At 49.0% G+C, this 144,179-nt stretch overlaps 1 protein-coding gene across 2 annotated transcripts; it reads left to right on the plus strand.

Annotated features, from left to right (window-relative positions):
* Positions 1–8,720: 8,720 nt before the first annotated feature.
* LOC149370655 (short-chain dehydrogenase/reductase family 16C member 6) lies at positions 8,721–89,075 on the plus strand. Of its 2 annotated transcripts, none has more exons than XM_089562638.1 (3): positions 8,721–9,374; positions 62,981–63,342; positions 75,112–85,038. In XM_089562638.1, the coding sequence occupies exons 1-3, from the start codon at positions 8,904–8,906 to the stop codon at positions 75,194–75,196; spliced, it is 918 nt and encodes a 305-aa protein (XP_089418764.1). In that variant the 5' UTR covers positions 8,721–8,903; the 3' UTR covers positions 75,197–85,038. The 2 variants fall into 2 exon arrangements, with proteins under 2 accessions (XP_089418764.1, XP_089418760.1); XM_089562634.1 differs by lacking the exon at positions 75,112–85,038 and adding an exon at positions 86,689–89,075 and having other exon boundaries at positions 8,723–9,374.
* Positions 89,076–144,179: the final 55,104 nt, after the last annotated feature.

Below are 144,179 nucleotides of genomic sequence, written 5' to 3' on the forward strand. Positions count from 1 at the left end.
CTAACTGATTATAATCCCAGTTTTCCATGGGGCGTTTCTCGATTACTTCTTCTATATTGGTTTATTGGGGTTTAACGTCCCAAAGCGACTAAGGCTATGAGAGACGCCGTAGTGGAGGGCTCCGGCAATTTCGACCACCTGGGGTTCTTTAACGTGCACTGACATCGCACAGCACACGGGCCTCTAGAATTTCGCCTTCATCGAAATTCAGCCGCCGCGGCCGGGAACTTCTTCTATATCGGCTGCTATTAGCGCTAGACGTTTCCATCTAGTGCCATCTGTCGGCCATCAGTAGCGAACACTGCGCAACTCAATGGGAATAGTTTTACTTGTAAGTGAGATAAAAATAAAATCTGCGTCGCGCTGGTGCGCGCGGGTGTTGATACTTATGCCTATGCTCTTCCCAGGGGCTATGGAATCTGACCTAGAAAATGCTTCCTGCCCCAGCACCGACTATTTCTGATGGCGTTAGGAAATCAGTCGTGTGTACGAAACGTTAGGAATTGCCGTAGTAATTTTTGTGGCATGAGCTACATTGGCCACAGTCTCGCCGTTTCGCGTGCTCCCTCCGTCGACCATACTGCGCATGCGCGAGTGACGTCACTGCGCACAGGTGGCGCGTCCCGACGCGCGCGCTCGCCGCTGCTGCTGCCGGCGCAGAGCCACGTGACGTCTCTGCTCACGCTACGTATATGTAGGATTATTCGTTATCGGGTTTTATGTTTTTTCAAATTCGGGGGGTAAAAATCGGGCGTTATTTTTCGGCTTGATGATAGGGGAGAAATCGGGTTTTTTGTGGAAAATATCCGAAATTCGGGTTTTATCGGGTTAAATTTGCAAACTAATAATTTATTCCATTTGCTCTAACCGGTGGGTAACAATTAGGGCTATATTTTGGACTGCTTTCAAGAAATTATTGCAAAATTTGGCTTTTCTTTGGTTATTAATTACTACTCGCAGTGAGAGGCAACGGTCAATTTTGAGAAAAGAAACATTTTATTCACGAGGGCTGGTCATCAACCCTCTACACGTCCTTATTAATGTACTGTCAGCGTCAATTGAAACGCGAACAAGCCAATTGAAACGCGAACAGCAAAACTCGCAGATATTATACTAGGGAGGCAAAATACATGAGCAGTTAATTTTCCCATTGAAGCCGAAAAGACCGCTCTTCTGAAAAGTTAATAGCCCACGCCTGTATTTCACCTCCAGCCTCTAATATGCTTGATTTTTTGTGCTCGCGTTTCAGGTGTTTTGTTCGCGTTTCATTTGACGCTGATAGTACATAATCATCTGCATGCGGAACATCTCGGTTTCCATCCGAGACCTGTCTGGTCTCTGCAGGTACCTTAGCTGAGAGAACGTTCGCTCAACGTCACAGCTGCCATTAGCTAGGCACAACAACGACAACGCTGCATTTGCTAGCCTTGGGTAACGCACAGTTGCGTCGTTCCAATAGTCCATCACTTCAACACCTTCATTTGTGGGGCTTGCTTCCAGCAAGTACTGCTTAAACTCCTCGCGAAGCGAGCCTACACCGTCCATCACGGAAATAAAGAGAGGTCGGTAGTCATCAAACGACTGACTCAGCAGCCGCTTCTGGAACAGATCGAGTACGGTTCCCAGTTTCCACAATGTCAACTGGTTTTCTTCTTTGTGTGAAACTGGAGGCACAACAATTCCGTGGGCACAGTTGTTTCAGAAATCGGGAAAAATCGGGTTTTACCCGATATTTTAGGAACACGTTCGGGGTGCAAAAATAGGGTAAAATCGGGTTTTACCCGAAGACGAACAACCCTACGTATATCCTGGCATAGCACAGCTAAGCCACTGCCAACTTTTTTAAATGCGTAAGCATCACTTGGCTCGTGGTGTGGCGTCCACTTAAACTGCGTGCAGAAATTGTTTACAGAGAGTGAGTACACTTACCCGACTTACCCGGGTTACTCGGTAGTAGCTCGGGTAAGTTCGGAGGAGCGCCGCGAAAGCTCGGTAAGTTCGTACTGCGACCGCAGTGTCGAGTGGGGGCGTCGACTGGACTCGACCCCTCAACTCCGCCGCAAGGGGTGGGTGGACTCGCAGCCCCATGCGCAAATTACACCTAATCCTCTTTCACGCTTGGGGAAAACATTTTCTGCAGGGCGGAGCAAAAGTGGGAGCCGATTTTCCATTCATGTGGTAGCGCCCCGCAGGGCGCCCCACGAGTTGGCTCGCTCGTGTCGGGGCCATGTGAACAGAGAGACCTTGCTCAGCTCGATCCCGGCTCGACCCCCCGCTTTTGCGTTCATGTAAAGGATGCTTCTGCCGAAGCCATGTGAACCACGCTATAGTGCCGAAACCCAGGTCTCGATTCTCATGAATGCCCTCGACTTCCCGATCTTTCAGAACCGCTTCTTTTCTCTCCCATTGCCCTGAACGCCTCTTCAAGACGCTTCTCTTGGCCTATAATTTTCTCTCCCCTACCTTGAGTAGAAGAAAGAAAACCTTGCGCCATGGTGGCTTGGCCGCTGTGGCCCATGCGCAATAAAAATTCATAATCGTCATAATTTTGTTTTTGTTTTTTTTCTCTCTTAGAGTCTGGCGGAGCTTCCCCGCGCTGCAGCAGCTAACCCCCGCCTATCCCCCTCCCCTTCCTAAGCCTTCCTGATTGCACTTCTCGTGGTTCGCTGCCAAGTCGTAAACCGCTGAATCGAAATCCCGGAAGGGATTTTCTTGTCGTTAAGTCCCCGCCACCGCTGTCGGGAGCGAAGCATTGTGTTGCGCTGACTCCGGAGCCCTTGAACGAAGTGTCCGTCAGCTCCGCTGTCTTAGCCGTTGGTCGTGCTGCCAGGCGAAGATGGGAGACGCACCTGGAGACGAGACAAATTACAGGATTGCACTGAAGTCTGCTAAGAGCGCAAAAGCGAAAGCCTTCCCCTGTCGTCTCTTTCTCCGTTTATTTTTTTTTCTGTTTTGTGATTATTTTTGTTTTTAACCTTTAATATTTGTTACAGTTATTTTTCTTTCTTTTTGTTCTCTATAAATTTTTATTTTGCTTTCTTTTCTATTTTTATTTCGTCAAGAAAGGACTGCTTAGCCAGTTTAGCCAATGCATGGATTGTTATGTGGCTAGTGTTGGATTGGCTATGGATCTGTCTCGTCGTACAAACGCCACTCATGAGCCAAGAAGTGCATTCGCTCTAATAAACCAGAAAACTCGTGTCAGGCACGCGAAACACCGTGAAACACTGTCTACGGCCTTTGTTGTTTTAGATCTTTCGCAGCACGCGCTGCCTGCATCATGCCCTCACAACTCACTATCAAGGCCACGTTCAAGAGACAGGAACGGGTTGAGGGCTGGAGATTTTAGTCAAAAGAAAATGGGGGTGGCATAGGAGTTAATTTATGGGTGACTTTGGAGGGGGCGCTCCTGTTTGCGCAATCCATTTCTGTGACTTCCTTCTTTAAAAAAATGGGGTTTCGCATGGCTAGGAATGAGACCGGGTTTCCTTTTGGAAAGTGTTGAAGAAAAAGTAGATTCAACATGGGATGTGATGACTACATGGAGGCTCGTAGTTGCTAAATCCCTTTACTCGAATGCCACTTTCAAAAGGTCAACTACTCATTAACAACTCAGAAAGAAGCAACCAATATATAAAAGCAACTGACTCGCAGAGGAACGTGACGCAAGTAAATTATTTTGGCCGTGTAAGGGGCTGATTTCATCAGGTGATGTCACCGAACTCTGAAGGGACAGCAAATTATTTCATCCAAGCCTATTAAAGAGCACGGAACGGTAAAACCCTTAGCTTTGACCATTTTTCAAACACAACTGCTTTCTCTCTACGCGGAGACACGCCCTCGGCCTTTGTACAGAACGCGCTCGTTTTGCCACTAACCTGAAGTATGTAGTACTGCCGACTGATGCGGTTATTGTGCTCACTAGCACTCACAGAGAGGCCGTTTTTGAAGCAAACCCATTATCAACACTTAAACCGCCACGACCCGCCACTCCAAGACCGCAAACCCACGCAGTAGCCTATGCGTCAGAGAAACGCTCACCAGCCCACCTTACTTTATCCAGTACCGATAAGCTGGAACTCATCGCCAGTGGAAATGCATTGCGTAATATGGGCTCGAGCCGTGAAAGAAGCGCCGACCTCCTTTCTTAAGCAGCTGCACTGCCAAATCTGTCAAAGTCGGTTTATTACCCCACCCACACGCAGACGCACGGCGTCCTGCAGCGGATTGATAAGACCGTACAATTCTACACAATTATAGGGTTTTCCGGGCCGGCTCATCGCTGGACTGGTATACTGTCAAAGGAACAAGGTCTATGAGATTAGTGGCCTTTTATGAAAGGAAATGACGCAGTAACTGTCTCACTTCTCAGTGGCTACTTCAACTGTGCGTAAGGGAAGGAAGGAAGGTCGGAGTGAAAGAAGAAAGAGAGAAAGAGGTGCCGTAGTGGAGGCCTCCGGAATAATTTCGACCACCTGGGGATCTTTAACGCGCGCTGACATCGCACAGCACAGGGGCGCCTTTTGAGTTTCGTCCCCATCGAAACGCGGCCGCCGCGGTCGGGTTGGAACCCGGGCACTACGGATCAGAGATATCATTCAAGTTTTCCTATTTCTATTGGCTGCTGGGGAAGGAGAGAGAGAGATAGTAGCGGTAGTTTGAGCCTGATGCGGATAAGCGTCCGTTACTCTGGACAGTGAGCGAAAACAGCGTTGGAAAAGTAAAACTTTTAGGACTGCAGCGGCGGCGACAACGAAACCTCTCGCAGAGGTCGGAGTGCTCTCTGCATTCTCGTCAGCCGTATACACCGCTTGTTCCAGCGAACACTTCCAAAAAATTGGCAGTGGCTTATGCCGTCTATGCCAGGATATACGTAGCGGAGGCGAGCGCAACGACGAGGCAAGCGGTGTGACCTCATACCAAACGGCGGCGGCGGCTCCGCGGTGAGGCGCGCGGTGTGACGTCATGCCAGATGGCGCGGCGAGCGCGTGGCGTCCGCCAGCAGCGGCGGTTGCTAGGCAACGGCTCAAGGTCGGTTTCTGTGCCTCCTCGGAGCATCGCCACAGCGAAATCGCAAGCTCGTGGACAATGTAGCTTTCGCTACAAAATTTTAGAAAATAGGCTTTTTGGGATAGAAATATGGCTTTTGCGGTATAGTATTACCAGTGTTGGCGGACACCAGAAAACCGGTGAATTCTCTTAAGGCGTCAGCTGGTTAACTAATTCTTTAATAATTAACTTTTTAACTAGTACAGTTAGGCGCCTAGCTGTAATTAGTGATTAGTAGCTGGTCGTTAATAATAACCATATCGATGTTTAGAATCTCGAGAACGCGATTACCCTCGCGGCTGTGGCTGAAAAAATTTGGCGGCATCTTACGAAAATACATGCTCTTTCGACAGCATGCAGGCAAAGCAACACCTGAAGTGGACGTAACTAGTCGAAAAAGCCAAATTTTATCGAGCCACAGAGCGAAGGGTAATCGCGTTTTCGAAATTATAAAAACTGATATGGCTATTACTAACTACAGGCTACAAATTTGTGATTGCAACTAGGCATCTAACTCTACTATTTAGAAAGTTAATTACTAAAACTAGCCATACTAACCAAGAACACAATCTCAATAATGAGATTGCGTTCTTGCAGACGGTGTTTCCCACACGAGAATGAATTTTTGAGTGTGCGTCTAACAACCGTCACCTGGTTGTGTTCCTTGAGGGGGTTGGGGCAAGTTCTGACCTCGAGCCGATATCTAGATTTTGGCTTTTCTTCCATGAGTATACACTTTTTGTTTGTGCTATTTATGATCTATACAGGCAGTCCTTTCTGAATAAAAAATTCAAGTTGTTAGTCAGCGCCGTGTTGCCCCGCCTTCCCTTGTGTCTGTCTTTCGCGCCGTGCCAGATGTGGCTAGTACAATAGTTAACCATCTTACCACTTAAGACGATTCACCGGTTTTCTGGTGTCCGCCAACAGTTGCAGTACTATGCCTCAAAAGCCATATTTTTACCCTAAAAAGCCTTTTTTTTTTTTAATTTTTGACAGTGTTCGTTGAAACACCTGGTATATCTATAGTCTCCGAAAGCACCACCGAGAGGCGCTACTGCTCCTGACGGGGAGCGCCGTTTATGGTAGAACAATAGAAACTGCTAATACCCACTGCATGCTTTCTCCTTTCGCCACAGCATTACCCCCCCCCCCCCCCCCCCATCTCTCTTCCTTGCACGTGCAGCGTGCTCGCGTTGCATCTGCGGCGCGTCGCACTGTACCGTCGGCAGCGCGGCTTCAAAAAGATCTCCGAGCTTGACAGGTATTTCAGAAATAGAACTTGATTGACGGTGAAAAGCTCGTTAATCACATGTGCTCTGTGGAGCGTACGATTGACAACAACGAAGCGTGACAGCTGAGCAGGATATGCGTTCACATATCAGCGATCACATCGTTTACGACGTGTACCTCGAGGTAAGTTTGTCATTTCGTTTCGTGCTCAAAATACCAAACGCTCTATAAGCACTGCGATACGAAGCGGCGCTCTCGATCGATGTGTTCTCCGTTGTATGAGGCGTACGCTTTAGTTGTTTTGACGTGACATCCCTGCAGAAGTAATCGCGTATACTGTAAAAGACGGAAGTTTTCAACGTGCGAGAAAAAAAAATTCTCCGTGGCCATCGCTTATTATCCACTGAATACTCTCGGAAGGTATACACGCGTGCCTCACCCGTTGGAACATGAATGGCTGAATTGGCCATTGATTGAATTGGTTAAGCGTACTGCTCGCCTCAATATTTGGGTCCTCACACCATGCTCGCATTTGAGTTTTCCGAAAATATTGGCTGTACAGACGCAAAACTTTGCTGGGCGAACTTGCTGGGGTAAAATTTGCTGTGTGAGTAATGCCAAACCACAGGCGAGCAATGTGTGTCTTGCGCGCTATACGCTCTCGGAAATAGCGCTGGCGTAAACACAGGCTCGAAACATTGTACTGAGTGTTTCATATTAGGACACATTTAAGCAAATTTTTCGCCTTAACTTTCGCTTTGTATGCGCACTCAAGAAATATTGTGGCAGAGGAGCAAATTTGTCTTTAGCTGCGAAAATTCTACAGCCAGGTTTTGTAAGGCACTTGTCCTGATGTAACGGCAACTAACTCTAATTGCTTTTATTCAGAGCTGGCGTAGCCGTGCCAGCAAAAGCGGAAGCGTTTCGATCGAGAAGAAAAAATGCACCTGCAAAGCTGGCATTAAAGCTCACGACAAGCACGCAGCTGTGTTGTGCGTTCATGTAAGTCATCACGAATAAAATTCATGCACCATGCAGCCCCACAAATGGGGCAAGCCAACTGGGAATAGAAGAGGCGCCTGTAACAGGAAGTTTTTGTATGTTGATACAGTTTAACAAGTGATCGCGTCCATTGGTGTTGTCGGCGCTGTCGTAGCTGCCCACGACGCAGCCCGATTCTCTCATTGCGAAAATGGCGCTTGGCTCAGCATGTCGAGGGAGCTCACCAATCTAGCTGCGCAGCGTCCCCTGCTGTGTCCCGGCAGGACTGAAGCGCGCGTGCGCGCCATCACCGCCATAAATGCTACCGGCCGCCACCAGGGGAGAAGCACGGCGTTGTCTTCGTGCGACCTAAAGTCACTGGTGACTTTAGTGCGACCAAACTTAAGATCGGGTTCTCCTCTAACGAGAGAAAAACCTCAATTAGAAACTAATTTCTCGCAGATAGGGAGCGGGGAACACTTGGCCTTCTGAAGAGCCTCTAGCCAAAGAAAGAGGGGACGAAAACTTTAACAGTTGGTGCTATGAGAAACGCTACGTCCAAGCTGGCTGCCCCGTTGTGTTTAAGCCTTGGTGAACATGTGGAGCTAGAGTTCACAAGGAAACTCGCCCCGACAGCCGTGAATTCCAACTACGCAAGACCAAACTTTGAAAATTAGCGACAGCTGTTTTGCAGCGGTACAACTAATGCTCTGGATAAGTGCAAGTTCGTTGCGAATGTGACTAACTTTCCTCGCTACGGAATTCCAGTACCAAGGCGCGCCTGAAGCCTCGAGTACCTCCGCGAACAATCGAGAACGACGCTTTGGAATTGTCAGTTTCACAAAGTCGATTGGCCTTGTATAAGGATTTGCTCTGGCTCTGCGAGGCATTACTACGTCATCTGTCAGGCATCAGAGATCGACGAGTCGGACGCGCCGTCGAGACGGGGCGTAGCTGAAAGAGGGCGGTAGTGGGGAGATAACAACGGATTGGAAAAGACGAAAGTACTTGCAGGGCAAGGGGCAGATAAGAGGGGGGAGGAAGACGTCGGATAACACACCGGAAGATGAGGTTAGCAGGGAGGGGAGCGGAGTCGCGTGAGGAGAGAGCCGGTTGTCGCGGGTCTTTGGGCGAAAGAAAACCGCGGGAGTCATGCCTCGCCCCCTCAACAAGCGACAACGACGGGCCACGGAACGAGTGAACAACCTTCGGCCAGCGAAGAGAAGATAGAACGGTAGTAGGAGAGCGGCAGCGCAGAAGCGTGAGCGCTCGTTGGAACGGGAAAGAGGCTCTAAACAGCGAGAGAGGGAAGGGGTAGTAGCACTCACTCGTTTACTCCCGCAAGCGTAGGAGGACGCGGAGAGAGAAAGTTGCCTGCTTCGTACGGGACACATAGTGACGTAGAGGAAAGAGAAAGGCAGCAAGAGGGGAGGGAATACGCTGCGGGCGCGGCAACAGGCGGCGGCGGCGGCGGCCAAGTTCATCGCGTCGCAGCGCTGCTCGCGCGGCAGACACACTAGAGACCAGGAAGCGACGTGGCTGGCGATCGGGTCAGCCGCTCTCACATCGCCGCGCGAACACACACCCGACGGACTTTCACCCCCCATCTCCGAGAGAGGCGTCTCGACAACGGAGCGACCACGATGGAGGGCGCTGGCAACAAAGCGTGGCACCTGGTGTACAACCTGTTTCTTGTGCTATACTACATCGTCGAAGCGATCGTGCTCAAGTTCGTGCCGCGCAAGTACCTTCACCGCAAGAGCGTGTCCGGCGAGACGGTGCTGGTGACGGGCGCGGGCAGCGGCATCGGGCGGCTGCTGTCCCTACGCTTCGCGCAGCACGGCGCCCGCCTGGTGCTCTGGGACATTGACCGGGCGGGCAACGAGGAAACCGCGCGGCTGATTCGTGAGGCCGGTGGCAAGGCCTGGCCCTACGTGTGCAACGTGGGAGACAGTAAGACCGTGTACGACACGGCGGCACGCGTCCGCGACGAGGTCGGACGCGTGGACATACTGGTCAACAATGCCGGAGTGGTGTCCGGCAAGCGGCTGCTCGACCTGCCCGACGAGATGATCGCCAGAACGTTCCAGATCAACACCCTGGCCCACTACTGGGTGAGTATCAGTGCTTGTGTTGTGCGGGCAAGTGCAGCTGCAGGCAACGCTACTTACTCCGAAGACTTTTTCGCGCGCCTTGCACGGTCCGAAAGCAGCCCTGTCTGCGAAGATGCGCGGGCATATATGGTGGTGCTGCGGAAAATTTACCACGAAACTGAACAGGCGCAGTTTTTGCTCGTGACGAGAACAAAAATTGAAACAGATCTTCGTTCCGTGCACTGGAACCTGCGCGCTTTGACTTTTTAAACGCGGCCAAGTTGTTTGCGCAGTCGAAATCAGTTCAGGCGTGCTTGAAGCGTGTACTACGAGATGGGATTTGCTTTGGCGCCAGAAGCACGGGGTCGATGGCCGTGACAGCTCATGCAATTTCAAACTGTTAGCCCCAATGCGTCTGCTTTCCGACACTTTATTCCAAGTGTTTCGTCGTGACAGCTGTCAAAATGCGCAATACAGCTGCATACAGCACACGCTAACACTTTGCTGCGCGCGCTTCCCATCTCTCTGCTTATGTGGTACCTTTTCATTCTGTGGAATAGCAGTTGTGTACGCATACCTTACCGCTAACGCACGTTTTGAATTCATCGCGTAGTTGCAGTTCGGTCAAATTCAAAGTGTCCGTTTGTTCTTAGCGGGATGGATGTCCAGAAGGGTCACTCCGCATGGTGAATCTACCAACGCGAAGGACAAGGACGTGAAAGGAGACAAAACAAGCGCTGACTTGCAACTGAAGTTTGTTGAAGGGAACAGTCCTCCTTCGCCCAGTGGTCACCGTGTTAAGTAACTACGTTGATTACGTTAACCCATACGTATACACTTCTAGCACTCTTCTTTGGAAGGGTACGTACTGGTATTTGGTGAACGGATGTGCTCGGAATTATACTGGGTGTGAATCATTGGGAAAGATCAACGGAAATTCAAGGTCTCGACCCACCTGTTCCACCGAAGAATGTTTGAGAAAGGGAACCAGCGCTGAGTAAGCGGATTAGGTACTTTAACTTATTTCATTCCCGTGAGTCAACTAAATAAGAAAATATACCAGTCTTCAGCATATTTCTCTTATTATCCTCCTCTTAACCTCTTTTTCTTGGCTTCTCCTTTTTAAAACTTCTTCAGCGAGCCTTCAAATGGCTTATCGAATGCTTGAGAGATTGAAGCCTGAACTCCAGTCGTGTTTGTTGTAGCGTTCGCTCAAAACTTAGATCGTAGAACTTTTCAAAAAGATGTCGCAGGGAGCCGCCACACTGGGCTGTGGGCGGCCGCTGCCGACACCCTGCTCTTAGAACAGGAAAGTGTTTGAGCTACGAAGCTGCCGCACACTTTCCCCACATCAAAAAAGACTGCTGCAAGTTGAGGGTCGTTTGCGGTTACCCCCTGTTTCGTATCTCTTAGCAGTTTACTTTCTTGTAGACGTTGGTGCTTACAATCGATGGCACTGCAAAACCAAAAGAAACAAGAGAGCTGTCACGAAAATAAAGGCACAAAACCACCTGTCCGACGAACACATTATAAATTGTGCGTGGTAAGACTGAACCGAAAGAAAAAAAAAAGCAACTCCCGTACGTGCATGCCTGTTTTGTTGTGTAGATAGAACCCTTGATATATTGTACGGATGATCCGCGCAGCCATTCGGAGCCGGAGAAATGCCCTAAACATCCGTTACCGTGCCTTATGAATGAGTGGCCGAGTACCTCGAGATAATGCGCAGTGACTTATAAACTGCGTGACATCTTCAGGATGCTTTGAGAACCTTTCTATATTTCCTCTATAGCACCAGCAAATGCACATCTACCATTTAATGATCACAGTGTTTTCAAGCTATAGCGTGTTCGAACATTGTTGCAGTAGCAGCGAGCATAGAACGCATGAGTCGGTACGTCACATATCACCAGTAATTCTCCGTAACTTTAATCTGTTAACAGGGCTAGGTGGCGAGGAGCCGCTGCTGTCAAGGCAGAAAGCTAGGATAGTCCTGGACTAGCGCTCTTCCTGTCTGTGTATACCGCTTTGTCTCAGTCTATCGCGCTAGTCTTTTTAATCAATCGTGGCCAGGAACACGTATACACTTCGCTGTAGTTGCTGGCATATGCACTCCCGAAAATGCACGCCAGGAACGGTTAAACGCGTACTTCTGCATTTATCCTCTAAAAGCAACGAAGTAGGAGAAAAACCCCAGCCCTTTACACGCTTCAGAGCTGTTGATGCTTGATGCGATGTAGGGTGTACCGCGAACAAAAACGCCGAAGAACTGATGTGGACGCCGCACGAACATCTTATTCGCGTCGGTCCTCTAAGATTTCGGTGACAAAATAAAGTAAGAGGATCGGCGTTTTTCAGTCAGCAAAAAATGATGGTTGGTATGCGTAGTGAGGTTAGGTGCGAATTAGGTGCACTACAGCGGTTCGCTTTTCACTTCGGTTCTGGTGTTCAGCAGCTGTTCGGATAGCGATAATGGGTTAATGTCCACATATGCAGAATTGGCCATTGTATACATTCATAGATCCCTGGGAGTCTTCCTACCCCTCCTGGTGCAGTGGTGCAGCGGTTAGGCGATGCGCCACTGCCCTTCTATGGCAGGTGCTGCCATCGGTGAGGACTTGGGCTGAGTTGCGACCCAGGTTACTCTTCCCGAGCAACTTCTCACGATTCATTGAGCTACCGTCTGACACGGAGGGAAGCAGCCTGCCACAAAAGTGACTGCAGAGAGACGAACAGACAGACAAACACACAACGGCTAAAGGCGGGGAATGGTCTCTATAAGTGCTAGAGCACTAAAGCTAATCATCCTTCCAGGCAGCCCAGACAGATGCAGAATTTGTCCTTGTGCAAAGAGTGCAACAATGGGATATCATTGGTTCCGGCTCTTAACCTATACTTATCGCATGCCCCTGCGCTCATAGGTCATCCACCACCAGAACTTCAACACATCTGCGATACGGTATCGCAGGCTGGAGGAAAATCTGCATTAGACACTCGAAACCGTTGAGGCAAAAACAAACGTCTTGTCATTAACCTCGGCATTGTTCTTATCATTACGCGTAGGCGTTGCCGTGGAGGCTCAAATAGCACGTTATATGATAGTGTATTGTTCTTTATCGTGTACGCACAATGGGAAAGCAGTTTCACTTAAATCGCCAGCAGCATACCGCACTCACACTCTTTTTTTTCCCCTTGAGGGACCGTCTTAAGAGCTTTCTTTGGTCATGAAGCTAAGCCTTACCTAATGACCATTCATTCCTTTGTTTTCGCCCAAAAGCTCCGAGTGCATAGACGGCCGCTTAAAACTCTGTAAAGCTATTTTGATGTGCGTGTCGTACTCCTGTCTTTGACTGGAGTCATTTCATCTTAATGGCCTATTGCTGTATACGCAGACCGCAATAAAGGCTCCCAAGTCACACACGATATCAATTTCTCAGCGGAAATGACATAGCTTTATTCTTTATTTTGTTTCAGCCGTCGCTGTAAATACGTGGAAACATAGTTGTTTGCCATGGAAGCTATAATGCGCAGAATTATTGGGCTGCCGATGCTGTCGTAAATTTAACGACACACCGCATGCAGCTGTGCCAGATAGACTCGTTCGCTTGGCCGAGCTAAAAGCCTAATTGCCAACAAGCTCAGGCAGTGCCTGTGCGAAGAGGTTGCAGCACGATAATCGGAAAGCTTTCGTACATTCTTGATAGGTTTGGAATACGTTGGCTACTTTGTCTGCGAGGTATACGCATAGTAAGACCAATATTAAGGATTTTTTTCGAAATTAGCCGAAGCCAGACACCAAATTTACGTGAAATTCAACTGTAATTGTAAGTTCGCCGGTAGATGTTTCATCCGAAAAATTATTAAAATTAAATTGGCCATATAACTAGCATTTTACGTGAAGCATATCACACGAGATAGCTGCCCATGCGTTGATGATGATGATGATGATGATGTCCTCAGGCTTAATGGCATATACCCACGGCGGGGGATTGGCCAGTGTGCATAGCGGATACAAACCTGCGGATAAAAAAACCTCGTTTTCCTCGGTTTCTGTCAAGGTGGATTTAGCTCATTTCTAAACAACATACTGTCTTCATAAAAACGACATACTGTCTTAATAATGTGGCCTGGGAATTGTCTGGAAACAAAGCGGAGGTACAAGCGATTGGAGGGAATAATCTGGAAGGCAAGGCCTTGATGGGCCGTCGCTCAAGGAAAAGGACAACCTCGCCTACGTTTTTTTTTCTGAGTCGTTAGCTGAGTTTGTACGAAACGCGGCGAAATAATCGATGATTTCGCTATCGGAATGGCCCTTCGATACCTTCAAGTTTACTGAGAATTATCGCTGTGGCAAAATAAGCAAATTCCAAGGCTCCGTTTGAGAGCTCTGGCAAAACGAGCAAGTTCCAAGGCTCCGTATGAACGACTGACAGCGGTTACTTTCCTTCACCAAAAGAAAAAGTGACAAAAACTTCTATAATGAGTGTTGTGTTGCGTAAGTGATTGCCGCTTAAATGCGCAATAAGCCGAGGGAAAAAAACAGCCGCCTAAGGAACAACAAAATGACTCTGTTGTTGGCTACTGTCCAATGGATTCATCTTCGGGCTAGCTTGAAGAGGCGGTGGGTGCCGGACAGCCATCGTTAAAGACGAAGCCTTCTTATTCTCACGAGGACAAAGTCTGATTGGACAACAATAGACCATTTTTGTGCTCTCGTCTCACCTGCTTTTTACTATTGGAGGGCAGCATTGAGGCTTGTATATCTCTATACTGGAATCTGCACGTACTTGAGTCACCATGGCTTATGCTTCCAGCCGTGAGCGATCAGTACGTAATCGCTTTAAGTGGAGGAAGGAATATGCGCGCCACACCTGTTTAACAGCTCTTACCCTAGCTCTCTGCCATCTTCCGGCAAGTGATAAAGCTAGCACATGTGGCAACTGCCAGATTAGCTGCTCATTTGCGTAAGTGATAGGAGCTCAACTTCTTTTTACCATCATTCGTTCCTTTCATACGTTGCTAGGGTAAAGTTACACAGGTGGTGATTGCTCATCTCGAAAGACGGCCTGCACAAGCGCTGGGCTTCACCGCGCAGCCGATAAATGTACAACGCGCGAATACAATATGCTGCTCCGAAATCTCTCTGGGTTAAAAAAAGAAAGAAAAGGCTGGTGGGTTAGCATTGCTAAGCGCGAAGTGTTGTGCGAAAGCACAGTTTTTTGCAGGTGGACACCAACGCCACGTACCTGAAAGCGCGATTGAGGTGTCCACTCACGCAAGGAGCCAGTTATGCTCTTCTTCGAGTTTTTCATTGTCAATGCCAATTTATCCAATGTACGCCGGCGGCCTATGCTCCAGTGCTGGGTTTCTGCAGCTACGTCGCCAACGCGTATTACTCTAGTGCCTTGTTTCTGCCACCGCGTTGTCCATGCCAAATCATGCAGTGCACACCTCTCTGTCACTACCGCCACACAACTTAAAGCACGAGTATTAGTTTCATAGTAGTACTAGTTAATGAAGAAGATGACGTGCAATGCACAAAGCAAAGAGTGTGTTGAAGTTTAACAAGACGATTGCCTAGTGCTCTTGCTCAGTGGCCAGCGACGCTGATCTGTTCGCGCCACAGCGGGTTCGAATCCCAGTCAAGGATATTTATTTGATTTATTTTTATTTATTCATTTCACTTCGCACAAGCCCAAAAACATCGTAAGGTCTTGTTCGGGCTTTGCCCATCGGAATTGTGCTTTCACACTGAAAAAGAATGCAATGCCTCCCCTATCCCACTGTACGGTTACGGGCCAGGTTCACCGCCCCTTGACTGACGTGAACTGAGGCACGTCGCACGCCGGGTATCGCCAGCATGCGCGATGTTCTCCTGATTACGTTGAAGACGCTAGCCGACGGTGCAATGCTCGCAACAACTTCCTGTATGCCTTCCCATCGTGTACAAGTTGGGGTCAAATCACTTGCTCTTTTGAGCGGTGAGAAAGCATGAAGGAAGTTCTGGATACCGCTCACACCGTGCTTTTGCCAGGTGCGCAAAACGGTCCAGCAACGAATATGGCGATCGCCCACGGAGTGCCTTTTGAAAAATCTGTGCATTGACCGTTATAGAAAAAAGCGCAGGACTGGAAGACAACGGACCCTCGAAGTGACCAGGGGACACTAGTTTTTTCAGCATATTTTTTTTCAACAAAGCATACTTGTACACATATTTTTGAAGATCTAACTACTCACGTGGAAAGAAAGAAAAGGAAAAGAGCGCGAATACACTGACATCGTGCTTTAGAGAGGACCGTGGTTCAAAAAACAGCATTCAGCTTGGCCGGTATCTCATTCGGTGCAGAGCATACCTTTAGCAGTGGTTACCTTCGAAAGTGTGTGTGTGTTTGGGGGGGGGGGGGGGGGGGTATAGTAAGGGTGGTCGAGTTTAGCAACTAAGAATAGGATGGCAGTGGTTTTGCTAGGGACAGGGGGGGGGGGGGGGGTGATGAGAGCGTTAAACAAACAACTTTCGCTCCTCTCGGCCTTCCTTAGGTGCCATAGCCGAAGACATTGCATGCGCTGAATTTATAGCCGGATCTTCCAGTGCCCGGCGTACTTGGCACTATGTGGCGAAGCGAGTTGATTCACGCGTGCTGCATCCGCCGAAGTTGTCGATTTGGTCGAATAGGCGAAAGAATTGGCATGGCCTGCGTCTCCGGGGGCGGCTACGCAAGCTGTGCGCCAAAGCCGCGCGTAAGGCCGCGCGGCGACTTCCCAGAATAGTTTGCGCGAGAGGAGGTTGTTCTTTTTTCTTCTTTGTTGTTGTTTTCTTCCACCTAAAGGGCGGTGAGAGGAAGGCTGGTGGCTGGCGTGGCTGCTCTCGAGGAAGCGGAAAGCGGGCCGGCGCGGATTAAAGGCGCCCTGTGCCTTCTTCCTGTCAGCTATCCCGGGCGCAGTCACCGCGGCGGCTCACCTTCCGTCTGGATTAGTCAGAGGGACCAGCTGCTCAGCTCCGCTATGCTTAGTGACGTGACCTCCCGGCCGATATCCTCGATTCGGGCACGTGTGGTCGTATACTCATCATGCTCACCACGAACATCCCCAGGAGGGCTTCGAGGTTCAAAGGCATGTGGTGTATACCTACACTCCAGAGTCATCATGTCTGTGGCTCGAGTGGGTTTACGAAACACAAACTGAGCGGTGAGGAGTCCATTCGAAGCAAGACCCTTATGGACCGTATTTCCCGTATAAGAAAAATTGCGAGGACACTTTGGCAACTAAAGTGTTGAGAGGCGAAAGCCGAGGACATGCTGTGACGACTTCCGGTGGATGTGACGTCACACCGTTTCCGTGGCCATATCGATACCGAAATTATAGATCTTTCGGGGATCTTAAGCGTTAATTACGCTTAATTACACATTTTCCCATCTAATTTGACACAAATCCAGCTTTTTTCGGACCATTCTGTGACAATTTTCACTATGCCGTGACGACTTCCGGTGGATGTGACGTCACACTGTTCCCGAGGCTACAGCGACGTCTGCGTTATTTCGACGCAATTTCGACATTTTTTAATATTATTAGTTAACTAATTATTATACAGTCATCAAACGTGGCTTCTAGGTTCATTTTTTTCCTCCTCTATCTAAAGCAACCATTAATTTTCTCCTAACTTCTTTAGTTCCCGAGGTAACACGCTGCCAAAGGTGTGACACCCTCTGCAACGGACGACAGTATAAGGCTTTCGCCTTAAAAGGGATGCGTTATATACTCGTTGAAGCAGCAGGGCATTCAGGAACCTGAATTTCTCGTCAGTGAAACCGGAAAAGCAGCCGAGAACCGCGTACACTCCTGACATCCTGTCGTCGTGTATGCCGTTCGGTACAGCTCGTCTCTAACTGCTCTGTTCCAGTAGTACGCTTCCGTTCTATTAGTACGTTGTGCATGAACTGAGGAAGTGTGTGCAATGCGGCTTTTATATAAGCCATTAGAACAGTTCAGTGCAGACGCAGGCCAGACACACACCACGCAAGGTGGCGCACTTCGTGTGCTCCATCAACCAAAAAAGTTACATCCACAAACGGTCATATGGAAGAGAGAAAAAAAACCTTTGTCTTCATCCTTTTCCCGTGGCTCGTCGAATGCGGGCCAACAATTTTAATCGTAGTCCAAGCTGAATAAAAGTCTCACTTTACAAAGAAATTCGCGCCTGTCGGCGCGGTAACGACAGAACCAAACAAACAAAAAGAAACGAACGTGAACAGCAACTGAATGGTGTGGCTGCGTCATGGTCCGTCGGAGCTACGCGCGGGGACGGCTCCACCGCCGCTGAGCCGGGCGGCCGGAGAGTGTCAGGTCGTTGACCTTCGCGCCTCGTCGTGCAGCCGGCTTCGAGAGCGAACGCAGCTCTGCTATGGTGGCTAGAAGGAGAGCTCTGCATACCCTGCTCCCAGAGTCCGCTCTGTTCGCTAACTTTCACTGCCGCATCGGCGTAGCAACAAAACTACTTATCGCTTCTGATCGTTAGCGCTGAAACTGCAAACCAGCCCGCCAGCCTCCCGACCGCTTTCTTCATCTACCGTTCCGGTTCACGCTCTTGCTTTCTCCGCTCCTCCTCCTTTACCTTTCTCTTTCTTTTCTTCTTTCGCTCTACGCGCGCGGTCGACACGGTTTCAATGGGCCCAGTACTTTGTGGGGATGCTGCGTCAGAGGAAACGAGACGTTAGAGAGATTTAGCGCACCGGAGACGTATTAGCATAGACGTATACCGGCGTCCGGTAAACCGGTATACATCTACGGTATACGTCTAAGCTAATGCGTCTTCGGTATGCTAAATCTCTTTGTTGTTGCTGTTGTCCGGCGGGGGGGTCGTTTTCTTGCCGCTTGCAACGCAGCTGAAAGAGCCCGTCGGCGAGTCTGGTTTGTTTTATATATTTTCCTCTTTTGTTCTCGATCTATTGCCTTCACGTCGCACTTCAGTGCATGTGCGTCACCAGCACGCCGGGGAAGGTCGTTGCTGATTAGAGTATCGAAATATAGCAGAGCTGCTCACATATATAGCAGAGGGTTTATCGACTGCCGCCAGTAGGTTATTGAGCTCGGCGTTGTAGCGCATTTCAGAGAGCCCCCTCCCCTTCCCATTTCTTTTATTTCTTGGCGTTTAAGCTTCTTTCTTTTTCTGCTGTGAAAACCGGACAGAGTAGCCGCTGCAAGGTGTCTCTCAATCTTTGAGAGCACACTGTTGCCAACACAAGAGGATTTAGGCGAGACTAGCTTCAGAACTGAGGACAAGAGTTATCTCCGTCTCCGTCGGCCCACGTGATCGGACTGGTTCATTTGTACTACAGCTCCCCTTCACATTCTCCCTCATTATAGGGTCACAAAGCTTATTATAAGACCGAGCGAAACACTTCACCGAAATTCATGATTTGCATAGGAGTTGTGGCAAGAATGTCGACGAATGTGACTGACCGTGGCCGCTGCGCCTAGCAAGGAAACATGCTGCGAGTAGCGATCGCCTTATACCTGAGTAGAGTTCGTGGTCGCGGTATACGTACACAATCGGTTTGCTTCCAACGCCATAGCTGCCGCATTTTTTTTTTTTTGCTTTCGTCGCCGTCCTTCGCACGTGTGAGCGCTCAAGCCGGCTTTCAAACACATTCCTTTCGCTTCATTCCGGTTACTCCGTCCAATGCACGTCATCTTCCATTTGTTTTTTTCTCCGTGTTCTGACTCCTTCCAGCTTGCAGGCATGTGATGAGGCCTCTTTATCATTTTTTTTTCATTCCGGAATATCCTTCATATGCCGGCCAGCGTCGGATACGTACACGCTAATCGAAAAGGGAAAGAAAACACAATCATGGATTCCGCACGCGTGCCGCAGACCTTAGGGCACTTTTTATTATGAGCAGTGCGAGTGTTCCGGCAGTAATCAAGGCTACGCGTGCACGACGCGGCCGCTTCTGGCATCGGCTGCTCTTTAATCTCTTCCTGTAAGCTCGTTCGTGCCTGTGGAGACGGCTTTGGTCGTACAAATGGCAGGCAGCACGATCGTCGCGGAAGTCTAGCCGATTTGAGACCCAGTGCAATGTCGATGTGCTAATGGCCCAAGTGTGAACCGCGGACGTTTTCTAGCCGATGGCAGCCGTGATTGCTGCTCTGCACCATGAATATCGCATAAACAGTCGAACTTCGTTATAACGAAACAGTTTATGACGACATAACGGATATAACGAAGAAATTACGATTCCCTTTGGAAGCTCGGTCAACACGGCCTGTAAAGAAGCTACGGCTATAACGAAGTAATCACCGGGCCCCTTAAACTTCGCTATAACGAGGTGCAACTGTTTGTAACAATGTACGCTAACAAAACTTCGCACTTTGCGAGCGCGTCGTGGGATGGCGTGTTCAACGGAAGGCGCAGTTCACTTCTGTCGAGATGGGCTGCGGTACGTGGTCTGCCTCCTTAGCTTACAGCAAGGTTTATTCAGGGCTTCGCACTTTGTTCCCCTGACGAGAGTGTATGGTCTGAGCGTAGATAGCTGCTTTGAGATGATAGCCCGGTCTAAGATAAAACGATCAGCGCGCGTTTCGCCAGCGCCTCTTCTCAGGTTTCAGGGACTGGCGAAGCCTCGAGTTGCAAGGGTCGTATGCGAGTTGCTGGGGTCGTTGTATCCCCCGATAAAACGTACGTACAGAGCCGGTCGGGGTTGGAATTCCTGGAAGCCGATAGAATGCGGCGGCAGCTGCTGTCCTTGACACATTGCTGCTGCGCTTCGCTAATGGAAATAACAGCTGCAGCTCACATGCTTGTTTCTTTTTATGTTTTGTAAGAGTGGATTTCCAGTTGGCACTAAGATAGCGTAGAAAGGATTGCGTGAACAAGGTCGACGAAGGTGAACAAGGTGTTTTGCAATGGTTTTTCCCCCGGTTTGTTCGTTGGCTCATTAAATGTCGGTAGCTACCATCCTTGAATTCAGGGCTAACTAGCTTAACGTGGTAACTGGTGTCTATATAGCCAGTGATACACGCCGCAGATTCTGGCTTGGTGAACATCCAAAATATTTAGGAAATAATGGGGGCCAAATATGACGCCTCAGATATGAAACCTGGGACATCGAAGGCTTGCTTTTCCTCATTGGCCACTAAGCTGAGTGATTGGACGGGCGGAAAATGACCCGCTTGTGCGTCATTGTGGCAAACTCTGCCTTTTGTACCGAGTCCAGGCCACGGTGGTCCAGGCGTAGGTATGGCATGAAGTGACCACACCACTGCATGGGACGACGACCCTAACGAGGCGCACATGTCAAAGCTGGTGCGTTAGAAACCCATGCCCAAGTTTTCAGGAGCTATCACGGGATACCGGGAATGACAACTCGGTGGGCCTTCCACTTTTTAACGCTTTAGATATATTCAACGAGCTACATGCAAATTCTCAGCCCTTTTTAAAATAAAATTCTCGGCGCCCAGCCTAGCGCTCGAATAGGGGTGTCTTCACGACAGTTATCGCGGCTCGATGTTTTCCCTATCGACTAACACTACGTCACCGTACAGATGCGGACCTGTGCAGCAGAATATCAAGGACACTGACTTCGCTACAAAGCCAGCACTGATCGCACATCGAGGCCATGCATTTGAATGCAACGCACATCTGCGTCGGCCCCATGACGTCACAGTGCGCGTACCACACTGGCGTCGCCGGTGGTAGGTAACACGGAAGGCGGCCGCTTCCACCCTCGCTGTGCTTTCGCAACTGCCCGCTCCCGAAGGCCGGCATTGGCAGGTCGTCGATGTGACGTCACGATCGCGGCCGCCGTCTAGGCCGCGCCTTTGAGGCCGTTCACCACGCGTCCCTGATTTCGAGCGGGGCCGACTGCAGGTCGGCCTCCTGTTTGTTTGTTTCTTCGCCGGAGGGTTCGCTTACGCTCGGCGCACCGCACGATGCGGGGGAAAGTGACAGCGCCGCCACCGCTACGCCGATCGTTCCTGGTTGTCGAGGGCACCCAGCGTCGACCGACAGCCTTCCTGGTGGTGGTGATGGTGGTGGTGGTATCTGTAGGCCGCACGTGATGATCCGTTCAGTTTTTCCATCAGTGCTATTTAGACGAGAGACTTCGTCAGAAGTCTATTATGTTTGTCACTTGGCGTGGTACGTCGTAACAAAATACTCCCGCGTCCACATGCTGGCCACTGAGAGTGTGAATCAGAGAAGTCGTGAATCCTGTGGGTCAAGAGTGTATACTCCCCATGACGGGCCCGTCGGGGTCCTGTGGTCGACGTGAGCCGAAGCCATTGTTTGTGCCTTGGAACTCTCGAGAGAGATTTGTTTGTTTATTTGTTCATACTGTTAACCCTCACTTGAGGGTCGTGACAAGGAGGGAATAGAAACAATTCGATCAAAACGCTGATACATCCTAAAGCTGCAAACATGAAACAACATAGCGACGAACATTGAAATACTGTTACACTGGAGCTAATGACACGGAAAGGAAAAAAGAATAGACAAAAATACTGCAGTACGGCACATACGGAACAACAGGTTAGCCGTGATTAAAATATTGCTCGAGACTTGTTTGAAACCCTGTCATACTGGTACTGTGTGCAACGTGAGTTCATTCCACAGCTGTATCGCACAAGGGAAGAAGCAGCAACGTCTGTGCGCGCGAAGTGAGCACCTCGCTGACCATCTCACACCGTGCATTCGTATTGGCTGTACAGATATAAATGCAAGGCTTTCTGATCAATAAAGAATGACTTGAACACCGAAGAAAGCTCATCGCCGAGCTGTTGCTGTGAATCAAAACTTGTTGCTAGGGGCATAAAGAGACCGCTTGTCCGGTCCTCGTGTGGCGCTGTTTTACTAGAAGGCCCATAACGCATACGGGATGACGCCTCAGAGGATACTGTGCATTAAGAGGCTTTGACTCTAGGCCCTTACTGGTGTACAAGGTGACAACATATTCGCATCATCTTTTAATTAGCTGCTCTGAAGAGAACCGTGTGGGGTCCCTCCGGCGCAAAATGTGCCGTAGTAGAGACACATATACGGGAAAATGCGGCAACTCATCGTATACAATGTACAGCCGGCCAAATCTTTAGCTGGCGTGCGCGACGGCAGCGTTTTCCGTGCTCCTGCAGCTTATGATGGAGCAAAGTTGCGAAAATATCAAATCTAAGCAAAGGGTTACCAAGGCCATGCTTAGAGTTGAGGTTTACACAAGTTTGCTTCGTCGCAAAGAGCAGGAACACAGAAAAAGCGGCCGTCGCGCACGCCAGCTAAAGATTTGGCCGGCTGTACTCTTCAATCACTGTTAGTGACTGTGGGTTTCTGCAAACAAGCGCTCTGATGTGAAGTGAATGTGAACGACTTCAGTGAAATAGCAACGCCATCGTCCACCAAGAGATCTCGCAATAGTATATGTTTCATGCTTTCCTTGTATGTAATTCCTCGAATTTAAATGTCGATGCGGTGATTATGCACTTGTCGTCGACGTGAAATCTCCGCAAACTGCTCCCTGATGCACTGAAGACTGTCGCAATTAGACCAGTCATCTATGCTTGCGGTTATCTTGTTGTTTGGTTTTAATATTAATACTGGCCGCAAAACGATCGGCATTGAAATACGCGTATTTGAGTGTCGCAGTTCCACTAAGGAAATTAAGAGAGCGAGAAGAAGAATGCAAGTTAAAGGGGACAGATTACTATGCAGTCTCTTATTTTTTTTTTTCTGACAAGCGCGCGCGTGTACTTTGCCGACAACACTATGAGGGGGAAATTAAAAAATTGCTTACCAACTTGGGACGACCTTTCATTTCGCACGAATTCATGCTGCTGTACTTCCGCTCCTTTGGTTAGGAAAGGTTAGGTGGTAGTTATGAAGGGTTGTCGTTAACATTTGCTGGCAGGTCAGAACCATGTGACGAAGAAAGCACAGACACCGAGGTTATAACTACGCCTGTGGTAGGCTACCCTGCATTCGCAAGAAAGCGGACAAAAGGTGCGAACACTATGCGTCTTGAAATACTACGGGAAGGTACAATGAAAATACTAGCTATTGTCCAGTTTTAAGAATGTTAGCGGTCATTTTACTACAGAGATTACTTCACTGTAGCTTCACGTAGTCGAACTCACGAAGCTTCCAGAGGAATTAGCTTATGTTGCATGCGTCACTCTATACGGTGGCGCAGTGTGGCCCCCATTCACCGCCGCGCTCTAAAATTCTAAATGCTGAACTCCCTCTGCATGAATACAACTCTTGTTTATTGCCATCCTCTTTTTAGTCAGAACATCTGTTTAGTACCTCCGTCTTGGGTTGAGGGCAGGTGCGTTTAACAATTGTCTTTTGTTAATCTGGTTCCCGAAGCTTTGGCAATGTGCCAATTCTCGTGACACCCGGTAACGACTCGTTAGTTGTTCTTCAGAGCCTCTGACTCCCGCTTCCAGCAACGCATCGTCACGAAGTAAAAACAAAAAATGCTGAGCCGTCTGGTGCGACTTTACTCCTCTCACTAGCAGTACATGCACAGAATGGAGAGTTAACCGATAAGCGGTGCCGATCATGCGAGCTTGAGTCGGTTCCGTTCTGCACCTCACTTGTGGTAATCTCATGATGAAACACTCTCATATACACCTCTACCAGACCACGTGACCATAGATAACGCACACACACAATCGAGAGCCTCGCGTCGCCGACCCACCTCACTATCGCACAAGTTATCCCAATATGCAAATCAATCAGTTTTCAAGCAAGAAATAATGCCTTTATATCTGCACTGAGGTTGAAAATGCCTCATGGCCGTTATCTGCCCCGAGGAAAGATATTTAGAACAAAGGAGAAGGTGCGCTCTTCCCAAAAACTTGTGAAGAATCGATTGGCTGAATGCCGATAATCTGTTCCCTTTCAAATTGGAGTTGCCTGCACCTTTTCATTGGCTGCAGCGGGTTATTATGGGAGTACTTCGCAACATCACCCTACGAGTACAAGACCAACAGTGCGGCTACCCTCTTTTAACACTTCGTTGAAATTCCCTCGTGATATCTTTGCGAGAGGCTAACACCGATAGCTAGCACCCACTGATCAAAAGGTTGGTCCTGCTTAGCCCCCTTCAGCCGATACGTGGCAACATGCGTGAGAGTTGCTGTCATGTGCATGCCGTCAGCACTCCAAACCATACCCATAAACTGGAGCTTACGAGGACGTTTGTTGGGCTCGGTATCGGTATACATTGCCCCCGAGATTTGTGGCCGAGAGCGCAGGCTTGCCGGACTAAAGGGCGGAGGGCCTGGGTTTCAACAGGAGCTCATGTGTCTGTAGTAATGACCTTCGGGTTTCCATTATCAGACTCGCCTTCGCCTGCCCGCCTACGGGAGGTGGGACGTGTTCTTCTAGATTCGCAAGCTTTCAACGCTGTGCCGAACCGTTAGCACTCCTGTTACAAAAAGTGCACACGAGGTCGTCTTCTCATCGAAGTAAGAAAGAAGCTGGTCTCCAGCGGGGATGAACTTTGATGGTTGGCAATGGGAGAGGGGTAAGGAATGTTAGCAGCACGGCGTTAGTGAAAACACTTTCCGGGAAACGAAGGGAAGGGAACTTTCTTTCTTTCTTTCTTTCTTTCTTTCTTTCTTTCTTTCTTTCTTTCTTTCTTTCTTTCTTTCTTTCTTTCTTTCTTTCTTTCCTTCTTTCTTTCTTCCTTTCTTTCTTTCTTTCTTTCTTTCTTTCTTTCTTTCTTTCTTTCTTTCTTTCTTTCGGTCTTTCTTTCTTTCCTTCTTTCTTTCTTTCTCTCTTTCTTTCTTTCTTTTTCTTTTCTTTCTTCCTTCCTTCCTTTCTTTCTTTCTTTCTTTCTTCCTTTCCTTCTTCCTTTCTTTCTTTCCTTTTTCTTCTCTCTTTCTTTCTTTCTCTCTTCCTTTATTTCTTTCTTTCCTTCTTTCTTTCTTTCTTTCTTTCTTTCTTTCTTTCTTTCTTTCTTTCTTTCTTTCTTTCTTTCTTTCTTTCTTCGACCGGCTGCATTCCTTCGAACGTAGAGCGATCATCAGGAGTGACATTAGCGGTCGTTCCGGTCGCAAGCGACGAGGCCTACAACTTTCGAACAGGTCTGCATTGTTCTCTGTGGGATGAAAAGCTTGGGAGAGACAGGGTAAAAGAAAGCCAAACGTGCGTGGACTGGATCTAGTTTATTGTACTACACCGTACATGCAACACTGACGACCACGAAATCATCCATCGTCAGAGTTTGGCTTATTTGGGTTGGTTTTTCTTTTATCGCCTTTGTTTATCTTTTAGCATTCTCATTTTTTACAATTCACGCACTCTGGCTCTAACAGCCCGGCACATGCCGTTTCTGTATCAAAAAGGAAAACCTTCATCGTCAATAAATAGTTGTCACTTCGCGCCTTGTGGGTCGTGTCAGTCGATTCATGGTAGTCAGTAAAATGTATAGCGCGTTGCATATATGAAAGAAAGCCGGTGAAGGAAAGAAAAAAAAAACGCCAGTTACGCGACAACGTGCGTCGCACTGATTACGTACGCTTTTGCAGCGCTCACGTTTATTACGTTAACGAGTGGTATACCTGAGGCCACCCTTTACCGTAGTAGCATTGAAGTCGACTGATCAACATCAGCGACAACTAAACGCCAACTCTCACGCGCTTTGAGGATAAGGAGAGGAGAAGGAAAAGCGCTGCTTTGTACACAAGATGCATTACGTCCCTCTTCCGGACACCCGTGAGGCCAACGCGTGCTCTTGAGGAAAAATCCCCGACGCCACAAGCCCGGTTACGTGACGTCACAACGACTTTCTCGCGGGCTGCTCTCTCCTCGATCGGGGAGATCGTCGCGAGATCCGTATCTGCGTGCTTGCGGTCGCGCTTGGCTGCCGACGACAGTCAGAGGCCGTTCACCGTGGCCTTGATAGCGGCCGCTTCTAGCAACCCCCCCTCCCTCCCCCAACCCCTGCTACCCGCCCTCGCCGTGTATCCTTTCGTTTTCCTTGTTGCCCGGAGGCCGGCGCAACGAATCGACATCACAGGTCCAGAGACTGGCGTGCTGGGGTTCGCTTGGGGTCACCGTGACTGACATACGCGATTTGAAGCAGCGCGCTGAGCTGAGCGACTCAGGTGTTAACAACAACTTGGCTCTGAGGCAGGCAGTATAGAAAAGTGCTGGGGAAAATCATACCATGGTGAGATTCGTTTCGAGTTTTCAGGGAATGTGAAGTACAAATAATCCTTTATAATTTAAAAACAATAAACAATACATCTTATTTTATAAGTGAAGTTCTGTTGATTTCGTGCACAGATTCTTCAAGACTTTTCGGACACTCGGTTGTTAGCCCTAACAGATCTACGTGTGCTCAGTTAATAACGGCGCAGTACAGTTCGTTCCGATTATGTATGGGCAGTTTTGTCAAACACTGGATGGAAATGGCGCGAGTACTTTGTGTCTCTGGTCTCTGCAGGCCATTCGGGATGTTAGCTTGTGCTTTCCATTCTGCAGATTTGCAAGTACCACTCTAAAGTGGTAAGCTCTTCATACCAATCCCACATTGCCATGCCCACACGATCTGGGGTTAGGCTTCAGGGAGATTTCACATTAACATCGTTGAGAAGCAGTCGTCGTGACATGGTTGCTGAGTGACTCCTCGCCTAGCAATCGTCAGGGACGACGTGTTCGCCGCCGCCCTTTATCTGCATCAGCGTCGTGGCAATAGAGACTTTGAGAACAGGGTGCCCCTAACTGATAGGGTCACTGTATTCTAAATGTCTGTATTATCAGCGACGGCCTACATTTAGATAGTGGGTCTGCGCAACAGACGAATAATAGCCTTTTATGACGTGCCTCGCTGTGCTTCTCACCGCCTGTCTCATCAAGTGCGCAAACCGCGAGGGAAAGCTCTCAAGGACCAGGGTTAATCTACATGTACAGGGTCAATCACACTTAGAGGGAACACGGCTCCTCGTGGCTGCACACATGCGGAGCACAATTGCGACCGAGCCTGTTGTAAACTTGTGCAAAGCAGCAGATGACACGAAGTCCCACGTCGAGGTCGCTCTTCTCGTGCGCCTCTATGCATTGATTCATGAACGGGTTAGATGCAGTGGCACTCCGCAGGCAAGTGACCACGCGGAGCCGTGTTCCCTCTAGTGTGATGGAACTTGTACGCTGGCTTGTAAACCTACGAGGTAGGCTGCTGTCACACAGCGTGCGTATCAGACGGCAAGCGCGGAGACAATCGTCCCCGCTTGATGCGTCTTGCTGTGTACGCCTGGCAGTACGGACGACAAATCTGCTGCGCATCATCAAAAAACGGAAGCCCTTTTACCTGCACGCTGTCTCACAGTGACTACGGGCGAAAAACTGACTCGAAAGAATGCGTACATGGAAGGTCGGGTATAGGCGGGCCCGCTTTGTACCTAGCTGCTCGTTTTGTAAACTCCCGGATGTGAATCGACCTTGTTGTCTCGTCATCCTTGACGTCACCCGTGCTGCCTCGGAGGAGACACAAAAGTTTGAAGGTTGTTCCTCGCGGACGCAACAAAGAAAGCGAGAAAGTAAAGCTCGGTCAGAGGGCGTTACTTCCACGGTCGCAGCGTGAGGGCACGTGGAGCCTTAACGGCTGCGAGTTGGAGGTGGAGCGAATGTTGTCGTTAAGCCTACCCGTCGGCGAAGAGCCATCGCCACTACAACGTACGCATCCAATCGCTACTTAGCCGTGACAGCAACTGGACAAGGCTGCTGGCACTCGAAAGGGCTAATTGCCGTTGTCGGAACGATGAAAATGACATGTTGTTGGCCTCTGGTGGAGTGGCATGTTTACAACAGCTTAGCATGGCTTCTTTATCCTCTTCGCGGTCTACAAGATTCCAGTGGGATGTGTTCCACACAGCGGCATTCGACGAGTTTGTGAAGTCGTACGGGGCCCAGTTTTTAGCAATTACTAGATTAGCGATTGCTCTCGTTGTGCTGTTCTCGTTTCGCTATGTTAGCTGTTCTATATTTGCGAATGGGGCAAGGAATCTGTTGTCTTTTCTTTCCGTTATGTTACGTTTGCTGCTGTGTAACTCCCTCCCTTCATCTGTTAAGACTTTATTTTCCTGCTCAGATAGTGTTCGCAAAAGAAGCTGTTTATGGTTTATGGTTTATAGGGTTTTTAATGTTCCAAAGCTACTGAGGCTATGAGAGACGCCGTAGTGGAGGGCTCCGGAAATTTCGACCACCTGTGGTTCTTTAACGTGCACTGACATCGCACAGTACACGGGCCTCTAGAATTTTTCCTCCTAAGAAATTCAACCGCCGCGGCCGGGATCGAACCCGCGTCTTTCGGGTCAGCAGCCGAGCACCATAACCACTGAGCCACCGCGGCGGCCCTCAAAAGAAGCTGTAGCCAGTTACAATAGGTGTTTGGTTCAATGGTTTGGTTTGATTTATTCGGGTTTAACGTTCCAAAGCGACTCAGGCTATGAGGGACGCCGTAGTGAAGGGCTCCGGAAATTTCGACCCCCTGGGGTTCTTTAACTTGCACTGAAACCGCACAGTACACCGGCCTCTAGAATTCGCCTTCATCGAAATTCGACCGCTGCGGTCGGGATCGAACCCGCGTCTTTCGGGTCAGCAGCCGAGCACAGTAACCACTGAGCCACCGCGGCGGGGTTTACAATAGGTGTGAATTCACTTTTTTTGTTCGTGGTTTTACGGTGTACAAAAAAAAAAACAAAAAAAAATAAAGTTCAAACTAATTAGAGGGGACCGTACGGTCCCCTTTTGATTGATTTTAGCTGTCAGCTTTAGCTTTTGTCTTCCAGCTCCAGCTTTCCTAGCGCGTGCCCATATCTTCCAGGGTTTTATTTTCTCTCTTTTTTTTTTCTGGGGGCATACTTTCTTGGATTACGTAAAAACGCACTGTGCGTATCACTTCGTCAGCTCTGTGGTTGCAGTGCTTTATAGACTTCACAACACTTGATAATGGATTCCGTTGTTCAATCTCGAAACAAAGCGGCATTCGACTAAGTGGAACCACACAAACTCACCGCGTCCGATTAAACTCCCACTTACCGCCACCGCTGCGTAAATTACAGAAGCCATTTTTACAAGACGGCTGTGTTCCCAAGGGCACAAATGTTACGGCTAGAATCCAGGAAGTCGTTATGCGAAACAACTTCGAAAGGGGCACTGAAACTTCCTTGGATGTCCTGTGGACGTTTAGGACATCTATGGGACGTTTAGGACATCTGTGGGATGTTTAGGACATCTGTGCGACGTCCAAGGGAGCTTCAGTGCCCGTTGGGTTTCTTCTAGCATTGAAGAAAAAAAAACAAAGACGGCTAGTAAGTACTGCAGCCATGCGTTTCTATCAAGAGAAAATACCTGTTCACCGGGCTGTTCGTGTGTTCAGATTTTCTTGGTAACCGTCCAGAATCCTTGGACATCGATTTTAATCGAGAGGCAACTGCGGAATATTATAAGGTGCTGGTATTGAAATATGAAGCTAATCGTCCATTCTTTCAACGCGTAGCAAAATCTTTGTTTTAAAATTTGTCCGTATCGCTCGAGTTTAAAGTTAAGACTTCCATAAAAAACCAACGGGGAACGTTTTTGACGATAGCGAAAACGTGAATAGCAAAAAAAAAAACAAAAAAAAATGCAAGCGTGCAGAGGGCAGATCTGCGGATATATAGATTGTTATAGTAGAGTCTTAGGCTATATGAAAAATAATGCGTTCATAAACTATTTCCCGTGCAAGATGGACTTTTCCGGAATTTCTGGGCACGATGACCTTGAATTAGTTCTTCATGCTCCGTATTCGCCTCACGTCTCACAGAGGTTTCTGCTCTCTGTAATGCGCAAACTTTCCCGTTAAAAAATCATCAATTCTATAGGCGACACGGGCCCCTAAATATATATTCAGCAGCTACACAAGTATACGGCATCATAGAAGCGAAGAATGTGCGACTAGTGTTTTCGTCGAAAAATGAAGTCAATTATAGCTTTATGCGTATAGTAACAACATTATTTCCAGCGTAAACTGGAATCCTTCGAGTCTTAAAACAAGAATAGAGAGAAGAAGGACATGCTAACCTGTAAGATGTGAAAACAGGGGGCAAATTCGTCCAGAGAATTCCCTTGATGATAAGCGAACTTTTGTTGTTCTCCATTAGCTAATTTTTATTTTTACACGACATGATTACCTTCATCTTTTTGTCTATTCACGGGGACATGTGTTCGTCTACATTAAAGATGTACAATCATGTGACCTGCGCAAAACCTGGTTAGCTATGCGGCATTTGCAATTATACCGCCTTGATTAGGTTGTAATTTTCCGCCCACAGAAGCCAAGATTGTGCGACTCTGAACCGTTATTTCTTCGAAAAAATGAAGTCAATTATAGTTTTATGTGCATAGCAACAACCTTATTTCCAGCGTAAACTGGAGTCGTTCGAGTTTGAACGCACCTATAGAATATACAAGCAAGCAATGCGTAATTCCGGGTGGTTGCGCGACGGGCAATTTACTTAATATTCAATCGTAATTGCTCGGTAAGCCCATCCCGGCATACAAATTGCATGGAGCGTATGCAAACGATAGGAGATGTTGCTTTTCTTCTTGTGCCTGTCGCAACTGAAACTGTCCAGCGCCTCTGCTGTTGTTTCTTCATCCTATTTTGGCGCTCCCTGGCGATCTCTGTTGCGCTGTCTAAGTAATTGGGCTGCGGGAATTCCGTGTCGCAAATAAAGGGAATGCGCTAAACCGCTTGAGCCCTCAAGGGCGCCGCGCTCGGGAGCGATTGCTGAAATAGCCGGGCACGACGCCGGAACGTTTTATGGTGGCGGAATTCGCTGAACGGTTTCCTTTTTAGAGCGCATGAGCGTTCCTCGAGCCTAGCTGCTAAGGAATGTAAGCGATCGCAGTGCGAGAGCCACGCTCTTAACGCAGGAGTGCTTCCCGAGGTGCATTTGTTCCAGCAGGCAAGCACTTCAAGCGAGCTTCACCCCTTCCCCCCTCTCACGCACGCACGCACGCACGCACGCACGCACGCACGCACGCACGCACGCACGCACGCACGCACGCACGCACACACACACACACACACACACACACACACACACACACACACACACACACACACACACACACACACACACACACACACACACACACACACGTACGTACGTAGCAGAGACGACACGGGACAGCTTCCAGGCGACGTTGAGTGGCATTGCGAATAGGTACGGTAGAAAGGAACAGTCATGTTTATTTAATATGTACAGAGCGGAAACACACCTGGAAGCCCTGCTTATAGTGCGTGGAAATGTGTACACCATGCGGAAACCAGTGGACATTTCTCGCCCGATGTATGCTCTTGCTGTCTGCTTGCAGTATTTGCGCAGCAGCCTCTTTCGTAACGCTCGCTGAATACCGAGCGCTTACATAAATTATCCCCTTATGCGGTACCCTTACCTGTCTATATAGTCGCTCGGAGCTGTATACCGCATTCCTTACTGTTGAAGGCTAAGCTCAGCCAGCATAGTCGACGCCGTTTGCTCTTGTTTAGCGACCTTTAAAATTAAATTCCTTAAATACCTAACGATATCAGAACCAGCGAACACGGCCCGTTTGGAGGGAGTGAATAGACGTTCGTATTTTGTATACAGGACGCTCAGGCGTCGCATGTCGTCACTGCATTCCCAGCGCGGACAAGTAGCAGTTCTTGCTCTTGTCATCGTTTCATTGCACGCTCTGCGTTTTCTCCGATAGTCCGATAGTCTGGCAGTAATTTATGGATCTTTAGCGACCTGTTCTTGCTTCGAAAGCAAGTCAGGAGGTGATTTGTTTATTTTCTTTGTTAAAATAAATATTGCAGGGGGGGGGGGGGGGGGGGGGGGGGTGTACTGAAAGCTGTTGGAACAGCTTGACGAAATGCACCGACCCGATGAAGCGCGTTTCAGCACATGCCACACGCAGTGTTGAATTTGGCACACTTCCAGCCTCAAATGAGGTTTCATTTTTCATCCCATTCACGCCCTCTTATTGCTGCGACCTCCGACGAACGCAGAAGAACCGAAATAGCCGTAGCTGATTATGCGCTCCAACATCTCCGCATTGGTCAATAAAATTTATGGTTACCGAACTAGCTTTAACACATAACAAATGCGAAAATTATAGTTCTGGGTACATCGCTAAATTATCGCTTAGAGTCATTGACGAAATGGTTGCGGAGTGGTCGAGGTGGCCCTGTGCAACTTACCTACCTTTTAAAATTTACTCTTCTGTGCGCAGCCATGTTTCCTTCGGGCTGCGGCAGCAGCGTTTAGATTGGTGGATTTCGCATAGGCAGCTCACTGGACATCCACGGCACATTTCAGTATGTACTCCAAATTGGGCTGTAAACACTGAAAAGGTCTGCGCCAAAAAAAGAAAAAGAAACCTGCAGGAGCCGATGAGAGCTCGAAAGTGGGGGCGAGAGGCGTCATTGAGGGACGCTGCGAAAGGGGATGGCAGTATCACAACTGTCGCTTGAGTAAATACATAAAAAAAAGCTCAGTGCATGTAGCTCCCGTGAGATTCATACACGATCTGACGTCAACAAACCTTATACAGAGTTACAGTCTCTTCTGCGCCCGCGTCCTATAGGCGTCTGCGAACAAAACGCCACATCTATGGCACTTTCCAGCGCCGAAAAAAAATATAGAAAACCCAAATAATCGGCGTCAAGGCCAGTCAAGTGTTCCGTTCCCCGAGTTCGCGGCCTCCAAGATGTCAACAAGTATAGCAAAAGGAGGAAAATTTTCAGGACCAACATCCTTAAGCGCTGAAATACCGCTGCCCGAGCCGATGTTTTTATCCAAACCGGACGTGCGTGTCGTCACGTTATGACTGGCGCTTAGTGAAATGCCGCGTTGGGTTCGCTCCGGCATTAATCACGTCACGTCTGACCGCGTCGTGCAGACACGCTGCTCGCTTCCCTCTCTTGAATATTCCGCGCCTCCGCAGACACGTCCGGGGAAAGAGAAGACGGGAAGAGAGAGAAAGGGCTGCGACCTGTCGCCATTAAGACTACGTGACCAGACATTTAATTGCGACAAAGCGTCGTGCGCGCAACGAGCGTGTTTTCGCTTCTCGAGCCGACCCGCAAAGTGGTCTCGAAAAAGAAGGCCAAGAGCATATGTCGGCAACGGCACGTGCGTGCCGTTATGCCGACCTAAGCTGCCCATACCATTGGAAGGTCTCAAATTCTGCTAATCGACTGATCTTGCCGAGTACCTCGTGAGCTCCAGCTCGAATCTCAAACCTCCTCTAACTTTTGCCGCGTTTGCGCGAAGGCCATGTGAAGCGGGCCGCACAGTGAACTATAGAGGTAATGTCAGGGTTCCGCGTCCTAATGGCATGGCTACAGCGGCTATGCTCTGTTAGGCGGTCTGCAGGCTACAGCGGCTAGACGGTCTGCAGACCTTTCACTTTCCGGCTAAGACGTAGTATACAAGCAGTTCGATTGCGGGTGTCTGCAGACAACGGCACGCAGTCGGTCGGGCACGGTTTCAACGCGCGAGGTTCCCGCTTGACCTTGACGTGTGCATCGCTCCGTCGCTTTGAGCCTTGAAAGAATGGCATTGCACCCGGTTCTATACGCCGAGAGGAGAAACAATTACGGAGCGGTATACGGCGCTTACAAAGAGAATCCTTGGATAGAACGGCGGCGACTGGCACATATCCACTGAGTCCTTGTCTGAAGATGACGAGCCAAGGTTCTGGCCTGTGCGAAAGTTGCGTTGGATGGAAGCGGAAACGCGAAAGTGGTTTAAAGTGGTGCAAAAAACAAGCTCGTAGTCGGCAAAACTTGAGGGATAGTTGGTGAGGAAGCGAGGCCGAGGAAAATTAAAATGAAGGCGGACAGTTCTGAGTGTCATCTGTAAAGTACACTCAGTGGCTAAATCGTTAAATGAGAAAAAGTAAAGTGCGTAGCAGAAAGAACGCGTGCAATTGAAATGCACATATGATTGAGTTATTACTACAGGCACTGTCATATAAGCCTTGCTCATGTTTTTCAATCTCCCTGCTCCTATTTTAGCTACATTAGTGGGAAGGCTTGGAGTCTGTCCTGTCGGTTACCCTTAAAGTTCTTTTAACGCTGATTCACTCTTCGTGCAATGCGTATTCTGCCTATTCTGTGACTGGCACACTGCTTAGGACTGTAAAAATGAGGGGCCGGATGCGGCGCTCCCAATCGAGTTTCACATGCATGGCGACAAGGAACTCTGAGCAATGCTTTACTGAAACTTGCTACGAACCGGAAGGCGCCGTCGTTTCACCCCTTGCCGCAAGCATATGTAGGGAACTGTCTAGGCAGGAACAACGGCTGCATGTTTGAACGGAGACTCGAGATACGCTGTTTTATACTCAGAAGTGGAGTTATGCATCCGCCAACACAACTGAAAATTCGAGCTCTTCTGGGACAGGACTGACAAAGTTAACGGCATATGTTATGAAGTCTTGTCAGAAGAATCATATCATAGGGTTTCGAGTCAGTTTGGGAAACAACAAGGTAGCGCACACTGTAGGAATTTGGGAGAAAATATTTCTCTAGCGTCCTCTGCAACACATCCCAAAACAAAATCGCGTCTTTGCAGTCTATAAAACAATGTTGAATTGTTTCAGGCACATTGCACAAGCGGCAGTGTACAGAACACACAAAAATGTTTTTCCTATCGAGCCACGAGTTGGCAGGAAGAGTTTCGGTGTGTAATTTATTGAAGAATGTTTTGGTGCAAGGAGAAATTGGCATTTTACGCACTCGCTTTAAAACATCATGACCCATAAGCCCAAAGTAGCCTGAACAATACAGTGGTGGCGGAAAGAGCGTCGTTATCAAATCCCTGTACAGATTTTTGCGCGAAACAGAATATAAGTACTCATTTGAAAACCGAACTGTCAAAAAACGCACGGAGGCATCAACTTCCTGCATAAAGCCTATTAAACGGGCTCCTCCATGCTAGCTCGATGGATTGGAATGAACGAAGGCGCGTTTAGTGAATACGGCGTTTTCGTTCACTCCCATCTTCCTTCCTTTTAAGGCGAGGTTCAGGTATCCATCGAGATATGCGAGACAGATACATTTTCTTTCCTCAAAAACCGACGAGCAAGGCGTAGAGTCGGACGGGCGGTGGCATCCTGTGGACTCCCTGGCAGCGCTGCAAGACGCTGTCTCGTTCCACTCTTAGAGGCGAAGCTTAACATTTTAACCACACATCAGTGACACAAGCAGCAACACCGCGCTTAAGGCTTTCGCCTCATTGCACTTTAGGTCAACAAAGCGCCCCCCCCCCCCCCCCCCCCCCTGAATTTTCCTTGACCGTGAGCGCTCGTCATGGAAAGCACGTTGTACAGTAAATGACAAAAGGCTTTGCATATAAAACATTGCAGTAGAATTTTCTCGCTACATGAATTTGAGACATACTAAGCTGCTACGTATGAGACAATGCGTACTTTAATTCCAGTTACTGCGTCCACAAGCCTGAGCTAACATATGACCTGTGTTAAGTTTGCTCTAATTAACCAATATTTTGCTTATATACATACCATATATTTGCGGAAGAAACTGCAAAACTGAGAGTAGCCTAGTTCATACCTAGCTGCCACACACTGAACAAAGAGTTCAGGTAAAGATTATTGCAGCATGAATGTTGTGTCGGGAATGGAGAGCATACACCCGCAAAGTATACATAGTCACCTACCTCATAAGGCCGTTTAGCGTAGCAACAGAAAGCAATTTGCCTTTCTTCACACAAGAGTGCCTTAAGCATTTTCTGGGAAAATTAGATTCTAGTACAGTTTGTCGCCGTTCTATCTGCGCACGTGGCTACACATCCAGTTCCTAATTTCACAGCCAAAGTTCTTTGGTCACCATGCCCATGGCCATAGTGGAGTCGAGCGTAGCTCTCGGCGTAGCGGCGGTTTAAAATCATTTAAAATTTCAGGTTTCTCCTTCGTATGGTTATTCCCGAACCAAACCTGCAGCAGCACTCACTGCGTCAATGCAAGGGCCGACGCGTGCATTTCTTTAGCGAGCATTCTGACTTGGTCACTTCTGCAACAGCTAATGTATATAGGGTGGAGTTGCTGTGACGCTAGGATTGTTTTCATGAGGGTTGGAGAAGAAAGTCTCCATGATGTGCAGTACCTCAATCTTCCCTGAGCCCAGGATGTAAACCACAACAGAGTGTAGAATATCTAATACTAAACTGGGCGCCGGTGGTGTAATACTAGATAAACTGGAGGCTTTTTCATTTCGCCACCTTTACTCGATTCCTTAGTCGAGCAGGCGCACTGTTTTACGGCGTATGTTTTACGTGCGTTAATTCTTGAATTTTCCAGCGGCTTCTAAAAAATATAAATGCGAAAAAAAGCTCATCTGATCAACGCTGTGTTATGCGTGAGCATATATTAGGACCCTAGCGTGTCCTGTATTTTTCTGGCCGCGCCTACGCTTAACTTTGGTCCGTGTCCGATACGCTGACCAAAGAAGTTAGCCGAGACACCGAAGAATCTTGCTTATGTGATCGTCCGCGCTGAAAAGTTGATTGAGGTGGTACCTATACTATGCCGTCTAAAACGTTGCAGCTAGTTTTGTGTGAGGCATGCATTGCGTAAGGCACGCAGGCATGCATGGAAAAGTCTAAGTGGCCGACATCTGAGAACTGCTCTGAACGGTTCGAAAATTATAACGAGGCAGATGCCTTGGCTGTTGTGCGCTGGACACACTTGATTGACTTGTCACCTATGAATGAATGAACAAAAATTTATTGAATAATATTGCACATGGTCGGTGCCCTTTATTCCGGGATATACCGTTGAACGTCGCCGCAGCTCAGGCCCGCTTCACCAACCCTTGTTGGTATTGGAAGTCAGTGCCGGACAGCGAGTCCGAACATTGCCCAATTGTCGGAATGCATACTCTTTTAATGGCTATAGATTGTGTTGTCCTAAAAATGTACCACCGACTTGCCCGTCTATGGTGTGTTGACATGCCCAGGCCATGTGATATATAGATTTGCTTTTTCGCCGCAAAGCTGGCATTCTGCGTTGTATTGGTCCGGATCGATTTTGTTCAATAGACTGGGGTTGAAGTCCACCAAGCCACAGAACGTCTATTACGTGCGAAATTCCTTTGAGAATTCGGCCTCTTATCGGAGCACGCCAGCTGTAACTTCCACAACAACGTCGCCTGGACAAAACCAGCGTTGGGATTGGATGAATTGGGGCCACTTCTCCACAACCTCTGGTATCCGCCAGACGGCGTGACAGGTGGTAAGAACGGAGTAGAAAAAAAAAATAGTTTTGTGGTATGAATCCAGCAGAGAAGGTGAAGAGTAGAAATGAACTGAAAGTCACCCACAATAAGCGTGCTTCTGTGCACGGCAAGCTGTTTGGTCAGGTGTGGAGGGCCGTATTCGCCAATGGTTTCCCGGACCTGGGTGAACCGCCTGCGTAATAACTTTATATTAGTTTATTCTCTCTCTCTGTGGCAAACATATTTGAATCTTTCCTTATAGTCTTGGTGATGGTCAGTCGCACTATGTTAGTTTGATACTATGCCCGCTTTTGTGTCAGCGCGAAGATACAGCACCGAATCGTAGAAAAGCTTTCCGACATTACGTTAACTCCCGTCTGGGCCGGCATCTTCGACATTATCTCCTTCATTGTCAAGACTGTCAAGCGCATGGGTGCCCATTAATCTTGGTACCAATCTTACACTCAAGAAGCTTTACGAATGCCCCCAATCCACAGCGCAGCCCTCAAGAAAACCGCGAGCTATCCGTTGCTGGTTCGTCACGATCCTGCTGGTCTTTGCCGAGGCCACTGCCCATGTCGTGGGCCCTTGCCTTGTGCCCACGTGTGCATGGTTGATCAATGCTGAAGTACCTTTACTTTTTTCTCTTTCCTTTATCTCGTTCACTGCCCCATGCTCAAGGGCACAGTTGAAGTGTGCACTCAGGGAGTCAGAGGGAAGTTCCGCTCGCCGTACCTCTCCTTCACGGAACTTTTTATCCAATGTCCTCTTCTCCGTGTGCGTGACGTAAATTGTCTATGAAACTTACGGTGTTGCGACTAATACGCCAAATGGCGACTCACTTCTAACTCCTTTCCCATTTGGCAACCACTTAGTACCGTGGAGGTAGGGGGCATAACAACCGCCCTTGGCTAGAAACAGCCACGCGTAGTTTAAAAATCGAGAACGGGAAATAAAATGGGGGATTTAAGTGCAGGAACAACCCAACTGCTGCGTCCTCCTCCTTCCTGCTTCCTCTTTGCACGAGCCATTTTTTTTTTATGTTGCAATGGCTCCTCTTATTGCTCCTGGCACATGAAAAGGAAAAATGGAAATCTGCATCGCCTTTCAGCTGCCAAAGGCGGGTGAGTCAGAAGGGGCGTTACTGTGACTCGCTGCGTTGGCTTCGCTACTCGTTCGGGTTTTGAGTTTGGCTGTCACCTGAGCGGCGGCCTCCGACTCTATGACGGCGGCTAGAGACGGCTTCCTCTCGTGACGCTATTGAGCTGCTCGAAGGCCGAAGTCGAGGGTGGAGATGCCGTTATCATTTTGCTGCTTTCGCTTAGGCGTATTATTAGCTTCTGTGATTTCTTTGGAGTTCAGGAGTGCATATCTTGGATATTCTTGGAGCGGCCGCTGTACGCTGACGCTTTGATGAGCCGCAGCCGTCTCATGCAGAACTGGTATAGGCTGGAGTGGCCGGACATTTCTACAGAACGAAAGCCTGTGCCTTGTTACTTCGGAATGCACGTTTTACTCAGGCGGATCGAAGCGAGCGCTTTCGCCACACGATCTACGTCGCTAAAGCTGAACTTCCGTCTCTTGAAAAAAAAAAATGTCATTTTTATTCAGTGCATTCACAGAAGGATTCGGCGGAGAAGTCGACAACAGTCGTCACACCTATTTCCGCTTCCTTCTGGATGCGTCACTTGCTATCTGCTTTTTAAAGCCGAAATGCGAAAAGGTTCCTGTCCCGACATTCCGATGCATGCGTAGCAAACCTACCATTTCTTTCTAGAGCTTCCATTCTCTTCTCTTTTTCTCTCTCTCACTTCACCGCAAGCGAACCAGCTCGAAGTAGCGACCACGCCCATCCGTAGCGCTTATGCGCATCATCTAGCCGGCTCTCCATGGGCCGTATCTACTTTCTCGGTTTGTTCGAGACGCGCGCGCGTATAAAGATGTAGTCTGTAACACGAGAAAATCGGAGCTTTGTAAGCCTCCACAGCGCGTCATCGCGCTATGTGGGCGTGGATGTGCGCGCGTGTAACGCGTGCGGAAGGTCTTGCGTGGGTTAGCGTTCGTGCTCCACCCACCTGTTAACTTGTGCAAACTGCCGCGAGGGATAAGCACGCAAACATTTGCAAACATTTGCGAGGCTTAGCAAACATTTGCGAGGCTCGCAGTCACGCTTCCCTGATTGCATGCGTGTATGCGGGAAGCTGAAAGCGTAGAACAAATTCAGTTGCCACTGCCTGCCGTTACAAGAAATTGTCTAGGTAGTCTAAAGACTGTTCAGACTTTTTTGTATAAAGCTTACTGTACATCAATCCTATAGACTAGTTTGTAGGCAAAACAAATCTATTTGACAGTCTATAGACAATCTGTAGGTTTATGACCATACACTTTCAGTGCATTTTTTTTATAGACAGTCTATAGGCTATGAATATACGAAAGGAAAAATCCATAGGAAGGCAATAGAGTCTATAAGAAGTCTAGAAACAGTCTACGGACCATTTTTATAAGAGTGGCGCTCTCCTTAGAACTCTGTGTCGTAATCGTTGTCATCCGAGCTTGCTTTGTTTGGTTTGCGTGTCGAAACGTCCTTAAGTAGAGACCGGGGTCCACCTCAGTCAGAACGCCGCTGGCTTCAACTTAGGGCTTGATCGTAACATCATTCGTGCACGCTATATCCTAAAATGAACTTATTTGTCACCTGTAGACAGCCTTGCTGAGCCGCTTTAGCAAAATTTGGAAACTTCCGGCCTACCTTTTCCAACGCTTAAGCCAAACATCTGGCTGTTTACCAAGGACAAGTGGAACCTGGAGGAACAAAGCTGCACTGGATATGAAGTGCCTTGTGGAGGTGATGGCAGCACCCGCAAGTTGTTGCGGGTTTTCTTGCGGGTTATTGGTGGTGCGAGAATCGATTATGTTGACGTCAAAGAGTTTTGGCTAAATGCCACTGGTTGTATGGAGCCTTTAGGCATATTCTAGTCATATCGCTATGTAATTATGTAGTACATAGCCTTATACATACTACGTGCAAGGCTATTATTTCAGACTATAACCTAAGAATATAGTGGGAGCAGATGGTATATAAACGCTACATCATGGAAAAGATATAATGTCCCTCAGCCTGTACCTACAATTGCAGTTACATTTTCACGGGAGTTTGAACCGAGCCCTGAAGCAGATAGTCTGCATTTGTATGCGCATCTAAGTGTTCTGAGCACGGAAAACGCGCGTATCACTATAGATAAAGCTAAGGCGTGGTAAAGTAAAGCAGTTTTCTCGTTGTGCTTGTTTCGTGTTCGACTCCCACGTAAAGTAAAACAAAAAGTTTGGCGGGCGCTTCCTGAAGCGCGCCCCGTGATCGGGATATACAGAGCTGTTTTTATTCTGTTTATTTTTCTTTGCCAAACCTGACTGGGGGTGCGTCCCTTCCTCCTTACGAAACGCGCACGGTAGGGCTGCCTGTTACGTAACGTGACGCGCATTTATATACCGCATCGTCCGAAGCGCTTCCAAGCTTTAGATAGCGGGAAAAAATTTCCTTATCTCACTGCGAGCGCATCCGCGTTCTATTCTTCTTTTTGTCGGCTCGCCAAAGGCGGTTAGAGAAAGCGTGTCTTGCCGCTGTTTTGTTTGACTGGCACCGCTCCACGTCTCCTCTATTTCGTGCTTCTGCTTTCCGCGCTGTGCCCCCAAGGCGACGAAAGCGCTTAGCGGAAGTTACAGACGTGATTTCTAGTCGATTATTATGCGTCCGACCGCTGCTGCAACAGACGATCCTTGTTACCCCTTACGAAAAAAGTTTTAGACAGTCTATAGAGTGTATATAGACATCTGTCTATAAAGTCTACAGAGTGTATATAGACAAATACTAGAGAACAGTCGATAGGCAATACAAATGCCATAGACAGTCTATAGACAATCTATAGATTTGTGGTCATACACTTTTAGTAGAGGCCGCCGCGGTGGCTCAGCGGTTATGGTGCTCGGCTGCTGACCTGAAAGACGCGGGTTCGATCCCGGCCGCGGCGGTTGAATTTCTTTGGAGGAGAAATTCTAGAGGCCCGTGTACTGTGCGATGTCAGTGCACGTTAAAGAACTCCAGGTGGTCGGAATTTCCGGAGCCCTTCACTACGGCGTCTCTCATAGCCTGAGCCGCTTTGGGACGTTAAACCCCATAAATCAAACCACTTTTATTAGACTTTGGTCTATAGATATAGACTATGACTAGACAAAAAGCAATATCTGAGTCACTAGAGTCAATGAGAAGTCTATAGACTGTCTATAGACCATTTTTATAAGGTTCGTGTTCCCGTATTGAACGGGTTTTCGCTGCCGCAAAAGCAACTTAGGCTTTAGCTAAAAACATAGCGAAACAAACGGTTTGACAACTGTTTGACAGCTGTATGACAGCAGGCATTATGCGTTTGGAAATCACACGGAAGATGGCATACACTATGAGTATCTACTACGCACTCACCATCCTCCTCATCATTGTCGCTGTCCTTACGATTAAGCACAGTCATTTTCTTCTTACCTGGGTGTGGACATGGTCCGCGTGCCCTGATTAACACTTTCTGAGAACGCGTGCTCTCAATTCGGGAACGTGAGTGTTCTATTTCCTCGCGAGGTCGCTTTGGCCAGAGGAGGGATCACCGCGTGGAAATGTGCGACCGAACTGCAGCTTATGTCCTGTCGTACCTGTGTCTGTTTTGTCCCCGTTTGTTCGTGCTGCTACGTTTTCAAGATGATCACCGCATCGTCCTTCTCGCCGTTCTTCTCTTTACAACTATGTCTACGCGTTTAATGCTGTCAAACCAGATACGTCTGCTGGCTGCTTTGCTTACAGCGCATGCTCGTCACATCTTTTCACTTTGTAGTGAGTACGACGCTGAAAAGAAAAAAAAAATGAACGCATAGTTCAGCACCAGGAAACCAGTCTTAGAATGAAGCTCACGACGGTTACCATTGTTCCTAGAGGAAGACTAACTGTATGGCATTGTCTTATTTCCTGGCCCTTTCAAAGATGGCAGATAAGGTCTCGCATCGCAACATCGCACAACATTCCGCGAAACTTTATTCCACAGTCCTAGATTCCTGCATGGAAGTGCTATACTATAGACCACTTCGACTGCTGCACTGTTCTATGGCATCGCGACCTGTGACCTCAGTCCCCTTACATGGTGTAGCGACGCGGACCTGAGACGTTTGTTAGTCTCCTCTGATTGCATCGCCCTGCAGACCTGCGATGTTGTGTAAAGCATGGTTTCAAAACCATGTACAACTTAAGTACAACATGCTCCATGTGGAGATTTAATTTCATTTCATTAATTACACGCTCTGAAGCATGAGGGGGCGAGAGAAAAAAAGGCTGCTTTGGGGGCAACTTGACCAGCTAACATCCCCTAATACATCAGTGCAAGGGAAGACACAGTGCAAGCGGTACGTGAAACAGAAAGAAACACAATTTGTGAACATGAATGCCAGAGAAAAAAAAATCATTTGATACTGAGAGACACTACACGATTCTATAAATACAACAGTAATATACAAAGTTTGCAGAGCAAAAATGTCGCTACGTCCTTCACTGAGATGTTAGAAATAAATTTTAAAAGTACAAAACACCAATATATATATAGCATATAAAACCAAATATACATGTATCAGAATACATATGAGATAATACAAATCAAGTGTACAACACGTTAACGTTCCTAATATACTTATGCATCGTATCATTAGTAGGAAGGATGTTTAACAATCTTGAAACTATGTTCGGCAGCATTTGCATTCCATAACTTGCTCTTGATGAAGGAACCTTGAAATGATTCAACGCAAAGCCGTCCGTTTTATTTTTTCAAAGTATCGTGTAACTGACTCACCAACGACCCTCATGCGAACTCACGGTATTGAAACATTACAGCTGCGGCGGAAAATTCAAAGACTGAAACTACTTTTCTTACTAAAAAACCATAAACTGTCTATGAATGCAGACCCCTTCCTCAAACCTAACACTACGCGCCAAACACGAAATCATCATACACAATCATTAACCCCTTACAGTGCTAGGATTAACGCCTTTAAATACTCATTTTTTCCACGCACCATTGAGGAGTGGAACAGGTGTCCGCCAGATCTCTTAACCAGAGCTGATTCTTTTGACTTTATGTTTTCTTCACAGCATTTAATTTGAGAGCCATTTATTTCTACGTTTACTTTTTGTATTTTGCATCTGAGCCTTGTATTTATTGCTGTATTTTGTGTTACAACTTGTATTTAACATTTTTCAATTTTGCTAAACCTGTTCTTTTTTGCATATATTATGTATTCGCCCCTCCTGCTTGGGCCTAGTGTAGGCCTGCAGTATGTTCTAAATAAATAAATAAATAAACCTCCTGGTGTTCCTTGTCCCGTGTATAATATAGTTGACAGGTTTTATCTATGTTAGCCAACTGTGATAGGAAGGGATCTTTTATAAGGGCTTTTCACGGACAGAAATCGTAATAGTGTTCCATGTCGCAATAGTGTAATAGTGAAATCGTAATGGCCGGTGTTCCACATCTATCATCTTCCCTGCCGTCGTGAATAACAGAGAGCCAATATCCATATTATGAATCATCCAAGGACGCCGGACAGACGGCCAACTTAGGGCTGCCTCTGTTCCCGGAAGCACATCAGTCATGGCCACTGCGTGCGTGAGCGTTGAGCCTGATTCTTGGAAGCCTGGTCGCATACTTGCCTGCGTGCGTTTGCTTTGCACGCTTCAGCTGTTGCGCGCGTGGTCGTTGCGATGGTGACGGACTGTCTTACCCCCACTGGCGTGCGACTGACGAAAGCATGGTCATCGCGGGGAAAGCCCTGCTAGCGGTTCCCGCTTTCCGAGCGTTATCTATCGGGATTACTTTTCGGGCATATTCGGCCATATTTTCGGCCATTTCGGATTCGGGCGGCCATATTTCGATGGAGGCGAAATTCTTCACCACGGCGTCCCTCATAGCCTGATTCGCTCTGGGACGTTAAACCTCAACAAACAAACAAACAAACAAACAAACAAACAAACAAACAAACAAACAAGCATTTCGTTCACGTACGGGCCGAAAGGAAAAACGCGAACTGAAAAATTATTTTAAAAAATTTTGTTTGGGAAGATTAAACGAAAACTTCGAAAGCTTGTTAAATAGAGTTCGTGTTTCTATTGCTGTTCATTTTTTATTAGAACTTGTGTAATAATGTATTTCTTCACTTGTACAGTCGGGGACAAAAGTCTCCGGACCACGTGTTCCTCAAACGAAGCTTATAGCGCTACTCTCAGACAGCGGCTGGAGACCGCACTTGTGGAGATGAAGGAACAAAAATTTAACTTTTACCTCCGCAAGTGTGGTCTCCAGCCGCCGAATAATAGCAGAGCTATCGGCTTCGTTAGAGGAACACTTTTGTCCCCGACTGTACCTGCTGACCAGTGTATGGGTGACATGGCCATAGTCAGGCAGAGAGCATCTGCGTTTTGCCCTGTTATCCAAGACCGAATTGTGTCTGAAATGATGTGCCAAGTAAAAAATAAACGCGTGCGTGGTTAATTGGTAACGAGCTGCGTGTGCACCATCTCAGCCAAAAAATAACCAGGCAGCCGTGACAACGGAAAAGATCTAGACAGAAAGGAGAAAAATAAAAGTAGTATGCTGTCCTTTAGCGCACTCTCTTTTATAAAAGATTTTGCGCTACAGGACAGCTTACTCCCTCCTTACTTCCATATAGACGTATCCCACCCGCCGCGGTGGCTCAGTGGTTACGGCGCTCGGCTGCTGACCCGAAAGAAGAGGGTTCGATCCCGGCCGCGGCGGCTGAATTTCGATGGAGGCGAAATTCTAGAGGCCCGTGTGCTGTGCGATGTCAGCGCACGTTAAAGAACCCCAGGTGGTCGAAATTTCCGGAGCCCTTCACTACGGCGTCCCTCATAGCCCGAGTCGCTTTGGTACGTTAAACCCCAAGAAAGAAACGAAAAAATATATAAACGGTTCCTGTTCAGAGTGTACGGTGGCCAGCTGTTTGCAGCTGCGAGGATTGACCTGCGTGATGTGCACCTGTACATCACGCAAATAAAAGATGGCCGGTGCGCATCGCGTAATGCGATGAAGGCGGTCGGGAGTGCAAGTGCCAATGCGCATTTCCGTGGCATGCGCGCGCAGAGGCGATGAAAAAAAAAATACTGCTACACCAGAGCATGATGACGATGATGAATAGTTATGGCTCAAGGGCACCTGTGGCCAAGGAGCGGCATGGCACAAGGTGTTCTCGTCTTCTCAAGGTGGGGTCAAAGGCCAGTTTCTCAAGCATTTCACCCTAAAGAAGCCTGGCCTCAGGAAGGGGAAAGCTTGCACCCATTGCATCACAGGTGTATTACATTGTATCACCGGGGATCGAACCCCACAGTTCCCGCATGCGAGGTGAATGCTCAGACGACTAGGCCATCGATGCGGTCCACATCAGACCAGGCATGTAGTCAGGCGCTCAAGCGCCCGAGTCTTCGCGCCGCAGCCGTCAACGATTGCGTACTGTTCTGTGCACGCTCAAAGGAGGATTAGAAACCACCGCTTCGGTATTCGTACTTCTTAGAACATCCTCTTATTATACCTTGAGAGGAAACCATTTAAACTTTCCACACGTGGAGACGACGTGACCGACGATGGAATTGGCCGTAAACAAGTTGAAATCGTTTAGTGATGAAGTGGTATGGCATCTTCACCTTTTCCTGCCAGCAACTTCGCGCTGCGCACAGAAAAAGAAAAGAAGGAAAAAAAAGAAGACGAAATTAACGCTGCTTCTCTCACGTTCTCGACGGGGCATATCATAGTTCGTTTGGCTGCCGTTTTTTTTTTCTTTCACCGAAAGGCTTCTTGCTCACTTGGCCGGTAGCCTTTGAGCGCGTGGGCGCCTGTGCTCATCGACCGTGACGAGCGGCGGGAACGTGTTGCAACAGGCGAACACGTGCCCCTGCGTTGCTGACTGCTCTTGCAGCTGCGCTAAGGACCCGTTCTGTTGAATACGAATGCGACGCTTCGGGCGCTACCGGAGGAGTGCCGGCAATAGCCGTCTGGTCAAACTCTGGCAAGGACGGACGTCCGCCCTTGGTAGCCGCGGCGGCCTCGGCCTCGCCACATGCATATTGCACGTGGTGATAATGACGTCATGTTATTGTAATCTTGTAGGTGAGACGATGCCCGGCCTGCGCCATTTATTTAGGACCTGTGACTCTGTCGCCGCGGAATGCGATTCGAAATCCTAACTACAATAAACATCGCGCTGCCCTCTTTTCTGCCATCGCGAGAGAAATACTTTGATAAACGGCGAAGGTCCAATGGTGGCCCTTTGGAGGAGAAATAAACGTTTATTCTTCCTCCAAAGGGCCACCATTGGACTTTCGCCGTTTATCAAACTATTTATTGATTGCAACTGCTTTCGTTGCGGTCGGGGCCCTCAGTCCAGGACTCTGTTAGATTTTGGCCCATTGGCTGAATTCTTTTTTTTTTATATACCAAAGGAACGCTGTGGGCTACGAGGGTCGTATTAGAGGACGACTCCACTTTCAATGCGCATCTAAACCTGCACGCTGCTAAACGTTCATTTTTCTTACGCGTCGACGGCGCCAAGCGTCTGAACATACATGCACTGAGCTTTTCCACAATGCGCGGTTATGTCGAACACTTCACGCCGTTGATAGTTTTCGAACTAGTACATGAATAATAAAGTTTTCCATCCACCCAGTATATAGCGAGCGCGTGCGTACGTGGACTGAACGACATTTCTTTCCGTTCGTGAAGCTGCACCGCTTTCTACGCGACCATGAAGCGTTCAAAAAACAACTACCCTGTTGTCTGTGAATGCAGAGCGGGCCCATTTCCACCGCGTAGAGACAGGCAGGGTGTCCTACAAGCCCCCTTAGGCGAATTCCACCTCCGAAACACGAGATACGTCCGCAGAGCGAACCGATCTGCCGAATCCGGCAAGCGGATGCTGCCGGTCGCGACTGTACACCATAGAGATGACAGCAAACCGACGGGCGGCCGTGCAATGGCGTCGTACGGGCTCCGTCCGGTGCTTTGTTTGCATACCCACCGGCGCATGCGTATACCAGCAGGCGCTCATGCGGGTGCGTTCACGCAAGGCCGGCAGAGCGTCTAATGGCGGGCCAACTGCAATGGCATGGAGAGACAGCATTACTGCACACGATATCCACTGGCTGTGCACAGAACTGTCTCTAAGCCACTGGCATGCTGATCTCTTGCCATCGTGCAACAGCTCTCAAAGTACGCACTGTTGCTGTGAGGTGTACAAGACAAGTTCCGCGCACACTGGCTAAAATTCATTTTTTCTTTTTCATTTCAATCCAAGCTGTCGCCTACGAATATTTGTAACGAGCTACGTACCTTCATCAGCTCTGAATACGTCAAGTCAAGTGAAGCTCGGCGTTTTGTTGAACTTGCCGGGGCCTTTATGCGTTGTGGCACTTTTTTTTTCTGCCGGTGATAACGTTGTTCCGCGTATACTGCGAACACACCACCTCATCATTGTTTTTTTTTTTGTGATGTTTTAAATCCAAATTTATTTTATCTATTTATTTATTCAATATACTGCCAGCCTTAGTAGGCCCAGGTAGGAGGGGCAATACAATGAGATATAAGGCAAAGTAACATTTAGTACACAAACTAAAAGATAAACAAAGCAAAGACAACCCATGCATGTTTTGAACAGAAAAAATAGGCAAATTGAACACAATGTCTCGGCAACTGTTTCAAGGGACGGCATCTATTCGTTCAAAAAAAGTGGAGAGAAAACCGAAAGTGCTGAAAACAGCGCTGCTGTTTAGGCCGCAGAAAGTCACAGCGGATGAAACTGAATTATTCGCTACATATGAGTTCCAGCACCCCACTTGTACACCACCGTACTCAGTCACATCGTTCTGTTCCGGTTCTGCGGGCCAGCCGTGACCTGAATACTGCCAGCTGTGGTGGAGGCATTGTTTACGTGACAAAGCTGTTCGTCACCCTCATTCCCCCCTCAGCCAACCCACTGACATTAAGGCGGCGTAGCCATTTTAGTCTCTACAGTCTGAATAGACAGCGCCCACTGTGCATGCAGACCGTCCTTGCAAGGTCCCCGCTGAAATGACGATGCGAGAACCCTATAGTTTTGAAAGCAACCACATACGTTGCCTGCATGCACGGTGAACTACAGGGGACGCGCCTGGATATTCGTTATGGTACATGCCTTCACACGTCGCGAGACAGCCTGCAGAGTATGAGGGCAGGGTACTGTTGGGACTGGGAGTCCGAGCCAGGAAACGGTCGAGGCGACGGTGAGTAAAAGGACGTTTATGTACAGTATGTACAAGGGCTTTTACATGATACAAGGGTCAAGAGCACCACGGGCAGGCACACAGAAGAAGGGCGGCCCCGGCGGCGAGCGTAGCTCCGGCGTGATGGCTCTTCTGCTGCCCGTCTGCTGCTCGGGTTCAGCGCGGCTCCGTTTTTATAGCCGCTGGTAACGGTTACGGCAGCCAGCCGTTCAAATCCTCCAATCACTGGCCACCGTTCAAATTAGACCAATGGTCGAGAGCCGGCAAGCGTCGGAGAGGTTCGCACCGACGGAGAGGAGGAAGGGTCCGTGTCGGCGCCGCGGCGGCGGGATGAGTCACGCTGCATGTCGCGACTTGTCCGAGAAAGTCTGGGCCTGCTTTGAGCACCGGCGGGCGCGCAACGCTGGTTTAGACAGGCCCGCCAGCGAAATAGGAGCTCCGGCACTACAGTACATACCAGGGACATGTCGGCGTTTCGTTGGCAGGATGTACATGTTGATCTCAGTACGGGCAGTCTCAGCAAAGTATTGCTTGACTGTTGCACGACTAGAACTTCTGGCATTAAAAGCGCTATAGTGGGATACAAGTCAAGAAAAAAGCGGCTTTTCCCCTTCAAAACACCACCTTGCAGCCAATGGCGTCACCCGATTCTCATGAACCTGCTAGCGTGGGGGGTACATACCATGACTATGCAAGGAGTGGCGTGACTATGTCGAGGTGGGACTGCAGTCCTCTCCTAAGGACTCGAATACTATCTGCCCCCATCACCATTGGCTTTATACCCGCGATACATCAGTGGTGCGGGAGATGCTTATTTTCTTATTCATTTTTCATGCCTCAAACTATACTTCGGCCCCAAGAGTGCATGGATGGGACTATCCGCTTTCATCTGCCACTGTGCATTGTCACGCTAGCAAGTTCCTTGAATCGGCCGACGCCATTGGCTTGAAGGGGTGGTCCTCTGACGGGGAAAAGCCGCTTCGTTATTGAGTTGTATTCGACTATAGTACCACCATGGTACCGCATGGAAATTGTGCGCTCGGCTATATATAGTATTTAACATTTATCTTAGAGACTGAGACGATGAACGCTCGTAAACACCTTTGTACGAGAAATCGTCGATCTATAATGTGACACAGTGATCGAAAAAAATTCAGGGTGCACTTTGCTGGCCTAAAGTGCGGTGAGGCGAAAGCCTTTAGCTCGGTGCTGCTACTTGTGTCACTGATGTGGGATTAAGATATTAATCAGGTACACAATTGTTTGTGAATCTTAAATGCTGGAGACATTGAAAGGCGTTTGGGAGGCATTCGTCTGATTCGACGCCTTTCTGACAACACTCTCCAGCGTCCTAGACAAGGAGAACTATATACGCGTTGGCAGGAAGTAGCTTAGCCATTAGCACGCTCGGCTGCGGAACGGAATGGTGGCGGTTCGAATCCCATCGTGCACAAAGGTTGGTCTGACTAGAAAAGCGTGACACCTCCGCTGATAACCTTCTGTCGACAACGATGAGGCATTAAAGGCTTTAGCCTTAATACCAAACGTGCTGTTGACGGTATTCGCGCGTACATGCAGGAAAACAACGCAGTTGTGTCGCCCTTGTAAGAACTGGGAAGTAAACAGAGCACACGACCTGCTAGGTGCGAAACAACCGGGTCGTTATCTCCTCGCATTAGCGCGAACCAAGGCCTTGAGAGTTGCCTTTGTTTTCCCAGGTGTCCTGCTACCTGCTCCGCGCTCCTCATTCGAACGCGCATGAGCGCACGCGTTGCGCTAATTATACACCTCCAGGGGCAAGCGAAGTCGTGTTATGCAACACCGAGGCCGTTCCACGGCGGGACAATGTCCTTGTGTGCAGTGCTTTCCAGAAACCGGCACTGCCCGCGCGTTGCTGTCTGGCGTCGCGTCGCGCATATCGGCCCCGAGTTTCCGGCGCTTTCGTTTGAAATGTTGCCAGCAGTAGATATACGGAAACGGCGGCCTTCTTGCGGTGCGGACAATTTCCCTTTTTCTTTCTTTTTTGGCGACAGACGCGCGTCATGAAATATGCATGACGTCTCCTTAGCGAGGCCTTGTACTGGGGTCAGAGCCAAAGAATTGCCGTCGGCTTGCGAGTGAAAGCGAGGACAAATAAGCAGTGAGCCGGTACAGTTAACACGAAGGAAGAAAGAAGAAAGCTGCGTGGGTTCGCATTAAATTATAAAGGAAAAAAAGTTATGGTTTAAACAGGAGAGAGAAGTAATCAAGGAAATGCAAATCTGTAAGATGGGAAGAGAGGGGCAAATTGGTCCAGAGAATTCCCTTGACGATAAGCGAACTTCGTTGTTCTCTAGGCTAATTTTTATTTTTACACGACATCAGTACCTTCGTCCTTGTTTGTCCGTTCACGGGGACTTGTGTTCGTCTACATTAAAGATGTACGATCATGTGACCTGCGCAAAACCTGGTTAGCTAGGCGGCATTTACAACTATACCGCCTTGATTATGTTGCAATCTTCCGCCCAAGGGGAACTATTTCATCTCCCGAAACCACAGCAGCGGCTCGCTAATAACGGGGCTTGCTGGTGAAGGCATGCGTTACCACTTAACCTGCTCGCGCTGGCGTTGACCGCTCACCCTAACAGTCGCGTGCACAAGGCAGTCCGAGCTTCCTTCGTAATTATCCCTTATCGTGTCAGCGCGATTTCGCTTTCTGCAGCGCAGCTCAGCCTGTGGGCTCAACAACCCACTTCCTTCGGCACCGTTAGCTACGCCGGACAGCCATTGTCTCCTCTCCACTTGCGCGCGTTGGCCTCACACGCTAGCCGCACTGCGTGTGTCGCCAGCCTGCGGCCGCTGTGTGCGTCTGTGCCTTTGTGCTTGCAAAAGACCGTGCCGACTCGGGGTAATCGGTGCGGCAGCTACGTGGCAGTTATGCAATTACTGCACTCGGTGGCCGCATCGGTGTTAAGGCCACGCATGTTAGAGCAAGAAGTCGGAGTGGCATACTTCGAGGCAACGAGCGCCATTGCTGGACTATCGCTGTTCAGTGATATCTGTGTGAGAAAATTTTTGAGGCGTAAACTTCGCCGGCGTATACGTTAGAAGGTTGTAACCGAAAACGCGCGCGTTCGTCCGCTTCCTCAAAGAGAAAGTAGCCCAGGCGGGCCCGAGCCGTAACAGATATGTGGGCCTTGAGAGCGGCGTTGTAAAGGGTGTACCGCAGTGCACAGAGTGTGAACAGTGGGCCACCTGTGCACACAGTTTTGTCATTTGTATCACAGTGCACAATGTGCGCAGGGTTTGTGTACACACAGTTTTGCCACCTGTGCCACAGTACACAATGTGTGGAGAGAATATAACATGTACACACCATTTTGCCACCTGTGCCACAGCACACAATGTGCGAAGGGTATGTAACATGTACACACAGTTTTGCCACATGCGCCACAGTACACAATGTGTGGAGAGCATGTAACATGTACACACAATTTTGCCACATGTGCCACAGTACACAATGTGTGGAGAGCATGTAACATGTACACACAATTTTGCCACATGTGCCACAGCACACAATGTGCGAAGGGTATGTAATATGTACACACAGTTTTGCCACCTGTGCCACAAAACACAGTGTGCGGAGAGTATGTAACATGTACACGCAGTTTTTCCACCTTCGTCACAGTACACAATGGGCGGAGAGTAGGTCACATAAACACACTGTTTTGTCACCTGTGGCACAGTGCACAGTGTTCAGAAGGTAGTCACATGTACACAGTTTTGCCACCTGTGCCACAATACACAATGTGTGGAGGGTATGTAACATGAACACACTGTTTTGTCACCTGTGGCACAGTATACAATGTGCGGAAGGTAATCACATGTACATACAGTTTTGCCACCTGTGCCACAGTGCACAATGTGTGGAGGGTATGTAACATGAACACACAGTTTTGTCACCTGTGGCACAGTACACAATGTGCGGAAGGTAATCACATGTACATACAGTTTTGCCACCTGTGCCACAGTACACAATGTGTGGAGGGTATGTAACATGAACACACAGTTTTGTCACCTGTGGCACAGTACACAATGTGCGGAAGGTAATCACATGTACATACAGTTTTGCTACCTGTGCCACGGTACACAGTGTGTGGAGGGTATGTAACATGAACACACAGTTTTGTCACCTGTGGCACAGTACACAATGTGCGGAAGGTAATCACATGTACATACAGTTTTGCCACCTGTGCCACAGTACACAATGTGTGGAGGGTATGTAACATGAACACACAGTTTTGTCACCTGTGGCACAGTACACAATGTGCGGAAGGTAATCACATGTACATACAGTTTTGCCACCTGTGCCACAGTACACAATGTGTGGAGGGTATGTAACATGAACACACAGTTTTGTCACCTGTGGCACAGTATACAATGTACGGAAGGTAATCACATGTATTACAGTTTTGCCACCTGTGCCACAGTGCACAATGTGTGGAGGGTATGTAACATGAACACACAGTTTTGTCACCTGTGGCACAGTACACAATGTGCGGAAGGTAATCACATGTACATACAGTTTTGCCACCTGTGCCACGGTACACAATGTGTGGAGGGTATGTAACATGAACACACAGTTTTGTCACCTGTGGCACAGTACACAATGTGCGGAAGGTAATCACATGTACATACAGTTTTGCCACCTGTGCCACAGTACACAATGTGTGGAGGGTATGTAACATGAACACACAGTTTTGTCACCTGTGGCACAGTACACAATGTGCGGAAGGTAATCACATGTACATACAGTTTTGCCACCTGGGCCACAGTGCACAATGTGCATAAGTGAGCGAGATGTTTTTTCGAATTCCTTTGTCCGTGTTCTGAGGCTCGTCGATATGTCAAAACCAGCATGCAATTTGCAAGCCCGCGCACCGCATACTCTCAAAAACCTTGCGCGGGCAGCACCCCACAGTTATTTTTATTTCAGTACCCTGTATTTGCACATAGTGTATATTGCCGCCCTACCCCTATCTTTTCTTCTATCGCTTCCCCCCTTTCTTTCCTTCTCCCAGTCCTCTCCGTCTCATTTTATTCTCGCTAGCCGCAGCTCAGGTGCTTCAGGCTTCGATGGCAGATGCCGCGGCGAGCAAAGTCTGTTCCTGCTTTTTTTATTTTTATTTTCTTGTTACCAATAAATAGCCACAACAAAAACAAATTCAAAAAATACCGGTGTGGCGATCGTCCCTGCACTTGTGGAGTGTGACTGCGTCCCGTAGGTCAACTATGGTGTACCTAACAGATTCGCCACTCATAAGAATAAAACAGTAAGGCCAACTTGGAGGACGCGTGCTATGTGTGTATGAATCCCTTTGATTGGATTTTCTGCCTTGGAAAAACAAAAATCTTTCCTTTTGTAGGCTACGGTGCGACCTCGAATTAGTGTCCGGCGTAAACAGTTATTTCGCTGATGAGCCATTCGAACTGGCACGTTGTGGTGTCTTGTTCCCTGTGTTCTCCTTGCGTGCGCTGCGATGTTTTCAAAACACGAGCTTCCTCAACAAAAGGTCTTTTTTTAATAGACTTCTGACGAATGCACACAACACAACAAAGAAGAAAGGCTCAAGGAAGCTGGTGGACACAGTCGTCCGCTGCGATTCTTCTCCAGTAAATAGGCTTCCTCGCGTCCTTCACTTCATCTTTCATTGATTCATGCATATCACGCACGTTGCCGCCTTTCAGCAGGCGTGCGACGCTTTGTGGACCTAATGCAGGCTGTGCTCACGGGCAGCGTCGTTTTTGCTGGTTTTATTCTTTTCCTCCCTCTCTTTGTTGTGCCACTTGGAGGCCGTACATTGGATATAGAGCAGTCTGCGCTGTTAGCAGAAAATGAACACACAAATATAAAAGAACCGGACCGCCAGCTGAATGTGCTCTGCTTCGTTGAGTGGGCATGGAAAAATGACCGACCCCCGAACCGACGTTTCCTTTTACTGCTTGTTTGCAGCACCTTTATTGCGCTAACACGGACTTATCGGCAAGTTGGAGGAACAGGTGGCGCATGATTAACCAGAGTGCGAAGGGAAAATAAGTGTAAAAGAGCGCTGAAATTCGCACTTGTTGGATGGCTCACTAAAAAAAGCCCGCTTTCACATATTTCATATGGAAAGTCCTTCAATTAAAGAAAAAAAAAGAAAGCCGAGTCTTGGCACTGATTGTTTATTGCTTTTTTGTGTGTATACGTATACGTTTGCCACTAGAAATAGGGACCGTTGCCTTCATTTGTATCTCGCACTATCTCGCATATGAGCACCTGTATTTAGGAAGAGTACAGTGAAAGTTCACAAGGCGCTGTGCATAAACCAGCACCGCATTTCTTTGTTCGATGTTATAAACGCTATGCGTGTGCTTTTCTACGGTGTGCATTGATTGTGATCTGCTGTAGAGCGATGTCCACAATCAGTTTTGCAAGCCAACACCCTAGTTATACATCTAAATTTTAGGTTTCTAAAGATTCAAACGAATGCGGCAGTAACTTAGGATTTCACTAAGTTACTCATGATTTCACTGCCGCCGCGGTGGCTCAGTGGTTATGGCACTCGGCTGTTGACCCGAAAGACGCGGGTTCGATCCCGGCCGCGGGTGGTCGAATTTTGATGGAGGCGAAATTCTAGAGGCCCGTGTACTGTGCGATGTCAGTGCACGTTAAAGAAGAACCCCAGGTGGTTGAAATTTCCGGAGCCCTCCACTACGGCGTCCCTCATGGCCTGAGTCGCTTTGGGACGTTAAACCCCATATCCAAACCAATGATTTTACTCAATTTTTCTCTCTCTTTCCCCGCTGAGTTGGCAAGCATATGCATAATAATCGCATTCCTTGGGAGCATGAGAAACTACGGCGAAGCGCCCCTAATTAATTACTGCTTTTAGTCCATTCTTTCTTTAGTTCTCTTACCGTCCTCGCTCTTTCACTGTTTGTCGTGAAGCAGCAAAACGCGCCGCTGTTCTTTTTTTTCTGTATAAGCCTAGATTGCCGTCCACGTACTCATGTTTACGTTCTCATCGTCAACATATTTTCCGTCGAGCAGCAGCTCCGGCGATTACAGCTTTCAGCATACAAGCGCACATCGCCTTCTCAGAGATCACGTCCGATGCGATCGGTCGTCCACGTGTAGGGACGAACGCCTTCAGTCGCTTGCTTATCTACGCGTTCTCCCCGTGCCCTTCGCTTCTGTGTACGCAGTTTGCGTCCGGCGATCCTCACCTTCACTCTCCAATGCCCTGGCGCTGCCATTAATGCCACCTGTGTAAACGGTCGGCGTGTAGCTTCATCCTGCGCTATAAAAACAGCTCGCGGCCATCTCGCCTCGGTAGCCTCGATAGAAGCGGAGCGGCCGGTAACCCTGGCGCTGATGTTCCTCCGTTTTCCTCTACCTGGCCACCTGTCGCAATGCGCGTAGCCTGACGGCTCCTGTGCAAGTGTGACCTCAAGCTTGCGTCCTCAGTTTTTTTCCTCGAATGAGCTGTTATTAGCGCGTCAGGTACCCGTCGCGGTGGCTCAAGCGCATGTAAGGTGGTGCTCGGTCGCAGCGTGAGCGCGAGGTCATGAGACTGGCCTCCGCAGACGCGGTCGCATTTTAACGAGGACCAGATGTAAAAGTGCTCAAAGAACAACAGCGTCTTTCTTCTGTTGTTATTTGACTTTTGTGCCATTAAGCGTATGGGCAGAATGAGGGATGGCAATGTTGGTCATTAGAAGGTTGGTTTGGCTTGGTTTATGAGGTGTAACGTCACAAAGCGACTCACGTCGTGAGGGACGCCGTAGTAGAGGGCTCCGGATAATTTCGACCACCTAGGGTTCCTTAACGTGCACTGACATCATCGCACAGCACACGGGCCTCTATCATTTCATCTCCATCGAAATGCAACCGCCGCGGCCGGGATCGAACCCGTGTCCTTCGGGTCAGCAGCAGAGCACCGTAAGCACTGAGACACCACGGCGGCTTTTGGTGATAAGAAGGAATCGAATCGAACTTCGCGATGAAAGCCGGGGGAAGGGTTGGTGCAATAGTTGCATAATGTCTGCTTATTGAAGCCATATGCGCGGTTCCACCGTAAGCCTTTTTCAAATATTGATTTTAGCTTGTAAAAAAAAAAAAACCATGAACTCGAATATGCGCAGCTGTATAGATGTGCGGCGTTACGGAATATTGGAACTTTCATGTTGACGCCCTCGATGAACTTTCACATCTGCCCAGCCTATGTTCCTAGTCAGTGCGTCAGCGTTCCTACCATCGTACATGTACACACGCTAAGGATGACTGCATCTGATGGCAAATCGCTATAGATGAAGAGTTTCTGCGGAGGTGCGGTACTGCAAAGCACAGGATGCGTGATTATTTTCGGCTGATCGGACAAAAAGAAAACGCATTTCAGCATTTCCCGCATTAGTGGCACCCTGTCTGGATAAAATACGCTGTTGCTGTAGGATGCGTCCCAATGGGCGTGATTGCTAGCATGACCTGGCCGGTAAAAGAAGCACCAACACATAAAAAAAAATGTCAGCGTGGTTAAGACATACGCCGTAGGCGTGGCATGACTCGGGTTCATTGTGTTGCGCCAGCTATTGTCTCAGGTGTTGCCGAAACGTTTGGCTGCTGCGATAAAGCTCACCTTTTTTTTGCGCTTTTTTCGTGCTGCGCGCAGAACGTTTCATTATGTTGTAACATGGTATAAAGATGCCATGGTGAAGTGAGCACGAAATGAGACACTAGTCGTGAGTACTCTTGATGAAGAAGGAGGAGCGAAATGTGCGGGCAATAATGACCCAGCAAGCGAGACAAAATATAAAGAAAATACGCTAACAAAAATAGAACGAATAGGCGACAGGTTTGCAATACCATTTTGGTCATTCGGCACGAGCCCGTTTTACACGTGATGCAATGATGCACATATAGCCGTTGATGTGATTCATAGCCGAGTAGCCATCGTCGCTATGTTTACTCTCTTTTTCTTTTTTTTTATCGACTCACGAGCTCGTTTCTAAAATAAGGCAAGAGGCTCCTGCCATTAGAAATAACGCAAAAAACAAGGAAAGCAAGAAAAAAACGTACGAATGGCCGCCGCTTTCCTCGTTAAGGCTTGGCAATATCTGAGTGCTCTGTCACGAGTACACATTTATTACTCGGTGTCTTCACAGGCGGCAAAGCATACAAGTTTGTCTGGATGACCGTGCGGAGTTAATGTTTGTAAGAACTCTAGTCGGAATGCAGCTCCACGTGTTCACATACCATGACGAATCGATGAATTCGTGTTCTCCGCCAGAATGCGTTTGATCTCTGCATATCCTGGCTTCGGTGACGCATCAGGTTAAGAAGGAGATGCTTACCACGAAGATCTTTTTAAGGGTGACATGCGAGGACACCACATGTATAGGCTTGCTTCTTTATGTCACCTATACCACCGATGCTTTCCTCGGTGAACTCTGCTGCGTGAAATGCCTCTGATTTCTGGACTCGGTGAACTCTGCTGCGTGAAATGCCTCTGATTTCTGGACTTGGGCTTTAGAAAACTTCAGAATAAACCTTCTCTTCTAAAGCTCCGAATCACCAAAAAAACTTGACGACTGAGCACAATGGCTCGGCGCTATCATTCGCGATAAGTACAGTCTTTGCCGAAGTACAGTCTTTGCCAGGCTGCACGGTTTGCTTCTCAGTCGTGTATTGAAGCTGTTATGCCAGCCATCAAGTTCTAAATCTCTGAATGGTAAGGAGAACTCCTGTCCTCACTTTCAAAGAAAAGAACTTTTTGATCGTTATGGAAGCCTTAAGGGCTCTACTATACGAATTAGAAGCAAACCATGCAGCCTGGTTACTTCTGGCAAAGACTGTACGTACAGCCATAGTCCCTCAATGCTATGGTACTGCTGAGAGACGCATGAGGTCGAGAAAGGAGGACGCTTGAACGAGCGCTTCGTCATTTCTTGCTCTCTCAGCACAAACATCGCTTGTGCTTCCCTAGCTGGCACAAGCGCAATGCTTCCTCACAAGAGGAGTAACTCCGGTTATTCGGAACCAAGCTCATGCATGGACCTGAGCCTTGCTTAGTGCGACTGAGTCAGTTCATGCGTGTCGTAACTTGAGTCAAATCGGAGTAAGCCGAAACCACCGATTGAAATTATCAAACTGAGACATACTACTTTCGCATAGCGTTGTTCTCCTGCAAAAAACTGGAATCCACAAAATAAGTACTCGTCGGTGAAGACGTCACAGAGCTGCTCGTGGGGAAACAACTTGGCGAAAACAGGCCCCCATAAGAACACCTATAGGAGTATGGAAAAACGGCTGTGAAGAAAATTTCGGTGAAACCAGATATTGCCACTGGCACTTCACTTCCAACTCGTGTATCTCCGCATGAACGCGTGCTTCTTGCGTTGTTTCTGCGTGGTCGCGGTCTGCTCAATTTTGACATCTTTACTTCTTCACATGGGTCAAATTGGCCAGCTAATTCGAGGTCTCATAGAGCTCATGTAATATTTAGAGTCCAAGCCACATACCTGTTCAGCATTTTAACGTTTAACACTGGCGAGTTTTAGCTGACCGTACCAGCATCAAATTTCGCTGTCCTTTAAAACTCCTCACTCTGCGTATTTCGTGCCCACTCAGATATTCTTTGTCTACTCATACCGAAGTTTCGTACCCTTACAGGAGAAAATTTTTAAAGTATTTATTTGCCCATCCGAATAAGAGCTCTACACTAGGGGCGTCCGATTTGTACTTTTTCCAAACCGCTTCGAATACGAATAGGCTAGCTTTGTTTGCAAATCGGATAACAGTGGTACAGTTAAAGACCGAGGTGAACAGGAATCGAAACTGTTTATGCGCTAAATGTGGGAATATTCTTACAAAACGAACATTCACGCGAAACAACGAAAGGAAGGGTGGCGGCGGCGCTACCGGAGATTTAAAAAGGCCGTAGTTGTGCAGTTACATAATACTGGTCTTTGGCGGAACACGCAGCGAGGAGTGAATATATGAGCTCTATGACCTACATGTCATACGCATATGGAAAAATTACCTTTTGCTAGTACTGACGACAGCGAACAATCTAGCGCACAATCTCAGTAGAGAGGGAAGAGAGTTGACCCATGGCCTCCGATATCTGGCATGAAGGCAGGGCTTGCTAAACCTTCCCGAACTCTGTTGCGCCACCCAGTCTCGAATAATAAGCTTTATTAACGCCCCCACACGAGGGGACCAAGTCGCGGCGCTGAGTCCTTCTAACTGCGGGAGCTAACTTCCCGCACAGACCTACTGCTGAAGCATGCTGTGCGGCGCCGGAGTGGGCTTTGCTTTCGAACAGTCGTCGAAAAGAACTACCGCGTAATTTCACTTAGTGCCAATCATTCGTAAACTATTCGACAACTAGAGAACGGATTCGATTCGTTTCAAATGTTTTTGAACATGCACTGTTTTACTTATTAGTTCCGCAAATCGAATAAAAACACGATAGCTAGGTGGGCGAGTTGGTGATATTTTTTTCAAAAATAACAGAGCGAAAAAACGGTGACCAAGGTTAGGAAAACACAGGAGAAGCGTTGACTTTCAACTAAAGTTTAATCAAAGAAAACACTCAAATATAAGAGGACAGGCGGCAACCGAACAACAAAACCACAAGGCACATGCTACTATGTTGGGTCAAAATATGAAACCTCACTGTCACGCAGGAACAAGGATGGTTTGCTGACGCACAATCTTGTTTTTTTTTTCCTCATTTGGTAGGCTTCGACGATTTCGCTGATTTCTTGAGCCAACATAGTAAGCACGTGCCTTGTGGTTTTGTTGTTTGGTTGCTGCCTGTTCCCTTATATTTTACTGCTTCCTGTGATTAAACCTTAGTCGAGTCCGCAGCGGTGGCTCAGTGGTTATTGCATTCGACTGCTGACCCGAAAGACGCGGGTTCGATCCCGGCCGCGGCGGTCGAATTTCTATGGAGGCGAAATTCTAGAGGCCCATGTCCTGTGCGCTATCAGTGCACGTCAAAGAACCCCAGGTGGTCGAAATTTCCGGAGCCCTTCACTATGGCGTCCCTCATAGCCTGAGTCGCTTTGGGACGTTAAACCCCATAAACCATAAACTTTAGCTGAGAGTCAGCGCTTGTCCAGTGTTTTTCTAGCCTTCGACCCCGCTTTTTCACTCTGTTATTATTGGAAAGAGAATAAAAACATTTTCGACTACTCGCACACCCGTATAGGCACCCTGCACCCGCCAGGCACCGCCACCGTCGAGGCTGCGTTCAGCTCCCCCGCGCGGCCAGTTCCTCGTCCCTGTCAGGAAGGCTCGCCCCGCGACAGCGAAGGGAAGGCATCTGCTAGCGGCTGCCGCTCTTCGTAGGGGCGGGATTTCCACCTATTCATTCATGAGGCTGAAAAATTCTTTCGAGGAGCGAACGTCAGGAAAGGAACGAAGCTTTTTGAAGCAGGCCATGTACACAATTGAAAGAGGTGGTGTCGTGCGACGGGAGCGAATCTAGGTCCCCGGTGCATTGCGCAGACAAGAATCACTGCGCCACCGAAAACGATCAGATCAACGCTAAGAAATATTTCTATCTAATACCTGTCAGCGCTGCACTCACTGAATTTTATTTTTTATGTAGCTATCTTCCCGTAGAGAGCGTGTAGCCGCCAGCTGCAGTTGCAAGGCAGGCAAATGTAAACACGCTGCTGCCGTTGGCGTGTTTTTGGAGTGGTGTGAAACGCTCTCCAAATCGAGCCACGTGCAAGCCTTGGGTGTTCCTGCATTTAGAAAGGCTTACCCTGAACTTTCAAAGACGGCCAGGCGTCATAGCATTGAAGGTAATTAGAAAACTCCAGTTTCTGAGCGAACGGCGCAAACCTGACTTCATAACATTCTCGTTTGCCGCACCTCCGGTGTTCGATGTGGAATACCCTGTCCAAACTACGCCTTGAAATGATGTGGCAATTGCGTAATCTGCCACTAATATTTTCTCCTTTTTCAGCAACTGCCAGGCCATTATCGCTACAACACGTGCGTCAGTATTTTGGTGCTATGAAATTTCCAATGAACGATCTTTTGCAAGCAGAAGAGAATGCAAGCTGCGGCGAAGCGCCTGTACGCACTTAAACTCCTGCGAAAAACAAAGCTTTTTGACTGGGATTCTGCAAATATCCTGGCTATTTCATGCAGGATTCTTGCAAAAAGCTTGTGCACAAAAAGCAGAATTTCATTGCGCTTCGACATTAGGATTTATGATTATTTTACAAAATTATCACCCAGTCGTTCAGACGTGGAGGCAAATATTTATCCGGAGCATGTTGCCGTTGCCCCTGAAAACGTGCCTTTACTGTCGAAAAAGACGCTGGACGACAAGGCGCAGTGGAAGCGAGCAAGGATTCTGCGCATAGCTGAAACTAAGGTAAACGATTCTTTGCAGCGCAAAATTTGGGCTTCTTCCTCAGGTGTGACTGCGGGCGAGTTTCGGCGTGGCTTTGTAAGCCCACATATTCTTGACAGCCAAGTCAATGACCGAAAATCGTGGGTGCAAGAAAAGGGAAGGGTTCCCAGAGAGCCATTAGCATTCCTCCGAGTCTGCTGAATTTGCCATGACTCAAAAACCTCTCTAGGAGGTCAAGCAAGCGTATTCCGCACGGGTTTGACCGTTGTTTCACCAGAAACCGCGCGCGCATATTGCCCGTCGCGAAGGGTGGGCCGTCTCCCAATGTCGCGCTGGCAATCCATAAAATCTTGTCCGAGGCGAATTTATATATGTATTATTGCATCCTACAACACAGCAATGTGTCCTGCTGTTGTTATGTGTCATTTTGTGCTCGGGAAGGAGGCGCACAACTGCTTCGCGACAGCGCGCGCAACACAGCGAGAGCTGTGCGGACTGCCCCCGCCTTCCTGACAGGGACGCGCGCGCCGCCGCCAGTGGCGCGCGCGTCGCGCTTGAGTTAGATGCGCAGGGTGCCTATAGACTTATGCCCTTACCAGAGTTCGTCTGCGCTGTTGGCAGGTGGTGAAGGCGTTCCTGCCGGACATGATGGCTGCCAACCACGGCCACATCGTGTCCATCGCCTCCCTGGCCGGCCTGGGCGGCGTGTGCCGGCTCACGGACTACTGCGGCTCCAAGTTCGCCGCGGTGGGCTTCCAGGAGGCGCTGGCCATGGAGATGGCCACCGAGGGCTGCACGGGCATCCGCTTCACCACCGTGTGCCCCTTCTTCATCAACACGGGAATGTTCGCCGGCGTCGAGCCGGGCGTGTTCGGATTCCTGCGGCCTGAGTACGTGGCCGACGAGACGATCGAAGCCGTACTCAGGGACAAGCCGCTCCTCATCATGCCCAGGGCCTTCTACACGCTTGTCGCGCTCAAGACGTGAGTAGTCCCGCCACGTGCACACCGATACACGCTACTGTACGCTCTGTTTGCGATCGCTTGCATCATTGCACGAATGACGTTGAAGCAGTTATCTTTGACGTTGCCGAAATGTGGTATGCGTTTAAACTAACCACTACACGACACAATGAAAACGTGTGCCTTGATGTATCTGTTCTCCTTTTGGTACAAGTAGCAAATGCAAGCTCTTCCCCTAGCAACAGCTACTACCTTCAAAAACTAAAGCATTTTTATTTGACATTGTAGTGGCTGATGTTCGGCGACTGGGTAACTGCAGCTGAGCGTCGCATCAGTGGTGAATGTATGGTACCACGAACGTGTGAACTTTCTTGGTTTGAGGCGAAATTCGGAATGTTCGCGGTGTCCTCATTAGACTGCCTTTCTTGCAGCGAATAGGTTTTAGATCAAAAGCCATGGCTTGTTTCAACATGATCGTTTTTGAGTGAACTCGTTAGCAAATAGGATCTTGTCATTCGGAAGCTTATGCGAAGGGCTTAAACATATGCTACAAAGCGCTTGATTTTTCCTTGCCTGAGGTTGTTCGGCGCACTCTGAGAATTTAGGCAAGGCGCTTTAGGCTCCTCGGTTGTGTACGTGCAATAGGTTCGATGATGTCATCAGCAGAGATCTATCATTAAAATCACAGTTGTGCAAAAAGTAGTTATAAAAGAAAAGGGAAGACCTAGAGGACAGAAGGGCGTTCCATCTCTACACATTACATCGATGTTCTTTAGCTGTTTCCCAATACTTCATTGTATTGTCCTACAGCTCCGGAAGAGGCCCTTCCATACTTCCTGAGGACTGATTCTGCGCAGACAAAAAATCGTATTAAGACTTTCAGTGCGGTGGAGCACTTTACCGAGGGGAAGTTCAGCGGCTGTGCATTTTTTGTGCCTGTTAAACGACAAGTGCTTCTAGACTGAGCACTTGCTAGACTGTTGCTGATCGTTGTAACAGTGAGACTCCAAACACGCAGAGCCGCGCAGAAAAGTCGTATGTGGGCCTCACAGAACCGTCAAACCTTGGTGTGAACCAATTTTCTTGAGGCGTGAAAACAAGGTCACGCTTTCTACGCGGAGCAGTCTATGCATGAGAGAGCATCTGTAATGCGACGGAAGCGTCGCTTCGTAGCCCATGCTCTATACACTTCCGCGAAAAGTATCTTTTAGTGTCTTTCACTTTTTAAAGCGGATGAAATGTTTCCAAACCGCTCTTGTACAGCCTTCTAGTATAGGTGCCAAGGTCCAGTTTCTTGTAACAGCATCCGCGAATTGTGCGCGTTTTTTTTTTTGTCTTTTCTACTTGCGCACATAGACAACAGTTATGCTATGTGCAGCGGCTTTGTTCCAGTTTTGCGGTCTTCCTTTTCTTCTTTTTTTTTGCTCGTAGTCAGGTCAGCTGCACCACCTTAGTGTTTGCTTTGTATTGGGTGCAACGTTCAACGGCCTATGTGCGCAGCTTGCGTAGGGAAGTAGGAAGAGAAATCGCCATGGGAGAGGAACGGAGCTGCCGTTCAGTGTCTTGAAAACCATCGGTCGCGCAGATTCGTCAAAGGCGTTGGCAGTTTAATGCGAAAAAATAAGAGAGAGCTGCAGTGCTTAAACGCATGCGCATCAACCGAGCACAAATGGAAGCTTTTACATTAATTCTCAGAGCGACCCTTTTTCCTGCATTTTACCTGAATGAGCAAGTTAAAAGTGTCGTTAATTTTCTTTTTCTTCTCGCTTTCTGTTAATTGCATACAAGCGGCTGATCTGTTGGTTTTTCTCGGGGTGTCTATATTCAGTGGTGCACTCATAAGTGCACTTCCGTTAAAGGGTCAGTCTACTCACCGAGATTGTATAAATAATGGCATATTCTGGTAGTTGGCACCCTATAACATCAATAACGAGGGGTCTGCGCCCGGTTTAGGCAGAAATTTATATTTTATTTCGGCGTTAAAAGTCGCGTAAAAAGCATGGTGGCGACCCCAAACGTTCATTTTGTTCAAGAAAGTGGTAGTATTTTTTTGTGGAAGCATAAGTGAATATACTTCGTACCATTTGTATGCCCCAATGTCAGAGAAACGCACGTTTTGTTCTAGTAAACTGTAGAAGGCGTACCGCTCGCTTTTTTTGTAAATCACATGAATATTTATAGTTACACGTACGCAAAACGCAGGCACATTCCCACTTCTAGTTCAGCGTATGCTAGCAGAGACGCAAAAATAAACTCAGCCTATAGTGGCGCCATCTGGTCGTCAGGACGGGAACCATTGCTGTAAACAAACCGACTCTCCACTTAAGCCTAGGAGCGGCAGAATCGTCACTCTAATTATTAAAATAAAGCAAATTTATCTCTTATATGTTTTCTTATAGGCGAGATGAGACGAAGCAAAAGACAGGCGCCCCATGTATGGCCAGTGAACGCACTGAAAAAGGCAGCAACAACGAGAATTCAGTCCGAAGCGAGAGGTCCGGCTTCGACGGGCGCCGCCATGTTTGTCGCCGCGCGGCGGAAATCCAGATGGTTGCCAGATGAGACTACCATCTCATACAGATGTGTTCCCACATTAACAAATTCTATTTTAAAATGTTCTACCGCACTCCTTGGCACCACAGCTGGCTAAACGGTAATTTGAGTAAAGAGCTATCGGTTGCCGCAAAGAAAATATGGTCGATAAAATTCAGTAGACTGACCCTTTAAATTGAACTCTCCTCTATATCAAACTTAGCACAATTCAGAACAAATATCAGTCTTCTTCGAGTTCAAGACATCAAGGGTTGACTGTATTTGCTTTACTTCAACGCAACGCTCCCTTTTTATAGCATATGCAGTTCCTTTTATTTTCTTTGTTGCTTTGTATGCGCGTTGCGTTGATATCTGTTACGGGGCAATTTTTTTCCCGCGGTCAGCTTTGCCCAGCACCGTGGAAATTGCTGCAACGTAATCTCATGTCACGTCTTGCACGCCTGTACTACTCGAGAGCTTAGAGGAACCAGATAGTGAGCAAAGCCTTCATCAAGATGCAAACGGGCGACACGAGATTTTTTTTTTTCAAACCTTGATTGTTAATCACTTTCACCAACGTTACAAGTTGAAAAATAAAAACATCAAACAGATCCTGGTTAGCAAATATGCTTACACTGTACTATTAAAATGTTAAAGAATCTTAGGACACATTCCAGAAAGTATGCTGCATGCTAACCGAAGACCTTGCGTCTGCGCAGAAGTCATCTGACTCTTTTAATATATTAAAACGTCTCAGGACTAACTAAGGGCGTGCTTGGACCTCTCCGGTAGGAAGCATGACTCTACGTACTCCTTCTTCCCGTTTATTTCCCTTTTCTGTGAAGCTCATTTCGCGAGGAAAATAAGTATTGAATAGGGTTTTGGAATATAATGGACATCTTGACAGCAACTCTGAGAGCCTCAACAAGACAGTAGCCACTATGTGTGGATAACAGTGTTTTCTATATGTGTTAAGTGGTTGTATAGTGTGGGCTTGTCAAGCATTTCAGGATCGGTAATAGCAGAACCAGGCATATACGTGACACTCTGCCGTGAGGCAATCCGTTGCGTATAAACAGGCGTGCACTGAAAAAGAGTGCGGGCTGAATTGCATACGTTTTCAAAGAAGAAGAGAGAGATGCTCCCTTTTTCTTCTGCGCACGGCCTACCCACACTCCCGCTGTCTTGCACCCCTTTTACACCCGCTTGAGCGCATGCTTGTATTCAAGTGTGGCTGCGATGCGCTGTTGCGTGCACTGCGCTTATTGCTGCACCCGCAAACACTGTGACGACAAAAGGCCGCTACCGACGACGCACCCGCGAGAAGCTGCCCCACCCTTCCCCTTGTTCCCCGTGACGTCACAGGCCCGACTGCTTCACCTCCCTCGCCTGTGCTATACGTAAGTGTTCCAGCGCTGTTTTGTTTTGTCGCCCTGTGCTTGACGTACTATCCTGCAGTCGCTGCCAGAGGGACATGTTGGCACCTCTCTTCTGACTGGAAGTTTGCTGGTTCTGCCTGGAGGCTGTAGCACTACGTGGAAGGGGCAAGAAATTAAGAGCATATAACAATTTGTGTAATTACTTGCGGCCTAAATGCTTACGTGGCGATAGCGTCGTGTCTAGGAACTACATGTCGGAAGTATTATGTGACAATGTTTTAGCTTACGCTCACCCTTACACCCCTGCACTGTCTCCAGGCGAAGACAGTGCATCCGTGTCGCGTTTTAAATACCACATTCAGATTGAGCCTCACTGATTGGCGGTAACGCAAGCGGTAGAACGGGGACGGTATTACAAAGTGCTTCGTCTCACACTGATTTCAATGAGTGCAGTACTCCGTTATATACAGCAAAGAGCAGGATGACCGTAAATGTCCGCGAAATGGACAATGGAAAATGAATAGCTTATAGAATACAGAACCTGTGATGAATAACTCCCTATCACCTTACGATAGAATGGATTGCCGGCTAGAATAACGGATGCCAACATCTCCTCGCGACACAGGATCACCGTCACGTTCAAGGCTTTCTTATTTCGACTTTAGCGATTCGTTCGTTAATAATACTTGTCACAACGCTTTACAGCTATGCGAACTAAAGTCCTTGCTATAGTCAAAGTCTGCTGCGCTCGATACCAGAAAGCAGCTTAGAGTCCCCTTAATTGGCTTGCCCGTTTGTTTCGGAGATTAACGTTTCCGCCGTCATAATCAGGAGCAAAAACCGGGTCGGAAGTAAAGCCAGGTATGCAGCCAGCAAGTTATGACGACATGGCCCTCTCGGAGCGACGCTCAGAAACTGTGTCTTGTTTGCTGCCTTGTCCCTTATTTTGTGTGCCTGCATGTTCTTTGCGCACTTGCTTCTTTATCTCTTGATATTATTTTTAATTTATTACCGCTGTGTGCTTGAATCCTGTGGCGTTTTTGTATGCGTTTATGTGTGCTAAGTATTTTTTCTTCTTGCCTTGTGTTGACAGTAGCCATACTTATAAGCTGGTCTATGCATACAGAGCGCTCGTACGCGCTGGTTGTTGCGTCCTTGCTAATTCGAGGAATGTGCTCGTTGTGAACAGAGCCTTTAGTACTCTGCAAACCTAAGCTCTTGTAGCTTTGCGGAGACTACCCATAAAATGAGCTTATCAGTGCGAAGAAAACTACTTTACTGTTGGCGAAAGGTCTTAAATTAGTAGCGTGGTTCAACCTGCAGCTATATTACAGATGTTGCTGCTTTGCTTCTTCATCCTGTAATTTTTGCAAAATTTAAACTTTGATCCCGCCGCGGCGCCTCAGTGGTAAGGCACTCGTCTACAGAGCCGGATTACCCGGTTTCGAACCCGACCGCGGCGGCCGCGTTTCGATGGGGGCGAAACGCAAGAGGCGCCCGTGTGCTGTGCGATGTCAGTGCACGTTAAAGATCCCCAGGTGGTCGAAATTATTCCGGAGGCCTTCACTACGGCACCTCTTTCTCTCTTTCTTCTTTCACTCCTACCTTCCTCCCTTCCCTTAAGGCGCGGCTCAGGTGTCCGCCGAGATGTGCGAGACAGATACTGCGCCATTTTATTTCCTCAAAAACCAATTTATCACCGGCTTCACAGTCATGTCTAAGAAGGTCAAGTATTGTTAGTTCTCAGCTCTGTTAGCGATCTGTGCACAGCTACAGGCACGACCAAACGAAAAAAAAGAACTCAACAAAGGAAGACAGATCCGCACGCCCCTCGTCTTCTTGCATTAGGACACAATGAAGTGTATATATTTCATACAGCTGTAGATTGGATGCAGTCTGAAATTTTTACCTTCATGTTCTCCCTACCTTACTTACCCCATGTTGAAGAAGGTAACGGCTGCTTCCTGAGTGTATTTTCTTGCTTTTAGGCCTTTTATGATAACTTTCTCCCCCCCCCTCCCCAAAAAAAAAAAAAATCTGGTGACGTGCAAGTCCCAGCTTGTTCCTTCTTTTCTTTGGACGTCCTCTATGTTCGCCAGATCTTAAGCTTGAATTGTCGACAGCACAGACTGTGGAACACAATGGCAGCTCGAAGGTGGGTATGCGTATAGGGCGAGCATGGGCGCCGCAATTGTTCGTACGGAGCCCTAAGTACGTCGTAAGGCCGTTTGTACATTCGCCACTGGCGCTGATCAGAATTATTGCTACCCGCAGCCGTCGGCACCTAAGATGGCCTTCGCCGTATTTCCTCCTGACTTCGTCATGTGCCAGCCGCTCAATTGATGCCGACGGCTCCTGGCGCGGGGCTTTCCTTTTTGCTTGGGCTTTATTGCCTCTTTCCTTTTGTGTCGCACTCTCATGAGTGTGTCCGCACCCGATACCTAATCGTTTTCCTGGCAACAAGCGCCTCTGTCGGAGTACGCGTATACAAACCGGGTGGTGCGGTGTTCGATGCAAGATGCGGCTGACGCTGTAGTGGGAGACAACTTAAAAAACAGTTGGTAACGCTGGGATACGGTCCGTGGCGTCCTTTTATTACTCCGCTATCAAATCACAGCAGTAAACGAAATCACCTTTTTATTATTTAACCTAATTAAATAAGCCAGGCATCAAAATTCTAGATCTTAGAATTTTTCTTCTAATTATACCTTCTTCTTTAGGTAACTGTAAAAGTTTTAACACCGCTCACTTTTTTATTGCGAAAGCAGTACTACGCTCATGAACGACCTTTCGCGTAGCGGCGGCCGGTAGCCACGTTTGACCTTTAGAATGACCTCTGACGTCATACCAGGGTGAGAGATGGGCTACCAAGTCGAGTCGTCGCGCAGCGACGGCCGGTAGCCACGCGTGACATTTAGAATGACCCCTGACGTCATACCATGCGTAGTGACGTCACAGCATGACGTCACACCAGGAGCGAGAGACAGGCTACCAACTCGGCTCGTCGGGTAACGGCGGCCGCTTGCCACGGCGCGCCGCGCTCTTCCCACTAGAGGCGCTGCATATGCAGTTTAAAACACCTGCTTTCGCAACCTACCAGGCTTAAACAAAGCTAAGCCCCCGCCATTTTTTTTTCTCACGGGGGAATTCTGTGCTCTGGTCATGAATGTGGACGGAGCTTGACTGCTGACTTAAGTTGCATCCGACTACAAAACCTTCTCGGTTGCTTTGCGATGAGCTTTCGTGGGTCAGGCCGCAGCTCGTAGCCATATCTTCATCCATCCATGCGCGCAGAGTTTTTCAACTGCAGCTTCGGGAGCATAAATTATGCAACGTGTGAGACAGTCACGTGACAAAGCTAATTGGACGGGCTGCTGTCAGAGCAGCGATTGACAGTTCTGTACAACGGGCAGCGGGTGCGTCGAAATGACCTAACGTATGAAATGCGACGTGCTGGAGCAGAAAAAGTTAAGCCTAGCGCAGTATCAAGGTTATCGCTACCGTTTCGGCTGAGCAGGCTTCACAAACTTTTGCAGGGGTGATAGCCTCTTACCTCATTAAAAACGACGATGCATGATATATGTGCCAAGCGGCGCTAAGCTGCTTTTCGTTCAGCCTGCTTGCAAAAAATAAACCGCGTTAGAGCACTTAATCTCGGGTCGGCTAAGGCTAAAGTGATATTTCTTCTAGAACACTTGAATGGTCCCAAAAAAACCATGCGACAGTATATGGAATGCTGTAATGAATTCTGGCGCCGGTAATCTGCTTTTGCAGCAGGTCAACGCCCACTGTAGAGCATCTCACTAAAAAATTATTAATACGGAGTAAACGAAGACATGGCTACTTTGATAAATAAACATGAAGAGGCAAGTGCCGGCATCACATAATTTAAACATGTGACCGTGTGAGTTACAAAGTGGTACAATGTGCAAATCGCGCGTCACTTTTGAGCTGCATCGAAAATTCTCTGCGAGTTTAGTGGTCGGTGACTGACACTACAAAATAAGCTTTTAGTTCACTTGGTGCTCTGGGTATTTCTTATCAGATGCGAGCCCTAGCGCTTCCATTCCGAAAACGAAAGCCGGAATGCAGCCTCATTACCCGCTGGTCTGCTGTTTATCGATGCCTCATCGAGACGAGTGCACAGAGCGCAGCAATTTTCCTCCTGGAATGCATTATGCCTTCGTCCCCCCGGGGTCTAAGTTGGTTCACGACTAGAGTTCCTGGATGCCACCGACCTGCATTGCCTTAAGGGCAAGGCGTGCTTATTCTGCGATCGCAGGTTAAATTCGAACCGATCGATTTGTAATACAACGCACGTACATCTTAGCGTCGTTCTACACAGAGAGACAAGTTTGGATGGCAACCAGCATACTGCCTGGCCGACCCGCGGCTGCGCTGTCGAGAGGATATACCGGTGCGAGTCATCACTTGCTGTCACCTTTTTTTTTTTTCAAATCGGCAACTGAAACGACACGTGGTCCCACAGCGCAGATCCTCTGCGATACGCAGCTGTTATAACGTCGCCGCCAGCGAGCCCCCGGCAACAGAAATGACCTCTGTTGCTTTGTTACGCATGCGATGCGTTTCTGAGTAAACTCGGGTGAACAAAATCTGGAAACCGCTTTCCGAAATACTCGGAAATTTTTCGTTTTAATGGCATCCGGCAAAAAAAAGCATTTTTTTCCAGCGCCCTCATCAAGATTTGAATCAGCAGCCACGCGCATAGAGCAAGTTTATTTTACGGGACTGCTAAAAATAGGCAGAAAATTTATTGATGATGTTTTAGGGCGCGCGCACGCGCACACACACACACGCGCGCACGCGCGCACACACACAACACACACACACAACACACACACACGCACGCACACACACGCACGCACACACACGCACGCACACACACACAACACACACACGCACACACACACACTCGCGCACGCACGCACACACACACACACACACGCACGCGCGCACGCACGCACACACACACACACACACACACACACAAAGAACTTAGTGCGATGTGTTTTTTGGAAAGATAACTTAGTTTTAACGTTTCCTTTGTCAAACTACGCAGAAAACGTGCGAGATCCAGGAGTGGAAGTTACGAAAACTGCGCTGTTATATATATGCTTTCTTTCATGTCATACAACTTTGTGAGTGAAACGTTACATAAACTTCCAGCGACTCTTGAGTAAGGTCTTGAAGCTATTGGCGGGAGGCGACTACTGAGAATATTGCCTCATTATAGCCTCCGGGTCGTGCTATCTATGAGTGGTCAGCGTAGATTCAGGTGTCAACCATAGCCAGACACGTTTCTCGATGACACTAGTGCAAGCCCAAGCCCGCATTTTTCAAACTCCACGTCTACCAAAAAAGAGCGCAGATATGGATCTGGCTTGAAGCTCGCGCGACTTGTTCTTTTTTTTTATCAGTATTCTTTTTGCTCTTCTTACTGCTAATCAGCAATCAGTCCCCCGCCTTTGGTTCCAGAGCGGGCGAATGACATTGTTGCTAATTCTGTTAGTCCTGACGTCACAAGTTGAAAATGCAATGCTAGGAGGGAAACGGAATGAAGCGGGAAACGAATCGTTGCAAAGTGCGACCCCTGGAGGTTTTATTCTGCAGTAATGATGAATCCTTAATTTAAGTTATTTGAGTCACGAAGCATACGAAGCGCACATACGCTGCAATTCTGTACAGAAGCATTTTTCAATGGGAGAGAGTTTATGAACGCAATTTTCATATACTGGAAAATTTTGCCATAACAATTAATGTATTCGCAGATTTCCCGTCGCCAGGCTTGCATTTTTCTGTTATTAACGTTTTTGTTGTCGTCAAAAACGTTTCGTATTAGTTTTATATGGCAGCCTTAACTGCTTGATCCGAGCGGTGGAAAAACTTTAAAAGATCGCAGGAATTGAACACATCGCAGGAATTGAACATTGCCTTTAATGTTTCCATGCCTCACAATATTCCAATATTCAAAATTTTTCTTCAAGAATGCTGTACAGGTTATTAAACGAGGCGCGTACCTGCTCGAAGAAGAAACACGTACGACATGCGCTCTGTGCATGTCGTATGTGTTTCTTCGTTTTGTCCTGTCTTCGTCGCGCAAGTACGTACCTTGTTAGAAATGAACCAACTCGCCCAGACAAAAGTATTAGTTAGTAAACAAACCCTCAATGCGGCAAAAGTGTGCTTGGTTCCGCACCGTGCACTTTGCAGTGCACGCTCACATGGAGTTACAGGGGGCCATCAATCCGACCGCGATATGCCGGGTTGTCGATAGGCGGGCTCAATACTGACGCGCCGAACCTATGGCAGACCAGAAGAGTATGTTCCCAGACTGTGCATGCTTAGCTGCCGAATGCTTGTCTTTAGGCCCTCTATCTGCCGCAGACCACTCCGCGCACGGTCTCAGCACTGTTCGCGCTGTCTCGAGAATGCTCCTGGGGGGCTTTTCCTGGTGCCAAAAGTTAGGATAGGAATACTATTTGTCTAATTGCCTGGGTCCTCGTTGCGGAATGAGCGCCTCAGAGTAGCCTTGTGTCTGAGCCACCAGGCTGCTCTGAACATGCTCGAAGTGGCGCGCACATTGTGCCGAAGACTGTGCGTCGTTATTTGAACGAAAAAAAAAGGGGGGGGGGGGGGGGGAGGGGGGGGGCATTGGATGAAAAAAAAGAAACACAGATTCTTGATTAGTACACTTTTTTGCCATAAATAGGACGATTCCAACGATTTACACCTTATTTTTCATGTTCGCTGCTCGGGCAGTACCTGGTGACGCCCTATGCAAAAGTTCCCTAGCTGCTGAGTTTTCTTCTGGGCCCTACTACGGTGTCAATAGTTGGGCAGTGAGGCAAACTCATTAACATATACCTTAATTGCGGGCACTTAAACACCTAGGATGCTGGCAGAGCTGCCCTGCTCGCCTGAATGCGCATCTGAATAGTTGTGCATGTTACCTGCCTTGCTGTGAATACTTTTCCGAACATTCTCACGCACATCCCTTCCAATCGTCATTTGCTGCCCTTTCTCTGCCCCCCCCCCCCCCCACACTCCCCTTTTCCCAGCCGGCCGACGCTGAAGCACTAGCGGTGAGTCACAGCTTAGGTGCTGCCGTGGTACTTCTCTTCCCTATCTTTTGAAACAAGAGACCTGTCTGCCTACGGCCCAGTAACAAGCTCCCTGAGAAGCGTTCAAAATAATAGCGAAATGCATCCAGCCACAGGCTTACCTGTCAGCCACAGCGGTGGTCCAGTGTTTTCAGCATCCGTCTTGCATGCGAGAGATGCGAGGTTCGATCCCCAGTGTCGCCGGGTACCCACTGATAATACAATGGGTACAAGCTTTCCACCAGCCTGATGCTCAGCTTATCTGGGGTGAAATGGGTTTCTATCTCACCCTGAGTAGAAAAAAGTACACCCTTTCTCAAAAGTTTGGAGCCCAGGGGGTTTTCTTTTGAGCCACACTGTGTCGTTCTTAATGGATCTCTAGCGCTCTAAATTCCTGGGCATGAGAAGATTTCTGGTACTGCCTCCTCCAATGGGTAGGACTTCCATGAATCCTCCTGGAGTCCCAATATAAAGCTTTGAAGTGAACCCCCTGGGCTCTAAACTTTTGACAAAGACTGTACCTTGTTTCAAAGCGTCATTTGGCCAAAGCTGACATTGCGCCATTAAATTATATCATCGTCATCATAGGGCTACCCGTCTCTCGTCTTTTCTTTGCTCTTTTCTGCGTACGTGGACTCGTGTGCTTCTTTTGTATCGTTGCGTTGCCTGCCAGTGTTTGTGCCCGTTGTGCCTCGTACCTGTACGTCTTCCTCTTCCTGGGCCTGAGTGTGCTTCGCCTGTTGTCCTGCATCTTGCAGAATCGTTCCGGAGAAGGTGCTGCACATCGCGGCCCGATGCATGAACACGCAAAAGGCCATGATCCACTACTACGGCCGGTCATAGGCAACGTGTGCCACGATGCGTCGACGGGACGGCGCCCGTCCGTAGACGTGCCACATCGGTCACCCCACCTGTTCTGCGAGGCTGTGTCGGCGGCCGGCACCTTCTGCCTGTGCGACTGTGTATACCTGCATGAGTAGCAGAGAGCTCATGGTGCCTGCTCTGGGGCCAGCCGAGGAAGGCGAAACATCACCCCTTTTAGCGGCTAAAGCCTGCACTTAAACCTATAACAGCTCGCAAATCGTGCATGGGCGCTGTTCTGTGCCTTACTCTCATGTGCCTTGTTTACCCACTGTTGTTGTTGTTGTTGCTCTTGTTGTCGTTACCCGGCGCGTTCTCTGTGCTTTGTGGGCGACATCCCCGTTATTCCCGGTTACTCTAGTGCTGTGCTTACTCTCACGAAGGTCACGTTGTCTTGCTCTCAGTGTTTTGGGAAGGAAGAATTATCGGGACGTTGAGGGAGATTCCAGTAAGGATTCAATACACCCATAAAGCGTGAGTTATAGCTTTCTTCTACTTAACGGTGCTAACTGACCATGGAGTGGCGTACACTCTTCAACGAAGGCTCGAGCCACTGTTCGGCTCTGTCGTCCCGCTGCGCACGCACAAAACATCGTCTTCCCACATTTGTTAAAGCACCAAAGAGTTTATGAACACTCCCCTTGTGGAAATGAATACATAAATAAATTGCACCTATATGTGCCCGTTTCGAATAAATCTAACATTACGCCGCAAAGTAAACTGCCCCGGTGGTGTAGGTATGTCTAAGTTTGATGGCAAGCAGTTATTAGCAGCGGGGACGGGAGTTCGGCATTAAGTGCACGCGGATTTGGAAAATCGAAAGTACCGACTTGTTAGGCTACACTCAAGCGATGTTAGCTGAATGCAGCGCCAAGTTGGTCATCAATTTTTCACGGAAGCAAATAGGGTTCGAGGTTCAAAGGGCACGGACTTCTGCTAAGGTTGCGAATTATCTGAGGAACGTATCAACCCTGTGCGTGTGTGTATGCGTGTTAAGACCACCGGGGACGAGTTCTAGAGTTTTGTAAGGTTGTGCATTTCTTTGTATCATGAATTTCATGCGTGTGCGTGGATGAGTTACGGGATGGCTGCAGTGCTTGACAGTAGTTTAAATATGGTTTGTCCTGTTTTAGGGGCACTGTAGTGTGTTTTTTCCGCCGATTTTGTTGTTGTTGTCGTTTTTGTTATTCTTTCTACTATCCAGTGGAAAAAGCCGGATTACGTTGACTTAAATTGTACAGTCTTTGTCAAAAGTTTACAGCCCAGAGGGTGTGCTTCTAAGCCTCGCAGTGGGACTGCTGTAACATCCGTGGTAGTCCTACCCATTGGAGGAGGCAGGACCACAAATCTTCTTACCTTCAGCAAATTTGGAGCGCTGGAGATGCATTACGAACCAGACAGTGTGCTTCAGAAGGAAACCCCCTGGGCTCCAAACTTTTGACAAAGGCTGTACATCATGCTCTGCGAGTTTTCGGCACCGGCCGGGGTATGCAGCCCATTGCACTGTCACCAGCTATCAGCCTAAAGCTATATACATGAGCAGTAGGGCCTACGGAAAATTTGCTCAAGCAGCTATACGGAAAAAAAGGTGGCTACCTCCTAATCCATGAAAATGATTCTTATCACGTACAACGTAAGAAAGCAGCGGGATTTTACGCACAAATACGTGCGATCTTAGGAGTTGTGGTCCTCTCACAGTTTAATAAGTGCGGCCCTTACGAAACCATTTTCGAGGCCCGAATGATTCTTTTGAAAGCCCGATCAGACCCGATAAGCGTCACGTCCAGATCGGATAAGGCTGGAAAGGAGGGAACTTGCGGCCATTTCCCCGAAGCTGCAGATTGAGGCCTCTTAGTTCCTTTTGATTTTGCTGAGTGTCCTTAATTGAGCTGCTGACGGTGTCGCATCTATGGAGTGTTTCATTCGTTTTCACGAGACACTAATGTTGGCTGTAAGCGCTGGGTCGTGCGCAAGAATTTGCTCTTGTCCCTTTCCTTTTTGATATTTGTAGCAATTTATGACGGTCATCTCTCGGCACTGACCGCTCGACGCTTCATCCAACAAGGCTATGCTAAGCTGTGGCATTCTTTCATAGCCGTATGGCTGTGTTTGGGTGGATGCCAGTGATACTTCCTTATTAAAATTGTACTCCGCCTTGGGGGATTCCCCTAAACATCCGATCAACACTGTTCCCACTTCGAGCTGATCATAAATTCACTCTCGTTCTACCATGTGCTAGCCGTCCCAGATAGCTCAGTAGGAAGTGAAACTGCTCCGATGAAGTGGTTGTTCCGGTTTCGAACCCCGGACCAGGAACAATTTTTCTTTTAGTACGATGTTTCTGCGGCAGCTGTATAACTTTCCTTTGTAGCCGTATGGCTGCGCTTGGGTGGATGCCAGTGAGTAATTGCTCCTTTATTACAAATTCTACGCAATCCGAAGCTGTTTACCTTCGTCTGTTCACGCACTGCGTCAAATACCGCGACGAGGGCAAATCAGCTTGGGGTTTGGCGCTGGCCATCTTCCAAGTAGAAGAGGCCCGGGGCGAACTCCGCATCCTCTGATTCGTTGCAAGGTTAGGAATGAGAGTGAAAAATTACACCTCTGCAATTAGAAGCTATCGCAGCAAAACACACGCACACACAAAGATGAAAAAATTGCGGACGATTACGTTACTTCCTAATGCGAAATTTGAGCGCAGCTCATCAGCTGTTTCAGCTTTCCGATAGATTGAGGCAAAGTGCCCGCATTCGTAGCATTAAAGTCAAAGCATACCTGATTATTGCGGGGAAAAAAGTAGACCAGGTCACCTTGTCGAACGCACCCGCTTCACTGATGTGCTGGGATTAAATAAGCAAGTTCCTCCAAGTACTATCAGCAACGAACGAAATGCGAACAAGGCATTTGAAGCACGGACAGAAAAATGAGAAGATCTTATCCGGAAGACTCTCAATACAAGAGCAGGTTATTTTCACTTCGAAGGCATGAACACTTTCTTTCAGAAGTGTTTAACAGCCTCGCTTGTATTTCTCCTCGAGACACTCGTATTTTAGTATTTTCGTGTTGGCATTTTAGTTCTCTTGTTCGCGTTTTTTTTTTTTGTTGCGAATAGTACACATGAGCAGCTGACGCATCCGCGCATTGAGACGCGTGGATGCCTTTCCTGCTGGTGACGCCTTCCTTGCATCAGACGAGCCTTGAGCGAACTGTGCACTAGCCGACCAATGATTTGTTCCGTTTCGCAGATGTTAGGATTGGTTTCTCATTAAGGCCACAGCTCCCATCAGTTCCATACCGACCGACGCCTTACACTGGGCTTTTCATCCTTCGGCTGGCGGACTGGTAGCAGGCGCTAATTGCGGCTTTTCCGTACAAGGAGCCCTGCGGCAGCCATTTGTTACGGCATGTTATGCAATTGAAGTAGCCTGCAGTCATGCGGTTAGAGACGTGGTTACGGAGGACGGCGCCGTGGGACAACTGGAGAAAGATGTGCTTTAGTACCGGAAGCCGCTGGTTACATCACAGGGTCGAGAAATAATTCTCAGGGCTTATGGCCTTTCCTTTGTCTATTGTTCTGATGGCTGAAAATGTAAACGTGTCCCGCAACACAATTAAGTATCATGGTTGTTTATTAGCCGTTTATAAGCGCCTCCACGAAGAGCCTTGTTCATCATAATTAGGACGTGTAGTGAAAGGCTACACTCTGGTTGTCAACTTTGACGACTGTCTAACCGACTTGACCTCTCTTCTAATCTCGGCAAATAAACAGAAAAAAAAAATGTGTGGTAGCCAGCTTGCTTTCCGCATACTTTATTCCTCTCGCAGAAATCGTCTGTTACGAGGGTCTGGAGCTCTGATGTCTGGCGTACGGTTGCAGACAAATGAAACACAAACGACGCCGCGGTTATGCGAACGCAGAAATGGAAATCGAGCAGAAGATGCAGAGCAAATAGTGTCATGGTTTCTGCGTGAACTGATGAACAGTTAACGAAAACCGAACTCAGTTTCATACCGTCATGCTCTGGTGCTTAGTCCCCGAGTTCGAACACTGCTACGGTGGGCATCATTTTGATGCAGGCGAAACGCTAAAACATCCGGTCGTCGGCATTTTCGTGCACCTCAAAGAAATCCGGGTGGTGGAATTTAATCCGGATCCCTTCACAACAGCTTACCTTGTAACCTTTATACACTGCTGGTTTGGCAGGGAGAGTGTGACTGGGGGAGGGGGTTAGAAGAAAAAGCAGAGAGGTCAACCATGGTATGGTGTATACCATCTTGCTACCTTGCACAGGTACGCCTAACCCTTGCAAAAAAGTTTTAGACAGTCTATAGAGTGTCTATAGACTTCCTTCTATAAAGTCCATAGACTGTCTTTAGACAAATCCTAGAGAACAGTCTATAGGCAATACAAATGCCATAGACAGTCTATAGGCAATCTATAGATTTATGGCCATACACTTTCAGTAGAAATTTGTCTATAGATAGACAAAAAGCAAATCTATAGGAAGTCAATAGGGTCAATAGAAGTTTATAGACTGTCGATAGACCACTTTTATAAGGGAAAAATCTAATTAATCTAACCGCTTCGTTCGTGTTTCATTTGTCAATGTCAGTGCAAGTGCGCCCGTGCTGTAGGTTTGATGACGTGTCACTAACTCTGCTGCTTTTCAGCTGTCTCGCTGACATGATTTTTTACACCTTTATTAGCGTAAATACATTTAGACTGGATACTATTTGAAACTGCATTGTTTTTCTGCTTTGTTGCCTCTGCGCGCCGCAACTTCGCACTGTGATACCAAGCTAAGAACCATTCTTCTTAAGCACTACACTTCGCAGTGGTACACTTAGTGGGCACACCTGTGGTATATTGTGAGATGTTTTGTTCGAAGAGCAGCGAAGTTTTTTGCGTCGGAGATGGTACAGCAACGCTCAGCGATGAGTGGAACTGTGATGACGGCGCAACTATAGAACTTTGCATCAGGCGAAGGCGATTTTGAAACGCCTCCTATCTCTGGGCTGTTGCGAATAGGTGGCGCTGCTGCTGCTTCCCCCAGGTTAGCGTGAGGAGCACACAACAGTCCAGCGAGCGATATGGCGCTGCCCAGGAAAGCCGTATCGGAAAGGCCTATCTGTACGGACGAATTCACGCTGCTAGGTTGTAATTTATGCATGGCTTTGAGTACTGAGCGCAAAGGCGACATTCGTACGCAGCAGTTCAGCTGGACGAGCCGTTATCGAGGTCCCTTCAATATGCGTTTTTTATAAAGGACCAGGAATGTAGGTGCTGAGGTGCTATTGTAGCCAACATGCGACATGGGAGCTGTGACTGCATGTGTTGCACCTGTTGCGTTTTGTAAATACGCTATCAGGATCGCCCCGCAGGTAGTGCATTTCTTGTTCTCTATAGCTTCGACTATGCCTCATTTTGTTCGGAGTGTTTGCTCAACTTTATTTTTTCTTCACTTCGAGCGCACGTGACAGCTTTAAATGGTATACAGTATACAGACATGGCATTAACTTATCCTGATGTGTTGACGAGCGTGCGGATATTATGCACTTATTTTATTTTTGCAGCAATTTTTATGGAAATGAAGCGCTGCTTCGTTCAAAAACGTCGGTGCTTCTTTTTCAATGCTCGAAATGTTGGAATGTGGAATGCACATGCATGCAAGTGCTGCCCTTGCATGCCATATATGAGCATTTCGCGCTCGCTGTCTTCTGAGAAGCGTTTTTACAGGGCATTTGTCTTATGTATTGTTTTAGGCACTTTGTCATTTTACACTTGTTGTGCACTTTCTGAGCGGATTGCATTAAATTGTTGTTAAAAAATGCCGCCTTCGAGTGTAGTAAATTCGCCACGTATCGAGTTCATAAAATATTCTTTGGGCCACTATTTTTTTCGTTGTCAGTGGTGACGTGACCTGCATAATGTAGATGTTAACTTTTTTTAAATTATGTGTATGATTGTCGTCTGCATGTTTGTGGCCCACTGAACTGATTAGTGTTCATCGTCACGCTTTTTGCATAATGAATAGAATGCAATATATAGGAAATCTTCCTATTTGCGTAGATTTGGAAGCAGCTGAAAGCCTTCAACTATGTGATTAAATACAATGGAACACACGCGACATTATGTCACACGTGCAGAAATACAAAAGGCTCAAAAAGATTTTTATAAATTTAACTTAAAAAAAAGGTACTTGAAATGCTGCCTCCCTCATAGTCTAAACAAGCACAGTGTCGAAAGCGAAATGCTGCATGTTCAGCAATGGTGCGTAATGTTTTAGGGAGCAGTTTTATTGTTTAGGTTGTGTAGCTAAAGATATTACGGTAAGTAACACTTTTTTAATGTGTGCAAAGTGCGCCTGACCTTCTTCTCGCCACGTACGAACTCCGAGGCAGCATCTTGAATGAAGGACGATGAGTCTCGGAAAGGCGAGATCGCACCTCAGAGTTCCTCTATTTCTGCTGCTCTTAATATTCGATCTCTTTTTTTAATTTACTGTGCTTAGTTACAGTTTTCATGAAACGAGGTGTCGTATGCAAAGTAAGAAAACACAGAAACATATTCTTGGATTTTGCATTTGTAACACGTGAGTCTTCACTGTACCAAGTTATTCACCTATGCATCGACAGTTTTTTTTTTTTTACTTTCCACATTTTGTACGGTGGACTATCTTCTAGAGATAGCTGCCGAGTCTTCTGCAAGAGGAATGAAAGCATATGGGCATAGCGCCTTATCATGGAGTTTTACTGAGGCGCCCTGGGTATGCTGGTTTTTCACGCTTGCCGAACCCGAGGAGAGGAGCCCTGAAAGTTACGGGCGTTGTGGCCTATAGGCGGCAGTTATATCTATGTAGCGCAGTCTTGTAATCTCTGCAAACGAAACAAGAACAAAGAAGTGGTAGTTCAGCGTAGTTTTCACTCCCAACTGGGGTCACCTTCTGAGTATAGTCTTAGACAGCGGCGCCGGCAAGGGAAGCACTGTAACCAAAAAGCGAGTGTTACGCCACAAGCTGCGCGATGTCGCTGCCCACCACGGCGGGACAAGCTTGGGAAATCGAGCATTTTAACAGAATTAACAAAGCTACTTAATCGCATGCATCACTTGCGAAAGTCGATTTCAAAACCCAATCGTTCCATGCTGTGGCTGCTAATCGCATGCATCACTTGCGAAAGTCGATTTCAAAACCCAATCGTTCCATGCTGTGGCTGCTTATTATGCGGCCAGTAGGAGCAAAGGCTAGTATCTCAGAACGGCCCTGGCGTCATTTATGAGTGCCTGCAACGGTGAAGAAATTGGCTAGCTGGTAGAAGCGAGGCGCCCTGCTTGAGCAGTTAGGGTCTTACAGCCAGTACCCGGTGCACGGTTCTTTTTCTTTCTTTTTTTTCCATTACCCAGTAGTTGAGAAGAACACGTCTAATCGCCCACAGGTTTTCCTATAGCCCGCAGGTCTTCAAAGTTGGAAAAAAACAGAAATACCTTTTCGTTTTAAGAGCAGTTCGACCTGATGTGGAGAGTTTGGAAACTCCCGCATAAATTTGATCGCACTTTGGCAATTCCGGAGCAGAGCACTCTAGACACGAATTAGCCGATATGGCAGGCACGTAGAGCAGGGATTTTTTTATTCGGGAGGGGCCCCAAGGCAGTTTTCGAGCTGGGGGGGGGGGGTGCTGGCAGCTGCCCCCCCACCCCCCTTGGATACGTGCCTGCGATATGGGAGTAGAAAGGGTGTAAACTCTCTTTCCAGCGCACTCCTTTATAGGGGCAGGATATACTGTCCAAGCCCTGGCTCGATTTAGATCACTAAAAATGTGGAACTCTTGTGGTTGCAACGGCAACAAATTCGTTCATCGAAACATTCCATCAGTTAGGAAGGTTTTAACCCACGTTCCATTCTCCTCTTTTTCATATCCTCAAGGCCTCCGGTTCCGGGTTTAAAGGCCTCCTCCCACTGCTAACTCATCAAGTTACTATGCTTTACGGTGGAAACATGCCTCCTTTGCCAGTAAAAAAAAATTCCGTATATTTAGTGATCGAAAGCTACCGCGCGACTTGGGCAGCACACTTTTCCCCTAAGATGGAGTCTGCTAGAATACAGATTACTGCCTTTTTACTATCACATAGTCTAATTTATATTTATAGTGCCTTGTCGTACCAGTTGTCGTAATAGTAATCGTAATAGTGTCGTAATAGTTGTACTACACGACTGTCTTGTTCCAGAACTGCGCATTCGGTCTACTATAGGGCTCCACCGAAGAACTTTGAAACATTTAAAGTTTTGCCAAGTGAGAGGCCAAAAAGCAGGCTACTTTGTAAAGCCATACAGGAGAGCTGCACGAGCAGCCTACGCAAGCCGTCGCATTGAGCGCAATTATACCAGCTACGCGGGGCCACTCTCCGCAAGTATACGGAAGGAGGAAGACGTGCCGTATGCGCACTGCTCGGTGACCCTGCGCGGTTGTCAGCACAGCGGATAGTAGTATATATTTGCCACCGCGGCCGATGACGTCGATGAGGCATTCTCTGCGCGTGCTGCATCTTTATGTTCCTCTCCTTGCCAAGGTTCTTCACTTGGTTTTCATCATCGGCGGGCCCCCGACTTCCCTGTTGCGCTATAGATGACGGAAGGTGGGCGCTTGCCACGTTTCTCTGGGCGCCTGCGGCCGATAATGTCTCCCGCTCACTTAGCGCAGAAGCGTCGACGCAAATGCGAGTTTATTGTGGCTTTTTCCTGCTACTTATTTTACACCGGCACGGTTTCAAAGGTGGCTGGGAACTGTCTGAATTCACGCAGGTCGCTGTTACCTTGTTGTCCAAGAACGAGTGGGAATCATATGCGTTTTGTTCACATTTTCGTGACTGGGTACTTGCTATGTGCATGTTTTGACACGTGTCAGTTTTGAAGTTACGCTGCTGAGAAAAAGGCCGCCATCATCTGGAAGACGTTGAAGTAACGAATGTTAGCTGGCAGGTGGTTGTTTGTGCAATGCTATTATAGATGGCGCTACAAGTCTCAATGCGAGATGTGCTGTTTTCTAGTTGCTGCCACAGCTGGCGCTGTGATCTCAGGGTGGTAGCAGACTCCACGGAATCTCGAAACGTGATGAGTAGGTGCTGCCGCAGATGGCGCTGTGATCTCAGGATGGTAGCAGACCCCACGAAATCTCGAAATGTGATGAGTAGTTGCTGCCACAGATGGCGCTGTGATCTCAGGGTGGTAGCAGACCCCACGAAATCTCGAAACGTGATGAGTAAGAGCTAACGCTCTTAAAAAAGAAACGTGAACAAGGGCGCAAAAGAAGACGGGATTAACGCAACAGAACGTAACCTCTTATTAGAGAGTTCTTGCAGAGCGTATACTATATATACCGCCAGTGCTACCATGTACCGCGAGCCGCCAATGCTCGTGCTCAGATGACCCCGACGCGGCAGCTGGCCTGCACCGGGGCCTGATGCCCGTCCGTGCTTGCGCATTGGCGGCTAACGGTAAGATTCAGCTCTGGAGGTGTAGGCAGGCAAATGCAAATACAGGGAAATGTTAAAACACCTGCTCCTTGAACCGCTATGAGAAGGTGCAGGAAGCAGACGTGATAACTTCCACTATTCTGGCGCCATGTGCAAACTATAATCCAAAGAGAAATATAGCGACGCCCTAAGAACGCTTGTTAGAAGGTCTATATGTTATGGTAAAACTGCCTTTTCGATGTTGATGCTGAAGTCAGAACTATAGTTTTGTCCTCCGCTGCGAATTGAGTGCTTACATCCATAGCACTTGTACCTCTACGCATTTCGACTGGTATTAAATAAATGTCTAACCTAAGTTTAAAGCTTGAAAAATACGTCTGCTTAATTCGCCTCTTAGCAGTACAGATCATCGATGGAAACAAAATTTCTCTGGATAGAAGTAAGATTACGTAATACAAAGCAGCAGCTGTTCTTATAGGCTGGGTAGGAGGAACATTTTGCAATATATAGCGAACGCTTTCAAGTGCAAATATCCGGCTTCTTTTCTCTGGAATATCGCAGCTATCCACAGTTAACGTGAAAAAGGGCTATCTGCCGAGTGAATGTCTCCGTTTTTTTTTTTAATTAACCGCCTTTTGATTATGGTTGTGACACAGTTCTTACCACCTAACAAATTGCAACTACTAGTAGAAGTGCAAAACTCAAATGCATTAGGCGTTCACTTGGTGAGGCGAAACAAAAAAAAAATAGCGGTAAGTGTTTTTCGCATGTTTCTGCAACTGCGCGACCAGGAAACGCATCGCTCATTGTCATCCCAAATCCATCCAGCGCAATTCGATCCTGATCCGCTCAATCGCCGTGTAGTGGAAAGCATTGCACATAGTACCATGAGTGCGAGAGAGAAATGGACGGAAAGGCAGCGAGGTTAACCAGGCGATGCCCAATAGGCTACCCTACACTTGGGGAGGGAAACAAAGGGGGAAAAAGGAAAAAGAGCAGCAATGAAATGAGTTTTTCAAGCGTTCATCAACCACCATGTCAAGGGGACAGAGGGCGCGCACTAAAAACTTAGACGGAAATATATAGACGGGAATACAACCCCGAGTGTGTACTTCCAAAGTACATAGTACCACGAACTTTTAAAACGACGGTCGACGCCTTGTTACGATAATTTTAATAGAAAAGTTTATAGCAATGAAATTGGGTCGTGAGGCCTGTCTGTCTGCCTGAGCAGTTAAAGAACGTTCTGTCCCTTTGCCTTACGTACAAGGCATATATCTTCTCAAACTCAGCATTGGCAGAATAAGGAACAGCAAAATGGCAATCTGTCAGTAGTGCCTTGCCAGTAATGTGACACGGTTCTCCTTGTTGGATGGTGGGGTGGGGATACAGGAACGGGCGCGAGAGGAGGCATAGAGGAAGTCTCTGCTCTCCTCTCCGTTCAGCGCACGTTCAAAGACAACCGAAATGAAGTCGTGTGCTACGCGCCTTGCTTGTCAAGAGTTGTTCGTCTGTGAATAATTCAGATAAAAAAAATGGCGCCTTTTTACAGGTCTCGTTTGACGAGTCGCTAGCGTAGTGGTGCTCACGAGGACAGATCAAATCTCGCAATTTTAAACGGATGTGTATGGTCTTGCACAAGCGAAGACGCACGCCGCGGCGTTAATTTCCTATCTTCGCGGGATTCTGTGTTGCAAGTGTTACTTGCGAAACTCAACGTGAGCTCCGTTCTTCGAAAACCTGCTCGATGATCGGCTTAGTTCTCCAGGTTTTCTTGTAAGAAGGAAGACAAACGCGTGGACTTTTTCTGGCCGATTCCTTGCGCAGGGACCAAGTATACGTACGCTGATTGCAGATGAGCGGACACTAGAGATGGCCAGATTACGCCGCTAGGATTTGCTGTAGGGAAGAAAAGAGATCTTATCGTTCGCTCGGAAACGTCCATGAGCAGCGCACGTGCTCAGCTGTTCACCGCTTTTCGCTTTCTTCTCTGGCTGCTACGCAGGATACTCCCGGTCAGCGCGATAGTGGCCCTGTCCCGCGCTCTCGGCGGATTCGAAGTCATGGACAAGTTCACCGGCCGAGGCATCGCCGCAAAGGCATAAGACCAGGAGCCATGTCTCAGCTAGGACAAGTGGCCACAACTTCCAGTGCTGTGTTCTTCTCTTCTGCCTTTGTTTCGAGTCTCTTCTCTTTCGCAACCTGTCTCTATGCCAGACAGCTGATGTGCCTTTACTTCGGTTACACTGGACACGCGTGTCTTTATTCTGTTCGTGTGTGCGCAAGCACTAGCGTATTGTCGCGTGTCAGCAGAAATTCTTTGGTCACACTGCAAAACCCCGACTCACGCTCGTGCGAGTTGGGTTCATTCGCGGGTGAAAACATTTTGGTCTTCATCATTGAATTTAGAATGGTGTCCCGGGAAGTAGTACTGTATGTGTATAGAAAGGATATCTCTTCTTTCCTTTGCACCACAGAGACAAAGGGAAGGGCAGATTCTTAGTGATCGATAACTTGGAGAGCCACATGAATGCCTGAAACGAGAAAAAAAAAAAAAAAAACGTAGCTGACCGGAAGAACACATGAGGGCGGCCCTAAGAAACCACCCTCTTGAAGGGCCAATCATGCAGCGGTTGAGTTCCTATTCCTTATCGATTGTGAGTGAACCGAACTCTGATGTAGCTCGCAGCGCAGTGTATTGGATGGTGCTCAAAAAATTTAGCTGCCACTTTATATGCCTGCGGGAATGACGGAAATGTGTCAGAGTGACGCACACACTGAAGCGTTAGAATGGGGTGCGCACCTATTCAATGCGTGGTCCAAATAGGAATGTGGAAACACCGTTACTTGCGTCCCCGTAGTGGAACGTCACATTTGGCTCTTTTGACTGCAAGTAGAGACGTTATTGATGAACGTGTAATCGATGAGGAAGGATAAGATGCGTGTATGGCTCTTCTTGGAGTTGTTGGGGGAAGAAATAAACAGAAGGCGCGGAGCTGTGAAGGTGTCACGCTCGGCTTCCAGTTTTAATAGCTTCTACAGCACGCGAAATAACCAGTGTCCACGCGTACCATCGTCTTTATACAGAAAAAAAAGATAAATAAACAGCACAAATGAGAGCGCTATCTACAAGCACTAAAGCATTGCATCAACAACACAGACCAGCCCAGTGGGGAATGGCCTACATGCAGCCATTGCGTCAAGTTCATGAACAATAATGCATCATGAAAGCGTTCTTTGAAATCTTTACCGCGTTCCCTGAGCGCAGGTTAACTACAGGAGGTAATGGAACAGAGGTGGCGATGTCGAAATGGATACAGTCTTCTAATAAAGCTGTTCAACTATCATGTACATAGTACAGGCTGCTTCAAAGCACTCCAGCTTTCGACGATTCTCAGAAACTGCCTTAAGCGAGGACGATCTTTACCTCTGTGCTTTTTCACCTTTGGTAGCATTGCAATCTAGGGCGAGACAGGCATGCAAAATGGGTGCAGTCAAGCGCAGAGACGAGAGGTTATTTCCTTGTTGACTGATATGCAGAGACTGACGCCACGGCATTACTTTTAGAAAGAAAAAAAAAAACAATCGCGCTGAAGGGAGACAAACACAAGAAAGACCGACGCAGCCCTTTGACATGCTTAGATTTTTCTTTGCATTTTTTTTTTATCTTGCAGCATTGCAGTCTCTGGTTATGAGGTGAACGACATGACACTCGCAACCTTTCCAATTTGTGCCTTAGCTGGCTTTGCTGTGCGTCGCTTTTACGGGCACTCTCCCATGTTTTCCTGAGCCAAGTTCCTTTTTCTCGTGACAATTAATAGGCGAAAGCGTAGCGCGACATTTCAAGACATACGATCAGCAGGAGACAACGTTTCATGATGGTTCGAGGATATCAAGTTAATGGTATAAATCGTGCTTTAAACAAAGGACGATATAGCAGCGGTGTGAAAGAGCGTTCTCTTACTAAACTTTGAACTGCATTGTAAGTTCTGTGCTTGCAGCATGGGAGATACCTTATTATATTCCATAACACATGCGTAGTGCCTTCACTGCTTTTTCCAACGTTTACTCCGACTGAAGGAATAACTAGCTTTTAATCAAAGGGACCATCATTTGTCACATTTTAGGTTAAAAAAAAAACGCGTGGTACCCTGAAAGTGTTCTTGTTTCTTCATGTTCCACTAATTACTTCCCCGCCGACTTGCATGACAAGGCCACACATTTTGCGACCCAACAACGCAATCCCAATGGCAACAGTGTCGTTATCTGTTGAGAGTAAGGGCGCTACCTTTTCATTTTCCTTGTTCATTCTTCTGTACATAGTGTTCCTTGCACAAGACGAAAAAAAAAGTTTACTGAATGTTAAATAAAGTTGTATAGATCGATGGGTTACTACTGGTGTTGTGTGAGTTCTTCAACTGGAACCATCAGTGCCTTCCTGCCAGCGACGCTCTGCACTGCTGCGCTGATAAAGATGTCGATGAAAAAGGTATTGATTACTGAAAAAAAGTATCTGTCGATTCAATGATATCGCCGCGTGCAGTGTCAGTCGATTTCGTTGCCACTCAGACAAGCATATTGGCACGAACAGGACCTAAAGTGAAACAAAATGTGCTTTTTGATTTTTAAGCCATTGCACATGCTTAAGGAACTTTCGGCATATTAATGCAGTATGCTCTGTCCTTTTTATGCGCTCGGAGGTTTGCGTTTCTAATCCTGTGATTGGTGGCGTTTCCACAGAACACTTGCGCAGCTCTACCGTAATGTCAAAAGCAAATACTGACGCCAGGAATGCATCCTCAGATTTTTTTTCCCTGTTTGAAATGAAACGTATTCTTCCAGACCTTTCGCTACTCTAGAATGCTTTAAAACGGGCGGCAAATTGTGATAGTGCTATTAGAGCTTAATCAATGCAATACTGCACTGTACTAAAAGAAATTGCACGTCTATAACTCTCACACATAGAACACTCCGCATTTACCCAGCATTGTGGACGAAAGGAGAATCTACGAGCACTGCGACGTGATGGGCAAGGTAAGGAAGGAAAGTCGTAGCCGCGGGAATACTCGAGGAATGAGAGGCCCCAGTACTTTGCTTCAACAACGACGACGGTACCCCAAAGTGAAGCATCTGTGGTCACATGACCACGCAAACTACATTTTCGAGAGCGGATCCTGTACCTAGATAACGTAGGTAAGGTATGTTGCTTGTCTAGTTGTTTCTGAACGTTAACTTCTGAAACAAGCCGCTACATTGACACACACAAAAAGACAGTACAAGCACAGTGTCCGTGGCGCTTGTGCTGGTCGTCCTATGTTTCTTTCTTTCCACCCTGTATACACAATGCCTCACGACCTCGATCGTACCAGAATCTTGGAAGAACGCTAATATTATCCTAATCCATAAAAAAGGGGACATCAAGGAATCTAAAAGCTATCAACTGATCAGCTTACAACGCTTACAACAAATTTGCTGAGGTAATCGTTGATAGAATCAGATAAACCTTAGACTTCAATCAACCAGAATGGATTTCGTGAATGCTACAGGAGTTTAAACCGTAATCACATCATCAATCAAGGAATTGAGAAATGCGCAGAATGTAACCAAACCCTATATAGTCTTCATAGATTGCGAGAAAGCATTTGACTCAGTCGAAACCGCAGCAGGCATGGCGGAACCACGGGATAGAAGAGGAACATGCTAAGGTGCTGGAAAATATCTATAGCGAAGGCACAGCTACCACAGGGAAAAGGTTAAAATTTTAATCAGGAAGGGTGTCAGGCAGGGAGATGCAATCTCTCCAGTACTATTCAGCTTGTGTTTACGGAAGGCATTCAGATAACTAGATTGGAAAGAGCTGAGGATGAAAATTAATTGAGAATACTTTAGTGATCTCCGATTTGTTAATGAGATTGCCTTGCCGAGTAATTCGGGGGACGATTTACAAAGCATGATCAAGGACTTAGGCAACGCAGAACGATGGGCCTATAAGTTAATATAAAGAAATCGAAAGTAATGTTCAGTATTCTCGGAAGGGAACAGTAGTCCACGATATATACAGCGAATCGTTGGAAGCTGTCAGGGTATGCATCTACTTATTGGCGGTACTTACTACTGACTTGAACAACTTGTGGGGTGAAATAGGGGGATAAATACGTCCTCGCCGTTTAACCGCGGGTGACACAGTTCAAAGCCGCCGGCCCCGCCCCGTGATCGCGTGCGCTACCAAGCGCACGCCGCCCACGGCGGGTCTCGCTTTGAGGGAACAAAGGAACGACACTGGCTGACACAAACAAGTCATTTATTTATTTATTTATTTATTTCAATACCCTAAAGGTCTAATGCGGGCATTACATAGGGGGGATTCATCAAAGAAAACAACAAATATACAACACAAAATACAAACGGCTGAAAACAGAAGTAAACAAGTTAAGAAGGCAGGTACAAGTTAATAATAGAAATTAAAAAAAGGCTAGGAACAGGTATTTGAAAAAATGCACATGTAGCAAATCCCGCAAAAAAAAATTTAAAAAAATCCCGCCCTCGAAAGTTACTAAGCACAGCATCTAACATTTTGCGGAACGTTACGGCCGACACACACACACTGGAGCAACAAAAAAAAAAAAAGAAGTGAATCACACAGTGATAACAAAAATGAAGAACGCACATCAATATATGTTAGAATTTTCTAAATAGGACCAAAGAGCTTTTTGAAATGGTGATGTTTCAGAGCCGCAATGCTAGAAGGAAGTGAATTCCACTCTTCAATAGCCAGGACCAAAGGTGAATATTTGTATCGTTTTGTCCGGGCAAAAATGGGCTTAATCTTCATCATGTGATCTACACGAGCCGATGTGTGCGGTGCCGGGAGAAGATGAGAACTTGAAAATGGTGTGTTGCTGTGGTAGAGAGTATGGAAAAAAGATAAACGGCTGAATTTTCTACACATGACCAGAGGCGAGAGATAGAGCGATATTTTCAGTGCTGTTACACTTTGATACCGAGAGTAACGGGAAAGGATGAATCGAGCAGCTTTGTTTTGAATAGATTCCAACATGTTAATGAGATAGGCGTGATGAGGGTTCCAGATCACCGACGCGTATTCTATCGCAGGCCTGATTAGCATGTTGAATGCGTGTAGGTTTGTGCCCTGGTTGGCTTGGTGCAGTCGGCGCTTAAGAAGACGAAGTTTTTTAAGGCTTTGAGAGTGATCAGTTCAATATCAGTGCTCCAGGATAAATTAGAGTTAAAATCTACAACGAGGTATTTTACCGACGCTGCAGTTTCAATGCTAGTATTATTAACTGGGTAGGCATTAGGGCTCGTGTTGTTACGATAACTATAACGCCAGCTAGCAACAAAATTCTAAGGAATCGAGGTCATCCGACTCACCATCAAGGTTACGAGCGAAAGTTCGCCCGCGTTAGGGCAGGGGAGACGCTCCGAGGCCGGACGGGACGAACTAGAGGGAAAAATGTTCCTACTAGGCCTCTCCTCACTGGCGAAGTGCCGCGCCGGCACGTCAGCGCGCGTCGGGTTCCTGAGCTGAAGAGAAAGGTCCGCTGTCCGTGGTACTAGTATCGCTGCGACGCCGGCGCCCTCCATTGTTAGTTAAGGCAGGTTAAAGTGACTAGAAAGGGCACTGCGGAGAAACAAGCCCTAAAGGGGACGAAGCGGGGCAGTCCGTACACTACAGTGAGATAACAAGGCGAATAAGAATGGCGTGCAGCGCATTTGACAGACACTGTCAAGTCATGAATAGCACCATACCAGTATCCATCAAGAAGAAAGTGTGCATCAGTTATATCTTGGCAGTACTTGATCCCCTACAAAGCGGAAACTTGTTCGGCCAACGAAATAGCTACAAATTAATCTGAGGGCAGCGCAGCGAGCTACGCAGGAAGCGTTAAGTGCAACGTTAGGGGCGAGTATCTCCTTCCTTCTCAAACCTGCTCTTTCTCTCTAAAAAGCGACTCAAGACGCATTCCGTCGCATTCATGTAAACGCGTCTACTGGCACTCGTCGCTCACACAGACATACACACCCTGTCCATGTCTTGCATGGGCTGCCCAGGCAAAACCTCAGCATATATAGTGTGCCCCCAGAGGTGCGCAACAATTCTATCAACCCTGGACAAAAGCATTTCTCAAAGGGAAACACTTTATGACCGTAATGTTTTCATATATTTTAAAATTTCTCTATAACAAACAATATATTCGCACAAGGTTGCTAGCCGATAATACTTTTATTAGGTCTAAACTAGAATACGCGGCGGTAATTTGGGACCCCCAAACTAAAAAAGACATCAACAAGTTGGAATGCGTACAAAGGAAAGCTATTCGGTTTATATTCATCAAATATAGATGGCTAGATTCCCCCTCACTTCTGATGGAGCAACACGGCATCCGTCCGTTACCGGTTCGTACAAAACTTAACAGGCTAAAATTTTTTGCACAAATTAATTACAGGTAAGCTAAACATAAATTGGATAAAGAAATCTACAGCTCGAAGAACCAGACATACTGACAATAACTCTCTAGTCCCAATTTTCGGGTGAACGGAAGCATTTAAAGACAGCTTTTTTTCCCACGAACTATTGCAGACTGGAACTGCTTACCGGCTGCAGTAACTGATTCGAATAGTTTTGCAAAGCAGTTTGATGATTATCTCATGTAAGTTCTAGTTTTGTACTGATCGGAAGTATCCGCTGCGGTTTTCTCGTATTTTTTTTATTTTTGTGTACTTTTGGTTTTGGGCACAATGTCTGATGTATCAAGCTGGCAGCTTGCTCTTGTGTATCGTCTCACTTCTACTTGGGCCGAAAAGGCTTGTGGTATTTGTAAATAAAGTACGAGGTCTGTTAGAAAAGTATCCGACTTTATTTTTTTTGCGAACACCTGATGGATATGAAACAAACGCGCTTGCATAAGGCTACCTTGAACCTTCGTGCGCATGCACGAATTTTTTCCCGCCTGCCGATAGCGTCAGTCGCTGGGACGCAGCATTTGAGTGAGGCAGTGCGCAGTGCTCTCGTCGGTTTTTTATTGCAAGGAAAATGGCGGAGTGACAGGAGCAGCGCTACTGCATCTAATTTCGCCATAAACTGGGCGATAGTCAAGTGGAAACCATTCGGAATATTCAGACGGCTTTCGGTGACGATGCTATGAGCAGCACACAGATTAAGCAGTGGTACAATTGATTTAAAAATGGCCGCACAACGGTGGAGAGCGAGCCACGCTCCAATCGGCCATCAACATGCCAAAATGACCAGGTCATTGCCGAACTGAACGCTCTGTTGATGCGGGACCGTCTCGTGACTATCCGAGAAATTGAGGAAGAGGTGGACATGAGCAATTTTTCCGCACATTCAATTATCACCGAAGATTTGGCCATGGAGAGAGTTGCGGCGAAATTCGTGCCGAAGCTGCTCACGGTGGAGCAAGAGCAGCTTCGTGTTGAAGTCTCACAGGACATGCTGGATTCCACAAACAGTGACCCTGACTTCATCAACATCATAATCACTGGTGACGAGTCTTGGGTGTACGGGTACGACCCGGAAACCAGATCCCAGTCGTCACAGTGGAAGCATTCCACGTCACCAAGACCAAAGAAGGCCCGCCAAGTGCGCAGCAATGTGAAAGTGACGCTGACTGCTTTCTTTGACTCCCTCTGTGTGGCAGACCACGAGTACGCACTTCACAGGGTCAAACAATGACCAAAAAGTACTGCAGGGATGACCTCCGTTGCTTACGTGATGCTGTGCGGCGCAAGAAACCGGAGTTGAGGTCAACAGGAAAGTGGCGCATCCATCACGGCAATGCTCCTGCACATTCCTCGCACTTGATTCAGACTTTTTTGGCGAAAAACCAGACTCCTGTAGTTCAATAGACTCCTTACTCTCCTGATATGGCCCCTGCGATTTCTGGCTCGTTCCCAAAATCAAGAGGCCATTGAAAGGAGCGCGATTTCAGACAAGGAAGAACATTATGGCTGCAACGACAGCTGAGCTAAACTCCATTCCGAAAGGGGCCTTTTCGGAATACTTCCCACAATGGCAGCACCGCTGGGAGAACTGTGTGGAGTCCCAAGTAGACTACTTTGAAGGTGACTAGGTTTGCAACGCTCCAGTTTTGCAAGTTTTTTTTCTACGGCCAAAGGTCGGATACTTTTCTAACAGACCTCGTAGTGTGCCAACTGTGACGGGTTCCGCTACCGCCATGCGCCGACACTACGCTGCTCCTGACGACGACGAAGTTGCCCCGCTCTCTTGGTGCTGGCTACGCCTGTCTACGCTGCCAGATCCTACACGGCGGTTCAGTCTCTTGAGGACGACTAATAAACGCACCCCTACAGTTGGTGGAGGTGCGGGGTAGTCACTTTGCGAAGTCGGGTAAGTCCTATACTTCCCAGGCATTTTAGGCCATGTTGAGGTACATGTTTCTCGCCAACTAATCAGAGTACCCTGGTAATGTATACATCATTTTGTTCCAAATTTTGTGCACTCTGTACTGAAGTAGAATAATTGAAATGTGTTGAAAATTTGATTTTTAATAAAATTTCTACCTGAAGTACACAAATTTCGGCTTTCTTTGGGCATTTGAAAATTCATAAAGGAAAATATTCTCAGTGAAATTGTTTAATTCTACTTCAGTAGTTGGCAACACTTATGCTGATGGTTGCAAAATAAAATCACCTGTCTGTCTTGAAAGAGATTGGAAATAATGGTACCTTTGTATGAAAAAACACTGTTTTCAGATAACTGAGCCTAAAGTGAAAAAAGATGTGAAAAACAATTTTTTATTGGCAGAAACACATACATAGTCATTGGTTTCATAGTAGCCCCTATCTTCGTGATCACTGTCGTAGTCATTTTTTCGCTTTTGGGCTTGTCGTTTTGCTTGCCGGGCCTCTTTTGTGAGCTGTCGTGTTGCTCGGTCCGCAAAGTACATACGCTTATGGTCAGCTTCCCTCAGCCACTCGATGGTGCAGCGCCCTGGGTTCAATCCACACGCCTTCAGAACGTTGGCCCGTGCGATGCTACCATCATAAAATGAAATAACAGCGTCCAGTGCTGCCATCCTTAGGGTCCGGAGCCTAACAAACACGCGCGCTTTGTCACAATTTCGATGAGGTCAACACTTCCCCCGCACTGTCTACACACACAACTCTGTGTAATTGCGGCACCAATGCCATCCATGTCCATTACGCATATTTGCTGCCGCTCTGTAGCACAATCTCTTCCTGAAAGCACACAGAAAATCTTGAAAGCTCCGATGTCGAGGAGCTGGCGCGTTCGGCGTCTCATTAGGTTGTGGACATCGTTTTGCTTTTTCACGATGAGTGTAACAGTTGCGCTGAAATTCGCGCCTGGCGAAGGCCTTATTTGCCCTGAGCATCTCAACTTATCAACAATAACCAACACCGGCACAGAGTACAATACTCATCGGAAGGGAAAGCACTCGGACGCAGCTCCATGAAGGTTGCAGGAACGCCGAAAAAACGTGCGCTGCGTCCCAGGATTGTTTTGGCTAACAAAGACAGCTGAACAACAGTTGCCGAACAAGTTTTTATATGTAGCTGATTTTAGAAAAGCTTTGAAGTCAGGTGGTGGACTTTTCAGTTGAAAAAATTGACGATAAGGCGGAGGGTATCCGGAAAGTGGGCGTGGCCGCTGACTACTTGGTTTCGGAAAAAGCGTTTTTCAGCCCAAAATATGGCTTTCTGGGGAAAGTGCGATCATGGAACATGCGTAGAAGGAACTGAACTTCTGAAATTTCAAAAGAAAAAAAAATCGATTTTTACCTTACCCTGTGCCCTTATGACGGATACTGCAGCGTCCGTGTCGACGAGGGCGAGAACCTTGGCGCCTTCCACGAACACTACGATTACATTAGCTGGACGACACGGAGGACTTGAGGAGTTCGAAACAAGCGCAGTTCTTGCCCCCGGAACTGCGAATGTTAGTTTCCCTCAAGTGCGCAGCTAGTACGTCGCAGCATCGGAGAAGGGGTACGGCGTCGAGGGGAAGGCGATCGGCGAGTGGCGTAAATTTGGCGATCAGGGGAAACAAAAGGGGGACCAGGTGGCCTTCTCGGCGAGGATAGTTCGGCATCGTACGGGTAGGAGCGCAGATCAGGTCGAGAAGGTGGAAGGCGCTGGCGGCAAAGCCGCTCGACATGACCGGGCAGACCACAGGCGTAGCAGATGGGTCGGTTGTCCGCAGTACGCCAGGGGTTCGTAGGGTGTGGGCGAACTCTTGAGAACGGAGCTTGAGACGAGGGCTCAGACGGCGGCGGAGGACGGAAAGAAGGGGTGGCCTGGCAGGAATCGGGTGCCGGTGGATGTCGTGGCCTGGCCACCGCTTGGGCGTACGTCAGGGGTGCTGTCACAGGCGGGAGCACAGGGCTGGACGGTAGCAGATCAGCGACTTGGTCTTGGACGACGTGGCGTATGGTAGGAGCCAAAGACGGGGTCGTGTCAGGAACTTGGCGGGCGGGGTCTTGAAAATGTGATATGAGGAGTCCTCAGGAGTAGTACCGCCCAGGGCCAGTGTGAAGAGGGCCTCGTCGCAGACACCGGCACGCTGTGTAGAAGCGCGCTGCTTGCGGAGCTCGTCGTAGCTCTGGCAAAGATTAATAATCTCACTGGCGGGGGTAAATAAAAGTAAATAAATAAATCTCCCATCAGCAAGCTTGCATTTTTTGCTTTTAAGATTTTTGCTGTCGTCAGAAACGTTTTCCATCGGTTTTGTATGGTAGTCATAACTGTTCGATGCGGTCTATGGAAACACTATGAAAGAAAGGTTCTGCTACGGATCGGAAGAACGGACCACTACCTTCAATGTTTCCATAGCAGCACCTTACAATATTCTCATATTCAAAATTTTTCCCCAAGAATGTTGGACAAGTGTACGCTGCAAGCTGTCGCACAAAGCGCGAAAGAAATTTAATAGAGGCATTGTTGCGTCATGCACACAATCTTTTTTGCAAATAATGCCTCCAAGGTTTCGCAAGCAGATGTTTGACTTGTTTCCGCCTAGAATTTTCACGTTGCAGAAGCGTGGTTTACAATCGGCGCAAGCTATGCAATGCTCAACAAGATGTGTGCCATCACTATTAGCTAGATATTTTAGTGCTTCCCGAGTCAGCAATAAATGCAACTGGCCGCAGCACGACTTTCCACAGGACAAGGAGATTTCGTATAAAACGTTCGTGGCACATTCACCGAAACGTTTTTGTGCTTCTTCTGACCGCCCAGCTTTACGTTTTCGCACGTGAAGCGACAGCTCAGCTGGGCAAGCTTCCTGAGAGCTGAAAAAAAAAAAAACACCCGCTCGCTAAATCAATAAGCCACCTTTTTCAGGCTGTGGTGACCTTGTGTATGCAAGGTACCACAAGGTACCCTTCAAGTTCTTTACCCTCCAAGGTCATCGTCGCATTCGTGCGCGCTCTGACCACTGCCACCACGACCGACCCAGGGATGGAGCCGTAAAAAGCCTCCTTCCGGAGCGCGATTTCCGAGCACAGTGTTGCTATCCCTCTCTTTACAATCATTGAGTGGGCTGAGTTGTACGGCAGGAGCTCCTTTCGTTCACAAGGGGAATAAGCCCAGCACACGTGTCCTTCCTAAAACTCTGCGCTCTTATCTAAGAAATGGAGCATACCTTACTCTGGAAGCTCAATTTTCGCGCCTACGTCGTTCTGCCTCGATGACGGCGACACGCACACCTGGCGTCAAAAGTTTGTGAGGCACGCGAGTCACTGAAAAAGGCTGTTTTGTGTGGCGCACAAACCGAAGATGTCAGGCCGCTCTTTAGTGCCGCGCTCACGCACTGAAGAGCAGGCTGCAAATTTTGATTTCAGACGCAATGGCTGGGATGAAATTCAATTTTTTTTGCAGCAGATGTGTCCTGTAAGCTACAAACCAATACTTACTTAAATCCATACCTATTATTATTTTATTTTATTCAATACTGCCAGCCTCCATTTGGTGGCCAAGGCAGGAGCGGTACAAGGATACATCGTACATCGCGACAAAACAAAGCAAGTAAAAATGCAAATAAAGAAGCAAAAGCTAACACACAGGGTTTTATAGAAAGACAAAGAGCAAGGTTAAATGCACTCGGTTACCCAAAAATACAAAAGAAAGCAAACAAAAGAGCATGAATGAATATACTGCGCTTAAAATGACGATATGACAGCAGATAAAAAAGACTTCTGATCTGTCAAACGGACCACGTCACACGGAAGCCCGTTCCATTCCAATATCGTTCTTGGAAAAAAAGAAAACTGATACGCTTTCGTTAGGCACCGTGGCACCATGATAGTCAAATTGTGTTTATCGCGCGTTGGTCGTGAAGTGTTGTATGTCATGTAGGTCTCAAAATGAATCTGCCCAGAAAGATAAAAATTATGGGGGTACTTAAGTATTTATGATGTGCAAATGCGAGAGCGGTCTCGCTGGGTGAGTGGACACCTTAATGGCACTGTGAGTAGGCGGTGGCGTCCACCTACACATTGAGGCATTTATTCACGTTGCCTTTTCTCAAAATAAAGGGAAGGTTTAGGCTCCGTTGATTTTTAAGAAAGGAAAGGCGCAGAACTGGCTGCCTCTGGGTCAGTGACACCTCCATCGCGCTTTGAGGTACATAGTGGTGGGTACGCCGGTGGCTTATTGCTGCAGGATATGACGATGATAATTAAAACTTTATTTCCACCGATGTAGGAGGCCCCCTACTCCCCGCCCCTGGCATGCAGGCCTAAGCGACTGGGTCGGGACCTCTGCGACTAAAGACTGGCGACGATACATTGGTTCTTCGTGGCTTCAGCCGCCAGGCGGACAGCTTGTTACTGGTCGGCGGGATCCTCGCTACGCATTTTCGTGCCGCATCAATCCGGAACTGTACGGCAGTCGAGGCCAAAGAGGCAGCCGTGGCTCTAGCGGCAGCGGAGGGCTACCGATCCAACAGGTCCTTAACCATACTCACCGACTCGCAAGCTGCATGCCGCAACTACCTAAACGGCAGAATCAGCCACAGCGCGCTCCGCATTCTCCGCTCAAGTGGCAAAACCGGAAACAACCAGGCCAAACACACGATAGTTTGGGTGTCGGGACATACCGACATTACGGGAAATCAGGAGGCGGATAGGATAGCTCGAGGGTACGCAACAAACCGAGCATCCAACAATCCTGACCCCGCTGAGGAACTCGGGCCGGTAGCCCAAAGCTATACAGAGATGATAAACTACTACAGAGGGATCAGACAGAAATACCCGCCCCCACACACACAACTAGAGAAGACGCCGTAGCATGGCGACAGTTACAAACGGAAACATTCCCGTGCCTAAACATGCTAAGCAAAATCTACCCCGCGCAGCACGAGAGCGAGTGCGCGTGGTGTGGAGACAAACCAACCTTATACCATACCACATGGGCTTGCCAAAAATAGACGAGCTAGCCATAATAGAAAACCCGAGTGCGGAACAGTGGGAGCGGATGCTATCAAGAGGATGCCAGCGACATCCTGAAAGTCCAACAAGGAGCCCTGGACTAGGGGAACCGACCCTGAAGAGAAGATGGAAGACTCCATCTGAAGCTGCAAAAACCACTGTAAAATATAGCAAATAAACGTTTTCCACCCCCACCACCGCCATCCTCGCTACGCAGCAGGGCTCCCAGGCTTCTTTACTTTCAGTATTGTCCCCACCACCCGGGTATCCGAGGCATTCCCACATCCTGAGATCCGACGTTGCGTCGCTCACCTTCGTGGGAAAAGTGGTGCCGCGATATGTGCACTATAACTCTGAGGTGACCCTTGTGCGTGCGTACAAGAGAACCATTCCGGCCTGCGTGCGGTGCGGCACTGTGGGCCACCGAGCAGACACCTGCCCCTGCCCGGATGAAAAGTGCGGCCTGTGTGGCCAAACGGCGCCGACCGTCGACGGAGTCAAGGCGCCGCATGAATGTACTCTGTCCTGTGCAGTCTGTGGGCAAGCCCACGCTACCAACTCCCGCGACTGCGCGGGAAAATTCCGGCAGCTCAAGGTGTATGGCCCCAAGGCTAAACGCCCAGAGGTGCCAAAAAACCAGAGACCTGGCAAGCAGCCAAGTCATTCAAAACCAGGTGCCGGTGGCGGAACGCCGCGTGGTGCTCACGGCACCGACCACAAGACATCGTCACCTTCTTCACCGTCGGTGAAGCCAGCGCCCGGGAAGAAGACGGCGCCTCCACCGCCCAGCGGCAGAGACACTGGCCACTTCCCGGCCCTCAAGACAATTGGCGCTGCCGACGCCCGGGCATCAGCGCCTCAACACGACAAACAGGTGAGCAGCTGGGCTGAGATCGCCTCCTCTTCCTCCCATCGCTCACCCTCCCCCGTAACCGTCTCCGCACTCGACGCGGAGTACAAAAAACAGATAGACGTGATCCGCGGCACAGAATGAGCTTCTGCTCAACAAAATTCAAAATTTAGAGTCAAAATTGGCGTCTGCCGCACCGAGCCCGCAGAACTCGGACGCAATGGAGAGCGACGCGGAGATCTCGCCTGCCCTCGTGACAGCCATCTCTGCGATGGAGGAGCGCTTAACCTCTAAATTTCGATATATGATCGAGACCGCCATGGACAAGATCTTGACAAAGGTCAAATCTGCCGTCCCCGCGGTGGTCTCAAAACACATCTCGGACAACCCCCGCCTCCTCCGTCGGACGGGACCCATTAGGGATGTATCCCGCCCTTCAAAATTCAACCGTCTGATTATTGATTCGGACAATGAGGACAGCTGCCCCGCTCCTTCCGTCATCACCCCCTTGATGGCGCAAGTAGCTGGCTCTGAGGCAGCCAACCCTCCTCCTCCCCCCCAAGAATTTTAAATCATGGCGAGACACCTTAATCAAAGGAGTTCCGCCATATCAAATTCGGCCACGTCAACTTCAATAACACAGTGGAACTGTAGAGGCTTTAAGGACCGCACTAAGCGGGCCAATTTCCGCCTCTACCTTGAAACTTTCGAGTCCTTACCAGCCGTGGTTGCCCTCCAAGAGCCAGGCCTGCGCGCCACAATTTCAAATTACACGACGTTCCAACAGGATCCCGCGTCCTGTCTTCTCGTTCACAAAGACTACACAGCCAACCTAGTGGATCTCGACCTCCAACTAGAGTACTCTTATGTAATGGTGACCCTCCTACCAGTCCGCCGCAGGGACCCACCGTTGCATATACTCAACGTGTACTGCTCTCCCAAACTAAAGCGAGTGACTTTTGCGGACCTCTTTAGCCGCGCGCTAAGAGTAGCGGGCCGCGATCCCCTGCTGATTGTGGGCGACTTTAACGCTCCCAGTCAGCAGTGGGGGTATCGCAAGGAGGAGTCGCGCGGGCGTAAGCTGGCGGAGCTTGCGTCCACGTTGGGCCTCACCCTCCACACGGACCCTGTCCACCCAACCCGGCTAGGAAATTCCGTGACACGGGATACGTGTCCGGACTTAACCTTCACTCGTAACATACGACACGCAGACTGGCTCAACACCGAGGAGACCCTCGGTAGCGACCACTGCATCATTAACACTACACTACGCACACGCCCCCTCAAGCGTCCCAGAACACAGGCCCATATCCCAGATTGGACGAAATTCAGGCAAAATTTTAACTAACTTGATAATACACCCATTTCCGCGCAAGGCTACACAGCATGGTCCCAACAGCTGCTGGCACACCTTTCCTCGCATGAAACACACATCCAGCTCTCAGAGGCGGTCACGGACGTGGATAACCACCTTCTACACCTCTGGGAAGCCCGTCGCAGCCTCGTCCGCCGTTGGCGACGCCAGAAACACAATAGAAAGCTTAAAGCTCGAATTGCCGAGCTTACCCAGAAAGCGGCAGAGTACGCGGCCCAACTCGCCGACTCCAACTGGGTAGATAGATGCAACACGGCCGCGCGACAAATGCCTAGCCGAAACACGTGGCGTCTCTTTCGAGCCCTAATCGACCCAACACAAACACGAACCGAAACACAAAAACATTTGCACCGAGCCCTGCACGCTTTTTCTGGCAACACGACTCAACTGGCACAGAAACTTCGGGACCAGTATCTGTGTACAGCCCAAGACCCCCGTGGATCTGCGTACTCTTATGCAGGCAGAGAGAACACGGAGCTGGATCAACCTTTCCAGCTCCATGATCTGCGGGCGGCTCTCGCCAAAATGAAACGGGGCACTGCGCCAGGACGGGATAAGGTCACCGTCAAGCTTTTGACGAACCTGCCCGACTTGGCATACCAGTCCCTCCTGGAATACGTCAATGCGATTTGGCGCGGGGACACCCCCCTGCCAATCGAATGGAAAACGGCTTTGGTCACTTTTATTACTAAAGCTGGCAAACCAATTGACACAGATAACCTCCGCCCCATCTCTCTCACCTCATGTGTGGGCAAACTAATGGAGACGATGGTGCGGGATCGGTTATCTACATATCTTGAAAACAAACAAGTCTTTGCGAGCACCATGTTCGGATTCCGCCCACACAGATCCGCACAGGATGTCCTCCTGCAACTCAATCGGGAAGTCCTTGACCCCCTCGAATGCCCCCATAATGACCGGGTAGTACTCGCCTTGGATCTTAAAGGGGCATTTGACAATGTAACACATGAGATCATACTCACTAACCTAAGTCACACCGACTGTGGCCTCAATACATTCCAATACATAAGCCAATTTTTAATAGATCGTCAATCCTACATTCGAATTCAAGATAGAGACCATGGTCCTTACCTACTCGGCACGCGGGGAACCCCTCAAGGCGCGGTACTTTCCCCGCTGCTCTTCAATCTGGCCATGATGCACCTGCCGGCCCAGCTGAGTGGTGTCGCCGGCGTGCAGCACGCCCTGTACGCCGATGACATCACTCTGTGGGCCACGCAGGGCAGCACAGGAGACATTGAAACCAGCCTGCAAACAGCGGCGACGATAGTAGACCGCTACGCCCGCCGCTGCGGTCTTCAATGTTCCCCTCAAAAATCGGAATTTGTGCACCTCCGCCCCTCACAGAAGTGCACAACTAAAATATCTCTCTCTCTTGAGAGTGGTCCCATACGCGAAAGTGATGAGATACGGGTACTCGGACTGTACATCCACAAACAAACACAGGCGGCCAGACACTACATTGGCCAAACTCCGTAAGGTGGGGGACCAGATGGGCCGCATAGTCCGCCGGGTTTCCAACAAACGCGGAGGGTTACGAAGTAAGGATGCCTTGCGGCTGGAAAACGCCTTTGTAACCAGTCGAATTCTATATTCGACTCCTTATCTCCACCTACGGAAACAAGAGGAGGACGCCCTTGAGGTCATCCTTCGCAAAATTGTTAAACGTGCCCTTGACCTCCCCATCACTACTTCAAACAGCCGGCTTATGGCTCTTGGGGTGGTGAATACTTTCCGGGAACTCCGGGAGGCGCACCTTACAAACCAGTACACGCGCTTGTCGCTAACGGAGTCGGGTCGCCGCCTTCTTGCTCGACTCCATATCCAACACACCCCTCCAATGGAAGACAGGTTTCGCATCCCGGAACTGTGGAGACGTGCCCTCCACGTGCGGCCTCTTCCAGCAAACATGTCACATGAAGACCATAATGGTCGGCGCCTGGCACGAGCGGAAGCGCTAGCCCGATATTATGGCAACAAAACAGGTGTATACTACGTGGACGCCTCCGGCCCTCACCACGGGGGATGGTACACGGCCGCGGTAGTTCACAACAGCAACACAGTTAACGGCCTAACTTTCAGAGCCCGCAGTGCAACACAAGCAGAAGAGGTCGCGATTGCTCTCGCGGCCTCACATTCCAATTAAAAATACATAATCACCGACTCGCGAGGGGCCTGTCGGAACGTCGAACAAGGCTGCACTCCCTTCCTAGCCTATCGAATATACCAAAATTGCATACGGGATACGGACCCCGCACACCGTTACCTCATATGGGCCCCTGCACATCAGGGGTTGGCAGGAAACGAGGCAGCAGACGCAGCCGCCCGCGCGCTCTCTCACCGGGCTGTTTTCTCCTCCCCGTCCGATCAGGAACCCGATTTTAATCCGGTCTATACATTCAAAGATATTACTACATATCATCAAAATTGTCATCGCCTTTACCCTAGCCCATGTAAAGGCCTTAAGAAGGCGGATGAGCGGCTCCTTCTCCGCCTTCTCACCAATACATTGCTGTGCCCGGCAGCGCTAAAACATTTTGACCCCTCCTTTAGCGGCAGCTGCCCACACTGTAGTGCAGTGTCTTCTGACACTTATCACATGGTGTGGGCCTGCCCATCCAACCCCGCTATTCCCCCCATTCCCAACCCAACCCGGGAGGACTGGGAGGCGACCCTGCTCGGCTGCCACGACTTACAGGCCCAACAAGCCTTAGTCGGGCGCGCCCGGGCGGCGGCAACCGCCACTGGGGTCCCATACTAGGGACCTCCACCTAGTGTTTGTAAGGATCGGTCCGTTACGGGCTGATCCAAACATACCCCCTGCTCATTCGTAATAAATGTTTTCACCACTACCATCCGCCTTCTTCAGGCCTTTACATGCGCTAGGTTAAAGGCGATGACTATTTTGATAGTAGGTTTTAATATCTTTGAATGTATAGACCGAATTAAAATCAGGTTCCTTATCGGGTGGGGAAGAGAAAACAGCCCAGTGAGAGAGCACGCGGGCGGCTGCGTCTGCTGCCTTATACCTATTGTCCCTTTCGTCCCAAATACTGTTTACTTGACTCTAGCACGCTTTCAGCGATTCCAGCGTTTCCACACCTTGAGCCGTGAGCCTCTCCTCGCTGCATCGGATTTTCAACACCTGGCATTTCCTTGGAGTGTGCGGATGTGCAGTTCGAGGCAATGTGAGGTGTCCATGACCCTTTTGCGCTGCAGGATACCGCGGCTAAATCTTTATTTATGCCGGTCGGGGCTTTCAATATCCAACGTTTGAGAGTCTTGTGGCGAAATTGAGTCTATAGAACATTTTTTCCTCTCCTGCCGGCGGCTCGCTGCTCTCCGTAGAATTTACTTGGAGATCCCCCTCGCTCGGCCTGGGCTACCTCTATCTATTCCGATTCTCTTATCCTTCGGGGCAAGCGCCAAGGGATATGCCCTGAAACCAGTGTGCGATTCTATTCACGATTATATAATTTCATCTGGTAGATTCCTCTGCTAGAATGTGAATTCACAACTTTTCCTTCTCCGTATTTTTTGTTTTGTTTTGTTTTGTACAAATTCTAGCTCTGCGTCCCAAATTTTATATATACTCCATTCCCTGTACATGAGTGCGTTTGTATCCGCTATGCACCCTGGCCAATCCCCCGCCGTGGGTATGTGCCATTCAGCCTGAGGACATCATCATCATCATTTCCTGCCAACCCCTGATGAGCAGGGGCCCATATAAGGTAACGGTGTGCGGGGTCCGTATCCCGTATGCAATTTTGGTATATTCGATAGGCTAGGAAGGGAGTGCAGCCTTGTTCGACGTTCCGACAGGCCCCTCGCGAGTCGGTGATTATGTATTTTGATTCGGAATGTGAAGCCGCGAGAGCAATCGCGACCTCTTCTGCTTGTGTTGCACTGCTGGCTCTGAAAGTGAGGCCGTTAACTGTGTTGCTGTTGTGAACCACCGCGACCGTGTACCATCCCCCGTGGTAAGGACCGGAGGCGTCCACGTAGTATACACCTATTTTGTTGCCATAATGTCGGGCTAGCGCTTCCGCTCGCACCGGGCGCCGACCATTATGGTCTTCATGTGACATGTTTGCTGGAAGAGGCCGCACGTGGAGGGCACGTCTCCACAGTTCTGGGATGTGAAACCTGTCTTCCATTGGAGGGGTGTGTGGGATATGGAGTCGAGCAAGAAGGCGGCGACCCTACTCCGTTAGCGACAAGCGCGTGTACTGGTTTTGCAAGGTGCGCCTCCCGGAGCTCCCGGAAAGTATTCACCACCCCAAGGGCCATAAGCCGGCTGTTGGAAGTAGTGATGGGGAGGTCAAGGGCACGCTTAATAATTTTGCGAAGGATGACCTCAAGCGCATCCTCCGCTTGTTTCCGCAGGTGGAGGTAAGGTGTCGAATCCTTACTTCGAAACCCCCCCCCCCCCCCCCGCGTTTGTTGGAAACCCGGCGAACCATGCGGCCCACCTGGTCCCCCACCTTACGGAGTTTGGCCAATGTAGTGTCTGGCCGTCTGTGTTTGTGGATGTAAAGTCCGAGTACCCGTATCTCGTAACTTTCGCATATGGGACCACTTTCAGGAGAAAGATTTTAGTTGTGCACTTCTGTGAGGGCGGAGGTGCACAAATTCCGATCTTTGAGGGGAACATTGAAGACCGCAGCGGCGGGCGTAGCGGTCTACTATCGTCGCCGCTGTTTGGCAGGCTGGTTTCAATGTCCCCTGTGCAACCTTGCGTGGCCCACAGGGTGATGTCATCGGAGTACAGGGCGTGCTGCACGCCGGCAACACCATCCAGCTGTGCCGGCAGGTGCACATAGCCATGCAGATTGAAGAGCAGCGAGGAAAGTTGGGGGGTTCCCCGCGTGGCGAGTAGGTAAGGACCATGCTCTCTATCTTGGATGTAGATGTAGGTTTGAAGATCCATTAAAAATTGGCATATGTATCGGAATGTGTTGAGGCCACAGTCGGACTGGCTTAGGTTAGTGAGTATGATCTCGTGTGTTACATTGTCAAATGCCCCTTTAAGATCTAAGGCGAGTACTACCCGGTCATTTTGGGGGCATTAGAGAGGGTCAAAGATTTCCCGATTAAGTTGCAGGAGGACATGCTGTGCGGATCTGTGTGGGCGTAATCCGAACATGGTGCTCGCAAAGACATGTTTATGTTCAAGATATGCAGATAACCGATCCGGCACCATCGTCTCCATTAGATTGCCCACACATGAGGTGAGAAAGATGGGGCGAAGGTTATCTGTGTCAATTGGTTCGCCTGCTTTCGGAATAAATGTGACCAGAGCCGTTTTCCAGTCATCTGGCAGGGGGTGTCTCCGTGCCAAATTTCATTGATGTAGTCGAGGAAGGACTGGTATGCCAAGTCGGGAAGGTTCGTCAAAAGCTTGACGGTGAACTTATCCCTTCCTGGCGCAGTGCCTCGTTTCATTCTGGCAAGAGCCGCCCGCAGATCATGGAGCTGGAAAGGTTTATCCAGCTCCGTGTAGTCCTTGCCTGCATAAGAGTACGCAGATCCACGGGTGTCTTGGGCTGTACACAGATACTGGTACGGAAGTTTCTGTGCTAGTTCAGTTGTGTTGCCGGGGAAAGCGTGCATGGCTCGCTGCAAATGTTTTTGTGTTCGGTTCGTGTTTGGGTTGGGTCGAGTAGGGTTCGAAAGAGACGCCACGTGTTTCGGCTGGACATTTGTCGCGCGGCCGTGTTACATCTGTCCACCCAGTTGTAGTCGGCTAGTTGGGCCGCGTACTCTGCCGCTTTCTGGGTAAGCTCGGCAATTCGAGCTTTAAGCTTTCTATTATGTTTCTGGCATCGCCAACGGCGGACGAGGCTTCGACGGGCTTCCCAGTGGTGTAGAAGGTGGTTATCCACGTTCGTGACCGCCTCTAGGAGCTGGATCTGAATTTCATGCGAGAAAAGGTGTATCAGCAGCTGTTGGGACCATGCTGGGTATCCTTGCTCGGAAATGGGTGTGTTATCAAGTGAGTGAAAATTTTGCCTGAATTTCGTCCAATCTTGGATACGGGCTTGTGTTCTGAGACGCTTGAGGGGGCGTGTGCTTGTGTCGCGTTAAGGATGCAGTGGTCGCTACCGAGGGTCTCCTCGGTGTTGAGCCAGTCTGCGTGTCGTATGTTGCGAGTGAAGGTTAAGTCCGGACACGTATCCCGTGTCACGGAATTTCCTAGCCGGGTTGGGTGGACAAGGTCCGTGTGGAGGGTTAGGCCCAACGTGGACGCAAGCTCCGCCAGCAGGGAGACCCATGCGTCAGACAGGCGGAACTGCATACATATGTCCTGAAGGGAGCGCGCAGTGGCGTAGGGGCTACCCTGTTCGGGGCCGCTAACATCAAGCGTGGGGTCCAGTACACAATAGCAGATAGCACTCTATACGGTCAAAGAAATGAGAAGAATCGCTTCGTCGTGCCGGCGCGTAAACCACCAATGCCCGAGTTCGCCTGCCGTTAAGGATGAAATCGACGCCTAGCGTGCGGCCGTCTACTCCGTACGTACAGTGTGCGCCTGGGCGGAGTGAACTGTTCATAAACACTACGCCGACTCCGCCCCGCCGCGGTGGCTCAGTGGTTACGGCGCTCGGCTGCTGACCCGAAAGACGCGAGTTCCATCCCGGCCGCGGTGGCCGGGATTTCGATGGAGGCGAAATTCTAGAGGCCCGTGTGCTGTGCGATGTCAGTGCATGTTAAAGAACCCCCAAGTGGTCGAAATATCCGGAGCCCTTCACTACGGCGTCCCTCATAGCCTGAGTTGCTTTGGGACTTTAAACCCAAGTAAACCAATAAACCAACTTCGCCGACTCCGCGTGGCGCTGAGTCGGTAAGCGAAAATAATGCGGTCATGAGGAACCGTTCGAGTCCGCGGAAAGAGACAGTGTGTGTTTCCCCGAGACCCTGCCTGTGTCCATGTGTTCTACGGCGGGAAGCAAGTCGACGGCGTCCCGTACCTGTCCTCAGAAGGCGTGGTCGGTGGTCGGTGTCGTAGTCAGGTTCAGGTCCGTTTAGTCTTCGACGTTCGCGTCGTCAACATTGGGTGGCGGCCGGCGCCGTGTATGTCGAGACGATCCTGCGGCACTCAGCAGGTCGGCCGCCTCAGGTTGTTATCAGTGGAGGTCCCCAGTGAGGCGGAGCGTCGCTCCCTGACAAGGCTCAGCGCCGCCCTCGACCGCCGTCTCGTTCGGGTCGCTGTCGCCGGCCGAGGAGCCGTCCGACAAGCCCGATGAGAAGACCGGCGGGAGCTCGCCGAGGACCGGGTAGCTCAGGGTGTCGGCGGATGCCGAGTCCGCCGTGTTCTCCGGCTGCTCCGGCGATGGGGCTGCTTGTTCCTGGCCGGCTGGGGTTTCCGACACGTGCTCTACATGGGAATCTGGAGCGTCGTCGTCCTGGCACGGTGCGGTCACAGCAGGCGGCACCGTCGTTCGGGCGGGAACTGGGTCCTGCGGCTGCTGCACAGCAGGCGGCTCTGGCTTCTTCTAGGTTGCCCCCGAGGCGGCCGCCGCCGCGAGGAGCGTGGGCGCAGGCAGTCGGCCGTCACGTGATCACCGGAGCAGCGCCGGCACGCCGCCTTGCATCCTGCCGTCTCGTGACCGAACACGTCGCAGCGGGCCCACTGCGGCGTGCGGCAGGCCGCGCCGACATGCCCGTCCTGGCCACAGCGGGAGCACACCTTGCGGAATCCCCTGTAGTAGAACACCATCCGGTGGCACTGGACTGACATAAAGTTCGGCACCGCCTGCCGCATCTCCATCCGGATGGGGCGTTGGCCGTTGCCGAAGTGGCATAGCCCCTTGAGGGTCGTGTGCGAGATCTCGAGCACTTTCCCGTAGGGGCTCAGTGCCGAGGCCAGCGCCGCGTCCCCGACGAACAGCAGCACTCGAAATGCCGTCACGTGGACCACGGAGGCACCCACGCAGGACACTTGTACAGAGGTCCCGTTCACGGGGAACGCTCCCTCCGCTAGTGGCTTCTGCGCCACCGCAGCCGAGGACACGGCTAGGAAATTCCGTGACACGGGATACGTGTCCGGACTTAACCTTCACTCGCAACATACGACACGCAGACTGGCTCAACACCGAGGAGACCCTCGGTAGCGACCACTGCATCATTAACACTACACTACGCACACGCCCCCTCAAGCGTCCAAGAACACAAGCCCATATCCCAGATTGGACGAAATTCAGGCAAAATTTTAACTCACTTGATAATACACCCATTTCCGCGCAAGGCTACACAGCATGGTCCCAACAGCTGCTGGCACACCTTTCCTCGCATGAAACACACATCCAGCTCTCAGAGGCGGTCACGGACGTGGATAACCACCTTCTACACCTCTGGGAAGCCCGTACAGCCTCGTCCGCCGTTGGCGACGCCAGAAACACAATAGAAAGCTTAAAGCTCGAATTGCCGAGCTTACCCAGAAAGCGGCAGAGTACGCGGCCCAACTCGCCGACTCCAACTGGGTAGATAGATGCAACACGGCCGCGCGACAAATGTCCAGCCGAAACACGTGGCGTCTCTTTCGAGCCCTAATCGACCCAACCCAAACACGAACCAAAACACAAAAACATTTGCAGCGAGCCCTGGACGCTTTTTCTGGCAACACGACTCAACTGGCACAGAAACTTCGGGACCAGTATCTGTGTACAGCCCAAGACCCCCGTGGATCTGCGTACTCTTATGCAGGCAGAGAGAACACGGAGCTGGATCAACCTTTCCAGCTCCATGATCTGCGGGCGGCTCTCGCCAAAATGAAACGGGGCACTGCGCCAGGACGGGATAAGGTCACCGTCAAGCTTTTGACGAACCTGCCCGACTTGGCATACCAGTCCCTCCTGGAATACGTCAATGCGATTTGGTGCGGGGACACCCCCCTGCCAATCGAATGGAAAACGGCTTTGGTCACTTTTATCCCTAAAGCTGGCAAACCAATTGACACAGATAACCTCCGCCCCATCTCTCTCACCTCATGTGTGGGCAAACTAATGGAGACGATGGTGCGGGATTGGTTATCTACATATCTTGAACACAAACAACTCTTTGCGAGCACCATGTTCGGATTCCGCCCACACAGATCCGCACAGGATGTCCTCCTGCAACTCAATCGGGAAGTCCTTGCCCCCCTCGAATGCCCCCATAATGAACGGGTAGTACTCGCCTTGGATCTTAAAGGGGCATTTGACAATGTAACACATGACATCATACTCACTAACCTAAGTCACACCGACTGTGGCCTCAACACATTCCAATACATAAGCCAATTTGTAATGGATCGTCAATCCTACATTCGAATTCAAGATAGAGACCATGGTCCTTACCTACTCGGCACGCGGGGAACCCCTCAAGGCGCGGTACTTTCCCCGCTGCTATTCAATCTTGCCATGATGCACCTGCCGGCCCAGCTGAGTGGTGTCGCCGGCGTGCAGCACGCCCTGTACGCCGATGACATCACTCTGTGGGCCACGCAGGGCAGCACAGGAGACATTGAAACCAGCCTGCAAACAGCGGCGACGATAGTAGACCGCTACGCCCGCCGCTGCGGTCTTCAATGTTCCCCTAAAAAATCGGAATTTGTGCACCTCCGCCCCTCACAGAAGTGCCCAACTAAAATATCTCTCTCTCTTGAGATTGGTCCCATACGCGAAAGTGATGAGATACGGGTACTCGGACTCTACATCCACAAACACAGGCGGCCAGACACTACATTGGCCAAACTCCGTAAGGTGGGGAACCAGGTGGGCCGCATGGTCCGCCGGGTTTCCAACAAACGCGGAGGGTTACGAAGTAAGGATTTCTTGCGGCTGGCAAACGCCTTCGTAACTAGTCGAATTCTCTATTCGACTCCTTATCTCCATCTACGGAAACAAGAGGAGGACGCCCTTGAGGTCATCCTTCGCAAAATTGTTAAACGTGCCCTTGACCTCCCTATCACTACTTCAAACAGCCGGCTTATGGCTCTTGGGGTGGTGAATACTTTCCGGGAGCTCCGGGAGGCGCACCTTAGAAACCAGTACACGCGCTTGTCGCTAACGGAGTCGGGTCGCCGCCTTCTTGCTCGACTCCATATCCAACACACCCCTCCAATGGAAGACAGGTTTCGCATCCCGGAACTGTGGAGACGTGCCCTCCACGTGCGGCCTCTTCCAGCAAACATGTCACATGAAGACCATAATGGTCGGCGCCTGGCACGAGCGGAAGCGCTATCTTACGGGCTGATCCAAACATACCTCCTGCTCATTCGTAATAAATGTTTTCACCACCACCATCCCGATATTATAGCTACAAAACAGGTGTATACTACGTGGACGCCTCCGTCCCTCACCACGGGGGATGGTACACGGCCGCGGTAGTTCACAACAGCAACACAGCTAACGGCCTAACTTTCAGAGCCCGCAGTGCAACACAAGCAGAAGAGGTCGCGATTGCTCTCGCGGCCTCACATTCCAATTTAAAATACATATGGGTAATCACCGACTCGCGAGGGGCCTGTCGGAACGTCGAACAAGGCTGCACTCCCTTCCTAGCCTATCGAATATACAAAAATTGCATACGGGATACGGACCCCGCACACCGTTACCTCATATGGGCCCCTGCTCATCAGGGGTTGGCAGGAAACGAGGCAGCAGACGCAGCCGGCCGCGCGCTCTCTCACCGGGCTGTTTTCTCCTCCCCATCCGATCAGGAACCCGATTTTAATCCGGTCTATACATTCAAAGATATTACTACATATCATCAAAATTGTCATCGCCTTTACCCTAGCCCATGTAAAGGCCTGAAGAAGGCGGATGAGCGGCTCCTTCTCCGCCTTCTCACCAATACTTTGCTGTGCCCGGCAGCGCTAAAACATTTTGACCTCTACTTTAGCGGCAGCTGCCCACACTGTAGTGCAGTGTCTTCTGACACCTATCACATGGTGTGGGCCTGCCCCTCCAACCCCGTTACTCCCCCCATCCCCAACCCAACCCGGGAGGACTGGGAGGCGACCCTGCTCGGCTGCCACGACTTACAGGCCCAACAAGCCTTAGTCGGGCGCGCCCGGGCGGCGGCAACCGCCACTGGGGTCCCATACTAGGGACCTCCACCTAGTGTTTGTAAGGATCGGTCCCTTATGGGCTGATCCAAACATGCCTCCTGTTCATTCGTAATAAATGTTTTCACCACCACCCACGGCGGCGCAATACTTCAACCCTCCTTGATGTTGGAGGCTCTCAAGCCCTCTCGTTCCGACGATAGCTTCAAGGTTGTCGACGATGTCGTCGGCCGTCGAGTCCACGCTGAGCGCGAACGTGAAACAGTGCGCCCTGGGGGGAGGCGCCCGCACTGCATGCGATAGTTTCGTTGCTCGCCCAGCAAAACTCTACGGGATCGCACGCAAACGGCGGACTATTTTGCCCATCGGGTCTCTGTCGTGAGCCGGGAACGTCACCGCCGCGACGTCACTCGCCTCGCGTGACGTACCCGAGGAGAGGTCTATTCCGGACCAGGAGCAAGACCGGAAGACGGCATGGTGCAGGGCCGATCCAGGGACGGGCTCCTGGCAAGCCGGCGGGCATTGCAGCGCCGGGACGGCGATCCTCCAGGGGGGCGCAACGCGCGTCGCAACGAACACGTACGCAGAAGCGAAAACTATGACAGACCTTCTGCAAATTGAACAAACTGCAGAACAGAACACGCGCGTTGCAGCAACCGTGCCCGCAAAAGCGAAGAGTGCACAAATGAAATACAAGGCGAACATACTCTGACCAAAGAGCGTTCAAATACATTGTTTTTAACCTAACGACAGCGAATCATTACGACGAGCATTGCCGCATAAGACACAACGCAGTGGATTAGGTGTACACCGGAATTGCTTAAGAAAACTCCGGCCGTTCGCTTGAAGTGGCTTTTTATTGCTTGAAGTCTGCTCAATTGGTGCAAAAGCGCAAAATTACAATGCAAAGTTTATGAAATATTAACAGGAATTCGGTTTGGTTCATGGGGTTTAACGTCCCAAAGCGACTAAGGCTAACAGGAATTCGGAATAAAAAAAATTCAGGGGGGGGGGGGGGGGGAGGGGGGCCTTTGTTGACCTAAAGTCTTGTGAGGCAAATACCTTGAGCGCGGTGTAGCTGCTTGTGTCACTGATGTGAGATTACGATGTCAAGCTTCGCCTCTAAGAGTGGAACCCGAGAGCGTCAAGATGGCGCTGGTTACGCTCTACGCCTTGCTCGCGGGTAAATTGACTTTTGAGGAAAGGAAATGTATCTGTCTCGCACATCTCGGTAGACACCTGAACCTCGCCGTAACTGGAGGCGAGGAAGATGGGAGTGAACGAACACACCGTATTCACTAGGCGCGCCTGCGCATGTCGGAGTGGTAGTGTGCTCGTCTCGCACTCCGTGGACCTTGGTGCGATTCCCCAGCTCGACCAATGGCCTACTCGGTTTTATTGATGTATCTGAACTGACTAGAAAGGTTAATTAAGCTAATTGGTTAATTAGGCAATTAACTAAACTCAGTCCCACTAACTTGGAGCATCACTATACCATCCCTTTAATTGGTTGCATGGTTACTAGCCAAAGTACAATTGGCCCCGTTTGAAATTCGCGCACTGTGACGTCACGACCATTTCGACCAATTGAAAAGCGTGACATATCTGTCGTCAACTCCTGCTTACAACGATGAGGCATTAAAGGCTTCCGCCTTAATATACAGTCTGTTTCAACTCAATAAAGCAGCGACGAATGCCCCTCAAAGGAAGATCGTCCAGCCAAACATCTTCCAGTTCTGGCTGTGCAGCAGATTCTATAGTCGGATACAGCTCAAGAACGGAGCTGCAAATGCCCCTCAAAGCAGCCCCTCCAGCCAATAGTACCGACTGGTTTTCAAGTGGCAGAGGCTAGGCAAAAAAGAGCAGCAGATGCTATAGTCAGATACAACTCAAGAACGAAGCGGCAAATGCCCCTCAAAGCAGCCCCTCCAGCCAATAGTACCGACTGGTTTTCAAGTGGCAGAGGCTAGGCAAAAAAGAGCAGCAGATGCTATAGTCAGATACAACTCAAGAACGAAGCGGCAAATGCCCCTCAAAGGAGCCCCTCCAGCCAATAGTACCGACTGGTTTTCAAGTGGCAGAGGCTAGGCAAAAAAGAGCAGCAGATGCTATATTCAGATACAACTCAAGAACGAAGCGCAAATGCCCCTCAAAGGAGCCCCTCCAGCCAATAGTACCGACTGGTTTTCAAGTGGCAGAGGCTAGGCAAAAAAGAGCAGCAGATGCTATAGTCAGATACAACTCAAGAACGAAGCGGCAAATGCCCCTCAAAGGAGCCCCTCAAGCCAATAGTACCGACTGGTTTTCAAGTGGCAGAGGCTAGGCAAAAAAGAGCAGCAGATGCTATAGTCAGATACAACTCAAGAACGAAGCGGCAAATGCCCCTCAAAGGAGCCCCTCCAGCCAATAGTACCGACTGGTTTTCAAGTGGCAGAGGCTAGGCAAAAAAGAGCAGCAGATGCTATAGTGAGATAGAACTCAAGAACGAAGCGGCAAATGCCCCTCAAAGCAGCCCCTCCAGCCAATAGTACCGACTGGTTTTCAAGTGGCAGAGGCTAGGCAAAAAAGAGCAGCAGATGCTATAGTCAGATACAACTCAAGAACGAAGCGGCAAATGCCCCTCAAAGGAGCCCCTCCAGCCAATAGTACCGACTGGTTTTCAAGTGGCAGAGCCTAGGCAAAAAAGAGCAGCAGATGCTATAGTCAGATACAACTCAAGAACGAAGCGGCAAATGCCCCTCAAAGCAGCCCCTCCAGCCAATAGTACCGACTGGTTTTCAAGTGGCAGAGGCTAGGCAAAAAAGAGCAGCAGATGCTATAGTCAGATACAACTCAAGAACGAAGCGGCAAATGCCCCTCAAAGGAGCCCCTCCAGCCAATAGTACCGACTGGTTTTCAAGTGGCAGAGCCTAGGCAAAAAAGAGCAGCAGATGCTATAGTGAGATACAACTCAAGAACGAAGTGGCAAATGCCCCTCAAAGCAGCCCCTCCAGCCAATAGTACCGACTGGTTTTCAAGTGGCAGAGGCTAGGCAAAACAGAGCAGCAGATGCTATAGTCAGATACAACTCAAGAACGAAGCGGCAAATGCCCGCAAAGGAGCCCCTCCAGCCAATAGTACCGACTGGTTTTCAAGTGGCAGAGGCTAGGCAAAAAAGAGCAGCAGATGCTATAGTCAGATACAACTCAAGAACGAAGCGGCAAATGCCCCTCAAAGGAGCCCCTCAAGCCAATAGTACCGACTGGTTTTCAAGTGCCAGAGGCTAGGCAAAAAAGAGCAGCAGATGCTATAGTCAGATACAACTCAAGAACGAAGCGGCAAATGCCCCTCAAAGGAGCCCCTCCAGCCAATAGTACCGACTGGTTTTCAAGTGGCAGGGGCTAGGCAAAAAAGAGCAGCAGATGCTATAGTCAGATACAACTCAAGAACGAAGTGGCAAATGCCCCTCAAAGGAGCCCCTCCAGCCAATAGTACCGACTGGTTTTCAAGTGGCAGAGGCTAGGCAAAAAAGAGCAGCAGATGCTATAGTCAGATACAACTCAAGAACGAAGCGGCAAATGCCCCTCAAAGCAGCCCCTCCAGCCAATAGTACCGACTGGTTTTCAAGTGGCAGAGGCTAGGCAAAAAAGAGCAGCAGATGCTATAGTCAGATACAACTCAAGAACGAAGTGGCAAATGCCCCTCAAAGGAGCCCCTCCAGCCAATAGTACTGACTGGTTTTCAAGTGGCAGAGGCTAGGCAAAAAAGAGCAGCAGATGCTATAGTCAGATACAACTCAAGAACGAAGCGGCAAATGCCCCTCAAAGGAGCCCCTCCAGCCAATAGTACAGACTGGTTTTCAAGTGGCAGAGGCTAGGCAAAAAAGAGCAGCAGATGCTATAGTCAGATACAACTCAAGAACGAAGCGGCAAATGCCCCTCAAAGGAGCCCCTCAAGCCAATAGTACCGACTGGTTTTCAAGTGCCAGAGGCTAGGCAAAAAAGAGCAGCAGATGCTATAGTCAGATACAACTCAAGAACGAAGCGGCAAATGCCCCTCAAAGGAGCCCCTCCAGCCAATAGTACCGACTGGTTTTCAAGTGGCAGAGGTTGGCAAAAAAGAGCAGCAGATGCTATAGTCAGATACAACTCAAGAACGAAGCGGCAAATGCCCCTCAAAGGAGCCCCTCCAGCCAATAGTAGCGACTGGTTTTCAAGTGGCAGAGGCTAGGCAAAAAAGAGCAGCAGATGCTATAGTCAGATACAACTCAAGAACGAAGCAGCAAATGCCCCTTAAAGGAGCCCATCCAGCCAATAGTACCGACTGGTTTTCAAGTGGCAGAGGCTAGGCAAGAAAGAGCAGCAGATGCTATAGTCAGATACAACTCAAGAACGAAGCGGCAAATGCCCCTCAAAGGAGCCCCTCCAGCCAATAGTACCGACTGGTTTTCAAGTGGCAGAGGCTAGGCAAAAAAGAGCAGCAGATGCTATAGTCAGATACAACTCAAGAACGAAGCGGTAAATGCCCCTCAAAGCAGCCCCTCCAGCCAATAGTACCGACTGGTTTTCAAGTGGCAGAGGCTAGGCAAAAAAGAGCAGCAGATGCTATAGTCAGATACAACTCAAGAACGAAGCGGCAAATGCCCCTCAAAGGAGCCCCTCCAGCCAATAGTACCGACTGGTTTTCAAGTGGCAGAGGCTAGGCAAAAAAGAGCAGCAGATGCTATAGTCAGATACAACTCAAGAACGAAGCGGCAAATGCCCCTCAAAGGAGCCCCTCCAGCCAATAGTACCGACTGGTTTTCAAGTGCCAGAGGCTAGGCAAAAAAGAGCAGCAGATGCTATAGTGAGATACAACTCAAGAACGAAGCGGCAAATGCCCCTCAAAGCAGCCCCTCCAGCCAATAGTACCGACTGGTTTTCAAGTGGCAGAGGCTAGGCAAAAAAGAGCAGCAGATGCTATAGTCAGATACAACTCAAGAACGAAGCGGCAAATGCCCCGCAAAGGAGCCCCTCCAGCCAATAGTACCGACTGGTTTTCAAGTGGCAGAGGCTAGGCAAAAAAGAGCAGCAGATGCTATAGTTAGATACAACTCAAGAACGAAGCGGCAAATGCCCCTCAAAGGAGCCCCTCAAGCCAATAGTACCGACTGGTTTTCAAGTTCCAGAGGCTAGGCAAAAAAGAGCAGCAGATGCTATAGTCAGATACAACTCAAGAACGAAGCGGCAAATGCCCCTCAAAGGAGCCCCTCCAGCCAATAGTACCGACTGGTTTTCAAGTGGCAGGGGCTAGGCAAAAAAGAGCAGCAGATGCTATAGTCAGATACAACTCAAGAACGAAGCGGCAAATGCCCCTCAAAGCAGCCCCTCCAGCCAATAGTACCGACTGGTTTTCAAGTGGCAGAGGCTAGGCAAAAAAGAGCAGCAGATGCTATAGTCAGATACAACTCAAGAACGAAGTGGCAAATGCCCCTCAAAGGAGCCCCTCCAGCCAATAGTACCGGCTGGTTTTCAAGTGGCAGAGGCTAGGCAAAAAAGAGCAGCAGATGCTATAGTCAGATACAACTCAAGAACGAAGCGGCAAATGCCCCTCAAAGGAGCCCCTCCAGCCAATAGTACAGACTGGTTTTCAAGTGGCAGAGGCTAGGCAAAAAAGAGCAGCAGATGCTATAGTCAGATACAACTCAAGAACGAAGCGGCAAATGCCCCTCAAAGGAGCCCCTCAAGCCAATAGTACCGACTGGTTTTCAAGTGCCAGAGGCTAGGCAAAAAAGAGCAGCAGATGCTATAGTCAGATACAACTCAAGAACGAAGCGGCAAATGCCCCTCAAAGGAGCCCCTCCAGCCAATAGTACCGACTGGTTTTCAAGTGGCAGAGGTTGGCAAAAAAGAGCAGCAGATGCTATAGTCAGATACAACTCAAGAACGAAGCGGCAAATGCCCCTCAAAGGAGCCCCTCCAGCCAATAGTACCGACTGGTTTTCAAGTGGCAGAGGCTAGGCAAAAAAGAGCAGCAGATGCTATAGTCAGATACAACTCAAGAACGAAGCAGCAAATGCCCCTCAAAGGAGCCCATCCAGCCAATAGTACCGACTGGTTTTCAAGTGGCAGAGGCTAGGCAAGAAAGAGCAGCAGATGCTATAGTCAGATACAACTCAAGAACGAAGCGGCAAATGCCCCTCAAAGGAGCCCCTCCAGCCAATAGTACCGACTGGTTTTCAAGTGGCAGAGGCTAGGCAAAAAAGAGCAGCAGATGCTATAGTCAGATACAACTCAAGAACGAAGCGGTAAATGCCCCTCAAAGCAGCGCCTCCAGCCAATAGTACCGACTGGTTTTCAAGTGGCAGAGGCTAGGCAAAAAAGAGCAGCAGATGCTATAGTCAGATACAACTCAAGAACGAAGCGGCAAATGCCCCTCAAAGGAGCCCCTCCAGCCAATAGTACCGACTGGTTTTCAAGTGGCAGAGGCTAGGCAAAAAAGAGCAGCAGATGCTATAGTCAGATACAACTCAAGAACGAAGCGGCAAATGCCCCTCAAAGGAGCCCCTCCAGCCAATAGTACCGACTGGTTTTCAAGTGCCAGAGGCTAGGCAAAAAAGAGCAGCAGATGCTATAGTGAGATACAACTGAAGAACGAAGCGGCAAATGCCCCTCAAAGCAGCCCCTCCAGCCAATAGTACCGACTGGTTTTCAAGTGGCAGAGGCTAGGCAAAAAAGGGCAGCAGATGCTATAGTCAGATACAACTCAAGAACGAAGCGGCAAATGCCCCTCAAAGGAGCCCCTCCAGCCAAAAGTACCGACTGGTTTTCAAGTGGCAGAGCCTAGGCAAAAAAGAGCAGCAGATGCTATAGTCAGATACAACTCAAGAACGAAGCGGCAAATGCCCCTCAAAGCAGCCCCTCCAGCCAATAGTACCGACTGGTTTTCAAGTGGCAGAGGCTAGGCAAAAAAGAGCAGCAGATGCTATAGTCAGATACAACTCAAGAACGAAGCGGCAAATGCCCCTCAAAGGAGCCCCTCCAGCCAATAGTACCGACTGGTTTTCAAGTGGCAGAGGCTAGGCAAAAAAGAGCAGCAGATGCTATAGTCAGATACAACTCAAGAACGAAGCGGCAAATGCCCCTCAAAGGAGCCCCTCCAGCCAATAGTACCGACTGGTTTTCAAGTGCCAGAGGCTAGGCAAAAAAGAGCAGCAGATGCTATAGTGAGATACAACTCAAGAACGAAGCGGCAAATGCCCCTCAAAGCAGCCCCTCCAGCCAATAGTACCGACTGGTTTTCAAGTGGCAGAGGCTAGGCAAAAAAGAGCAGCAGATGCTATAGTCAGATACAACTCAAGAACGAAGCGGCAAATGCCCCGCAAAGGAGCCCCTCCAGCCAATAGTACCGACTGGTTTTCAAGTGGCAGAGGCTAGGCAAAAAAGAGCAGCAGATGCTATAGTTAGATACAACTCAAGAACGAAGCGGCAAATGCCCCTCAAAGGAGCCCCTCAAGCCAATAGTACCGACTGGTTTTCAAGTTCCAGAGGCTAGGCAAAAAAGAGCAGCAGATGCTATAGTCAGATACAACTCAAGAACGAAGCGGCAAATGCCCCTCAAAGGAGCCCCTCCAGCCAATAGTACCGACTGGTTTTCAAGTGGCAGGGGCTAGGCAAAAAAGAGCAGCAGATGCTATAGTCAGATACAACTCAAGAACGAAGCGGCAAATGCCCCTCAAAGCAGCCCCTCCAGCCAATAGTACCGACTGGTTTTCAAGTGGCAGAGGCTAGGCAAAAAAGAGCAGCAGATGCTATAGTCAGATACAACTCAAGAACGAAGTGGCAAATGCCCCTCAAAGGAGCCCCTCCAGCCAATAGTACCGGCTGGTTTTCAAGTGGCAGAGGCTAGGCAAAAAAGAGCAGCAGATGCTATAGTCAGATACAACTCAAGAACGAAGCGGCAAATGCCCCTCAAAGGAGCCCCTCCAGCCAATAGTACAGACTGGTTTTCAAGTGGCAGAGGCTAGGCAAAAAAGAGCAGCAGATGCTATAGTCAGATACAACTCAAGAACGAAGCGGCAAATGCCCCTCAAAGGAGCCCCTCAAGCCAATAGTACCGACTGGTTTTCAAGTGCCAGAGGCTAGGCAAAAAAGAGCAGCAGATGCTATAGTCAGATACAACTCAAGAACGAAGCGGCAAATGCCCCTCAAAGGAGCCCCTCCAGCCAATAGTACCGACTGGTTTTCAAGTGGCAGAGGTTGGCAAAAAAGAGCAGCAGATGCTATAGTCAGATACAACTCAAGAACGAAGCGGCAAATGCCCCTCAAAGGAGCCCCTCCAGCCAATAGTACCGACTGGTTTTCAAGTGGCAGAGGCTAGGCAAAAAAGAGCAGCAGATGCTATAGTCAGATACAACTCAAGAACGAAGCAGCAAATGCCCCTCAAAGGAGCCCATCCAGCCAATAGTACCGACTGGTTTTCAAGTGGCAGAGGCTAGGCAAGAAAGAGCAGCAGATGCTATAGTCAGATACAACTCAAGAACGAAGCGGCAAATGCCCCTCAAAGGAGCCCCTCCAGCCAATAGTACCGACTGGTTTTCAAGTGGCAGAGGCTAGGCAAAAAAGAGCAGCAGATGCTATAGTCAGATACAACTCAAGAACGAAGCGGTAAATGCCCCTCAAAGCAGCGCCTCCAGCCAATAGTACCGACTGGTTTTCAAGTGGCAGAGGCTAGGCAAAAAAGAGCAGCAGATGCTATAGTCAGATACAACTCAAGAACGAAGCGGCAAATGCCCCTCAAAGGAGCCCCTCCAGCCAATAGTACCGACTGGTTTTCAAGTGGCAGAGGCTAGGCAAAAAAGAGCAGCAGATGCTATAGTCAGATACAACTCAAGAACGAAGCGGCAAATGCCCCTCAAAGGAGCCCCTCCAGCCAATAGTACCGACTGGTTTTCAAGTGCCAGAGGCTAGGCAAAAAAGAGCAGCAGATGCTATAGTGAGATACAACTGAAGAACGAAGCGGCAAATGCCCCTCAAAGCAGCCCCTCCAGCCAATAGTACCGACTGGTTTTCAAGTGGCAGAGGCTAGGCAAAAAAGGGCAGCAGATGCTATAGTCAGATACAACTCAAGAACGAAGCGGCAAATGCCCCTCAAAGGAGCCCCTCCAGCCAAAAGTACCGACTGGTTTTCAAGTGGCAGAGCCTAGGCAAAAAAGAGCAGCAGATGCTATAGTCAGATACAACTCAAGAACGAAGCGGCAAATGCCCCTCAAAGCAGCCCCTCCAGCCAATAGTACCGACTGGTTTTCAAGTGGCAGAGGCTAGGCAAAAAAGAGCAGCAGATGCTATAGTCAGATACAACTCAAGAACGAAGCGGCAAATGCCCCTCAAAGGAGCCCCTCCAGCCAATAGTACCGACTGGTTTTCAAGTGGCAGAGGCTAGGCAAAAAAGAGCAGCAGATGCTATAGTGAGATACAACTCAAGAACGAAGTGGCAAATGCCCCTCAAAGCAGCCCCTCCAGCCAATAGTACCGACTGGTTTTCAAGTGGCAGAGGCTAGGCAAAAAAGAGCAGCAGATGCTATAGTCAGATACAACTCAAGAACGAAGCGGCAAATGCCCCGCAAAGGAGCCCCTCCAGCCAATAGTACCGACTGGTTTTCAAGTGGCAGAGGCTAGGCAAAAAAGAGCAGCAGATGCTATAGTCAGATACAACTCAAGAACGAAGCGGCAAATGCCGCTCAAAGGAGCCCCTCCAGCCAATAGTACCGACTGGTTTTCAAGTGGCAGAGGCTAGGCAAAAAAGAGCAGCAGATGCTATAGTCAGATACAACTCAAGAACGAAGCGGCAAATGCCCCTCAAAGGAGCCCCTCCAGCCAATAGTACCGACTGGTTTTCAAGTGCCAGAGGCTAGGCAAAAAAGAGCAGCAGATGCTATAGTGAGATACAACTCAAGAACGAAGCGGCAAATGCCCCTCAAAGCAGCCCCTCCAGCCAATAGTACCGACTGGTTTTCAAGTGGCAGAGGCTAGGCAAAAAAGAGCAGCAGATGCTATAGTCAGATACAACTCAAGAACGAAGCGGCAAATGCCCCTCAAAGGAGCCCCTCCAGCCAATAGTACAGACTGGTTTTCAAGTGGCAGAGGCTAGGCAAAAAAGAGCAGCAGATGCTATAGTCAGATACAACTCAAGAACGAAGCGGCAAATGCCCCTCAAAGGAGCCCCTCAAGCCAATAGTACCGACTGGTTTTCAAGTGCCAGAGGCTAGGCAAAAAAGAGCAGCAGATGCTATAGTCAGATACAACTCAAGAACGAAGCGGCAAATGCCCCTCAAAGAGCCCCTCCAGCCAATAGTACCGACTGGTTTTCAAGTGGCAGAGGTTGGCAAAAAAGAGCAGCAGATGCTATAGTCAGATACAACTCAAGAACGAAGCGGCAAATGCCCCTCAAAGGAGCCCCTCCAGCCAATAGTACCGACTGGTTTTCAAGTGGCAGAGGCTAGGCAAAAAAGAGCAGCAGATGCTATAGTCAGATACAACTCAAGAACGAAGCGGCAAATGCCCCTCAAAGGAGCCCCTCCAGCCAATAGTACCGACTGGTTTTCAAGTGCCAGAGGCTAGGCAAAAAAGAGCAGCAGATGCTATAGTGAGATACAACTCAAGAACGAAGCGGCAAATGCCCCTCAAAGCAGCCCCTCCAGCCAATAGTACCGACTGGTTTTCAAGTGGCAGAGGCTAGGCAAAAAAGAGCAGCAGATGCTATAGTCAGATACAACTCAAGAACGAAGCGGCAAATGCCCCGCAAAGGAGCCCCTCCAGCCAATAGTACCGACTGGTTTTCAAGTGGCAGAGGCTAGGCAAAAAAGAGCAGCAGATGCTATAGTCAGATACAACTCAAGAACGAAGCGGCAAATGCCAATCAAAGGAGCCCCTCAAGCCAATAGTACCGACTGGTTTTCAAGTGCCAGAGGCTAGGCAAAAAAGAGCAGCAGATGCTATAGTCAGATACAACTCAAGAACGAAGCGGCAAATGCCCCTCAAAGGAGCCCCTCCAGCCAATAGTACCGACTGGTTTTCAAGTGGCAGGGGCTAGGCAAAAAAGAGCAGCAGATGCTATAGTCAGATACAACTCAAGAACGAAGCGGCAAATGCCCCTCAAAGGAGCCCCTCCAGCCAATAGTACCGACTGGTTTTCAAGTGGCAGAGGCTAGGCAAAAAAGAGCAGCAGATGCTATAGTCAGATACAACTCAAGAACGAAGCAGCAAATGCCCCTCAAAGCAGCCCCTCCAGCCAATAGTACCGACTGGTTTTCAAGTGGCAGAGGCTAGGCAAAAAAGAGCAGCAGATGCTATAGTCAGATACAACTCAAGAACGAAGTGGCAAATGCCCCTCAAAGGACCCCCTCCAGCCAATAGTACCGACTGGTTTTCAAGTGGCAGAGGCTAGGCAAAAAAGAGCAGCAGATGCTATAGTCAGATACAACTCAAGAACGAAGCGGCAAATGCCCCTCAAAGGAGCCCCTCCAGCCAATAGTACAGACTGGTTTTCAAGTGGCAGAGGCTAGGCAAAAAAGAGCAGCAGATGCTATAGTCAGATACAACTCAAGAACGAAGCGGCAAATGCCCCTCAAAGGAGCCCCTCAAGCCAATAGTACCGACTGGTTTTCAAGTGCCAGAGGCTAGGCAAAAAAGAGCAGCAGATGCTATAGTCAGATACAACTCAAGAACGAAGCGGCAAATGCCCCTCAAAGGAGCCCCTCCAGCCAATAGTACCGACTGGTTTTCAAGTGGCAGAGGTTGGCAAAAAAGAGCAGCAGATGCTATAGTCAGATACAACTCAAGAACGAAGCGGCAAATGCCCCTCAAAGGAGCCCCTCCAGCCAATAGTACCGACTGGTTTTCAAGTGGCAGAGGCTAGGCAAAAAAGAGCAGCAGATGCTATAGTCAGATACAACTCAAGAACGAAGCGGTAAATGCCCCTCAAAGCAGCCCCTCCAGCCAATAGTACCGACTGGTTTTCAAGTGGCAGAGGCTAGGCAAAAAAGAGCAGCAGATGCTATAGTCAGATACAACTCAAGAACGAAGCGGCAAATGCCCCTCAAAGGAGCCCCTCCAGCCAATAGTACCGACTGGTTTTCAAGTGGCAGAGGCTAGGCAAAAAAGAGCAGCAGATGCTATAGTCAGATACAACTCAAGAACGAAGCGGCAAATGCCCCTCAAAGGAGCCCCTCCAGCCAATAGTACCGACTGGTTTTCAAGTGCCAGAGGCTAGGCAAAAAAGAGCAGCAGATGCTATAGTGAGATACAACTCAAGAACGAAGCGGCAAATGCCCCTCAAAGCAGCCCCTCCAGCCAATAGTACCGACTGGTTTTCAAGTGGCAGAGGCTAGGCAAAAAAGAGCAGCAGATGCTATAGTCAGATACAACTCAAGAACGAAGCGGCAAATGCCCCTCAAAGGAGCCCCTCCAGCCAATAGTACCGACTGGTTTTCAAGTGGCAGAGCCTAGGCAAAAAAGAGCAGCAGATGCTATAGTCAGATACAACTCAAGAACGAAGCGGCAAATGCCCCTCAAAGCAGCCCCTCCAGCCAATAGTACCGACTGGTTTTCAAGTGGCAGAGGCTAGGCAAAAAAGAGCAGCAGATGCTATAGTCAGATACAACTCAAGAACGAAGCGGCAAATGCCCCTCAAAGGAGCCCCTCCAGCCAATAGTACCGACTGGTTTTCAAGTGGCAGAGGCTAGGCAAAAAAGAGCAGCAGATGCTATAGTGAGATACAACTCAAGAACGAAGTGGCAAATGCCCCTCAAAGCAGCCCCTCCAACCAATAGTACCGACTGGTTTTCAAGTGGCAGAGGCTAGGCAAAAAAGAGCAGCAGATGCTATAGTCAGATACAACTCAAGAACGAAGCGGCAAATGCCCCGCAAAGGAGCCCCTCCAGCCAATAGTACCGACTGGTTTTCAAGTGGCAGAGGCTAGGCAAAAAAGAGCAGCAGATGCTATAGTCAGATACAACTCAAGAACGCAGCGGCAAATGCCGCTCAAAGGAGCCCCTCCAGCCAATAGTACCGACTGGTTTTCAAGTGGCAGAGGCTAGGCAAAAAAGAGCAGCAGATGCTATAGTCAGATACAACTCAAGAACGAAGCGGCAAATGCCCCTCAAAGGAGCCCCTCCAGCCAATAGTACCGACTGGTTTTCAAGTGCCAGAGGCTAGGCAAAAAAGAGCAGCAGATGCTATAGTGAGATACAACTCAAGAACGAAGCGGCAAATGCCCCTCAAAGCAGCCCCTCCAGCCAATAGTACCGACTGGTTTTCAAGTGGCAGAGGCTAGGCAAAAAAGAGCAGCAGATGCTATAGTCAGATACAACTCAAGAACGAAGCGGCAAATGCCCCTCAAAGGAGCCCCTCAAGCCAATAGTACCGACTGGTTTTCAAGTGCCAGAGGCTAGGCAAAAAAGAGCAGCAGATGCTATAGTCAGATACAACTCAAGAACGAAGCGGCAAATGCCCCTCAAAGGAGCCCCTCCAGCCAATAGTACCGACTGGTTTTCAAGTGGCAGGGGCTAGGCAAAAAAGAGCAGCAGATGCTATAGTCAGATACAACTCAAGAACGAAGCGGCAAATGCCCCTCAAAGGAGCCCCTCCAGCCAATAGTACCGACTGGTTTTCAAGTGGCAGAGTCTAGGCAAAAAAGGGCAGCAGATGCTATAGTCAGATACAACTCAAGACCGAAGCGGCAAATGCCCCTCAAAGCAGCCCCTCCAGCCAATAGTACCGACTGGTTTTCAAGTGGCAGAGGCTAGGCAAAAAAGAGCAGCAGATGCTATAGTCAGATACAACTCAAGAACGAAGTGGCAAATGCCCCTCAAAGGAGCCCCTCCAGCCAATAGTACCGACTGGTTTTCAAGTGGCAGAGGCTAGGCAAAAAAGAGCAGCAGATGCTATAGTCAGATACAACTCAAGAACGAAGCGGCAAATGCCCCTCAAAGGAGCCCCTCCAGCCAATAGTACAGACTGGTTTTCAAGTGGCAGAGGCTAGGCAAAAAAGAGCAGCAGATGCTATAGTCAGATACAACTCAAGAACGAAGCGGCAAATGCCCCTCAAAGGAGCCCCTCAAGCCAATAGTACCGACTGGTTTTCAAGTGCCAGAGGCTAGGCAAAAAAGAGCAGCAGATGCTATAGTCAGACACAACTCAAGAACGAAGCGGCAAATGCCCCTCAAAGGAGCCCCTCAAGCCAATAGTACCGACTGGTTTTCAAGTGGCAGAGGTTGGCAAAAAAGAGCAGCAGATGCTATAGTCAGATACAACTCAAGAACGAAGCGGCAAATGCCCCTCAAAGGAGCCCTCCAGCCAATAGTACCGACTGGTTTTCAAGTGGCAGAGGCTAGGCAAAAAAGAGCAGCAGATGCTATAGTCAGATACAACTCAAGAACGAAGCAGCAAATGCCCCTCAAAGGAGCCCATCCAGCCAATAGTACCGACTGGTTTTCAAGTGGCAGAGGCTAGGCAAGAAAGAGCAGCAGATGCTATAGTCAGATACAACTCAAGAACGAAGCGGCAAATGCCCCTCAAAGGAGCCCCTCCAGCCAATAGTACCGACTGGTTTTCAAGTGGCAGAGGCTAGGCAAAAAAGAGCAGCAGATGCTATAGTCAGATACAACTCAAGAACGAAGCGGTAAATGCCCCTCAAAGCAGCCCCTCCAGCCAATAGTACCGACTGGTTTTCAAGTGGCAGAGGCTAGGCAAAAAAGAGCAGCAGATGCTATAGTCAGATACAACTCAAGAACGAAGCGGCAAATGCCCCTCAAAGGAGCCCCTCCAGCCAATAGTACCGACTGGTTTTCAAGTGGCAGAGGCTAGGCAAAAAAGAGCAGCAGATGCTATAGTCAGATACAACTCAAGAACGAAGCGGCAAATGCCCCTCAAAGGAGCCCCTCAAGCCAATAGTACCGACTGGTTTTCAAGTGGCAGAGGCTAGGCAAATAAGAGCAGCAGATGCTATAGTCAGATACAACTCAAGAACGAAGCGGCAAATGCCCCTCAAAGGAGCCCCTCCAGCCAATAGTACCGACTGGTTTTCAAGTGGCAGAGGCTAGGCAAAAAAGAGCAGCAGATGCTATAGTCAGATACAACTCAAGAACGAAGCGGCAAATGCCCCTCAAAGGAGCCCCTCCAGCCAATAGTACCGACTGGTTTTCAAGTGGCAGAGGCTAGGCAAAAAAGAGCAGCAGATGCTATAGTCAGATACAACTCAAGAACGAAGCGGCAAATGCCCCTCAAAGGAGCCCCTCCAGCCAATAGTACCGACTGGTTTTCAAGTGGCAGAGGCTAGGCAAAAAAGAGCAGCAGATGCTATAGTCAGATACAATTCAAGAACGAAGCGGCAAATGCCCCTCAAAGCAGCCCCTCCAGCCAATAGTACGGACTGGTTTTCAAGTGGCAGAGGCTAGGCAAAAAAGAGCAGCAGATGCTATAGTCAGATACAACTCAAGAACGAAGCGGCAAATGCCCCTCAAAGGAGCCCCTCCCGCCAATAGTACCGACTGGTTTTCAAGTGGCAGAGGCTAGGCAAAAAAGAGCAGCAGATGCTATAGTCAGATACAACTCAAGAACGAAGCGGCAAATGCCCCTCAAAGCAGCCCCTCCAGCCAATAGTACCGACTGGTTTTCAAGTGGCAGAGGCTAGGCAAAAAAGAGCAGCAGATGCTATAGTCAGATACAACTCAAGAACGAAGCGGCAAATGCCCCTCAAAGGAGCCCCTCCAGCCAATAGTACCGACTGGTTTTCAAGTGGCAGAGGCTAGGCAAAAAAGAGCAGCAGATGCTATAGTCTTATACAACTCAAGAACGAAGGGCAAATGCCCCTCAAAGCAGCCCCTCCAGCCAATAGTACCGACTGGTTTTCAACTGGCAGAGGCTAGGGAAAAAAGAGCAGCAGATGCTATAGTCAGATACAACTCAAGAACGAAGCGGCAAATGCCCCTCAAAGGAGCCCCTCCAGCCAATAGTACCGACTGGTTTTCAAGTGGCAGAGGCTAGGCAAAAAAGAGCTGCAGATGCTATAGCCAGATACAACTCAAGAAAGAAGCGGCAAATGCCCATCAAACGAGCCCCTCCAGCCAATAGTACCGACTGGTTTTCAAGTGGCAGAGGCTAGGCAAAAAGAGCAGCAGATGCTATAGTCAGATACAACTCAAGAACGAAGCGGCAAATGCCCCTCAAAGGAGCCCCTCCAGCCAATAGTACCGACTGGTTCTCAAGTGGCAGAGGCGAGGCAAAAAAGAGCAGCAGATGCTATAGTCAGATACAACTCAAGAACGAAGCGGGAAATGCCACTCAAAGGAGCCCCTCTAGCCAATAGTACCGACTGGTTTTCAAGTGGCAGAGGCTAGGCAAAAAAGAGCAGCAGATGCTATAGTCAGATACAACTCAAGAACGAAGCGGCAAATGCCCCTCAAAGGAGCCCCTCCAGCCAATAGTTCAGACTGGTTTTCAAGTGGCAGAGGCTAGGCAAAAAAGAGCAGCAGATGCTATAGTCAGATACAACTCAAGAACGAAGCGGCAAATGCCCCTCAAAGGAGCCCCTCAAGCCAATAGTACCGACTGGTTTTCAAGTGCCAGAGGCTAGGCAAAAAAGAGCAGCAGATGCTATAGTCAGATACAACTCAAGAACGAAGCGGCAAATGCCCCTCAAAGGAGCCCCTCCAGCCAATAGTACCGACTGGTTTTCAAGTGGCAGAGGTTGGCAAAAAAGAGCAGCAGATGCTATAGTCAGATACAACTCAAGAACGAAGCGGCAAATGCCCCTCAAAGGAGCCCCTCCAGCCAATAGTACCGACTGGTTTTCAAGTGGCAGAGGCTAGGCAAAAAAGAGCAGCAGATGCTATAGTCAGATACAACTCAAGAACGAAGCAGCAAATGCCCCTCAAAGGAGCCCATCCAGCCAATAGTACCGACTGGTTTTCAAGTGGCAGAGGCTAGGCAAGAAAGAGCAGCAGATGCTATAGTCAGATACAACTCAAGAACGAAGCGGCAAATGCCCCTCAAAGGAGCCCCTCCAGCCAATAGTACCGACTGGTTTTCAACTGGCAGAGGCTAGGCAAAAAAGAGCAGCAGATGCTATAGTCAGATACAACTCAAGAACGAAGCGGTAAATGCCCCTCAAAGCAGCCCCTCCAGCCAATAGTACCGACTGGTTTTCAAGTGGCAGAGGCTAGGCAAAAAAGAGCAGCAGATGCTATAGTCAGATACAACTCAAGAACGAAGCGGCAAATGCCCCTCAAAGGAGCCCCTCCAGCCAATAGTACCGACTGGTTTTCAAGTGGCAGAGGCTAGGCAAAAAAGAGCAGCAGATGCTATAGTCAGATACAACTCAAGAACGAAGCGGCAAATGCCCCTCAAAGGAGCCCCTCAAGCCAATAGTACCGACTGGTTTTCAAGTGGCAGAGGCTAGGCAAATAAGAGCAGCAGATGCTATAGTCAGATACAACTCAAGAACGAAGCGGCAAATGCCCCTCAAAGGAGCCCCTCCAGCCAATAGTACCGACTGGTTTTCAAGTGGCAGAGGCTAGGCAAAAAAGAGCAGCAGATGCTATAGTCAGATACAACTCAAGAACGAAGCGGCAAATGCCCCTCAAAGGAGCCCCTCCAGCCAATAGTACCGACTGGTTTTCAAGTGGCAGAGGCTAGGCAAAAAAGAGCAGCAGATGCTATAGTCAGATACAACTCAAGAACGAAGCGGCAAATGCCCCTCAAAGGAGCTCCTCCAGCCAATAGTACCGACTGGTTTTCAAGTGGCAGAGGCTAGGCAAAAAAGAGCAGCAGATGCTATAGTCAGATACAATTCAAGAACGAAGCGGCAAATGCCCCTCAAAGCAGCCCCTCCAGCCAATAGTACGGACTGGTTTTCAAGTGGCAGAGGCTAGGCAAAAAAGAGCAGCAGATGCTATAGTCAGATACAACTCAAGAACGAAGCGGCAAATGCCCCTCAAAGGAGCCCCTCCAGCCAATAGTACCGACTGGTTTTCAAGTGGCAGAGGCTAGGCAAAAAAGAGCAGCAGATGCTATAGTCTTATACAACTCAAGAACGAAGGGCAAATGCCCCTCAAAGCAGCCCCTCCAGCCAATAGTACCGACTGGTTTTCAACTGGCAGAGGCTAGGGAAAAAAGAGCAGCAGATGCTATAGTCAGATACAACTCAAGAACGAAGCGGCAAATGCCCCTCAAAGGAGCCCCTCCAGCCAATAGTACCGACTGGTTTTCAAGTGGCAGAGGCTAGGCAAAAAAGAGCTGCAGATGCTATAGCCAGATACAACTCAAGAAAGAAGCGGCAAATGCCCATCAAACGAGCCCCTCCAGCCAATAGTACCGACTGGTTTTCAAGTGGCAGAGGCTAGGCAAAAAAGAGCAGCAGATGCTATAGTCAGATACAACTCAAGAACGAAGCGGCAAATGCCCCTCAAAGGAGCCCCTCCAGCCAATAGTACCGACTGGTTCTCAAGTGGCAGAGGCTAGGCAAAAAAGAGCAGCAGATGCTATAGTCAGATACAACTCAAGAACGAAGCGGGAAATGCCACTCAAAGGAGCCCCTCTAGCCAATAGTACCGACTGGTTTTCAAGTGGCAGAGGCTAGGCAAAAAAGAGCAGCAGATGCTATAGTCAGATACAACTCAGGAACGAAGCGGCAAATGCCCCTCAAAGCAGCCCCTCCAGCCAATAGTACCGACTGGTTTTCAAGTGGCAGAGGCTAGGCAAAAAAGAGCAGCAGATGCTATAGTCAGATACAATTCAAGAACGAAGCGGCAAATGCCCCTCAAAGCAGCCCCTCCAGCCAATAGTACGGACTGGTTTTCAAGTGGCAGAGGCTAGGCAAAAAAGAGCAGCAGATGCTATAGTCAGATACAACTCAAGAACGAAGCGGCAAATGCCCCTCAAAGGAGCCCCTCCCGCCAATAGTACCGACTGGTTTTCAAGTGGCAGAGGCTAGGCAAAAAAGAGCAGCAGATGCTATAGTCAGATACAACTCAAGAACGAAGCGGCAAATGCCCCTCAAAGCAGCCCCTCCAGCCAATAGTACCGACTGGTTTTCAAGTGGCAGAGGCTAGGCAAAAAAGAGCAGCAGAAGCTATAGTCAGATACAACTCAAGAACGAAGCGGCAAATGCCCCTCAAAGGAGCCCCTCCAGCCAATAGTACCGACTGGTTTTCAAGTGCCAGAGGCTAGGCAAAAAAGAGCAGCAGATGCTATAGTGAGATACAACTCAAGAACGAAGCGGCAAATGCCCCTCAAAGCAGCCCCTCCAGCCAATAGTACCGACTGGTTTTCAAGTGGCAGAGGCTAGGCAAAAAAGAGCAGCAGATGCTATAGTCAGATACAACTCAAGAACGAAGCGGCAAATGCCCCTCAAAGGAGCCCCTCAAGCCAATAGTACCGACTGGTTTTCAAGTGCCAGAGGCTAGGCAAAAAAGAGCAGCAGATGCTATAGTCAGATACAACTCAAGAACGAAGCGGCAAATGCCCCTCAAAGGAGCCCCTCCAGCCAATAGTACCGACTGGTTTTCAAGTGGCAGGGGCTAGGCAAAAAAGAGCAGCAGATGCTATAGTCAGATACAACTCAAGAACGAAGCGGCAAATGCCCCTCAAAGGAGCCCCTCCAGCCAATAGTACCGACTGGTTTTCAAGTGGCAGAGTCTAGGCAAAAAAGAGCAGCAGATGCTATAGTCAGATACAACTCAAGACCGAAGCGGCAAATGCCCCTCAAAGCAGCCCCTCCAGCCAATAGTACCGACTGGTTTTCAAGTGGCAGAGGCTAGGCAAAAAAGAGCAGCAGATGCTATAGTCAGATACAACTCAAGAACGAAGTGGCAAATGCCCCTCAAAGGAGCCCCTCCAGCCAATAGTACCGACTGGTTTTCAAGTGGCAGAGGCTAGGCAAAAAAGAGCAGCAGATGCTATAGTCAGATACAACTCAAGAACGAAGCGGCAAATGCCCCTCAAAGGAGCCCCTCCAGCCAATAGTACAGACTGGTTTTCAAGTGGCAGAGGCTACGCAAAAAAGAGCAGCAGATGCTATAGTCAGATACAACTCAAGAACGAAGCGGCAAATGCCCCTCAAAGGAGCCCCTCAAGCCAATAGTACCGACTGGTTTTCAAGTGCCAGAGGCTAGGCAAAAAAGAGCAGCAGATGCTATAGTCAGATACAACTCAAGAACGAAGCGGCAAATGCCCCTCAAAGGAGCCCCTCCAGCCAATAGTACCGACTGGTTTTCAAGTGGCAGAGGTTGGCAAAAAAGAGCAGCAGATGCTATAGTCAGATACAACTCAAGAACGAAGCGGCAAATGCCCCTCAAAGGAGCCCCTCCAGCCAATAGTACCGACTGGTTTTCAAGTGGCAGAGGCTAGGCAAAAAAGAGCAGCAGATGCTATAGTCAGATACAACTCAAAAACGAAGCAGCAAATGCCCCTCAAAGGAGCCCATCCAGCCAATAGTACCGACTGGTTTTCAAGTGGCAGAGGCTAGGCAAAAAAGAGCAGCAGATGCTATAGTCAGATACAACTCAAGAACGAAGCGGCAAATGCCCCTCAAAGGAGCCCCTCCAGCCAATAGTACCGACTGGTTTTCAAGTGGCAGAGGCTAGGCAAAAAAGAGCAGCAGATGCTATAGTCAGATACAATTCAAGAACGAAGCGGCAAATGCCCCTCAAAGCAGCCCCTCCAGCCAATAGTACGGACTGGTTTTCAAGTGGCAGAGGCTAGGCAAAAAAGAGCAGCAGATGCTATAGTCAGATACAACTCAAGAACGAAGCGGCAAATGCCCCTCAAAGGAGCCCCTCCAGCCAATAGTACCGACTGGTTTTCAAGTGGCAGAGGCTAGGCAAAAAAGAGCAGCAGATGCTATAGTCAGATACAACTCAAGAACGAAGCGGCAAATGCCCCTCAAAGGAGCCCCTCAAGCCAATAGTACCGACTGGTTTTCAAGTGGCAGAGGCTAGGCAAATAAGAGCAGCAGATGCTATAGTCAGATACAACTCAAGAACGAAGCGGCAAATGCCCCTCAAAGGAGCCCCTCCAGCCAATAGTACCGACTGGTTTTCAAGTGGCAGAGGCTAGGCAAAAAAGAGCAGCAGATGCTATAGTCAGATACAACTCAAGAACGAAGCGGCAAATGCCCCTCAAAGGAGCCCCTCCAGCCAATAGTACCGACTGGTTTTCAAGTGGCAGAGGCTAGGCAAAAAAGAGCAGCAGATGCTATAGTCAGATACAACTCAAGAACGAAGCGGCAAATGCCCCTCAAAGGAGCCCCTCCAGCCAATAGTACCGACTGGTTTTCAAGTGGCAGAGGCTAGGCAAAAAAGAGCAGCAGATGCTATAGTCAGATACAATTCAAGAACGAAGCGGCAAATGCCCCTCAAAGCAGCCCCTCCAGCCAATAGTACGGACTGGTTTTCAAGTGGCAGAGGCTAGGCAAAAAAGAGCAGCAGATGCTATAGTCAGATACAACTCAAGAACGAAGCGGCAAATGCCCCTCAAAGGAGCCCCTCCCGCCAATAGTACCGACTGGTTTTCAAGTGGCAGAGGCTAGGCAAAAAAGAGCAGCAGATGCTATAGTCAGATACAACTCAAGAACGAAGCGGCAAATGCCCCTCAAAGGAGCCCCTCCAGCCAATAGTACCGACTGGTTTTCAAGTGGCAGAGGCTAGGCAAAAAAGAGCAGCAGATGCTATAGTCTTATACAACTCAAGATCGAAGGGCAAATGCCCCTCAAAGCAGCCCCTCCAGCCAATAGTACCGACTGGTTTTCAACTGGCAGAGGCTAGGGAAAAAAGAGCAGCAGATGCTATAGTCAGATACAACTCAAGAACGAAGCGGCAAATGCCCCTCAAAGGAGCCCCTCCAGCCAATAGTACCGACTGGTTTTCAAGTGGCAGAGGCTAGGCAAAAAAGAGCTGCAGATGCTATAGCCAGATACAACTCAAGAAAGAAGCGGCAAATGCCCATCAAACGAGCCCCTCCAGCCAATAGTACCGACTGGTTTTCAAGTGGCAGAGGCTAGGCAAAAAAGAGCAGCAGATGCTATAGTCAGATACAACTCAAGAACGAAGCGGCAAATGCCCCTCAAAGGAGCCCCTCCAGCCAATAGTACCGACTGGTTCTCAAGTGGCAGAGGCTAGGCAAAAAAGAGCAGCAGATGCTATAGTCAGATACAACTCAAGAACGAAGCGGGAAATGCCACTCAAAGGAGCCCCTCTAGCCAATAGTACCGACTGGTTTTCAAGCGGCAGAGGCTAGGCAAAAAAGAGCAGCAGATGCTATAGTCAGATACAACTCAAGAACGAAGCGGCAAATGCCCCTCAAAGGAGCCCCTCCAGCCAATAGTACAGACTGGTTTTCAAGTGGCAGAGGCTAGGCAAAAAAGAGCAGCAGATGCTATAGTCAGATACAACTCAAGAACGAAGCGGCAAATGCCCCTCAAAGGAGCCCCTCAAGCCAATAGTACCGACTGGTTTTCAAGTGCCAGAGGCTAGGCAAAAAAGAGCAGCAGATGCTATAGTCAGATACAACTCAAGAACGAAGCGGCAAATGCCCCTCAAAGGAGCCCCTCCAGCCAATAGTACCGACTGGTTTTCAAGTGGCAGAGGTTGCCAAAAAAGAGCAGCAGATGCTATAGTCAGATACAACTCAAGAACGAAGCGGCAAATGCCCCTCAAAGGAGCCCCTCCAGCCAATAGTACCGACTGGTTTTCAAGTGGCAGAGGCTAGGCAAAAAAGAGCAGCAGATGCTATAGTCTTATACAACTCAAGAACGAAGGGCAAATGCCCCTCAAAGCAGCCCCTCCAGCCAATAGTACCAACTGGTTTTCAACTGGCAGAGGCTAGGGAAAAAAGAGCAGCAGATGCTATAGTCAGATACAACTCAAGAACGAAGCGGCAAATGCCCCTCAAAGGAGCCCCTCCAGCCAATAGTACCGACTGGTTTTCAAGTGGCAGAGGCTAGGCAAAAAAGAGCTGCAGATGCTATAGCCAGATACAACTCAAGAAAGAAGCGGCAAATGCCCATCAAACGAGCCCCTCCAGCCAATAGTACCGACTGGTTTTCAAGTGGCAGAGGCTAGGCAAAAAAGAGCAGCAGATGCTATAGTCAGATACAACTCAAGAACGAAGCGGCAAATGCCCCTCAAAGGAGCCCCTCCAGCCAATAGTACCGACTGGTTCTCAAGTGGCAGAGGCTAGGCAAAAAAGAGCAGCAGATGCTATAGTCAGATACAACTCAAGAACGAAGCGGGAAATGCCACTCAAAGGAGCCCCTCTAGCCAATAGTACCGACTGGTTTTCAAGTGGCAGAGGCTAGGCAAAAAAGAGCAGCAGATGCTATAGTCAGATACAACTCAGGAACGAAGCGGCAAATGCCCCTCAAAGCAGCCCCTCCAGCCAATAGTACCGACTGGTTTTCAAGTGGCAGAGGCTAGGCAAAAAAGAGCAGCAGATGCTTTAGTCAGATACAACTCAAGAACGAAGCGGCAAATGCCCCTCAAAGGAGCCCCTCCAGCCAATAGTACCGACTGGTTTTCAAGTGCCAGAGGCTAGGCAAAAAAGAGCAGCAGATGCTATAGTCAGATACAACTCAAGAACGAAGCGGCAAATGCCCCTCAAAGGAGCCCCTCCAGCCAATAGTACCGACTGGTTTTCAAGTGGCAGAGGTTGGCAAAAAAGAGCAGCAGATGCTATAGTCAGATACAACTCCAGAACGAAGCGGCAAATGCCCCTCAAAGGAGCCCCTCCAGCCAATAGTACCGACTGGTTTTCAAGTGGCAGAGGCTAGGCAAAAAAGAGCAGCAGATGCTATAGTCAGATACAACTCAAGAACGAAGCAGCAAATGCCCCTCAAAGGAGCCCCTCCAGCCAATAGTACCGACTGGTTTTCAAGTGGCAGAGGCTAGGCAAAAAAGAGCAGCAGATGCTATAGTCAGATACAACTCAAGAACGAAGCGGCAAATGCCCCTCAAAGGAGCCCCTCCAGCCAATAGTACCGACTGGTTTTCAAGTGGCAGGGGCTAGGCAAAAAAGAGCAGCAGATGCTATAGTCAGATACAACTCAAGAACGAAGTGGCAAATGCCCCTCAAAGGAGCCCCTCCAGCCAATAGTACCGACTGGTTTTCAAGTGGCAGAGGCTAGGCAAAAAAGAGCAGCAGATGCTATAGTCAGATACAACTCAAGAACGAAGCGGCAAATGCCCCTCAAAGCAGCCCCTCCAGCCAATAGTACCGACTGGTTTTCAAGTGGCAGAGGCTAGGCAAAAAAGAGCAGCAGATGCTATAGTCAGATACAACTCAAGAACGAAGTGGCAAATGCCCCTCAAAGGAGCCCCTCCAGCCAATAGTACCGACTGGTTTTCAAGTGGCAGAGGCTAGGCAAAAAAGAGCAGCAGATGCTATAGTCAGATTCAACTCAAGAACGAAGCGGCAAATGCCCCTCAAAGGAGCCCCTCCAGCCAATAGTACAGACTGGTTTTCAAGTGGCAGAGGCTAGGCAAAAAAGAGCAGCAGATGCTATAGTCAGATACAACTCAAGAACGAAGCGGCAAATGCCCCTCAAAGGAGCCCCTCAAGCCAATAGTACCGACTGGTTTTCAAGTGCCAGAGGCTAGGCAAAAAAGAGCAGCAGATGCTATAGTCAGATACAACTCAAGAACGAAGCGGCAAATGCCCCTCAAAGGAGCCCCTCCAGCCAATAGTACCGACTGGTTTTCAAGTGGCAGAGGTTGGCAAAAAAGAGCAGCAGATGCTATAGTCAGATACAACTCAAGAACGAAGCGGCAAATGCCCCTCAAAGGAGCCCCTCCAGCCAATAGTAGCGACTGGTTTTCAAGTGGCAGAGGCTAGGCAAAAAAGAGCAGCAGATGCTATAGTCAGATACAACTCAAGAACGAAGCAGCAAATGCCCCTCAAAGGAGCCCATCCAGCCAATAGTACCGACTGGTTTTCAAGTGGCAGAGGCTAGGCAAGAAAGAGCAGCAGATGCTATAGTCAGATACAACTCAAGAACGAAGCGGCAAATGCCCCTCAAAGGAGCCCCTCCAGCCAATAGTACCGACTGGTTTTCAAGTGGCAGAGGCTAGGCAAAAAAGAGCAGCAGATGCTATAGTCAGATACAACTCAAGAACGAAGCGGTAAATGCCCCTCAAAGCAGCCCCTCCAGCCAATGGTACCGACTGGTTTTCAAGTGGCAGAGGCTAGGCAAAAAAGAGCAGCAGATGCTATAGTCAGATACAACTCAAGAACGAAGCGGCAAATGCCCCTCAAAGGAGCCCCTCCAGCCAATAGTACCGACTGGTTTTCAAGTGGCAGAGGCTAGGCAAAAAAGAGCAGCAGATGCTATAGTCAGATACAACTCAAGAACGAAGCGGCAAATGCCCCTCAAAGGAGCCCCTCCAGCCAATAGTACCGACTGGTTTTCAAGTGCCAGAGGCTAGGCAAAAAAGAGCAGCAGATGCTATAGTGAGATACAACTCAAGAACGAAGCGGCAAATGCCCCTCAAAGCAGCCCCTCCAGCCAATAGTACCGACTGGTTTTCAAGTGGCAGAGGCTAGGCAAAAAAGAGCAGCAGATGCTATAGTCAGATACAACTCAAGAACGAAGCGGCAAATGCCCCGCAAAGGAGCCCCTCCAGCCAATAGTGCCGACTGGTTTTCAAGTGGCAGAGGCTAGGCAAAAAAGAGCAGCAGATGCTATAGTCAGATACAACTCAAGAACGAAGCGGCAAATGCCCCTCAAAGGAGCCCCTCAAGCCAATAGTACCGACTGGTTTTCAAGTGCCAGAGGCTAGGCAAAAAAGAGCAGCAGATGCTATAGTCAGATACAACTCAAGAACGAAGCGGCAAATGCCCCTCAAAGGAGCCCCTCCAGCCAATAGTACCGACTGGTTTTCAAGTGGCAGGGGCTAGGCAAAAAAGAGCAGCAGATGCTATAGTCAGATACAACTCAAGAACGAAGCGGCAAATGCCCCTCAAAGGAGCCCCTCCAGCCAATAGTACCGACTGGTTTTCAAGTGGCAGAGGCTAGGCAAAAAAGAGCAGCAGATGCTATAGTCAGATACAACTCAAGAACGAAGCGGCAAATGCCCCTCAAAGCAGCCCCTCCAGCCAATAGTACCGACTGGTTTTCAAGTGGCAGAGGCTAGGCAAAAAAGAGCAGCAGATGCTAGTTAGATACAACTCAAGAACGAAGTGGCAAATGCCCCTCAAAGGAGCCCCTCCAGCCAATAGTACCGACTGGTTTTCAAGTGGCAGAGGCTAGGCAAAAAAGAGCAGCAGATGCTATAGTCAGATACAACTCAAGAACGAAGCGGCAAATGCCCCTCAAAGGAGCCCCTCCAGCCAATAGTACAGACTGGTTTTCAAGTGGCAGAGGCTAGGCAAAAAAGAGCAGCAGATGCTATAGTCAGATACAACTCAAGAACGAAGCGGCAAATGCCCCTCAAAGGAGCCCCTCAAGCCAATAGTACCGACTGGTTTTCAAGTGCCAGAGGCTAGGCAAAAAAGAGCAGCAGATGCTATAGTCAGATACAACTCAAGAACGAAGCGGCAAATGCCCCTCAAAGGAGCCCCTCCAGCCAATAGTACCAACTGGTTTTCAAGTGGCAGAGGTTGGCAAAAAAGAGCAGCAGATGCTATAGTCAGATACAACTCGAGAACGAAGCGGCAAATGCCCCTCAAAGGAGCCCCTCCAGCCAATAGTACCGACTGGTTTTCAAGTGGCAGAGGCTAGGCAAAAAAGAGCAGCAGATGCTATAGTCAGATACAACTCAAGAACGAAGCAGCAAATGCCCCTCAAAGGAGCCCATCCAGCCAATAGTACCGACTGGTTTTCAAGTGGCAGAGGCTAGGCAAGAAAGAGCAGCAGATGCTATAGTCAGATACAACTCAAGAACGAAGCGGCAAATGCCCCTCAAAGGAGCCCCTCCAGCCAATAGTACCGACTGGTTTTCAAGTGGCAGAGGCTAGGCAAAAAAGAGCAGCAGATGCTATAGTCAGATACAACTCAAGAACGAAGCGGTAAATGCCCCTCAAAGCAGCCCCTCCAGCCAATAGTACCGACTGGTTTTCAAGTGGCAGAGGCTGGGCAAAAAAGAGCAGCAGATGCTATAGTCAGATACAACTCAAGAACGAAGCGGCAAATGCCCCTCAAAGGAGCCCCTCCAGCCAATAGTACCGACTGGTTTTCAAGTGGCAGAGGCTAGGCAAAAAAGAGCAGCAGATGCTATAGTCAGATACAACTCAAGAACGAAGCGGCAAATGCCCCTCAAAGGAGCCCCTCCAGCCAATAGTACCGACTGGTTTTCAAGTGCCAGAGGCTAGGCAAAAAAGAGCAGCAGATGCTATAGTGAGATACAACTCAAGAACGAAGCGGCAAATGCCCCTCAAAGCAGCCCCTCCAGCCAATAGTACCGACTGGTTTTCAAGTGGCAGAGGCTAGGCAAAAAAGAGCAGCAGATGCTATAGTCAGATACAACTCAAGAACGAAGCGGCAAATGCCCCTCAAAGGAGCCCCTCCAGCCAAAAGTACCGACTGGTTTTCAAGTGGCAGAGCCTAGGCAAAAAAGAGCAGCAGATGCTATAGTCAGATACAACTCAAGAACGAAGCGGCAAATGCCCCTCAAAGCAGCCCCTCCAGCCAATAGTACCGACTGGTTTTCAAGTGGCAGAGGCTAGGCAAAAAAGAGCAGCAGATGCTATAGTCAGATACAACTCAAGAACGAAGCGGCAAATGCCCCTCAAAGGAGCCCCTCCAGCCAATAGTACCGACTGGTTTTCAAGTGGCAGAGGCTAGGCAAAAAAGAGCAGCAGATGCTATAGTGAGATACAACTCAAGAACGAAGTGGCAAATGCCCCTCAAAGCAGCCCCTCCAGCCAATAGTACCGACTGGTTTTCAAGTGGCAGAGGCTAGGCAAAAAAGAGCAGCAGATGCTATAGTCAGATACAACTCAAGAACGAAGCGGCAAATGCCCCGCAAAGGAGCCCCTCCAGCCAATAGTACCGACTGGTTTTCAAGTGGCAGAGGCTAGGCAAAAAAGAGCAGCAGATGCTATAGTCAGATACAACTCAAGAACGAAGCGGCAAATGCCGCTCAAAGGAGCCCCTCCAGCCAATAGTACCGACTGGTTTTCAAGTGGCAGAGGCTAGGCAAAAAAGAGCAGCAGATGCTATAGTCAGATACAACTCAAGAACGAAGCGGCAAATGCCCCTCAAAGGAGCCCCTCCAGCCAATAGTACCGACTGGTTTTCAAGTGCCAGAGGCTAGGCAAAAAAGAGCAGCAGATGCTATAGTGAGATACAACTCAAGAACGAAGCGGCAAATGCCCCTCAAAGCAGCCCCTCCAGCCAATAGTACCGACTGGTTTTCAAGTGCCAGAGGCTAGGCAAAAAAGAGCAGCAGATGCTATAGTCAGATACAACTCAAGAACGAAGCGGCAAATGCCCCTCAAAGCAGCCCCTCCAGCCAATAGTACCGACTGGTTTTCAAGTGGCAGAGGCTAGGCAAAAAAGAGCAGCAGATGCTAGTCAGATACAACTCAAGAACGAAGTGGCAAATGCCCCTCAAAGGAGCCCCTTCAGCCAATAGTACCGACTGGTTTTCAAGTGGCAGAGGCTAGGCAAAAAAGAGCAGCAGATGCTATAGTCAGATACAACTCAAGAACGAAGCGGCAAATGCCCCTCAAAGGAGCCCCTCCAGCCAATAGTATAGACTGGTTTTCAAGTGGCAGAGGCTAGGCAAAAAAGAGCAGCAGATGCTATAGTCAGATACAACTCAAGAACGAAGCGGCAAATGCCCCTCAAAGGAGCCCCTCAAGCCAATAGTACCGACTGGTTTTCAAGTGGCAGAGGCTAGGCAAAAAAGAGCAGCAGATGCTATAGTCAGATACAACTCAAGAACGAAGCGGTAAATGCCCCTCAAAGCAGCCCCTCCAGCCAATAGTACCGACTGGTTTTCAAGTGGCAGAGGCTGGGCAAAAAAGAGCAGCAGATGCTATAGTCAGATACAACTCAAGAACGAAGCGGCAAATGCCCCTCAAAGGAGCCCCTCCAGCCAATAGTACCGACTGGTTTTCAAGTGGCAGAGGCTAGGCAAAAAAGAGCAGCAGATGCTATAGTCAGATACAACTCAAGAACGAAGCGGCAAATGCCCCTCAAAGGAGCCCCTCCAGCCAATAGTACCGACTGGTTTTCAAGTGCCAGAGGCTAGGCAAAAAAGAGCAGCAGATGCTATAGTGAGATACAACTCAAGAACGAAGCGGCAAATGCCCCTCAAAGCAGCCCCTCCAGCCAATAGTACCGACTGGTTTTCAAGTGGCAGAGGCTAGGCAAAAAAGAGCAGCAGATGCTATAGTCAGATACAACTCAAGAACGAAGCGGCAAATGCCCCTCAAAGGAGCCCCTCCAGCCAAAAGTACCGACTGGTTTTCAAGTGGAAGAGCCTAGGCAAAAAAGAGCAGCAGATGCTATAGTCAGATACAACTCAAGAACGAAGCGGCAAATGCCCCTCAAAGCAGCCCCTCCAGCCAATAGTACCGACTGGTTTTCAAGTGGCAGAGGCTAGGCAAAAAAGAGCAGCAGATGCTATAGTCAGATACAACTCAAGAACGAAGCGGCAAATGCCCCTCAAAGGAGCCCCTCCAGCCAATAGTACCGACTGGTTTTCAAGTGGCAGAGGCTAGGCAAAAAAGAGCAGCAGATGCTATAGTGAGATACAACTCAAGAACGAAGTGGCAAATGCCCCTCAAAGCAGCCCCTCCAGCCAATAGTACCGACTGGTTTTCAAGTGGCAGAGGCTAGGCAAAAAAGAGCAGCAGATGCTATAGTCAGATACAACTCAAGAACGAAGCGGCAAATGCCCCGCAAAGGAGCCCCTCCAGCCAATAGTACCGACTGGTTTTCAAGTGGCAGAGGCTAGGCAAAAAAGAGCAGCAGATGCTATAGTCAGATACAACTCAAGAACGAAGCGGCAAATGCCGCTCAAAGGAGCCCCTCCAGCCAATAGTACCGACTGGTTTTCAAGTGGCAGAGGCTAGGCAAAAAAGAGCAGCAGATGCTATAGTCAGATACAACTCAAGAACGAAGCGGCAAATGCCCCTCAAAGGAGCCCCTCCAGCCAATAGTACCGACTGGTTTTCAAGTGCCAGAGGCTAGGCAAAAAAGAGCAGCAGATGCTATAGTGAGATACAACTCAAGAACGAAGCGGCAAATGCCCCTCAAAGCAGCCCCTCCAGCCAATAGTACCGACTGGTTTTCAAGTGCCAGAGGCTAGGCAAAAAAGAGCAGCAGATGCTATAGTCAGATACAACTCAAGAACGAAGCGGCAAATGCCCCTCAAAGGAGCCCCTCCAGCCAATAGTACCGACTGGTTTTCAAGTGGCAGAGGCTAGGCAAAAAAGAGCAGCAGATGCTATAGTCAGATACAACTCAAGAACGAAGCAGCAAATGCCCCTCAAAGGAGCCCATCCAGCCAATAGTACCGACTGGTTTTCAAGTGGCAGAGGCTAGGCAAGAAAGAGCAGCAGATGCTATAGTCAGATACAACTCAAGAACGAAGCGGCAAATGCCCCTCAAAGGAGCCCCTCCAGCCAATAGTACCGACTGGTTTTCAAGTGGCAGAGGCTAGGCAAAAAAGAGCAGCAGATGCTATAGTCAGATACAACTCAAGAACGAAGCGGTAAATGCCCCTCAAAGCAGCCCCTCCAGCCAATAGTACCGACTGGTTTTCAAGTGGCAGAGGCTAGGCAAAAAAGAGCAG

This window comes from Amblyomma mixtum, chromosome 1 (assembly GCF_055824585.1).
Source record: "Amblyomma mixtum isolate Tamu chromosome 1, ASM5582458v1, whole genome shotgun sequence".
Classification (NCBI taxonomy): domain Eukaryota; kingdom Metazoa; phylum Arthropoda; class Arachnida; order Ixodida; family Ixodidae; genus Amblyomma; species Amblyomma mixtum.

Coding starts and splice junctions, on each gene's coding strand:
- LOC149370655 (XM_089562634.1), top strand. CDS start 8,904: ATGGAGGGCGCTGGCAACAAAGCGTGGCACCTGGTGTACAACCTGTTT. Junction 9,375..62,980: donor ACACCCTGGCCCACTACTGG/GTGAGTATCAGT, acceptor CGCTGTTGGCAG/GTGGTGAAGGCGTTCCTGCC. Junction 63,343..86,688: donor ACGCTTGTCGCGCTCAAGAC/GTGAGTAGTCCC, acceptor GCTGCTACGCAG/GATACTCCCGGTCAGCGCGA.